The sequence below is a fragment of the Delphinus delphis genome, chromosome 7, assembly GCF_949987515.2.
Source record: "Delphinus delphis chromosome 7, mDelDel1.2, whole genome shotgun sequence".
Lineage (NCBI taxonomy): Eukaryota > Metazoa > Chordata > Mammalia > Artiodactyla > Delphinidae > Delphinus > Delphinus delphis.
This window is the reverse complement of record NC_082689.1, coordinates 23,660,111-23,804,289: the sequence shown is the minus strand read 5'-3', so window position 1 is coordinate 23,804,289 and position 144,179 is coordinate 23,660,111. Positions and strand designations below refer to the sequence as shown.

The 144,179-nt window shown below is 35.8% G+C and overlaps 1 protein-coding gene and 1 non-coding gene across 3 annotated transcripts; one reads left to right on the top strand and one right to left on the bottom strand.

The window, feature by feature from the left end:
• The first annotated feature begins 76,529 nt into the window (after positions 1–76,529).
• SPAG16 (sperm associated antigen 16) lies at positions 76,530–139,590 on the top strand. Of its 2 annotated transcripts, XM_069540818.1 has the most exons (10): positions 76,557–76,656; positions 84,249–84,295; positions 85,458–85,553; positions 99,091–99,209; positions 105,070–105,207; positions 116,496–116,603; positions 122,585–122,702; positions 127,278–127,347; positions 134,752–134,861; positions 139,572–139,590. In XM_069540818.1, the coding sequence occupies exons 1-10, from the start codon at positions 76,590–76,592 to the stop codon at positions 139,578–139,580; spliced, it is 882 nt and encodes a 293-aa protein (XP_069396919.1). In that variant the 5' UTR covers positions 76,557–76,589; the 3' UTR covers positions 139,581–139,590. The 2 variants fall into 2 exon arrangements, with proteins under 2 accessions (XP_059871537.2, XP_069396919.1); XM_060015554.2 differs by lacking the exons at positions 116,496–116,603; positions 122,585–122,702; positions 127,278–127,347; positions 134,752–134,861; positions 139,572–139,590 and having other exon boundaries at positions 76,530–76,656; positions 105,070–106,232.
• Positions 78,089–78,192, bottom strand: LOC132428833 (U6 spliceosomal RNA). Its single transcript, XR_009520224.1, has one exon. It is a non-coding gene; the product is annotated as a U6 spliceosomal RNA (small nuclear RNA).
• Positions 139,591–144,179: the final 4,589 nt, after the last annotated feature.

Genomic DNA, 144,179 nt, shown 5'->3' with positions numbered 1-144,179 from the left:
AGATTACTCTACCCAGCAAGGATCTCATTCAGATTCGACAGAGAAATTAAAACCTTTACAGACAAGCAAAAGTTAACAAATTTCAGCACCCCCAAACCACCTTTACAACAAATACTAAAGGAACTTCTTGAGGCAGGAAACACAAGAGAAGGAAAAGACTTACAAAAACAAACCCAAAACAATTAAAAAAAATGGTAATAGGAACATATATATAAATAATTACCATAAATGTAAATGGATTAAATGCTCCTACCAAACGAAAAAGACTGGCTGAATGGATACAAAAACAAGACTGGTATATATGCTGTCTACAAGAGACCCACTTCAGACCTAGGAACACGTACAGACTGAAAGTGAGGGGATGGGAAAAGATATTCCATGCAAATGGAAATCAAAAGAAAACTGCAGTAGCAATACTCGTATCAGACAAAAGAGACTAATAGTAATAGTCTTATTACAAGAGACAAAGAAGGACACTACATAATGATCAAGGGATCAATCCAAGAAGAAGATATAACAACTACAAATATTTATGTACCCCACATAGGAGCACCTCAATACATAAGGCAAATGCTAACAGCCATAAAAGGGGAAATTGACAGTAACACAATCATACTAGGGGACTTTAACAACCCACTTTCACCACTGGACAGACCATCCAAAATGAAAATAAATAAGGTAACACACTCTTTAAATGACACATTAAACAAGATGGACTTAAATGATATTTATAGAATATTCCATCCAAAAACAACAGAATATACTTTCTTCTTGAGTACTCATGAACATACTCCAGGATAGATCATACCTTGGGTCACAAATCAAGCCTTGGTAAATTTAGAGAAAACGGAAATCATATCAAGTATCTTTACCGACGACATTGCTATGAGACTAGATATCAATTACAGGAAAAAATCTGTAAAAAATACAAACACATGGAGGGTAAACAATGCACTACTAAATAATGAAGAGATCACTGAAGAAATCGAAGAGGAAATAAAAAAATTCCTAGAAACAAATGACAACACAATGGCCCCAAACCTATGGGATGCAGCAAAAGCAGTCTAAGAGGGAAGTTTATAGCAATACAGAAATACAAAGGATCATGAGAGGTTACTACAAGCAACTCTATGGCAATAAAATGGACAACCTGGAAGAAATGGACACATTCTTAGAAAAGCACAACCTCCTGAAACTGAACCAGGAAGAAATAAAAAATATAAACAGACCAATCACAAGCACTGAAATTGAAACTGTGATTAGAAATCTTCTAACAAACAAAAGCCCAGGACTAGATGGCTTCACAGGCGAATTCTATCAAACATTTAGAGAAGAGCTAACAACTATCCTTCTCAAACTCTTCCAAAATATTGCAGAGGGAGGAACACTCCTAAACTGATTCTACAAGGCCACCATCACCCTGATACCAAAACCAGGAAAAGATATCGCCAAATAAGAAAATTATAGACCAATATCACTGATGAACATACATGCAAAAATCCTGAACAAAATACTAGCAAACAGAATCCAACAACACATTAAAAGGATCATACAGCATGATCAAGTGGGGTTAATCCCAGAAATGTAAGGATTCTTCAATATACACCAGTCAATCAATGTGATACACCACATTAACAAATTAAGGAATAAAAACCATATGATCATCTCAATAGATGCAGAAAAATCTTTCAACAAAATCCAACACTCATTTATTATAAAAACTCTCCAGAAAGTAGGCATAGAAGGAACCTACCTCAACAAAATAAAGGCCATATATGACAAACCCACAGCCAACATCATTCTCAATGGTGAAAAACTGAAACCATTTCATCTAAGATCAGGAACAAGACAAGGTTGTCCACTCTCACCACTATTATTCAAAAAAGTTTTAGCCATGGCAATCCGAGAGAGAAAGAAAAAATAAAAAGGAATCCAAAACAGAAAAGAAGTAAAACTGTTTGCAGATAACATGATACTATACATAGAGAATCCTAAAGATCCTACCAGAAAACTACTAGAGCTAATCATTGAATTTGGTAAAGTAGCAGGATACAAAATTAGTGCACAGAAATCTCTTGCATTCCTATACACCAATGATGAAAAATCTGAAGAAGAAATTAAGGAAACACTCCCATTTACCATTGCAACAAAAAGAATAAAATACCTAGGAATAAACCTACATAAGGAGACAAAAGACCTGTATGCAGAAAACTATAAGACACTGATGAAAGAAATTAAAGATGATACCAACAGATGAAGAAATATACCATGTTCTTGGATTGGAAGAATCAACATTGTGAAAATGACTATACTACCCAAAGCAATCTACAGATTCAATGCCATCCCAATCAAACTACCACTGGCATTTTTCACAGAACTAGAACAAAAAATTTCACAATTTGTATGGAAACACAAAAGTCCCCAAATAGCTAAAGCGATCTTGAGAAAGGAAAACGTAGTTGGAGGAATCAGGCTCCCCGACTTCAAACTATACCACAAAGCTACAGTAATCGAGGCAGTACGGCACTGGCACCAAAACAGAATTATGGATCAATGGTACAGGATAGAATGCTCAGAAATAAAACCACACACATACGGGCACCTAATTTATGACCAAGGGGGCAAAAACATACAATGGAGAGAACACAGCCTCTTCAATAAATGGTGCTGGGAAAACTGGGCAGCTACATGTAAAAGAATGAAGTTAGAACACTTCCTAACACCCTACAGAAAATAAACTCCAAATGGATTAAAGTCTTAAATATAAGACCAGACACTATAAAACTCTTAGAGGAAAACATAGGAAAAACACTCTTTGACATAAATCACAGCAAGATCTTTTTTGACCCACCTCCTAGAGTAAAAGAAATAAAAACAAAAATAAAGAAATTGACCTTAATTGAACTTGAAAGCTTTTACACAGCAAAGGAAACCATAAACAAGACAAAATACAACCTTCAGAATGGGAGGAAATATTTTCAAATGAAACAACAGACAAAGGATTAATCTCCAAAATATACAAACAGCTCATGGAGCTCAATATCAAAAAAACAAACAATACAGTTAAAAAATTGGTGGAAGACCTAAATCGACATTTCACCAAGGAAGACATACAGATGGCCAAGAGGCAGTTGAAAACATGCTCAACATCAACAATTATTAGGGAAATGCAAATGATAACCACATGCAGTATCACCTCATTCCAGTCAGAATGGCCATCATCAAAAAATCCAGAAACAATAAATGCTGGAAAGAGTTTGGTGAAAAGGGAACCCTCCTACACTGTTGGTGGGAATGTAAATTGATACAACCACTATGGAAAACAGTATGGAGATTCCTCAGAAAACTAAAAAAAGAACTACTATTTGACCCAGCAATCCCACCACTGGGAGTATACCCTGAGAAAACCATATTTCAAAAAGAGTCATGTACCACAGTGTTCATTGCAGCACTATTTACAATAACCAGGTCATGGAAGCAACCTAAGTGTTCACTGACGTATGAATGGATAAAGAAGATGTGGCACATATATACAATGGAATATTACTCAGCCACAAAAAGAAATGAAATTGAGTTATTTGTAGTGAGGTGGACGGACCTAGAGTCTGTCATACAGAGTGAAGTAAGTCAGAAAGAGAAAAACAAATACCGTATGCTAACACATTTATATGGAATGTAAAAAAAGAAAATGGTACTGATGATCCTAGTTGCAGGGCAGGAATAAAGAGGTGCACATAGAGAATGGACTTGAGGACAGGGGTTGGAGGGCAAAGCTGGGGTGAAGTGGGAGTAGCATCAACATATTTACACTACTGAATATAAAATAGGTGGCTGGTGGGAAGCGGCAGCATAGCACACAGAGATTGGCTCGGTGCTTTGTGATGACCTAGAGGGGTGGGATAGGGAGGATGGGAGGGAGGCTCAAGAGGGAGGGGATATGGGGACAAGTGTATGCATATGGCTGATTCGCTTTGTTGTGCAACAGAAACTAACACAGTATTGTGAAGCATTTATACTCCAATAAAGAGCTATTTAAATAAATTGTGGTATGTCCATTCAGTGAAACACTGTGAATCCCTGAGAAAAACACAATAATAAAAGGCTGCATCATGATATAAAAATATCCACAATACATTTTTAGTTGGAAAATCTGGCTATAACAGCAATGTATGAACATGTTTTATAATATAAATTCTGTTTTGTCTAAATCAATAATTTCTCATTCTTTGGAATGACTAAGATTTATATACTTCTTTTATCCTTTCCTTTTTCCTATGTATCTTGCTATATTCTACTGGGTTCTACTCAGGCTGCAAAACACGTTACTTCCTCTCTAGAAATTATTTCTAACTTTCTATCAATAGAGAATTATTATTATTATTATTATCTTCCTTCTCTTCCTTCTGCTTCTTCTCATTCTTCTTGTTCTGCTTGTTCTTGTCCTTCTTCATAGATATTGCACCAGGATATTAGAGGATGATAAAATAATGTTTCTTTTGGGTAAAAGCCTGTTTTTCTAAAATTTCTTATCAATTACCTTGTTGTATCAGTCAGTTTGGGCTGCCATAACAAACAACTGGATAGCTTTAACAATAGAAATTTCTTGATGGTAGCTTAAACAATAGGAATTTATTTCTCCTAGTTCTGGAAGCTGGGAAGTCCAAGATCAAGGAGCTGTTCACTTAGATTCTGCACTGAGGGCTCTCTTCCTGGTTTGCAGATGGCTGCCTTGCCTTCTTGCTGTTTCCTCAAATGATCAAGAGAGAGAGAGAGAGAGAGAGAGAGGAAGCAAGCTCTCTGGTGCCTCTTCTTACAAGGGCACTAATCTCATCATGAAGGCCTTACCCTCACAACCTCATCTAAACCTTGTTACCTCTCAAAGGGCCCCCTGTCCCATCTCCAAATACCATCACATTGGGGGTTATAGCTTCAACATATAAATTTTGGAAAGACACAGTTTAGTCCATGACACCTATTATGATTGATTTTATAGAATCATAGACTCTTACACCAGGATGAAATTTAGAGGGAATCCAACTCAAACTTTCACTCAAAAGTAGCGATCCTGGCTATAAGATTCCTGAGAAATGATGGTGGTACTTTATATTTAACTTATTAATATTTGGTCATGGGAAGTTTACTAGCCAAGAAGAATCTTTTCAAATAGTATATTTGTCTCTTGGGATGAGAACAATTCTGAGGACAAAGTAATTTTAAAATCTTAATAATAACAGTAACAGTGAGTATTTATTTTGCTCTTACCATGTGCCGGGCATAATACAAGCACTTTTCAAGTGTTAACACATTTAATCTTCACTCTAATCATATAAGTGTTATTAGTGTCCTTATTTTACAGACAAAGAAACTGAGGCACAGAGACTTTAAATAACTTGCTCAAGTTCCTATGGTTAGTAAGTGCTGGAACTGGGGTTTGAAATCTAGCCATCTGGCTCCAGAGTCTGTATTCTTAAACAGTAGATCAAGAGAATAATTTCCTGAGCTTCCACTTTTATTTCCTTCATTCTCATTTGCCATTGCTTCTTTATTTTTCATAAGGTTTCTATGATCTCTAGGCCAAATGAGATTCCAAAAATAACAATTTTAATTTTCAAATCGAGGGCATGATTTCTAAATGGACCAAGTTATTTTTGCGAACCCTACATAAAATTCAGGAACAGAACTTTGGGAAGGAACTTCCAGATGGCAGTAAATCTTCACAGTTCAGTAATTAAGCCTTTTGAGAATGTTACTCTGTTATGGAACCACTGCCTGATTAACTGTACAATATCAATTATATCAAATGGCACTACTTTAATTCTGTCAAAATTTAGGGAAATCTGACATGCTGACACGAGACTCTATGAAGTGTGGTAATGAGCTGCCAGATGTCATAAAGTGCCACGGGGGGGAAAACACCCTTGCTTTCAGACTAAAGATGTTTTTTCTTTTATTCATCTTACAGTATGCTTTATTAAACACCATGAACATTCAGACACACATGCTTGCCCATTTTGAAGTAAATAATCTAATCTTTTTTTTAGTTTTTATGAATGAAGTTCAAGTGATAATAGTCAAAATCATAGAAGGAAATACTTACAGCATATATTTTTGGTTGAGAAAGATTATATACCTAGGAAATTAGGCCCTTATACCTTTTGTTCCCTCATTTCTGTGAAGAATGATTCTCAGAAAGTTAACTGTAACTTTGCAAAAGTTTAAAGTTTGACTTGCCTAATTTTACAGTGACAGACACTTGTCTGGTCATTAAGGACGAATCCAGGCTTTTTAAATAGCAAACTGGAGTTATTAAGTGACAGGATCTTTCAACAAAGTTTGGTTTCTCAAAAAGAAATGCTCTTTTCTTACAAAATAGAAGGAACTTTTTTATAAATACAATAGCTATCATCAAACGTGAGAGCTTAGGGTTTCATCAATGAAGTAATAAGAATAGTTAAAAGACACTGGCCACTCTGTTTTGATTTTTGCATCATTACTTTAATGCAGTATTTAAATATTTTAATTTTCCCCTTGCATCCTGAGGTAGACAAAAGGAACCCTGCATGATGACTTAGAGAGATGGATCAATGTCTTTAATGAGCTCCTTACCATGGAAAATTCATTCCTTTTCATATATTCAGTGATTATCTCTTTCTGAACCATGAACATATCCATACTCCTTGAACTTCTTTTTACCTTCTTTCATGCATTTCCAGTTACATCCTGGATATTTCCATTTGGAAATCCCAGCCCTCCCTGGAATTCAAGTGTCGAACCCACCAGTTTTTCTAGTACCCTCCTCACTGATCCTCTCCCTCCCTTTCCTTTGGTGTAGAGAATCATTGTTTTCCAAGTCTGCCACAGTTGAAACCTCAGTCGTCTTTATTTTTTCTTTGGCTGAATCACTTTCAGCATTCTATGGATTTATAACCTATTTATTGAATTTTTTGACTTCAATAAGACGTAAGCACAAAAAAGTTTTATTTTTCTTGAATCACTGCTTACAATTAACAATCAAAATTTTGCCATCCCTTAATGACATTTGTAGAAGATTCCATTCTCCTGGAGCTCCCTGCACCAACATTGGTCAGGTTTTTCCTTTTCCAGAACACTTCAGCTCCTGTAATTATCCTCCATGGCTACAATCTGCTGGTCTCCTCACCTGGAAGACCTTCTCTTCTTACCTACCAGCAAACCTTTCATTGGTGTTTACTGGCTCATAGGAAATTTAGGCAGCCCTGCAATGATAAACTGTAGAAGACTTGGCTGTTACCTTACCTTCTTGTCTTTGTCCTATTATCATTTTCCAGTTATTTTTTCTTGGCTCTGGTAGGCTGAAGAGAAAACAACAAATCCGTTGGCTGAACTGGATGAGAATAGATGTCATTCTCCATTTTTGGCAGGCACTTTCAAATTTTTATGAATGATTTTCTTGGAGTTCCTCTCTTATTGGTCTTTGGGAAAGGAAGCGCTCCTCCTAGACCGTTGTCTTATACCACCTATGGATAAAGGGAGAGTTAATAAAAACCATAGCACTTCACTCCACCTGTGTTTTCTATTATATAGACAATAAGGCGGGTTGCAGCTGGGATGATACTTGTGGGGAGAAAATTGCTGGTTCAGCTGCCTCTTATATCCAGAATGGCTCCTACTAGCCATTCAACTATTTGTTACTTAAGTTAGGGAGTAAGCTTACCTGAGGATTCTTTTTCTTGAACTTTGAAGTCTTTGTAACCAGTTCTGGGGCAACAGAAAGAGTCCTACTTAAGATGCTATTAAAGTCACCAAGTTGTCTTGATATTTCCTTCAAAGTATTTTTCACATTCATAATAGGGGCAAGAATGTTATCTTAAGAGATTGCACCAGACATTTTTGTGCAAATGTATATATGTGTGTGTGTAGGGGGGAGTCATGGGGAATCCTGTCTTGTTTAAGAAAACTGTCAGTTGTCTCAAAGTAGAATATACATTTCAAATAAGAGATATGGCCAGCCTATACCTCTGCTATCTACTAGGTAATTGTACACGCCTAGCTTTAGCACTTCAAGATCCCATAACACCCTCTGAAATCAGGAAGTGCATTTCAGTGATGACTTTTCTCACCATCTTCCCTGGCCTACAGTGGTCAGATTTTACAGTGCTATTCAAGAATGCTGGTGGCTTCTTATGCATTTCATAATGACTAAAAGAAGGGAGTACACTGTGAGCCCTCCTGAGAGACATAATGGGAAGGTGGGTGTGTAGGACACATATGATATATCCACTCTCACATTCTCATCTTCTTTAAGCTTCTGGATTTTTTCCTCTACATTATCTAAAGGAAATTCTGTACTCTCACCCACATTAGACATAATACATCACTGAGTTCAGGTTTCAGTTAAGCAAACAAACTAACATTTAGATTCAGCTGTTGAAACTTATACATTAAACTAATAACCTCTGACAAGTACATCATATTGATAACTTTGGTCTGAGTCAATGTTTATTCCATTCCACTTGATCTAACCTTGTTAGAATCCATATTCCTCAGAAATTTGTCAATATAAATTAGAAAAATCTCACAGTTCATTAGGTATGGTCAGACTTTGTACTTTTCTCTGAGACATGCCTGGATTTGACTGTGCTTATAGGTCTAGAGGCAATGAAGGCTGTTGGAGGGTATTGAGAAGAATAGGGTTTACTTTGCAAGGTAACTGTGTTACTGAGCTTATTACAGGATCTTCAAACAAGGAAATGGTTGTCTGCTCATATGATAGAGGAATGATTGCTTCTGCTGGCAAGAGATGTTCAGGGAGATTTGACAACTCCAACCCTCACTGTTGTCTGATTACACTCAGATGTGGTCATTCCATGTTTTAAGGTCCATTCATTCATCATCAAACTCTAAATTTCATACAAAATATTTGGCAGGACTATTAATCCAAGTTATATTTTCATACTGTAAAATATTCATTTAATTGTTGAGTTTAAGTTCCAGCCATTTCTGCATTATAGCTAGCTAGCATTCAAGATCTATTTCTAGGGCTTCCCTGGTGGCGCAGTGGTTGAGAATCTGCCTGCCAATGCAGGGGACACGGGTTCGAGTCCTGGTCTGGGAAGATCCCATATTCTGCGGAGCGACTGGGCCCGTGAGCCACAATTACTGAGCCTGCGCGTCTGGAGCCTGTGCTCCGCAACGAGAGAGGCTGCGACAGTGAGAGGCCCGCGCACCGCGATGAAGAGTGGTCCCCGCTCGCCGCAACTAAAGAAAGCCCTCGTGCAGAAAAGAAGACCCAGCACAGCCAAAAATAAATAAATAAATTTTTTAAAAAAGATATATTTCTAAACAAATAAAATGAAAGTCTACCATTCAAGGACTCTTGCTGAAATAACTATGTACTAAGAGAGAAATTGAACTAAGTAGAAGGAATGAAATGCAAGTAGAAATGTTGGGCAAAGAAATTGAATAAATAAACTTCTAAACCAGTTAAGGGAAAAAAAGAAGAAATAAAAATCATCCACACATTAGAAGGCAGGAAAAGTGGAAAAAAGAAGCAAATAAACAGCACAGTAAATGGAAAGTTCGAATAAAATGGTTGAAACAAATCTAAATACACTGGGTAACATTATCATAATGTATATTAGTAAAACTTGCTAGTTAAAAGAAAAAGATTCCCAAACAAATTGTTTTGGAAGCTCAGCTATATGTTGTTTACAAGAGATTCATTTAAAACATGATTGCATAAAACATTCCCTTAAAACATGATTGAATGTATAGTGATAGAAAAAGGAATATCACAAAATAATCATCAAAAGTAATCTGGGGACTTCCCTGGTAGCGCAGATGTTGACTCCTCACTCCCAGGGCAGGGGGCCTGGGTTTGATCCCTGGTCCGGACACTAGATCCCACATGCATGCTGCAACTAAGAGTTTGCATGCCACAACTAAGGAGCCAGTGAGCTGCAACTAAGGAGTCTGCCTGCCATAACTAAGGAGCCCACTTGCCGCAACTAAGAAGCCTGCCTGCTGCAACTAAGACACAACCAAATAAATAGATAATAAATAAATATTTTTAAAAAATGTAATTTGGCATAGGTATTAACACAAGAGAAAATAGACCTTAAGATAAAAATTATTAGTGTTAATAGGGTACATGTTTAATTATAAAGTTTCAATTCACCAGAAAGATAAAACATTTCTGAGTTTAAAGGCATATAACAACATTGCCTCAAAATATACAAAGTAAAAATGAATAGAATCGTAAGAAGAAATTAACAAATCCACCATTATAATTGGATAATTTAATACCTTCTCCAACGTCAATAAATTCAAGCTAAGCAAAAAATGGTAATGGTAAAGAAAATTTGAATAACATTTAAAAACTCAATCTATTGGTCAATTATACACTCTCAAAACAAATAGAGAATACACATTCTTCTCAATCATATATAGATTATTTATAAAAATAATCCACCTAGTAAGTTCAGAGGAAATTTCTATAAATAACAAGAAATTTATGTAATGTAAAATGCATTTTCAGACCAAAATGCAATTAATTTATAAAACAAATAAGGAAAGAAGGCTCTTAGGCCTATCTTGGCAAACTAAAATTCTAAAAATTGTGGTCAAAACATAAATAATAATGTAAATTGTGGCATTTAGAACTGGATATCAGTGAATGCATTATATTAGAAATTTGTGGGACCCAGTTATATGAGAGGTATTTTTAGCTCTTTATATATATATACACACACATACATACCTAAGAGAAAACAGGAAAGATAGAAAAAAATAATGAAATAAGCATTGAGTGAGGGAGTTAGACCAAGAACAACAAAATAAAAGCAAGAAAGTAGAAAATAATAAGGAAATGCACAGATTAATTAAATATAAACAAGATTGATAAAATAAAAACTAGTTGAGACTGGCAAATTTTATTAAGAACAAAAAGAAAAGGTACAAGTAAACAGTATTAGGAATAAATATGGGGATATAACTAGAACAAATTAATGATGTATATTTGTTGGTCTATATGAAGGTACAGTTGAAAAATAATCCTGTGTCTTCTACGAGTTCTTCTATGCTGTTCATTTGATTCATGCTTGTTTTGAAGCTATGAAGATCTGTCAGATTCTCTTTAAATGGCACTGCATCAGTGCCCTTGGCTAACTATTGTAGAGGCTTTTTGGACACACGCATTACTGCTGTGTTGGTATACCTTCAAATACAACTTTAATGTAGTGTAGCCAGGATTCTGTACTGACCTAGTACAATTATGGAAGGATTGAATTTTGGGGTTATGTGCAGGAGATCTTACTTTTTCTTTTCCTTTTAGGGTCTATATAATCTTTCATGATGCCATTTTTCCAGTGTTGAAAGACTAGTCCATTGACAGCCATACTCAGTCAGTTCTCAATTTCTTCCTCCATTTACCAAAGATTTATCTCAAAGAATTACACAGTTAGAAATAAACCAATAAGTTCCTCATAACTCATCATAGTTAATATAATAACTCTTCTAATATTATTTGCATATAAATGAGCTAATGGTTTTAAATCAGATAAATTATGTTTTCATGGAATGACAGGCACCAAACATAGTGAAATGGGAAAAGTATTTTTAAATGTATGAGGGTTTTAAGTACTCAGAAACATGAAAGTTTTTAAATTTGAGACTGGAATTGCAAAACTGATGTCATGAAGTTCTAATGCAGTGTTTCTAACTTACACCAGTCCAGGTTTTATTACATAAAAATACATAGAATTTGTTCTTAGAAGAAATGTTCTTGGAACATTAATGAGTACAAATCCATCTACATAACTAAAAAAGTAAGAGGTTTAGTCCATATTAGAAATCAAGACCAGCTTACTTTGGATAATCTTTTGTCTGGCTAACACAGAACAAGGAATAGCTAGAACCAGTTTGGGCAAGTCCAGCTGCTAAGTGAGTCACCAGAAGCTACAATGCAAATCTTTTTTTGAGGTAACTGACTGTTTTCCATTCAGGTTTGTTCCAGGGTCAAATAGAGTTTCAGCATTCCAAGAAGGAACATGGAACTACCTCCTCGTTGTAGAACATTTTGTCTTCACGTCACAAATATTGATGCATGTATTTAACTAACTGCTATTTCCTGACAAGAATGTGTTTCAATACTGTTTTCTCTATTTACATTTCACATGAAGAAAAGAGTACTGTCCGTTGAGAAAGCTATTTCTTCATTAGGGCAGGTTCCATATCTGATCATTTTGTAAGATCTGAAGGTAAAGAACAAGACTAATTATGAAGCAATTTTTGTGAAGTAAAAAAAAAAAACTATCAAAAATTTCATTAGGAGCCCATGACAGAAATAAAATTAGAACTTGAGTGCCTACATATATGGAATACTCCATAACTTGAGGATCAGATCCCCTAATTTTTCCCTAGCCTATAGTACATTGCTGTTACCTCTGTGTTAACTAAGAAATCTTATCAATATGTAATTGTTTAAAATGGAAGACTACAAATGCATGCTTTCTAGTTATAGGTAACTTTTTTTGAGTATTTAGTATCTCCCAGCCACTGAAAACACATCGTCTCAGTTAGTCCACATATAACTATTATCATTGTCTCCATGTTACAGATGAGGGAAACGAGGCTTAAAGAGGTTGGAGGACAGAACTTCCAAAATGACAAGAATGAGAACGTTCTCCAGGAAAAAAAAATTTAACTGGTGAAAATTATAAAAAGCACTCATTTAAAACTCTGGAAACTGTCCTAAGGGCACTTAAGCAAATGGGGAAGCATTTGTTCAAGAAAATCTTCTAAATCTCAGAACAATGAGTCTGTAGCCCTTGAACCATGACTCACTCTATTATTCAGTTTGGCGTTGTGAGAACTCTATCCCAGTGTGTGCATCTAAAAGGGGGCTGCCGGGGGGAGCTTCAAAGTGGCAGAAGAGTAAGATGTGGAGATCACCTTCCTCCCCACAAATACATCAGAAATACAACTACACGTGGAACAACTCCTACAGAACACCTGCTGAACGCTGGCAGAAGACGTCAGACCTCCCAAAAGGCAAGAAACTCCCCACGTACCTGAGTAGGGCAAAAGAAAAAAGAAAAAACAGAGACAAAAGAATAGGACGGGCCCTGCAGCAGTGGGAGGGAGCTGTGAAGGAGGAAAGGTTCCCACACACTAGGAACCCCCTTCGCGGGCGGAGACTGTGGGTGGCGGAGGGGAAAGTTTCGGAGCCACAGAGGAGAGAACAGCAACAGGGGTACGGAGGGCAAAGCGGAGAGATTCCCGCACACAGGATCGGTGCCGACCGGCACTCACCAGCCCGAGAGGCTTCTCTGCTCACCCACCGGGATGGGCGGGGCTGGGAGCTGAGGCTCGGGCTTCTGTTGGAGCGCAGGGAGAGGACTGGGGTTGGCGGCGTGAACACAGCCTGCAGGGGGCTAGTGCTCCACAGCTAGCCGGGAGGGAGGCGGGGGAAAAGTCTGGGCCTGCCGAGGAGACAAGAGACTTTTTCTTGCCTCTTTGTTTCCTGGTGCATGAGGAGGGGATTAAGAGCGCCTTAAAGGAGCTCCAGAGAGAGGTGCGAGCCGCGGCTATCAGCGCGTACCCCAGAGACAGGCATGAGACGCTGAGGTGGTAGAGCCAAGTTCAGGACACCAGTCCACAAGAGACCTCCCAGATCCACATAATATCAAACAGTGAAAATCTCCCAGAGATCTCCATCTCAACTCCAAGACACAGCTCCACTCAATGACCAGCAAGCTACAGTGCTGGACACCCTCTGCCAAACAACAAGCAAGACAGGAACACACGCCACCCATTAGCAGAGAGGCTGCCTAAAATCATAATAAGCCACATACACCCCAGAACACACCACCAGACATGGACCTGCCCACCAGAAAGACAAGATCCAGCCTCATCCACCAGAACACAGGCACTAGTTCCCTCCACCAGGAAGCCTACACAACCCACTGAACCAACCTTAGCCACTGGGGACAGACACCAAAAACAATGGGAACTACAAAACTGCAGCTTGTGAAAAGGAGACCCAAACACTGTAAGTTAACCAAAATGAGAAGACAGAGAAATACACAACAGATGAAGGAGCAAGGCAAAAACCCATCAGACAGGGGCTTCTCTGGTGGTGCAGTGGTTGAGGGTCCACCAGCCATTGCAGGGGACGCAGGTTCGTGCCCTGGTCTGGGAGGATCGCGCATGCTGTGGAGTGGGTGGGCCCGTGGGCCATGGCCGCTGAGCCTGCGTGTCCGGAGCCTGTGCTCCACAATGGGAGAAGCCACAAGGGTGAGGCCTGCGTACCGCAACAAAACAAAACAAAACAAAAAAACCCCACCAGACCTAATAAATGAAGAGGAAATAGGCAGTCTACCTGAAAAAGATTTCAGAGTAATGATAGTAAAGATGATCCAAAATCGTGGAAACAAAACGGAGAAAATACAAGAAACGTTTAACAAGGACCTAGAAGAACTAAAGAGCAAACGAACAAGATGAACAACACAATAAATGAAACTAAAAATTCTCTAGAAGGGATCAACAGCAGAATAACTGAGGCAGAAGAACGGATAACTGACCTGGAAGATAAAATAGTGGAAATAACTACTGCAGAGCAAAATAAAGAAAAAACAATGAAAAGAATACAGGACAGTCTGAGAGACCTCAGGGACAACATTAAATGCACCAACATTCGAATTACAGAGGTCCCAGAATAAGAAGAGAAAAAGAAAGCGACTGTGAAAATATTTGAAGAGACTATAGTTGAAAACTTCCCTAATATGGGAAAGGAAATTGTTAATCAAGTCCAGGAAGCACAGAGAGTCCCATACAGGATAAAACCAAGAAGAAACGTGACAAGACACATATTAATCAAACTATCAAAAATTAAATACAAAGAAATAATATTAAAAGCAGCAGGGGAAAAACAACAAATAAGACACAGCGGAATCCCCATAAGGTTAACAGCTGATCTTTCAGCAGGAACTCTGTAAGCCAGAAGGGTATGGCAGAACATATTTAAAGTGATGACAGAGAAAAACCTACAACCAAGATTACTCTACCCAGCAAGGATCTCATTCAGATTTGAGGAAGAAATTAAGACCTTTACAGACAAACAAAAGCTAAGAGAATTCAGTACCACCAAACCAGCTTTACAACAAATGCTAGAGGAACTTATCTAGGCAGGAAACACGAGAAGAAAAGACCTACAATAACAAACCCAAAACAATTAAGAAAATGGTAATAGGAACATACATATTAACAACTACCTTAAATGTAAATGGATTAAATGCTCCAACCAAAAAACATAGACTGGCTGAATGGATACAAAAACAAGACCCATATATATGCTTTCAATAAGAGACCCATCTCAGACCTAGGGACACATACAGACTGCAAGTGAGGGGATGGAAAAAGATATTCCATGCAAATGGAAACCAAAAGAAAGCTGGAGTAGCAATTCTCATATCAGACAAAATAGACTTTAAAATAAAGACTATTACAAGAGACAAAGAAGGACACTACATAATGATCAAGGAATCAACCCAAGAAGAAGATATAACAATTGTAAATATTTATGCACCCAACATAGGAGCACCTCAATACATAAGGCAAATACTAACAGCCATAAAAGGGGTAATCGACAGTAACACAATCATAATAGGGGACTTTAACATCCCGCTTTCACCAATGGACAGATGATTCAAAATGAAAATAAATACGGAAACACAAGCTTTAAATGACACATTAAACAAGGTGGACTTAATTGATATTTATAGGACATTCCATCCAAAAACAACAGAATACACATTCTTCTCAAGTGCTCATGGAACATTCTCCAGGACAGATCATATCTTGGGTCACAAATCGAGCCTTGGTAAATTTAAGAAAATTGAAATCGTATCAAGCATTTTTTCCAACCACAACGCTATGAGACTAGATATCAATTACAAGAAAACATCTTTAAAAATACAAACACATGAAGGCTAAACAATACACTACTTAATAACCAAGAGATCACTGAAGAAATCAAAGAGGAAATCAAAAAACACCTAGAAACAAATGACAATGAATGCATGACGACCCAAACAAAACCTATGGGACACACCAAAAGCAATTCTAAGAGGGAAGTTTATAGTAATATAATCCTACCTTAAGAAACAAGAAGCATCTCAAATAAACAACCTAACCTTAACCTAAAGCAATTAGAGAAAGAAGAACAAAAAACCCACAAAGTTAGCACACGGAAAGAAATCATAAAAATCAGATCAGAAATAAATGAAAAAGAAATGAAGGAAATGATAGCAAAGATCAATAAAACTAAAAGCTGGTTGTTTGAGAAGATAAAAATAATTGATAAACGATTAGCCAAACTCATCAAGAAAAAAAGGGAGAAGACTCATATCAATAGAATTAGAAATGAAAAAGGAGAAGTAACAATTGACACTGCAGAAATACAAAGGATCATAAGAGATTACTACAAGCGACTATATGCCAATAAAATGGACAACCTGGAAGAAATGGACAAATTCTTAGAAACACACAACCTTCCGATACAGTACCAGGAAGAAATAGAAAATATGAACAGACCAATCACAAGCACTGAAATTGAAACTGATTGAAAATCTTCCAACAAACAAAAGCCCAGGACCAGATGGCTTCACAGGCGAATTCTATCAAACATTTAGAGAAGAGCTAACACCGATCCTTCTCAAACTCTCCCAAAATAGAGCAGAGGGAGGAACACTCCCAAATTCATTCTATGAGGCCACCATACCCTGATACCAAAACCAGATAAAGATATCACAATGAAAGAAAACTACAGACAAATATCACTGATGAACATAGATGCAAAAATCCTCAACAACATACTAGCAAACAGAATCCAACAGCACATTAAAAGGATCAAACACCATGATCAAGTGGGGTTTATCCCAGGAATGCAAGGATTCTTCAATTTATGGAACTCAATCAATGTGATACACCATATTAACAAATTGAAGGAGAAAAACCATATGATCATCTCAATAGATGCAGAAAAAGCTTTCAACACAATTCAGCACCCATTTATGATAAAAACTCTCCAGAAAGTAGGCATAGAGGGAACATTCCTCAACATAATAAAGGCCATATATGCCAAACCCACAGCCAACATCGTCCTCAATGATGAAAAACTGAAGCGTTTCCACTAAGATCAGGAACAAGGCAAGGTTTCCCACTCTCACCACTATTGTTCAACATAGTATTGGAAGTTTTAGCCACGGCAATCAGAGAAGAAAAAGAAATAAAAGGAATCCAAATTGGAGAGAAAGAAGTAAAGCTGTCACTGTTTGCAGGTGACATGATACTATACATAAAGAATCCTAAAGATCCTACCGGAAAACTACTAGAGCTAATCAATGAATCTGGTAAAGTAGCAGGATACAAAATTAATGCACGAAATGTCTTGCATTCCTATACACTAATGATGAAAATTCTGAAAGTGAAATTAAGAAAACACTCCTATTTACCATTGCAACAAAAGGAATAAAATATCTAGGAATAAACCTACCTAAGGAGACAAAAGACCTGTATACAGAAAATTATAAGACACTGATGAAAGAAATTACAGATGATACAAGTAGATGGAGAGATATACCATGTTCTTGGATTGGAAGAATCAACATTGTGAAAATGAATCTACTACCCAAAGCAATCTACAGATTCAATGCCATCCCTATCAAACTACCACTGGCATTTTTCACAGAACTAGAACAAAAAATTTCACAATTTGTATGGAAACACAAAAGACCCTGAATAACCAAAGCAATCTTGAGAAAGAAAAACAGAGCTGGAGGAATCAGGCTCCCTGACTTCAGACTATACTACAAAGCTACAGTCATCAAGACAGTATGGTACTGGCACAGAAATATAGATCAATGGAACATTATAGAAAACCCAGAGATAAACCTATGCACATATGTTCACCTTATCTTTGATAAAGGAGGCAAGAATATACAGTTGAGGACAGACAGCCTCTTCAATAAGTGGTGCTGGAAAAATTGGACAGCTACATGTAAAAGAATGAAATTAGAACACTCCCTAACACCATACACAAAAATAAACTCAAAATGGATTAAAGACCTAAATATAATACCATACACTATCAAAGTCTTAGAGGAAAACAGGCAGAACACTCTATGACATAAATGACAGCAAGATCCTTTTTGACCCACCTCCTAGAGAAATGGAAATGAAAAGAAAGACAAAGAAATGGGACCTAATGAAACTTAAAAGCTTTTGCACAGCAAAGGAAACCATAAACAAGATGAAAAGACAACCCTCAGAATAGGAGAAAATATTTGCAAAGGAAGCAACTGACAAAGGATTAATCTCCAAAATTTACAAGCAGCTCATACAACTCAATATTGAACAAACAAACAACCCAATCCAAAAATGGGCAGAAGACCTAAATAGACATTTCTCCAAAGAAGATATACAGATTGCCAACAAACACATTAATGAATGCTCAACATCATTAATCATTAGAGAAATGGAAATCAAAACTACAATGAGATATCATCTCACACCGCTCAGAATGGCCATCATCAAAAAATTTAGAAACACGGCTTCCCTGGTGCTGCAGTGGTTGAGAGTCTGCCTGCTGATGCAGGGGACACGGATTTGTGCCCCGGTCCGGGAGGATCCCACATGCTGCGGAGTGGCTGGGCCCGTAAGCCATGGCCGCTGAGCCTGCGCATCCGGAGCCTGTGCTCCGCAACGCGAGAGGCCACAGAGTGAGAGGCCTGTGTACCAAAAAAAAAGAAAAAGAAAAAAACAATCTAGAAACAATAAACGCTGGAGAGAGTGTGGAGAAAAGGGAACCCTCTTGCACTGTTGGTAGAAATGTAAATTGATACAGCCACTATGGAGAACAGTATGGAGGTTCCTTAAAAAACTAAAAATAGAACTACCCTACGATCCAGCAATCTCATTACTGGGCATATGCCCTGAAAAACCATAATTCAAAAGAGTAATGTACCAAAATGTTCATTGCAGCTCTATTTACAATAGCCGGGACATGGAAGCAACCTAAGTGTCCATCAAGAGATGAATGGATAAAGAAGATGTGGCACATACATACAATGGAATATTACTCAGCTATAAAAAAATCGAAATTGAGTTATTTGTCGTGAGGTGGAGGGACCTAGAGTCTGTCATACAGAGTGAAGTAAGTCAGAAAGAGAAAACAAATACTGTATGCTAACACATATATATGGAGTCTTAAAAAAAAAAAAAAGGTCATGAAGAACCTAGGGGTAAGACAGGAATAAAGACACAGACCTAGTAGAGAATGGACTTGAGGGCACAATCAGGAGGAAGGGTAAGTTGGGACAAAGTGAAAGAGTGGCATGGACATATGTACACTACCAAACGTAAAATAGATAGCTAGTGGGAAGCAGCCGCATAGCACATGGAGATCAGCTCGGTGCTTTTTGACCACCTAGAGGGGTGAGATAGGGAGGGTTGGAGGGAGGAAGATGCAAGAGGGAAGGGATATGGGGACATATGTATATGTATAACTGATTCACTTTGTTATAAAGCAGAAACTAACACACCATTATAAAGCAGTTATAGTCCAATAAAGATGTTTAAAAATAAATAAATAAATAAAATAAATAAAAGCCAAACCAGAATCTATTAATGGTTTTAAGACGATTTAAAGAAAAAGAATTTTACAAGAAAAACAAAAAATAAAAGGGGGCTCCCAATCTTCAGCTCCCTGTCTGAGGCTACTTTATCTTCCTGTGAGGAGCAGGCTGCCAGAAATTCTTATTTCCCCCCATGTCCACCGTGTAGAAGTAGGCATGGCTGAGAGAACTCACCTTTCCACCCAACCCCCATTTGTAAGGCAGAAGCTCTTCCCCAGGCACAACGGATGGAGAATATTGAGTTCCTGATTGTAACCTTTCCCTTTCCCCTCCTCTTTTCCCAGTTCACTCATGGAGTTGAAATCCCATATTGAGAGGGTCAAGCCGAGGAGACTGGGACAGCTGCCACTTGCCTCCATGACCGGTTATCGAACAGGAGTATCATTCCTGGAAAAGCACATCCTTACCCCAGTTTTGGTGCAGTGGCACCTGGGCAGAACCACAAGGAAGGCCATGAGGAAGAAGAGCTCCCCAGCTCTACCTCAGGGGACTGATCTTATTTGGAACAGAGTGAAGAACTCCTTACCTAAACTAAGTCTCTTGTCATGAACAAGGGAGATCTTGGTGGAAAGCAATTAAGAGGAAGCTGGTAGCTTTGATCCAAGCAAAATTGCAGAGTTTAGTATAGAACCAGGGAAAGAGACATCCAAGAAAAGCCCTCCTGGGATCACAATCAACTGCTGGAGTCATAAAGGTTTTGCACATAATTGAGGTTGCATATACTCAGGAATAATCAATCTCAATTCCTTGGTACTGGTGACTCCTTTCTTCCTTTCACTGGTTACTCCTTCATTTCTTCAACTTTCTCCATTTTTGAATGGAAGTGTCAACAAATGTCCTATGCCTGCTCCACAATTGCACTTTGAGGGCCGATAACTTGTTTTTTAGATTCATTGGTCTAGAAATAGAGAGGAATTGTGCCCCTGAATAGATCAGACCGAGCATCTTAATCCTACCTGATTTAGATAATTTAGATGACAAAATTTGGGACTTTTGAGCCAGTGATATTTAGATGGTATTTTGGACTTTGAGTTGATGCTATAATAGGTTGAGATTTGGGGATATTTGAATGGGGGGAATGCATTTTTCATATGAAATATATACATGGATCTTTGGGGGCCAAATGGTAGATTGTGGTAGGCTCCCACAAAGATGTCCACATCTTAATCCCTGGAACCTGTTAATTTACCTTATATGGTGAAAAGGACTTTGGAGATGTGATTAAATTAAAGCTCTTGAGGGGGAGAGTATCTTGGATTATCCAGGTGGACCTAATATAATCTTAATCCCTGGAACCTGTTAATGTTACCTTATATAAGGTATATAAGGATTATATACCTTATCTTGGATTATCCAGGTGGACCTAATCTAATCCTAAGGGTTCTCAATAAAAATGATGCAGGAAAGTCAGACAGGTGGGTTGACAGTGTGAGGATAAAAGTGGAGATTGAGTTGATGGAGCCACAACTCAAAGAATACTGGCAGCCTCCAGAAACTGGAAGAAACAGGGAACCGATCTCCCCTGGAGTCTCCAGAAGGAACCAGTCCTGTTGGCATCATGTCTTTAGCCCAGTGAAACTGACTTTGGACATCTGGCCTCCAGAAGTGTAAGAGAATAAATCTTCATTGTTTTTAGCCGCTATATTTGTGGTAATTTTTTACAGCATTCATAGGAATCTATTGCAGTAAATAATCAGGTAACTGTGAAAGAGAATATAATTCCATATTTTTCTCCCTTCTTTTCTTAACTAATTTAAAAAGCAATTCCATTCTTACAATATAAACATAATTGTATTGTTAGATCTGTGACATAGAGAACCGTAATATTTTTGACAATAACAGCATAAAGGAGGAGTGTGAGAACAAAGCTGTATTAGAGTTAGAAAATGACACCAGATGATAATACATATCTGCCTGAAAAAATATAGAGAAACCAAAAGATACATAAGGAGGTTAAAATAACAAACTCTATAATTATATGCTAAGTTTTCTTTCTTCTCTCAGCTTCTTTAAACTACATAAGATTATATAAAATAATAATTATAACCATGTATTGTTGGATTTGTAACATGTATAGAACCACCATTTATAACAGTAATAACACCAAAAAAGTGGAGAGAGAATTAAGCTATATAAGAGTAAAGTTTCTACCTTTTATTGACACGAAGTCAGTATAAAGCTGACATAGTCTGATAAGTTAAAATGCAGTTTGTAAGTAAGTTCTAGAGCAATTACTAAGAAAATAACACAAAAGTATAATTAAATAATTCATTAAAGGAATTAAAATATTACACTAGAAAATATCAACATCTACCTAATATAGAAAAGGCAATAAAGAAGGAATATAGGCACAAAAAAATGAGACATGTAGAAAATAAAAAGCAAAATGACAGATGTAAATCCAACCATATCAATAATAACATTAAATGTGAATTTATTAAATACTCTAATAAAAAGAGATAGTAAAATTTAAATCGTTAATTTAAATAGTAAATGGCAGCCTTGAATTGAAGCTCAGCTAGACCAAATTTAGATCCCCCTAGTAAATTGTAACAAAAATCCTTTAGCCACAATCATAGGAATGAGACTCAATTCAGATAGATTCTGAGATTCAGAGCCATCAGCAACAGTCATCACTGAGACATGTATGGGGAAAGGGGACTATGAATGGTCACAAGCGTTGGCTAGTAAAAGGGGAGGCAAAGGCAGAAGAGTTTTAATGGCTTTATTTTTGACAAGAAAATTCTTTTTTTGGTGGGATTTGTAACTTTTTTTTTTTTTGCGGTACGCCAGCCTCTCACTGTTGTGGCCTCTCCCGTTGCGGAGCACAGGCTCCGGACGCGCAGGCCCAGCGGCCATGGCTCACGGGCCCAGCCGCTCTGCGGCATGTGGGATCTTCCCGGACTGGGGCACGAACCCGTGTCCCCTGCATCGGCAGGCGGACTCCCAACCACTGCACCACCAGAGAAGCCCGACAAGAAAATTCTTTTACTAAAGTGTGAGCTAGGAAAAGGTCTTTACATTAACATACTCTGACCCCATGAATACATAGAATAGTACCCTTTCCTATGGAAGGTTGCTATGCAACTCTGTCTAGTATTTCTTTTTATTGTTGCTCTTTCATGCAAGGGATTTTTGCATCTATGTGAAAAATTATATGCCAAATAATCATGTAATTTTAGTTAATGAGTTTTTTACTTACATATGAGGATACAGTTTTCAAGAATATGAACAAACTTTTACAAAGTCTAAATGGAAGTCATGGTTTGAAGCCAGGTCTGTGAGTCAACAGAGCCCGTGTTTCCTTAGTGCACCATGGGCTTCTCACAGCATCACAAAATGGACAACTAATATTCTAATTTTTTTCTTACTGCCAAGAAGAATATGACTTTTTGGTTACTGTGAGCTTTATCTATCTACTTATGTGCTGCACTTCATGTATGATCATATGCAGTGTATTCTGAGCTATTTTGGCACCTATAATAATTCCCTAGTCTTTTCTTGTGAGCAACTTCTGTATTAGAAAGCCATCTAACTATAATTTGGGCACCACCTGAGGCAGAGACTTATTTCTACAGGATCCAAGCAGGTAACTTAAATGTATGCAGTAGGTCAAGTGTGGGACAAAAGAAAGCAATGTTGTGGCAGAGAGAGCCAGTGTCTGCACAATAGTCATTCTTCTTTTTATCCTAAACAATAGAACCTTGAATTTTAATCTGGTACATGATTCCTTGCAATTATGCCTTCATTTCAAAGCCTTCCTTGTAGCTACGGATGGCTCTGTGTTAGAGTTCTGGACAGAGGTGTGCTGTAGCTGGCTGGGCTTGGCAGAGCCAATGGCGCACATCGCTCCTAATTTTTGTTCAGGGATGTCAAGCCGGTAGCTTGAAATCAGCAGGGCAGGAGAATTTATAAAATGACAATTACAGGGCTGTTTATCAAACACTTACCAACATGCTACTGGTTTGAAACAATGAGTTATAAACTGCGTTACTCTCCTTAAAAAACACCTTGCATAAGCCTCTCGCCTCTTCTTTCTTGCATCTTTCTTCATCCTGCTGCTTGGCATGGGAAGGTGATGGGTGCTGCTAAAGCAGTGCTCTTATACCACGGAAGGGGGAGGAGACTGGGTCCTTGATGACTTCATAGAGGAACCATATAATGTATTTGTTGGCTTTCAGAGGATGCTGATGCAGCTGGTCTGGGGGCCATCCTTTGAGAACCACTATTACTTTGGATATTTTGTTTCAGGCAGCTGAATCAAATTGTAACTGATAAGTTAAGAGATTCCAGTGAACTAGAGAAAACATGTCTTATCTGAAGGCATTCATATTCGAATTTTTAAAATATGGAGCTGACCAGTAATACATATCAGCTGGCCTAATTAAGCTGCGGAACAGAGTGGAAAGAACTACAACATTGACTTAAAGTAAAGCACTCTACTGGCAGCAGTAGATACCTCCCACCTCAGGAGGAAAAAAGGACAATGTATGTGTAACTCAATATAAAAAGAATAAAGATAGGTATCAGGAAAATAAATTTAAACAGTGACCAGTGTGGAGATTGGAGTGGACTCAGCCAGTGCACAGCCAGAACTTCCTTGGCTCTTTTCACATTCCCATGCACACTGGCTCCAGGTGTGTTTTCACTCTTATCTTGCTAGCACTGTGTCTCTTTGTTGGAGAGTTGGCCTCAGGCTGCTAGAACTTGCTTTGCTCTACTTTATTAGAAGTACCTGGGAGTTTATATTTCCCCCGGGGCAGATCTTAACCAATGACTGACAGGTGCAGTGATATAAATATTACAGCTATCTTGCCTTGGTCATGATGAATCTGAGGTGTGGCCTATACTGTCTTCCACATCCTTTGTGGAACAGAGCCAGGGTTGTCCTCCGTAAGACTTTGCTTGATAATACACATCTGCTCTCTCTCCTAACCTTGCTAGTCCTATTTCCCTACTCCTCTACCAGTTTTTCCTGGAAAAACTTCCTATTAATCACATTCACATGAATCCTCTTTTCAGAGTTCGTTTCTGGGGAACCCAACTTAAGACAGAGATAATAAGAATTTTAATCTTCTTCCCATAAGGCAGTGGAGGAATAAAGATCAATCATCTTGTTCTATCTTCCTGAATTTGAGCTTCTCCACTGAGATGTCTCAGATATATAGATGTGCTTGGGAAGAAAATCAACTCATTTTGTAAATCGGGTTCATTTCGGAAGGTGGAAATATACATCTGGACTTTGAGAGGCCAGACCCAGAGGTATATTAAACTAAAACAGCTGGGCTGTTAACTAATAATGTATGAGTTAAGATGATTTACTTTTCTGTGAGCTACTTGTCCATCCTCTCCTAATTTTAAAATTCAGTACAACTGTGAGTTTCATTAAATGTTTATGATCCTATTATAGGATATATTTTTAGCCTTAATAAAAGGAAATTGATAAAGCTTCATTATCTGTCATTTCAGAGGAAGAGTAAAAAATCTAACATCTACAAAGTGAGTCTATAATATGTCATCGTAAATCTTCTATTTCCCAAGCCTTTGCCTCTCTCTGGCATCAAAGATAAATGACTATTACTAGAATTAATATCTCTTAAATATATCATGATTCTTCAACTTTATTAGCCAAAAGGCTGTTATGAAAACTCCACTAAACTAGAATTTGATTTTCTTTCTATGAACTGTAAGGGTGACTGTGATTTTTTCAGTACCTGTAATGGAAATGTCTTCCATATTAACTCAGCAGGTTTTCTTAGAGGAATGAAATTATTTTATATGTGAGAAAGGAAATTACAAAATATAGTGGCAAAACTATTCTTTTTTTATCTTTTGAAAACCATGATCATTTATTTATTTATTGTTTCTTTTGAGAATTTATTTTAATTTTTTTAACATCTTTATTGGAGTATAACTGCTTTATAATGTTGTGTTAGTTTCTGTTGTATAACACAGTGAATCAGCTATATGTATACATATATCCCCACATCCCCTCCCTCTTGCACTTCCCTCCCACACTCCCTATCCCACCCCTCTAGGTGGTCACAAAGCACTGAGCTGATCTCCCCATGCGATGTAGCTGCTTCCCACTAGCTATCTATTTTACATTTGGTAGTGTATATATGTCAATGCCACTCTCTCACTTTGTCCCAGCTTAACCTTCCCCCTGCCAGTACCCTCAAGTCCATTCTCTGGTAGGTCTGGGTCTTTATTCCCATTTTACCCCTAGGTTCTTCATGACCATTTTTTTTTTTTTAGATTCCATATATATGTGTTAGCATACGGTATTTGTTTTTCTCTTTCTGACTTACTTCACTCTGTATGACAGTCTCTAGGTCCATCCATCTCACTACAAATAACTCAATTTCATTTCTTTTTATGGCTGAGTAATATTCCATTGCATATATGTGCCACATCTTCTTTATTCATCTGTTGATGGACACTTAGGTTGGTTCCCTAACCTGGCTATTGTAAATAATGCTGCAATGAACACTGTGGTACATCTCTCTCTCTCTTTTTTAAAAATTTAATTAAATTTAATTTTTTTATATAGCAGGTTTTTATTAGTTATCTATTTTATACATATTAGTATATATATATCAATCCCAATCTCCCAATTCATCCCACCACCACCACCCCCCACTCTGCTTTCTATGCCCAGTAGTGGGATTGCTGGGTCATATGGTAGTTCTATTTTTAGTTTTTTAAGGAACTTCCGTACTATTCTCCATAGTGGCTGTATCACTTTACATTCCCACAAACAGTGCAAGAGAGTTCCCTTTTCTCCACACCCTCTCCAGCATTTATTGTTTGTAGATTTTTTGATGATGGCCATTCATAAATCACAGGAAGATCCTTTCTGACCCATCTCCTAGAGAAATGGAAATAAAAACAAAAATAAACAAATGGGACCTAATGAAACTTCAAAGCTTTGCACAGCAAAGGAAACCATAAACAAGACGAAAAGACAACCCTCAGAATGGGAGAAAATATTTGCAAATGAAGCAACTGACAAAGGATTATTCTCCAAAATATACAAGCAGCTCATGCAGCTCAATATCAAAAAAAGAAACAGCCCAATCCAAAAATGGGTGGAAAACCTAAATAGACATTTCTCCAAAGAAGATATACAGATTGCCAACAAACACATGAAAGGATGCTCAACATCACTAATCATTAGAGAAATGCACATCAAAACCACAATGAGGTAAAACCATGATCATTTAAATCACTTAGCTAGAAGAGGTTGGTATCACTTCCAGGCTCTGAATCTTGCTTTAAAGTGTTATGAGCTTGGTAGCAAAATAATACAACTTAATTGACCTAGGGAGAGCTCTTAAGAAACACCCTCAAGGTATTTGAAGTGTTCCTATTTCTCCTACCAGACACAAAAGATAATTTCATGTAAGTTTCTTTGTACTATTGTGAGTTATAACATAATTTCTCTAGAAATGTGTGTCCATGTAAAAGCTCCTGTAACACTTGCTATGGAACTAGTTTCTAATGCTAACATCATTAAGCCTCGTTTTGGATTGGAAGGAAGTGCATTTGTAAGACATTGGAAACTGCTTCTATACTTTGGGGCTAATGAAGAAAAAAACTGGACAGTGGCAAAAAATGAAAGTATTTGAAAGTTACACATGAAGGTTCTATATGTTTTAATGGTGATAGTGTCAGAAAAGCAAGTATTTTATATGACTATTTACTACGTCGGCATCAGTGAAAAGATATTTTAACTTTTGGAATCATGACATTTTTATTTTAAAAATTATATGAGAATTTTCATACATAGGCAGAGACTAACACAACTGGCCCACATTAAGTTTTAGAAACTTGCTCCTTTGTTTTCAGGTATAGTCCAGTGGAAGCAAAATTGGAAGAAAATTAAAGAATGTTTACTTCTCTTATGTCACTTAGGAATTTAAGGATTTTTATGCTCTCTCTACTCTTTCGCACTATGAAAACTTGTCTTTGACAGCAAAGACAAATATATTAATTCACACTAAGATGAGAGTTATTAGCTGTGGAAAATATTACACCAAAATATAATGCCGTGCAAACTATCTACCAACATTTTCCCTGACTTTCTTTAACTTTTACTCTCTATATTTTCCCTCTTGTTCTAATTTTCCTGCTTAAGTTTTTCTATTTATTTTGGAAGCTGCCTCAAATTTATTTTTGACATGAATACAGAAATAAAACTAAAATAAATGATAAAGACTGTACAAAAATTAGCATCATTTCAGTTTTATAGATGAGAAAGTTATTAAAACAGGTAAATGACTTGCCTCAATTTACTGAAAGTATTTTTAGCTGCAAATTAAGGTCTAGAACTCAAGCACTTCTGATTCTGGACATAGTATTTCTTTCAGTGGAAACTCCAGCTTTTCTGAGGAAACTTTGAAGCCAAATTGGTTGTAATGATCATAATACTGTTTTGTTTTGTTTTTTAATTTTAAAAGGCAAACTATTACCTTTCTGAAACATATCCCTTTCCAGGTTTGAAATCATAGGTCTTAAAATCAGATGGATACTTTTAGTCTGCTACTAGTCTCTTCCTTACTGAGGATAAGCCCCTTGTGTAATAGAATACAGGTAAATCCCACCATATTAGTTGGCTTACAAGACTAGATATTGCACGGGGGGAAAAAGAAACCCACAGATGTTTTCCACATCATCTTTGCTTTTTTAAAATATGAAGATCATACGTATGAAACTATATGAGTTTGGTTATAATTAAAACTATGTCACATTTGAAAATTGAGAGTTTTCTGTCAATTTTTAATTTTCTCAACTTCCTGGATACTCAGATTGACCTTCTCATGAAGATTTTTATCATCAAATCGTAGATTTTGAAAACCTTTTATTCATAATGCTCTGTTCATTTTTAAAGCCAATGCTTACATTTAAAAACAATATTTTTAATAAAGTGTGCCAATCAATAACACTTATGGCAAAATAATGAATTAAACAACCACAGGTAATGGGTGTATACTCTCATCAAATAGTGTTACTCGAATTAGAGAAGAAATCTGTTGTATTTCCAAAGCAGGGAAAGAAAAACTAATTGAGAAAGAGGTGGTTATATGTTTTTCCACTGAATAGTTATTTCCCTCTTGTTGAGATTGCTTTTAGAACCAGTGTTCTATTTTTATTATTCTCCTTTTGCCTATATTTGACATTTTTAGAACATTTTATTCATCAGAAACTACAGAATTTTTGTGTACACTGCTTTCACATGTATTTTCCAGAATATGTGTTGCCTAATTAAAGTAGAAGTTTTTATGTCACAATACCTAGTCACTTATTCATTCTGAATCTACCACTATTAGTATAATTAAAACAATATCTATCAAAACAATATGAAATGATAAAAAAGTATATTTTTAATTTATTACCTATTAAATTGGAGGAAATGATTAACTAAAAGATGCTAGTTAATATAAATAAATTTAAAGCTAAATATCATTTTAACTATTGATCACATGCTGAAAGCATTGCTTTGAAAAAAAACAATTTAAGGAATGAACTCTTTAACCATAGTCAGGTCGTTTAACATTTTCAAGCATCATTTTTTCAAAGGTTATATGAGATGTTGAATTAGATGAATTCCAATCTCTTCTAACTTTAACCTTACAAATGAACCTTCTTTCAACATTCTCACTTAAAAATTATTTAAGATAAATAATAGGGAGAGAGGGATATCATCCTCCCTGTATTTATCAAAACCTAATATACTTTTGAGGGAATTTCATTAGATTAATCTGGTCAGACCATCTGTGGTTCCCCCCCACCCACCCTGTGCAATATCTAGGGGCCAGAGTAGTTGAAAAACATGATTAATAAACAAAATGAAACTGAGGTTGTGACATAAGGAAGTAAATATAACCTGAGAGGCTTAGAAGGAGGGATCTTACTGCTGGAATACACCATGAAAAGATATGAATACCCTTGACTGAAAGGAAATATTGACCTTAAAAAAACCAAAAGAGCCAGTTATTTTACCAGCAAAATGAGTTTACGCAGGAAAAGCAGAGAATTGAAATCTGGGACAAGCCAGCTGTAGCGAGTCACAGGTAAGTCTGGAGAACAGGAGAAGGGCTTGCTTTTAAAAAGGAAAGAAGGAAACTGGGGAAGGCTGTGGTGGTTCGTCATTGGCTTCAGGCTCTGGGCAGCTTGTCGCTAGGTCAGAAGGAAACGTTCTTCCTTTTGGGGTCTGAAAGCTGCGGTGGGTGAATCAGGCTTGAGAGCTCCCCCTTCAGGGCTTCGCCACTCCACTTTAAATGAGGTTTCCTTTATTTTCACAGAAAGAGAATTTTATTATGAAAGGTAGAGTAGAGCTGAGTGCTAGAAAGATATATTCCTCATGAAAATCAATAGAATGGTGGAGAGTATTTATGTGAAGCTGAAAGGAGATTAGAAACAAACTTTGGCAGTATATCATTAGCGGTTACCAGGATAGCCTGCACTCCTATCCTGACTGTGTCACTCACAGCTGGGGGACTCCGGACAATTTATTTTAATCTCTCTGTGCTTCAAATTCCTCACCTACAGAATGTGGATGATGATAATACCTTCTTCACAGTGTTGCTCTGAGGATTAAATGAGATTAAACATGAAATCCCTGGCATAAAGGAAGTACTCAATAAATATTAACTATTATTATCATTGTAGGAATGTTCTAGAGAGGACCTGACCAGGGAAAGTGAATAGATTAAATTCACCTAGTGCAAATGACAAAGCTAGACTTCAAGAACACATTCAGTTGAAAATCTCATTTCTTGACAGCAGAGCATGTGATAAATTCTTGTCTTATCTCACTGATAGTTTCACCCAGTAAAAGGTAAAGAAAGTTATTAGGGAAATTGGTACAAGTGCATTGCATTGGTACAATGCAAGCACTTGCATATTGACTGCTTTAAAAAAAATCAGAACAAAGTATTGAAAAGAATCAGTGTAGTTTCCCAGGAAATTACTGACAGGATCAGATTTTAAATTGGCAAAACACGAGAAGAAAGATCACATACTTATACGTTACAGTGATACTGTCAGGATAATGTCAGAGGTGCTAAAGTCTAAAATGAACCGTGATGTATGAAAAATGTTAAGGTTAACAAAAAGTTTTAAATATGTAAGGGGATTTCCAGGAAAGCAGAATTAATATATGTGATGTATATTCTGTGGCAAAAGTCTGTTAATGAGACAAGCTTGAAGCCTGCTGGCGAAGGAGCTGATCAAGCCTGATTGCTATTTGGTAGAAAAGGGATCAAGACCCTGAACACTTTCCACCTGAGATTCGAAATTGTTGAAATTTGTTGGGATAAGCTGCAGTAGGCTCAACCTAGGGCTTGTGGCATATAAGGGTAATTGCTCTCTAAGATAAAGTCAGCATTAACATAGGAAGAAATGGGGCTGTTGGGTTAATCCCTATACCAGGTCAGGTGGGTGAATTAGAGTGATGTTCCTGAATCCATGAGGCAATGGAATCCATGAGGAACACTGAACACACACTGTCCCTATTAACCTGTGGGCAGCCTACGTAAGGCTATCCAACAAGCCTGAACACTGGCCCCCCAGGCTGAGGGTAACAATGAAAAAAGTGTTTTGACAGTCAAGACTTCACAAAACTATAATGGGCAGAAATAGCATTTAACCTTGGCAGCCCTGGTAAGGTTTTAACAGTCAAGGAGAAGATGCTCTAGCACTAGCCACATGGAAGCATGACTTCTACAAGCCAGATTTCACACAAAACACTTTTGGGTTTGGTGACACTACCAGTATCATGGCTACATGCCATCAGGAAGTGACCATAATTCCTCTGACTTCAAAGGGTTAGATATGAGCTTTGGCTTGAGTGTTGAAGAATAAAATCAAGCCTGACTCTGAATATAAATAAGCATGGGGAGGTCCCATCAGGGAAGGAAAGCAGAGGCTCAACTTCCTATTAATCTAGGTAGATGTAGCCTGGAGTAGTCATCAAACTATGACGAAGGACCATGCCCCACTCTTACCCTCTTCATGGACAGATACCTCTGTAAAATAATAAGAATGAATTACTTGAAAAATTAAAATAAAAAAATCCATAATTTAAAGCCCTATTTTTAAATTATTAGATACAAAAAACATAAAATTAGAATTCAATAAAATAATCAGAACAAACACAACCTAGGGAAACATAATTACAGATTGTACATGTTGTTCATTGAAAGTGTATGTGTGTGTGTGTGTGTGTGTGTGTGTGTGTAAGGTGATTAATATACTTACAAACTGAACTAGAGCCCTGAACAATATTTCAGTCAGTACCTCTCAGCCTTGGGACACGTGGTACGCATTGAAGATGACAATATATATACAGCACTGTAGAGTAAATGGATGAGGCTACTTAGGCCACTGGGGCCCTCATGGCCCTCCCAGGTCTTAGACACAACTCTAAGACTGGGAAAAAATGAGGCTAAACTCATGTGGTCACATAAATCATATACTGAGAAAAAGCTTCTCTTGTTCTCTTTCTGTGTGTGTGTGTGTGTGTGCATGCAAGAAAGAGCACTTAATTACAATCCTCATTTACTAATATTCTCACTCTCTGGGATCAACTAATTGCAGATGACATTGGAAGCCTTGAAACGTATCTTGTTTTACGTAATATAAGTGGCTAGAAACTTGGGTTAATTTGCAGGTATGCAAAACTCTTTCATGAAGACACTGTACTGTGATAACACTAGCATGCCCACATACCACCCAACCAGGAGCCTGATTTTTAATGTTGAAAGCTTTTCACTGTATTAAAATGCACTCTTCTTAACTCTTTTTACCATGAAGGGTAATATATTAACACTAAATTTTATTTATGCAAGGTTTTTATTCTACCTTGAATTTAATGAGCAGTATCACATTTTATGGTTACTGTTTTTCAATTTTTTAGACTCAAAGGACATTGGTAACGTGCTGACTTAACATAAGGAGCACAGAGAAGCAAACAGTGTGATCAGGTGTGGAAATCTGGCATGCTGTCATCCCAAGGCAAAGGTCTTGCCAGGCAATAAGAAATCGAGATCTTCCTTTATCCCTTTCCTTGACTCCATCTAGATGATGCCTTTCCATATGACAAAAGAAGTCAAAACTTTAAAATGCTGGGAATGGAGAGTAATAAAGCAAGTTTATAGATGCTTTGCGTGAGCAGAGGGATGGGAATGAAATTATCAAATACACAGCCTAGCAAGAAACACTAGAGCGAATGTACCCTATGGCCAGAAGATCTGGATGGGAGTCCTGGCTTCACCACTTACTAGCTGTTATTTATTAAACGGTGAAGTTCTCTGTAATGATGGCATCTTTCCTCACGGCATTATTCGAGAATTAAACAGAGCCTGGATAATAGGAAGTGCTCGATGAGTGTTGAGTATTTTAACAACTCCAAACCAATGTAGACCTACATAAAATGTGCAGAAAATCTTTCTTCCTGTCATGTTAAGTATTAATATACTATTTGAGGAAATGTGATCAACCAGAGGTGGTTCTGTGATTGGCTGCCTGCCGTTATTGATAACAGAGAAGATAATCATCCCCAGTGGTACAGACTCCTCACCAAGGGCTCAAACGATGTGAGCCTTTCTAGAATAGCAGCATCTGGTATTTATCGAGCACTAGCTATGTGCCATGTGAAGAACTAAATATTAACATGTATTATGGTCTCTCTTAATCCTCACAACAACCATGTGAGATAGGAACAATTAATTTCTTTTTTGAAGAAGAGGAAATAATAATAGGGATTTAAGTCATTTACCCAAGGTCTAAAAGTCATTAAATTGCAGAGCTATTAAATTGCTAGCTAAATTTCAACCTAACTGTGGAATCCCGAAATTCCTACTTTTATACTAGTCTCTATTGCCTCTTGATAACTCCCTTAATATTTTCCTAATATGTACTAGGAGCGACACTCTGAGGTCCCATTGGTCTCCATTGAGTTATCCTTCCCTTCTTTATCTGGTCGGTCACCTGAAAGAATGTGAAGTAAATCCAAATTCAAACAGAAAAAGCTGACGGATCAACTTTTCATTACCCCGAGGAATGTGTCCAAAGAACTCAAGTTCTCTTTTGGTATGTCATGGAGGCTCAGTTTCCTTACCTATAAACTGGGAATAATACCTATCTTGTAGGATTATGGTGATCATTAAATAGAATAATTTATGTGAAGTGTCTAAAATCATGCCTAGGGTATAAGTAACTGTTGTTATTGTTGTCCTTGAGAGTTAGGGGAGTGTGGGGAAGTGGAGAACAGAGCTGGGGGAGGGAGAAAAAAATTGGAAGGATTGCATGGGTAGTTTAGAGAGGACTTCAAAGATACATATGCCTATGCCATGCAGATTTTTATTCAGTCCTAGGGTTACACAAATTTTCTCTTTCCTGCTACTCTCCTTGTTGAAAGCTGTGTCCTTTTAAAGTATATGGGTAAGTATCATATTGTGTGTGAAAGTCAAAGCGGCACTAGTCTAAAAATATGTAACCTGGATTCTATTCCTGGCCTAGCTACAAACTCCTGTTAACTGACTAATATGTGTATGTCTCAATTTCTTATACATATATATATGTGTATTTATAGAATTAACTCCTTCTCCCCCATGAACAGGAATTTGGAAGTGATGACTGAACATCCACAAAATCCTACGTTTTCTTGATGGAATCAATATACATACACAAGGCTTACACTATTAGGTCACATATGCTAGTTATAAAATTGCTTTGTTGACAGACGTAGGGTTCTATCTATATGCTTATAAACAGAAAACTGTTCATTTAATTGGAATTTACTTTTCTGATGAATTTTTTAGATTTTACATAAAAAGTTTCTGACATTTAACTTTTACAAAATTAAAGATGCTTGCACACTGAGGAAAGAAACTTAGCAAATAACACCCTTTATGATGGCGACCTTATGCCAGGGCAGATACGATTTGAATGAACATTATCTTAGGGCACAATTTCAGTTGATTGTTGCATTCAATTTATCAATTGCAGGTAAACAACCTGCAATTTGGGAACTGGAAACGTGGAGTATATACTTTTAAAATTATTTCTCTACCAGATACTTTTGCTTTCTTTTTATTATTCTAAACTTCTCTGCAAACATCTTACAATTGGGGCATGGTAATGACCTTTGGGGATCTATATATAAACATGTATTTAACATGCATTTTCATGCTAAGACTTGAACCCCAGAAATTTTGATTCAGTTTGATCTGCTCTGGGATCTATCAATTTTAAACCATCTACAAGTGATTCTAAAATGTGTTCTTCACTAAGCTGTAAAGTGAGTTTCACAGACCTTTGTAATCCAAGGGAAAGGTTAGCTTTGCCCCAGCACTGGCAGCCACATCTGTAGAGAGAACATACTATCGGTTTCCTAGAAATTTTGTTTTCCAATCTTATGTGTGTTTGGCTGGAGTGCAAAATAAGGACGTGTGAGAGAATGAATAGAATGTCTTGATTTGTGAGGGCCCAGCACCAAGTTCACCTGTCTGCCAACTAACGCTGCTTTTGTGTTCTCCTGTCTTACATTTATTTATTCCTCATGAAATTTTCCCAAAGAAGTGAATCATGGATACTGCGGAGGCACTAGCATTTAGGATTCTCTGTTAGAGTTTGACTGTATTCCATGACAACTCAGTGTAATGTAGCAAAAGTATTTTTTTATCATATATGGTGTTTTCTTGGACTTTGACATTTTCCTATTTGCTTTGATTATACCGCTCCTTAAAATTAGTATAATATCCACTCCAGAAGATTGTTGCTGCATAAAATATGGTCACGAATGAGCAAAGCACTTTGTAATCTGAAAAGTGATATACAAGTGATATACAAATGTTGAATCTAAGAAAAAATCACCTTCCTGAATTTAATGATCCATAGAAAGTGGAACCTTGAAAGGCATTTTATTATGTGTGTTTACTTAAACCCCACCTTTGGCAAAAAGTTAAGGCAGGTTTCTTAGAGAACAAAGTTCGCCTTCATTAGAGGAAATTTTTCAAAGTAACCGTAAAAATAGTCTTTAAAAATAATTACCAAAGTACTATATGGTGATTGCAACAAATGCCAGTGATGCAGAAATTTAAAAAGTAAAAGGAATTGTTCCTACTCTACCCTGCCCCCATGTGCCAGAGGCAATAACTATGACTCTATTGGTGTATGCTGTTCCAGAATTTTATGTAAAGTCTCTCTCTCTCTCTCTCTCTCCACCCCATCTCAGTCTCTCTCCTTCCCTCTCTGTCTCTCAGCAGTTAATTTTTCCTTTAACAAAAATTATCCCTTTTCACATATTAAAAATGTTTTCAACAAATTTTTAAGGCGCTTCTAAGTTAGATGCCTAAAGCTCAGGTAATGCTATGCTTGTGGTAACTTTTTGATTCTGAAGATATCAAGAGTGAAAAGCTGTCCATACCCAATTTTTCTAAGTGTCAGGGAAACACACACCTGTTTTCATGTCTTTGTATCTCTGTGTCTCCCCAGGGGATAAAGCTTTTACTCGGGGGATTTCTGGTTGGGGGAAAAGGGTCGGCACCTCAGTCTCACTCTAAGTGATTATTATCACACCAGTAAGTTTCCACTGTGGCTGCTGGGTGCAGGCTGTGAACACATTTGAAGTCAGCAGGGGACCGTTAGAAACCTCCCCTTTGCTGAGAGGAGCTGTAGAAACCTCTGCTTCACTGAAGCATACTTGCAACCTGCGGTCAGTCGCTTCTTTTTTTCACGCAGTGTTGTTTTAAACTGTCTTCTATCCCACTGAGCAAAAACATACCCAACAAAAAACAGTACAAACAATCCCCATGAGTGTTTTTGAATTTTCCTCTGCTAATCTCGTTGTTAATGGTATGAGGTCTTGCCAGGAGTCATTTGTGGTTTAGGCTACAAAATAACATAACAGTCACACAGCTTAAAAACAATATCAAGCATCAAATCAAAGGCTACTTAATACAAAACCTAGACCAGTTGCTTTTCTACCTGTCTTATGGAAAAAGCATTTCATCCTCCTTACAGGTCGCTGATTACTATACAAGAGGGCATATTTAGTAATCTGTAGAAGATACAGGACGCTACACTTAATAATGACATAATTGCATACTGTGAAAGTTTGTATATTAGATTATCAGCAAAAGAGTATCCTGTTTAAAATAAAAATGATCTCCAGTAGTTAGTGGAAAGTGATTCAGATTTACGTTCCCTTATCTATGTTTGTCCTTCCTGGCAGTGAATTTAGCAGCACTTAAATTCCTATTTGGTAAAAACTGAAATGATGTTGTCCTTGGTTGAAAGCATTGATTTTTCTACCAAATGGAATTTAGGTAGAAATACCATTTATAGTAGGAATTTCAGGAGGAATTCAAAAGGTATCCCACAACCATTAAGCCTAAACCACCTAGGTCTAGTTAATCTTCAATCAAAAAATACTTTAAAGTTTGTATTATATGCAAAACAAGGTATTGAGAAGTCTGGGTACTTATAGGTATTACTCCTCTTCTGAAAGGGTTGAGAAAAGAATAGTAGAGACAAATTAAATCCCACCACCAAACAACTACTAAAACAGTGGTAGATCCTGGTGATGAGGTACTCCCAGAAGACTATTGGTTTTATTTGTTTATATATATATATATATTTCCTGTTAATAAATCATAATATTATTGTAAGTCATAAACCTTGAAATAACTATTGAGATTAGGTGGAAAAGTAATAGTAGTTATAATTTTACCGCTTTCACTGGCTCAATGGACACCAGAACCACTAGTCAAATAAAGAAACCATTAGTTTGAAAACAAAACTATATAAAAACATATATATTTTCCAATGTATTGGTCATTGATGCTGCCATTTGACTAAATTTATCTTTGGCATCTATGCTTAAAAGCACTGACTTCATTGTTTGGAGGACTAAGGTTGATGATGGGTGTTCAGAATTTCGTTATCACCTTCATGTGATTTGGGGCCAAGTATTGATCCTTCTGAGCTTTGTTAGTCTCCCTCTGAAACAGATACAATTATTTCTATCTCATTGCTTTGCTTTAAGAGTAACGAAGGATTTCTGGGAAGGAGAGGACATTCTCTGCTGCTTTCCCTTCCCAAGGGAAAACTGTCTCTGTCTCCACTCTTTCCTCTATCCCCAAGGAGTAGGGGCAGTGCTCTGATTGATCTGGAATTTTATTCTTTAAATTCATTCTTGGTATTCTCAATTCTGATGCTCCAAGTATTCTTGTTTCTTTTCTTCATGAGGCGCCATTCTTCTTGTGCCTCTGGGCATGCTGGATGACTGTGAGCTCAGCCTTCCAAAGAGTTGTAAAAAGGGAGGCCTTGTGAAAGAGTAGGTGACAACTCTGGCAATCTTAGGAGATGTCATAAATAATACAGTACTGAGGTTTTTCTGTTGTGAGGTCCCACATCTCTGTGGTAGGGTGTCCTTGGAGGCAGAGAATAGCCACTGGGGAGAGAGAAGTTCACCCCATGAGTTGGCTGCTTCTCATCATTTCTCAACTTATTTCATTCACACTCCACTTAAGAAGAATTCCTTCAAGAGACGTTCAGTTAGCTGATGGAACTTTTTAATTTTCCACGCTGTTGAGAAATTATATTGTTTGTTATGTTTCCATGGATATTTCATTGGGAAATATTTCAATGGAAAGGCGGGGGGAGACAATCACATGATTAACTGACTGCCAGAATGAACCCAAATTCTCTTGAATTGAATTTTTTTTTTTACACAAGTATTACACATATATTTTTTTCTGCATATTCTTTTAGAATGTGTGGTTTGTAGGCCAATAGATAATATATCTATATTATGTATTTTTATAATATTTTTAGTTATAAGATAGTCCAACTTCCTATTGTTTGGATTTTTCCCTACTTTAACATATATTTTTTTTCAATTTATGTATCATTAATGCTGCCATTTGATCTAGCAATTACAATTTTAAAGTGTAGAGATATTCCTTTAATATTTGAATTCTGTTCAATAAATATATGTCATTTTCAGTATCACTATTTAATACTTTGTCCAGTTTGTTTTTTAGGATATAAATATTTGCTTGTCCAACTTATGCAGAGTGTAGGGTTCAGCCATTTTGTTGTGAATCTGCAAGTTCCTACCTCTTTGCATTTGTGGTTGAACAACTCTACCTGTAGATTTCTGAAGTCTGAGAATCTAAAGTCATGTTTATTTTATGTTCAACTTGAAGACCCATCAAAATGAATAGATATTACATGATTCCCTAAATATACAACAGAAGGAAGAAAAAACAGAAATATTTATTAAAATCAAATTTTTCTTTTCCACAGCTAATTGCTAAAGTAATTATAAGTAATTACATAGGAAGTTTTTTGCTGGTTTAAGCTGTTATGAATATGGATATATATTTCTGTTTTGAATCACTTAAGTTTACAGTTTTTCACTTAGTCTTTAAGAAGAAAATAAGTACATTTATCACACAATGACTGATACGAGAAACAGTGTTTCATGCAGCTTTTTGAGATACCTAAGGAAAAGCTTCTATGTCCATGAAAGGTCCGATTTTGATTTATTCTCACTCTGTTTAGTCCACCTCCCTCATGGCTCACTGAACCACAGGAGAATGAATTTCCTGAAATGGTAACTTTGGCTTTTAAGAAATCACTTTTTGTCAAATCATTCATTATTCTGAGACAACTTCTGGTATTATTCTGCTCTCCTCTAGTCCTAGTGAATGACCTGAATCCTTTATATTACTAGGGGCAATTCTGAATAACTAACCACAAAATGCTAGAGTAAGCGGGTCTTTTCTTTTTCGAATAAGCAGGTTGCTTTTAGAACCTATATTCTTATTGGAAGGAGGAATGTTAACTTGAGGAAAAGGTAGCAAGTGTCATTTTTTTGTGGGTCATCAATTAGATTCCTTTTCACATAGGGAAGGTAGCACCGTCATTCTCCATTCTTTTTATCAATTAAAGGATTTAGAGAGGCCAGAGGAATCCTTTGGGGACATTTGATAATAGATATGAGGGTCCAGCTGCTCCTCTCAGATTTGTGTTTACATGTCTAAGTCTGAGAAATAGATCAATAAGCACATACATGCCTTTCGTTTCTTTAATTTTACTAGTGAGGAGACCTTTAAATACATTGTGATTCCTTTCGCATGCTGACTAGTATACTCTCAAACTTTCATATTTTATTTTTAATGGGGGAAAATGGTGCCTCACTTAAACCTGTGATATGAGAGGCTCTGATACAATTGAAAAGAGCCCAAAAGCTGTGGAGATATTTCTGTGCCTCTTTGATGAAATAATCTAGTTTGATGGATGTCTTTATTTCTATCTTAATCACAGCATGCAAGATTAGCAATACATGTGTTTCACTTCAGTTAATTACTCAGAACGCATGCACAAATACAAGGCTTTACTCCAATTAATTACTTTGAATTTCAATGAATGTACGAGAGACCACACAAAGTATCTGTTAGGGAAAAATGAATGTTAGAGAAACTTTGTCTGAGAGCCTCCTCCAGGTCGAGATTTTCTGCCATCATAGTGAAAAATCTGAAAATATAAACATGTAGAACATATAACAATAAATCAGATAACTGGATGACCTAATATCCTGTCTTTAGCTATAGTCATTACCTGAGGATTCAAAGAATAGTGAAAAACTATTAGATTAACTGCTGTGGTTATAGGAAAAAAAGAAAAGGCATATGCTCTTACTGATACATTGATCCACCATTTACGACCTTAAACATAAATTTTATTAGTAACTCTTCTTTTGTGCTCGTTCTGAAAAAGTTTATAGATTTAAGACAAGATTATTTTATCATTTTCACTGTATGTGCCATGTTCTGAACACATCCTGATTACTGGGTACCATGTAAATAAATAGCAATCTTTTATAGTTAGAAACTAGAAATAATCCTTTCACTGGCTGTGGGTTATGAGAAAAACTTCAAAATTGAGAAATAATAATAATAGTAATAATGGAATGTGGACTATAAAGAAACAGGCTAAAAAGGGAACAAGTAAAATAAAAAGCAGCTTAAGCTTCAGATTCATTTATCAGAGACCAAGGCTGCCAGCTGGTTAGGTACACCCTGGGGAGAAGTCAGCTATCATGGATGCTGGAGTTTACAAGAAAGGCACCTTGTAGACACATGACACCAAAAGTAACATAATCATGTAAAAATCAAAATTTATTATAAAGAAATATTGCTGGGGAAAGAAGAAAAGTGATGGAAAAGGCAATAGAAAATGTGTGTGAAATTAGGCAAAGAAATCTGTCAAAAATTCCCTAAAAACGGTAACTGAGAAAAAATAATTTGTGGCTGGAACACTGCTAATTCCCATAAACAACTAAAGTTGTGCAAATACATGTAGTAAAAATGTGTCCGTAGGGCTTCCCTGGTGGCTCAGTGGTTGAGCGTCCGCCTGCCGTTGCAGGGGACGTGGGTTCGTTCCCCGGTCCGGGAGGATCCCACATGCAGCAGAGCGGATGGGCCTGTGAGCCATGGCCGCTGAGCCTGCGCGTCCAGAGCCTGTGCTCTGCAACGGAAGAGGCCACGACAGTGAGAGGCCCGTGTACCGCAAAAAACAAACAAACAAACAAAAAACCCAAAAATGTGTCCGTAACCAGCTTGACACTTCCATGGGCAAAAATTACAGATGTCTCCATGAAAGAAGGAAGGACATATTTTTATTTATTTTATTTTAAAGCTTATTCTTATTTTTAGGAGAAGGGACAAATTTCCTGAGCTGGGAGGAACCCACCAAGGGTGCTACACAGAAGTTAGTACCAATTTACCCCTCTCTAAGCTCTGGGTATTTTTATGATAAGTAAAGATGCATTGTTGAACATACAGGTATATTTAATACCCTAAGAGCACACCTCAGTGGAGCTTAATTTCTGCACTTTGATAAAGGATGGATCCTGACTTCATTTGCATCATGACTTAAGGGCACATTTATTTAGACAGCAGAGTAAGGGTCACAGGAATTTTAAGTTTGGAAAAAGATTCTTAAGGAATTGCCTTCCTCGTTTCACCGTGACTCTTTTGCCAAATAAGCATTTAAAAACATTTAAAAAGAAAGTAAAGCAAAGCAAAAGCAAGCAATAACAGAGAAGCCCCCTCAGTTTTCAAAAACTCTAATAAAAAAAAAGCTCTATTGACAATACACAGGGAAAACATCAATTTGTTTTAGGGGTTAAGCTTACAATATAACACAAGTTCGAGTCCCTTCTGAAAAAACTGAACAGATGAAAAATACTTTATGGATTGCTGGTATATTCTTGAGAAAGAATATTCTGGTTGAAAGAACAGTTGCTTTCTGACTTCGGTTAGAAAATCTAAATTCCAACATAGTTGTTTGATGAAATTATACAATCCAAACCTCCTCTTATTGAAAATGGAATTTGGCTTTGGGTAAGTGACTTCATTACTCATCTGTTAGTTATTCTTTGAACAAAAGCACTTTTGTTGCTCAACCTAGGATATGAATAGATAAATGCCTAACACCCTTTGCACTGAGGCTTGGGATGTTGCCAAAGCCATCTTGCAAGTTCAAGAGTGAGTGCCACAATATTAAAGGGTCTGAATATCAGATTCATTCACATTCAATGTCCATGAGCTGCAAATTATACAAACAATTACTTCTCCTGAGATAACGTAATTTTAAAGTTTTTTATGGCTACCAAACTGGAAAGTTCAGTTTTTCCAGAACCAAGATGTTACATGACCCATTGACACAAGTACAATTAGGTAAAACTGACATTATAAAAATGGTGATTGTCCCAGAATATTTTGGAATGAGACAAAATGTAATGGCTCGTTTTTATCCCTGAATTAAAATGAACTATCTAATGACAAAAAAGAGAGGCAGATTGTTTTTAGGGTACATTGGTTGATTAATGAAAGAAACAGTTATAAACACTAAGTCCTCATGGAGGTGCAAAGCAAGGTGGATTTCCCTTACTGTGCATTTAGAAACCAGAGGCATATGTGAAGGCGTACTTTTTTTAAAAATAGATCTTTATTGGAGTATAATGGCTTCACAATACTGTGTTAGTTTCTGTTGTACACCAAAGTGAATCAACCATATATATACATATTTCCCCATACTCCCTCCCTCTTGAGCCTCCCTCCCACCCTCCTTATCCCACGCCTCTAGGTAATCGCAAAGCACGGAGCTGATCTCCCTGTGCTATGCGGCTGCTTCCCATTAGCTATTTTACATTCAGTAGTGTATATATGTCGATGTTACTCTCACTTCGCCCCACTCACGCCCACCCATGCCCTCAAGTTCATTCTCTATGTCTACATCTTTATTCCTGCCCTGGAACTAGGTTCATCAGTACCTTTTTTTTTTTTTAGATTCCATATATATGTGTTAGCATATGGTATTTGTTTTTCTCTTTCTGACTTACTTCACTCTGTGTAACAGACTCTGGGTCTGACTTTCTTCACTCTGTATAACAGACTCACTACAAATAACTCAGTTTCATTTCTTTTTATGGCTGAATAATATTCCATTGTATATATGTGCCACATCTTCTTTATCCATTCATCTGTTGATGGACATTCAGGTTGGTTCCATGTCCTGGCTACTGTAAATCAGAACAGTGTTAGTGGCTGAAGACTTTGGTTTTGATTTAAAAATAAGTATATATTATAAAATGAAGTAAAAAAGACAAAAATGATTGTTTAGTTGTTGGCTCTATTTTTATAGGACTAAATATTAATACTTAACTTTTAAAAAATACTGAGCCTGCAAATTAGTGAATATTCAGAGCTGAACCCCCCTCTCTCCTTTGAGAGAGTGTTGTTTAGTACACCGGCCCTGCCTATTCTTTTTGGACATTTCTACTTTAAAACATTTATTTATTTATTTTTTACATCTTTATTGGAGTATAATTGCTTTACAATGGTGTGTTAGTTTCTGCTTTATAACAAACTAAATCAGTTATACATATACATATGTTCCCATATCTCTTCCCTCTTGTGTCTCCCTCCCTCCCACCCTCCCTACCCCACCCCTCCAGGCAATCACAAAGCACCGAGCTGATCTCCCTGTGCTATGCGGCTGCTTCCCACTAGCTATCTACCTTACGTTTGGTAGTGTATATATGTCCATGCCTCTCTCTCACTTTGTCACAGCTTACCCTTCCCGCTCCCCGTATCCTTAAGTCCATTCTTTAGTAGGTCTGTGTATTTATTCCTGTCTTACCCCTAGGTTCTTCAAAAACATGGTTATTTTTGTAAATATCCTGCTTATGTATACTGTGTAGAATGGCAGATATGTTTCAAGACACCATAAAATATTTATAATTAGAGAAATTTTTGTTAGTTGAAAATCAATAGGTATTTATTTATTTATTTATAATTTATTTATTTTTGGCTGTGTTGGGTCTTCGTTGCTATGCACAGTCTTTCTCTAGTTGTGGCCAGCGGGGGCTATTCTTCGTTGAGGTGCTCAGGCTTCTCATTGCGGTGGCTTCTCTTGATGCAGAGCACGGGCTCTAGGTGCACGGGCTTCAGTAGTTGTGGCACGTGGGTTCAGTAGTTGTGGCTCACGGGTTCTAGAGTGCAGGCTCAGTAGTTGTGACGCATGGTCTTAGTTGCTCCGTGGCATGTGGGATCTTCCCGGACCAGGGCTCAAACCCGTGTCCCCTGCTTTGGCAGGAGGATTCCCAACCATTGTGCTATGAGGAAAGCCCAATAGGTGTTTAAAAGTGAAATATTTATTAACCTATATCTATGCACACACATATCTACATTAATTATATATATAAAATGTCCTATTAACCCAAGGGACATTAGAAATAGGATGCATTTTTTTTTATTTGAATCTGTTGCCACCCTATTTTGGTCTGAAGTACCTTTTATTGAATATATGAAAAATAGTAGATATTGAATAAATATTTTTTGAATTTTCAAAATTATTTAAGTTTTATATACCTAATGCCCCATATTCAAGAGTGATTTCATTTATTTTCAGAAATCGCAGATTAATTTTCAAAAGTATGTTGGCTTTATTTTAAAACCATGGTTCCAATGTAGCTGTCTATCCGTAGTTGAAAAAAAAAGTTTTAATTGAAAGATGATCCATGCTCTTAGATTTAAATAATAATGGGTATTGATTGTCCAACTTTTGGATAGCTCCAGAACTGAAAGAAAATTTATTTGAACTAAGTAATATAAATAGGCACATAACTTGTCTACCTTATTTATTTAATACCTCTCTGCAACTGTTAATGATAATTTTCCTGGGATAACTTAAGTCAAGGGTAGCAAGTTCAAGTGCCTTTGGGCCAGGCAAGTAAATATCTTCTGGAGTTGCTGGGTTGTTTTGAGAGCTGGGATGAGACATTGACATACTCTGTTTAGAAGTATTTAAATTCAGTCTCCATGATTTAAAACACTGTGCTCATCAAACAAAACCATTTGCCTCCCTAACATTTTAGGCACAGGGACTAAATTAAAATGAATATACGGCAGTGGTTTTCCAGTGGCCTCTGTGGAAAGGCAGCACCAGAATGACTTTAGTTTGTTAATGCAAATTCTAGTTCACAATTGGACATTCTAACTCTGTAGATCTAGGTACCCATATTCTAATGTACAAACAATGTATATTTCTAAGGATTTACTGTTAAAAATACACAAATGATCAAAATATCAGATGCACACTTCAAAAATAAAGTCATTAGAAATGATAGTGAGTGACTGAAGAAGTAGTGTTTGCTGAAATGAGAGGTAGCAGATGTGAGGCAGTCCTAATGTTTAAATATTGGCTTGTTACACATATTTCTGCTATTATTGGTTGTATTTGAGTTTTTGCTTTGGTAAAATATAGGCACAATATGCAGTAGAGACCAAGGAAAGGAAATAATTTGAGTATGTAGATTAATACAAATAAATCCTCAATGGTCAGTGCCGAAGTTTGTTTCTGCTCTTCCTTTCAATGTATTCCCACATATTTAAACGAGAGCTTCCTGGAGGATATAATGGTTATGAATATTGGCACTTTACCTAGAAGCAGAAGTTGAATAAACTGTGGGAAAATAAACTCCTCTTGACCATGATTTCAGGATTAATATCAGCAGGCAATTGTCTAAACTGTAATTGTTTTCTTGATCTGCTGCTTTTTGTGACAGTAAAGAAAGCATTCTACTGAAGTGATGTGATGTATTCATCTCCTTCACTTCTTTTTTTTCACCTGTTCTGCTTGCCTCGCTGCAATAGTGTCTTCAGTTTGTTACCCTCAGACCGCCATCCCACGACTGGCCTTGATATTTCAGGTGAGTGTTATTTCAGCACCTGTGTTGTTCTGCTGGGCTGGTTCCTGGATGGGATCTGGGGACCCTGAAAAACTAAATGAGACTGGCCACGTGATGAAGAGTGGCTGGGCAGCTGGTGGAGCCCAGACAGATGGAGCAATCTCAGAATCCAGAGGGTTTGGGCAAGAAGCATTAGCCAGAAATCTAGGCAGCTAGGAGTCAAGGTAAAGAAGATAGTTACGAGCATGGGGTTGTAGAAGAAAGTCAGGAGACCAAAATATCAGGAGACCAATGGGGGGAATGAGTCTGCATTTCAGTCTTATAGCAGCTACAGTCCTGGATGGGAACCATGGCAGAAGCAAGAGCAGCAAGGGAGAAACAAGAATTCTCTACCAGAAGTGGGGACTGAAATGTTTAATCTTAAGAATTCTTAGGTTCATAGGTTCTTAATCCAATAACCTAGTTTTTAGAGGCTGGGTTTAAGGTTGGAATGAGATTTATTTCCAAGCTGACCCTTGGGATTCTTAAAATTTTCCTGTGTAGCATCAAAAATTTCTCCCAGAATCAGATACCAGCAGTTAGAGAATTTAGTTGACCTGTTTAAGATCACAAATTAATTAGTGTTGGGGCCAAAGTTAGATCCTAGGTTTTCAATTTTCTTTCTCTCTTTCTTTCTTTCTTTTCTTTCTTTCTTTTCTTTCTTTCTTTCTTTTATTCCTTCCTTCCTTCCTTTCTTTCTTTTTTATTGGAGTATAATTGCTTTACAATGTTTTGTTATTTTCTGCTGTACAATGAAGTAAATCAGCTGTATGTATACCTATATCCCCTTCTTCTTGGACCTCCCTCCCACCCTTTGCCCCATCCCACCCATCTAGGTTGTCACAGAGCACTGAGCTGAGCTTCCTGTGCTTTATAGCATGTTCTTGCTAGCTATCTATTTAACGCATGGTAGGGTACATATGTCAATCCTAATCTCCCAATTCGTCCCCAAATCTCCTTCCTCCACTGTGTCCACATGTCCGTTCTCTACGTCTATGTCTCTGTTCCTGCCCTGCAAATAGGTTCATCTGTACCATTTTTCTAGATTCCACATGTATGTGTTAATATACGATATTTGTTTTTCTCTTTCTGGCTTACTTCACTCTGTAGGACAGACTCTAGGTCCATCCACATCTCTACAAATGACCCAGTTTCATTCCTTTTTATTACTGAGTAATATTCCATTGTATATATGTACCACATCTTCTTTATCCATTCATCTGTCATTGGACATTCAGGTTGTTTCCATGTCCCGGCTATTGTAATAGCACTGCAATGAACACTGGGGTACGTGTCCTTTTGAATTCTGGTTTTCTCAGGGTATATGCCCAGTAGTGGGATTGCTGGGTAGTTCTATTTTTAGTTTTTTAAGGAACCTCCATTCTGTTCTCCACAGTGGCTGTATCAATTTATATTCCCATCAACAGTGCAAAGGGGTTCCCTTTTCTCCACACTCTCTCCAGCATTTATTGTTTCTAGATTTTTGATGATGGCCATTCTGACTGGTGTGAGTTGATACCTCTTTGTAGTTCTGATTTGCATTTCTCTAATAATTAGTGATGTTGAGCATCTTTCCACGTGCCTCTTGGCCATCTGTATGTCTTCTTTGGTGAAATGTCTATTTAGGTTTTCCACCCATTTTTTAATTGGGTTGTTTGTGTTTTTGATACTGAGCTCCATGAGCTGTTTGTATATTTTGGAGATTAATCCAGTGGTCCCCAACCTTTTTGGCACCAGGGACTGGTTTCTCGGAAGACAGTTTTTCCACGGACCGGGGGCGGGGGTGGAGGGGTTTGTTCAGGTGGTAATGCGAGCGATGGGGAGCAGCAGGTAAAGATTCGCGCGTCCACCACTCACCTCCCTGGATTAATCCTTTGTTCGTTGCTTAGTTTGCAAATATTTTCTCCCATTCTGAGAGTTGCCTTTTCATCTTGTTTCTGGTTTCCTTTGCTGTGCAAAAGCTTTTCAGTTTCATTAGGTCCCATTTGTTTATTTTTGTTTTTATTTCCATTTCTCTAGGAGGTGGGTCAGAAAGGATCTTGCTGTGATTTATGTCAAAGAGTGTTCTTCCTATGTTTTCCTCTAAGAGTTTGATAGTGTCTGGCCTTACATTTAGGTCTTTAATACATTTTGAGTTTATTTTTGTGTATGGTGTTAGGGAGTGTTCTAATTTCATTCTTTTACATGTAGCTGTCCAGTTTTCCCAGCACCACTTATTGAAGAGGCTGTCTTTTCTCCATTGTATGTTCTTGCCTCCTTTGTCATAAATTAGGTGACCATATGTGTGTGGATTTATCTCTGGGCTTTCCATCCTGTACTATTGATCTATATTTCTATTTTTGTTTTCAATTTTCAGACCAGGGCTCTCTATGCCACACCAGAGATGCATGTAGAAATATTTAATTGTTTTTGACATGTTTGCTTGTCACTGCTGTTTCATAACTCTTACACTGTTGGAACCCTCTTACACTGTTGGTGGGAATGTAAATTGATACAGCCACTGTGGAGAACAGTATGGAGGTTCCTTAAAAAGCTACAAATAGAACTACCATATGACCCAGCAATCCCACTACTGGGCATATACCCTGAGAAAACCATAATTCAAAAAGAGTCATGTACCAAAATGTTCATTGCAGCTCTATTTACAATAGCCCAGAGATGGAAACAACCTAAGTGTCCATCATCAGATGAATGGATAAAGAAGATGTGGCACATATATACAATGGAATATTACTCAGCCATAAAAAGAGATGAAATTGAGCTATTTGTAATGAGGTGGATAGACCTAGAGTCTGTCATACAGAGTGAAGTAAGTCAGAAAGAGAGAGACAAATACCGTATGCTAACACATATATATGGAATTTAAAAAAAAAAATGTCATGAAAAACCTAGGGGTGAAACAGGAATAAAGACACAGACTTACTAGAGAATGGACTTGAGGCTATGGGGAGGGGGAAGGGTAAACGGTGACAAAGCGATAAAGAGGCATGGACATATATACACTACCAAAAGTAAGGTAGTTAGCTAGTGGGAAGCAGCCGCATAGCACAGGGAGATCAGCTCGGTGCTTTGTGACCGCCTGGAGGGGTGGGATAGGGAGGGTGGGAGGGAGGGAGACACAAGCGGGAAGAGATATGGGAATATATGTATATATATAACTGATTCATTTTGTTGTGAAGCTGAAACTAACATACCATTGTAAAGCAATTATACTCCAATAAAGATGTTAAAAAAAAAAAACAAAAAAAACCCAAAAAAAAACCCAAAAAAAACATAACCATAAAGAGAATTAAATAATTAGGGACAGATTACTAGAGAGATAAAACAAAGCAATTCACAGACACATCTAGTAAAGACATACAGAAATTTGTCTTGGATTTCAGAAAGCCTCAGAACTGACTGACTTTTCTGATTATAATTTACACATGTCTATGGTTGATTTTAGATGGATTCATTATAGATTGTCAACAATCATAAGATTTTTCAGATTGGAAAGTTCCATTATAAGTGAATTACCAAATAACACATAATTCCATGTACCTACCTTACTGATAATTTTGTCTTTTCTTTCATTCTTCCAAACTTAGCATTAAAAAGATGTCTTGAAATTCTGTTATCATAGTTTGAGCTTTTCTGTCCTGTTATTGTCCCAATTACCAAATTTTGAATTAAACGTTTGTACAGGATAGATTCCTATATTATCTGAAAATTCAACCATTAATTCAAAGCAATTCATACTCTATGCAGTCATAATTACATTTATAATTTTATGTTCTGTTTTTGCCTTATAACCTTTAAAGTTAGTGTGGACCCCTAACTGATATAAAAGGAACCAATATTTTTTATAGTAACCAAAACGTAAAAGAAATGTTATTTCAAAATTTATCAGATGATGTTATTCAGAGATGAATTACAGTATTAGAGCACAGTTGCCTTAGATAGCTCAGGGTTTTGTTTGTTTTAAGCAGAACTGATTTTTTTAACAGCAGAATCATTGAGCTTTCTGACCTTCATAGGCCCACGACACTGATAGTATAGTTTCATTTTTACTACACAGAATCACACTCAGCTGGAGACTAAGCTCTGACATCAGGTGCCCAGGGAAAGCTGCAGGTGTGGGAACGGGAAGTGAATGGGCCAAGGTGGAGAGGTTTTTGAGAGAATTTCTGCCACAGAGAGGATAGATTCAGGAAATCTACAGTAACAGGAGATTTTTAATTAATTAATTTAATTTATTTATACCAAACAGGGAAGAGAGAAAAAGCAAAAAATAATTGGCATGTCCAGAGATTGGGACAAATATTTGAAAGAGCTGGGAAGAGAAGGAACAAATTTTGTATGAGAATATCTAGAGTAAGTTGAAGTCTACAGTCTTGCTACTGAAAGCATTATTCAAGAGCTAGCAGCATCAACACCAGCTGTGAACGCATTAGAAATGCAGACTCCTGAACCAGGTTCTGTACTTTAACACTATCCCAGACAAATTAATGGTTGAGATTTAAGTTTGGGGAGCCTGTTTTTGACATTAAAATAAATACAAATATACCTTCAAACATTATCAGAATTACTTAGAAATTTTTCTTTGAAGTTTGAATTTTACATTTTAAAGCTATGGGAAAATGTTAGAGATCTTAACAATTTTGTGTTTTACTTCTTGTTCACTCTCAGTTTTCTTCATATGAAATATTTAATTATCAAGGTAATTATGAAGTATGCTTGGTCAAAAGCATCTTATTAAGTGTTTTATTGTAATATTAAAATATTTTATTTTTTAAAATAAATATCAACTATGAGCTTGCTTTTTAAATTACAGTTGCATACCCTCCCCAGTTTTTGTTGTTGTCAGATGGTGCATTTTTATTTTACAACATTATTTTTAATAAATGTGTGAATATAAAGCATTGAGATTGCTTTACAAGTGTCACAACACCTCCATTATGATTACTGGATTATATCCTCCCACACCTTATTTTGTTTTGCTTTGTTTTATTTTATTTTAAATCGCTCATTATCCAGCTTAAACCCATTAGTCTTGGCTGCAAATACTTTTTAATGCCGTTCAAAAAATTCAAATCCACCACCCAAAGCAAAGTTTTGCCAAAGGAATAGATATTCAAAAATGTGCTACCCGTATGAAAAGCAGTTTCCAAAGACAAGTTCTAAAAAATATTTTTGGCAAGTGTAGTATCAGTATGGTAAATGTCAGTTTCCCCAGGTGTCTGCTTTCAAAGAGTTTATGTTCAGGCATATATACACATTTGATATATTTGCTAAAATATCCATTTCATTGCCTTGAAAATATAGCAAAAGCTGAAGGAAGAAAAAGAGCTCAAATTCAAATTGTACAATTTTTTTTCTTAATTATAGTTGAAAATTTGAGTCAGGTAGAAATATGGTAAAGCAGTCCACTATAAAAATGATAGAAGGTTCTAGGTCAAGTTGACTATTGGAAATAAAGCCACTATGATGTTTCATCAAATATTAGGATTCAGTGCCAAGGATTTTCATTATACACAGGTTATGAAGTACTTTATAAATCACCACATCTGCTGACATTCAATTACATTCAGTCTTATTAATATGAACTATAGAATGTTTCTAGGTGTCTACTGGCAGTAAAATCAGCTTTTTTATTAAAAAAGCTTGGCAATCATACATGGCCCAAAAGTTCACAAAACACCTTTAAACATCAAAGATATAAATGCTGATTATTTTTAAATGTTTCAAACTATAGACTAATTACCTAAGAACCTTAAAAATAGATACCTGTCCATATGCCCAGGGTCTGACTGAAATAGGACAGCAGACTTTGTGCAAATCAGGTAGTGATTTTTCCAAGAAAATGTAGTCCTTCCACACCTCTTTCTATATGATAACTGTTTATTTTGCACAATAATATATTTTTATGAGTGAATCTGGTACGTTTGTAAAATGGTCTCAAAGTCTCTGGGAGAAGAAACACCTGTCCTGGTTCTTGTAATTCCTCAATAATAGCTCCTGTACAGGGCAGATAATGTTGAAAATTGACTCAACATTTTAGCATTCTCACACTTCCAGGTAATGTGGGCTTATCTTTTCTCTCCATTTTATATATTCTCTTCCAACTGAAGAATCCTTACATATAGCTTTTAGATCAGAGGTTTGAAACACTGGTTTTATTTGAGTCATTTATAAGACTATTGATTCCTGGACCTGTATCCAGGTATTCTGACTTCTTGTTCTGTGGGATGCCCAGAGATGGTATTATTATTATTATTACCACCCCTGTTAATTCTATTATGCAATCTGGATTGGGAACTGCTCTCAGATCATGGCTACGAGGAGCTGAAAAGCCTCTATATAATTTTGCAAGTAGTACAAGAGAGAAGAGGTATTCTTGTAAGATGTCCTTTAGGCTACCACAAATTTTATGGCATTTATATGAGCTGCATGATTTTGGGGATTTATTTGCATATATATATTGTAATATATATATATATATATCAAATGTACTTATGCCCCATATTTAGAAATAAATAAATTTTTTATTTAAATAGGGCTTAAAATCATCTGTTCAAAGCAAGGCACTTCAAACCTTAAAATGTTCTCTCAGGTGTGTAAGCACCTTGATAAGAAATATTTTTTCATGACCACAAGGGAGTGCTAATGAACTGTGACTGTAAATGGTGTAATTCAGAATTAAAGTAAAATCGGTAATCATATGTGCAGTTGAAGTCATTGTTATCAGCAAATTTTTCTTTTTCTGAAAATAAATGATTTATAGTGACAGTAACATAAACTGCTTTCTATTCTGTATGTATAATTTCTCTATGCCCACAATATAGTAAGGAATTCTCTTTCTTTGGAAAATATTTTCCTGTAGAGATGTTAGTTAAATTTTCTAATTTAAATGCTTGGACATTGTTATAGGTTTGTTAAATATATTTTAAAGGGACAGATCAAAATGTTTTCTCTAATTTTAAAAATGTTTCTAGTGTCTAATTTGTTTTCCATGAACATGTTATACTTTTATTAGATTAAAAGTAACACTTATTTTTCTTATGACTATGAATGACCCTGAGCAGATTTAATTCTTCATTTGTTTCATAATTTATCAAACTCAGACTTGAAATGTACTCAGAATTGACAAATGTTAAAATAGTTATTTTGGTAGGATTAAGAATTTGAGGAGATAAACGTTATACTTGGTTCAGACTTTAAATAGTTAATTTTTCCCCAAAACTTAACTTTGTAGCAAAAGAATATTCTAAAATATAAACACAGAAATCATCTATGGACTTTAGTCCAATAAACATTATGAATGCCTTTTATTTTGAAGCAAAAAGTGCTGGGATTTCATGAATAAAGAAGGCAGGTTCCCTATTCTCAAGAAATGTGCAGTTTAGTGAATTTAAAATTATTAGTGTAGTGGAGATTAAGAGATTTGTGATTCCCTACCCATTCTGTTTTGTACCTTTCCCCCATATCATCTTTTTTTTTTTTTTTTTTTTGCGGTACACGGGCCTCTCACTGTTGTGGCCTCTCCCGTTGCGGCGGAGCACAGGCTCCGGATGCGCAGGCTCAGCGGCCATGGCTCACGGGCCCAGCCACTCCGCGGCATGTGGGATCTTCCCGGACCGCGGCACGAACCCGTGTCCCCTGCATCGGCAGGCGGACTCTCAACCACTGCGCCACCAGGGAAGCACCCCCCCCCCCCCCCCGCATCATCTTAATAGACCTCAGGATTAGGTATCTTCCCCTACAGGAAGACTCAATGCATCCACCTTTTGGAGCAATTGAATTTCCATGCGGCATGAAAAGCTGGTAAGGCAAGCAGGAGTTCTGTCTTCCAAACAGAAGATATTTGACTCTTTTGTAAAATATGGCAATGAGTAAAGCAGAGAAGAGCCTTTGAGCTAAACCATGGAAACTTAGTTTTTAGTACTCCGAAAACAGTTTCCTGGGCCTCCTGTCCTCCAGTGGTCCTGCATGCCAGTATCCGACTGAGTAACGCACAAGTACATTGAACTGCTTCTGTTGAAGCCCTTCTTTCCAAGATTTCAGAGCCCTTCATAACATACCTCCTTTACGGTAATATTTACCTCCACTCTGTACCTTTCCATTTTTTATCACGTGCAAACTGATGTGCATTTTTATTTGTGAGGACCTGGGCTGGATACACTCTGAGGCTGGTCTATGCTTCAGAAAGTTAAAAATAGTTCAGAGTCTTCAGAGATGGGGCCGAATGTAGTTATCATGGTCATTTAAATCAGGATTTTCTTGCTGCTGAGATTCTATGACTATTGCAGAAATAGCTGCATGAATTTTGGTTACTCTGCTGTCTGGACTCTTAACTTAGGCTCAGGATTCCTGTTGCCTGGTCTCACCACCAGCAGCCTGAGCCCCATATGATGACTTACCTACGCGCCTTTTCCCATACTGCTGAGACTCTGGTCTGTGTTTTGAATTCACTACCCTGTTTTGCTATGTTGTTGGATCTTAAGGATTCGGATACTTGCTTTTTTGATTTGAGTCACTCACACGGATGCGGATATGTCCCATGCCCCTCCCGTACCTCATCTCTGCCTTGATTACCCAATTCTGAACTGATGTGACTTCTCCAGTGTCCCCATGACACGGATGCCTACATAGCTAACTCGTTGCCCCTTGCCTCGCAATATGTCATCTCCACCTTTCTCAGGGCAGGCTTCCCTATGCCACAAACGCAATGGGATCATCCTCCTATTTGTGCTCATACATCAACACTTCCCTTTTTTATGTCATCATCTATTGAAAACCTAATTCTCAAAACACTATTTCTACTTCCAAAACCTTTTGTTTCACTAGAATCTTTCTCCTGTAAACATAGACTTTTCCTCTGTTCCATCATCTGAAAGATTCCCCTCTCTTCACATCCTGCCTATTTCTTTGTTGCCCGGTTTTGAGGCAGATCTTTCTTTCATTGTCTTCTGGAACCAACAGGCTCACCTTAGCGTCAATCCTGGGGGCAAGTTGTTAACAAGAGTCAGTTAGGAGCTTTGTTGTAACTAAACCTGCTGTTGGCAGTTGATTTTATTGAAATGGGATTTGTTTTAAACAAGTTGATAGCTATACAGAAGCTTACAGTCATTGCATGAACCAAGATTAGTTGCACTCAAATTTATAGTGGATAAAAACTGACTGGGTGGGAAACAAAAAAATAGGAGGGCATTCTAGTTTCTACTGTGGCTCAGGACAGATACCCGTGACCACAGAAGATAATTTGAGGAGCAAAAATGTGAACAGAAAAATGAGACAAAAAACAAATGAAGCTGTTAAGCCAGCACACTAATTCAAGTTGACTTCTGTGACTAGTGGGCCAGGGGAGTCCTGAGAGAACTCACAGGGGATGAATTTTAGTCTTCAATACTCCACATTCCTAAGTAATGCTTTGGCTCGAGGTTAGAGAAATCAGAGTGAAATAAGATGGGGAAAATAGACTTTGGGGACTCCTGAGCAAGGTAAAAACTGGTCTGAAGTTGTGGAAATGGATGGAGAGATTTTATTGTTCCTAGAATAACCAGGTAAAACCTATCTTTAGGTAACAAAAGCAGGGCTTTCTGCTGTATATCAGCAACATCCCTGCACAGTTAGACCTTATCCCTTTCATCCATCTCTAGATTTTCTACTCCATAATCAGAAATTTTCTGAATTTTAGTCATAATGACTTCTTATGGTATTTATATTGGTTCAATATATTGGTTTATATTGACAAAGACTACTGGAATAAGTAAGGAGCATAGCTGTGTTCTTTAATTGGAAGATAAGATTGTGGCAGTGGTCAAATTAACACCAGCAAGGTCCATGTGGCATGAGGATGTCCCCATCCCTTATCACAGTCCAGTAAATATCCTGCATTAAAAACAATGTGGCAGAGTATTCTTGACTCTAAATTTTTAAAATAAGCTTGAAGACAATCAACTAATTTTCTTACTAATTGCCCAGTTGTAACATTGATGATATCAATGGGCTTAGCAAGTTTAGTGACTTCAGGTCACATTTTATATTTTTAAAAATGTATTTGTTGACTAAAGCCTATTATTTTTTTCTAGCCTGGTAAATTTTTGCCAGCATCTGGGTTTATAAGCCCTGTGTGACTTACATAACAAATGCAATTAGTCTGTATGCCGTTTAATTAAAATTCCATGTATGTGGTCTATTTATTCAGGAACTTCAAACTTTATCTCTTCTATAGGATAGTTAATACATAAAGTACATTAAGGGATTCTCAATTATCATTTAAAACGCATTATTGGCAATGTTTAGCAGCAATACAATAAGGTTATAAACACTTCTATATGCTTCTTTTACCATCTCGCTTTGTGCAGTTGTCTGCAAAAACAAATTTTCCAAATTTAACAAGGAAAATTTCATTGCTAATTAGATTTAGAAAACAGTCTAGAAACTAATTGAAAAAATAAATTTAAGAAAAGGGGTCAATTTGTCCAAAATTATCCATGAAATCTTTACTGCTACCATGTAAGGTCTATTTTCAGTTTACTTTTCTTTAACATCTGTAAAACAGTGATTAAAATAATATATAAATGTGTACTAAAATAACTGGTGGGAAAAAAGCATAGAATAGATGTCTTACCTATATGCAAAAAGTGAATTCATGTTCTTGTGTATTTTAGAAAATTTACACTTATTATCAAACAATTTAAAGATTTTTATTTTATCATAGTAGTTGGTGGAAAAAAATCTTCTGGTCTTTTTTAAAGGAGTGATACCACACGTTGACAGTAGATGGCACCATTGTCATTTTCTAACAATGTACTGCGTCAGAGGGGGCAAAGGCTCTCGTGGGCACCCATTCTTTCATTTAAGAGGCAAGAAGGACTACTGCCCAAGAATCAAGCTTGAAAGTTGTTATTAATTTGAAATTACATCAAAGTGCCATTCTTTTGCCACTCTCTGTTTTAAAAGAACAAAAATTCCCTCATACCTTTGCTGTTAACTACTCCACTGGGGTAGCCTAAAATTCTTTTATGTGTAATGATTTTCTTTTGAATGATTTCAGTGCTTTTGCTGACACAACAGAACAAAGTCTTACAGAAATGATGCTAAGGAAAGAAATCTATCACCTCATGATAAGGATAACAATAGTGTTTATTCATCTTTGATATTTATTATCCCTTTCAGTAGCATTGCATGTATAACATGGCAGTTATAAAGGTTGCAGTCAGTTTTCATTAGGAAGATTATCTGTATTTACATTTTCTTAAAAATTGCTGAAATTACCTCCCACCAGCTCTTTTGTCAATCCTCAATCCATTTACTACTACTTTTTATCCTAAAACAAATAACAGCAACAACAACAAAACTTAGTTCACTACTTTTCCCTACAATGGTATGCTATTGTCCAGTTTAATACCAAGTCAGCCATTAGTCACTAATGGATTAGTAGCTTGAAAAGGTGGATGCTATTGACAGGCCCAAATGGATTTTTAAGCATTTCTCTAAAACTCCTTGCTAATGTTCCTTTCACAGGATCAGTTAAACATGTCAATCCCTTCCTGCAATTTTTTGGTTTTGCTCCAATCAAAAAAATAGGGTTTGCCATCCTATGATTTTCATTTTACTTTAATCGTGGAGATCTAGTTTGCCTTCCTAGGATTTTCACAGTTGATTGATGGTGTGAAATAGTGCATCAGTAAGAGAATGATTGGAGAGAACTCCATGGAGATTATCTGGTTTTGTTTTACTTGCCATTATGCTTCCATCTAACTCAGAAAATTGACTGATGACTATTATATTTGAGCCTGTGTGTATGTATACAACTTTCTTCAACATATTTGGGATGTCTTTCGTCTGCTACACTTATTTTATAACAAGGAGTCTGGGTACAAAAGAGGGCATCATTTGATTCTCTGGTTCATTATATCTCAGCTACTACTAGAGCTAAGAATAAAAGCTAACTTTAAAATATCTGATTTGAGGGCTTCCCTGGTGGCGCAGTGGTTGAGAGTCCGCCTGCCGATGCTAGGGGACATGGGTTCGTGCCCCGGTTTGGGAAGATCCCACGTGCCACAGAGTGGCTGGGCCTGTGAGCCATGGCCACTGAGCCTGCGCATCCGGAGCCTGTGCTCCATAACGGGAGAGGCCACAACAGTGAGAGGCCTGTGTACCGCCAAAAAAAAAAAAAAAAAAATTATATATATATATCTGATTTGACAATCACCTATGCAACCAGAAATGGTATAAACAAAGGTGAAACATATTTTATAGGAATATTCAAAGAGATCAGACATTGCACTTTGTTTAGATGCCTAGCATCATTCAACTATACTATCCTACAGGTATGGCTGAATCAGGATAAAATTACTGCTGTTCTTAATATTTGGGATTGATGTTAGATGCCAAATAGCCTGCAGCTGGTGTTGAATGCTTCCGCCTTATGAATAAGTGGAGCTATTTGAGACAAAATCATCTCTAATTTCTATTTCAGTTCGGTTTTTGTTTTCATCAGCATCCATATGACTTGGCTTTTATCTCTGTAGACGTGCTAGGTGTTATATACTAAAGGGAAGTGCTAGATGCTATACTGCAAGTAAATAGGAAAAGTCCTTATGTGTCAAGGAATGTTCTTATTTTGTGCCCCACAGCTAGAACGATGCCTTAGACAGGCGAGTATGTTGCTCAGCAAATAACTTACTAAAGACGTCAGCAAGACAATACGAAAGATTCGTTGAGAAATACAGAAACTGCATATGTGTGCAATGTATGATTTTTCACAAGCTATAAACCCACATGTGCAACCATAGAATCGAACTTAGAAATTGTGATCTAGTTATGTCCAGGCAATTTGAGTATTTTCTGAGATTTCTCTCAAGCATTTGAGATTTAAACTCAGTTAAATTCAGGATTTTACCTCTCCCCCTTCTGCCATCTTCTGCTTCTGCAGTCTGGGAGGGTCCACAATCTCATTTTGATTCACACTGGTCGGTATCAGAATGGCTGTTTCCTTGTATCAGTAGTGATATAGTAGCTGTAAGTCCATTTCTCTCTGGCAGTTTTAATATAGGCCAGGGTTTCTCAGTCTTGCCACTATTGACATTTTGGGTCAGACAATTCTTGGACAAATTCAGATAATTTGGACAGTCGTAGAGGACTTTTTTGTATATTGCAGCAGCATCCTTGACCCTTACCTACTAGATGCCAGTAATACTCCCTCCAGCCACTATAGTCAAATATATCTTCAGACATTGCCAAATGTCCCCTGGGAGGTGAAACTGACCACCTCCCTTTAAAAACTACTGTGTAGGTTTTTAAAAGTCTCTAACTCTGCTGTATTATACTCGTGTACTCTATCGTTCCAATATTATTTCTATTCCTTATTTGAGACTCCAAAACACTGTGTGAATGCTTATAATATGTTCAGGGGCAGATTTCCGTTTTGTAGGGCTTGAAGTTATATCGCTCTGGGTCCCCTATTTAAGGAAAGGAATACAGAATTATAAAAATAAAACTAAGCTTTAATAATAAGTTACTAATTATTTAGAAGGAGAAAAAAGAAATTATGATAAATCACAAATTTTTAAAAGCTGACAGATACTGCAAATACCATAAAATCCAGAAAAACACACTACGTTTATTAACTAGCTGTTTATAACACTCTTTTGGACTCCATTTTTGGCCATGTATTCTACGATAACCTCTACAGTTTTTAACATTATTTTTTATAGAGAAAATAGATCATTTAGGTGTTCTCTACTATGGGTAAATTGACATTTTTTTTTGTTATTCTTGATATTTCAGTAAGCTTTACTTCAGCCTCACAACTTGTTATTCTTGTGAACCAGTATATGGCAATGCATAAAACATGTGATTTTGCATACAGACATTTCTCTGCTTTCAGTATTGCTATAGATTGGTGTTTTGTACAGGAATTCTGATAAATTCTATTTCACCTAATTGCCATCAAAAGAAGAGATAAAATGGGAGGAGTGTTTAATAATAATTAATCATAGTAAATGTGGCATTATTGAGTTCATTCATGACAGGAGTACATTTCTGTTTTGACTAGTCAACCATGAGAACTGAATCCTTTGCTCACAATTTTACAGCTTTGATTATTGGAAGAATTCCCTAGAGACTAGCTTCTAGAGCCACACATTTCAAACCTTTTCTTCTTCCACGTCACACATTCTTTTAGTTCTTGGTGCCATAGGACACATTCATATAGAAATACAACCTCTAGCTTTTCACATTACTGTCTCCATCCTGGAGTCAGTGAACAAGGGGACACAGTGGGCATGGTACACCAGGAAGGCCAGCGAGAATGTAATGATACACAGAATTGACCGCTAATCCCATGAACATAGCCCACTTTACCCAAACTAAATATATTCTCTACTTGCCTTGCCCTCAGAAGGAGCGAAATGCCCTGGCCACTGCAATACACCCTTATACAAGATGGAAATATGACAGGGAGGACATTGGAGTGGAAAGAGATGGACATCTTCTTTAATGGTAGTTAAAACATCTTATTTTTGCAAATTTTACAAAAATTGACCTGAGTGAAAAATACATTCCGGTGGTCTCTCCCAGGGCCTCAGAAGTGACATGCAAATAAAGAGAACTGAAACATTAACTTCATTAGTTTAAAGCAAACCCATTTTAACCACAGCTCCTGCCACAGGGGAAGATGGTGGGGGAGATGGAGGAGGAGAGAAGATGGAAGCAGGAGATTTATTTTGGGTCACAGAAAACAAGTAGAGAATAAAGGGTTCATGATGTCTGAAAAATGGAAGGAGAATTTCCTAGCAATAGTCCACATATTAGTTTTACTTTTTTACCTTAAAGGTAATAATGCTCCCTCCCTCCAAAACAATACAGAGAAAAAAAGTATTTTGTAGCACTTAATCGCATGGTACATTTCCACTGGATTAAGAACACTCTTGTTTAGTTTGACAAGTTTTAGAATTTCACATAAATGGAATCACACAGTTTATATGTTTTGTGTCTGGCTTTTTTTTTTTTTTTCCTCAGCATAATGTTTTTGAGATCATCCATATTGCTGCAGGTCTATCAATTATATACTTCTTTTGTAGCTGAATAGCATTTCACCGAATGTTGTACTATTTTTTTAATCTGTTCATCTGTTGATGGACATTTGGGTTATTTCCAATTCCTGGGTATTAGAAGTAAAACTGCTTTGAGTGTTTATATACAAGTCCTGATGTGGCTATATGTTCCCATTTCATTGGGTAAGTCACTAAATTGGATCATTCGGCAAGCATACGTTTAAAGGAGTATCATGGGCAAATTACTTAATTTCTCTATACCTCAGTTACCGTAAGATGGGGAGTTGGTATCTACTGTATAGGCTATGTTGAGTCTAATCCATACAGAGTATTTAGCACTATATCTGGTAGACAGTAAGCATTTAAGACATGAGATGATGAGAGTTATTATGAAATAAAGACATTCTCTAGGACTGAAGAAAGTTGAGGCTCTAGTAACTGGGGCTGTATGTTGCCTGCTAAATGCAAAAGGAAAATCAAATTGCTTGGAGCCTATGGTCAGGGCTGTAATTCAGCACCATCACTTGGTTGCTTGGCATTTTTAGGGACGTTCTTAATCTCTCTGTGCACAGTTTCCTCATTTGTGAAGCTGGAGGAAATCCTGTATTATTATTAATATTATAGTAATAGTAGTTCATATTGTATCAGATTTTAAAGGAAATCTCTTATATTGGGAAGGTATATGGTTCAAACCGATTTTGTATAGGTTGATATTCAAACACAGGAGGGTAAAACTGCATTTGATGATTGACTTGCTTAGTAAAGTGTTTTTTTTGTTTTTTTTTTTTTTTTGCGGTACGCGGGCCTCTCACTGTTGTGGCCTCTCCTGTTGCGGAGCACAGGCTCTGGACGCACAGGCTCAGTGGCCATGGCTCACGGGCCCGGCCGCTCTGTGGCATGTGGGATCTTGCCAGACCGGGGCACTAACCCGTGTCCCCTGCACTGGCAGGCGGACTCTCAACCACTGCGCCACCAGGGAAGCCCAAGTTTTTTTTTTTTATAACTGTGATGAACCGTCTGCCTTTTTTCCTCCTTGAAAATGTCCTCATGCAGGAGAATACCTTCTCCTATAACCTACAGTTTTAATTGTTTCACTCAATCAAAGCATTCCCTCAAGGAGATTTTTCTTTTTTTACAGCCTGGTTGGTGTTTATGGGAATATGTTGATGGAGATCTTTTTATCCTTAGCTGCTCTGTGAGATTTATGTAATTTAGGATTTTGTTATGAGGTTCCTGACAGCTAGGGGAGGACATGGACTTGGAATGGCACTCTCAGCCATGAAACAGTCAGGACCTGTGATGCATCTAGAGTTTTTTATAGCCTAATTTCTGCAGCACATAAAATATCAAAAGCTTGAATTCTACCTCACCTAGTAACGCCTGAATATAGGTGGCTATAGTATTGGAAGGGGCTGGATTGACCAGGAAACCAAGGAGCTACTATGATATTGGAACAAAGGGTCTTGCTTATATAAGCTTTCATGGAAAATTATTTATTTCAGTAAGAATAGACACACTGCATAAACTGGTCCAAGGAGGCTGTTGGAGATCACAGGGTCAACAAAATATCCTTCACTTTTATAAGCCAGAATGTCTCTATTTTCATTTTGTATCTTGATATCATGGTACTTCCATTTTCTATTCTGTAAATAAGATAAAATAAAAATATTTTCAGCTAGTTTTAATTAAAAATAATGATTATTAATAATCTTATGAATTAAGTATGAACATGCAATAATAAAACCCAGGAACTGGCAAATTATAAAAATCTTCTAATTTTGATTGGTGACTAGGTTTTGAAGATACTATTCAAGACTGTTATTGAGAAATTTATCCTGGCTTTGGGATTCTTAGAGGCTAGAGAATAAAAGTCACCAATTCATTCCTTCATTGACTCAGTGAATACTTACTGAAGACCTAACAAGATTGAGGCACTATTTTATGCTCTGAACAACAGGGATGAATAAGATAAATCCCTATTTGGTGGTAAAAATAGGCACTAAACCAATAAAAAAGTGAATGTATACAATTCACAAGTAGAAATAAAAGGTATAAAGAAAATAGCATGTAGGTTGTTTGTCTGGGTAATAGGTTTCCTGGAGGAGGGCATAACAGCACAAAGATCTTGGGCAAGAATGAGATGGCTTTGTCTGAGGAACAAGAAGAAGGCCATTGAGGCTGGATCACATGAATTATGGGATGGTGGATACCTTTCCCAACACAGCCTAAAACCAGCAAAGAAACAACTCTCTAACTTGGAGTGTATGAGGGGTGATGTAGAAAAGGGGTTAGATTGTGGAGTGGCAAATATATAACAAGAAAAACCTTATGTATTTAATACAATTATTACAACTACTTATTCATTCTTCCTCTCTGCTATGATCTGAATGTTTGTGTCCTCGGCATATTCATTTGTTGAAATCCTAGCCCCTGATGGTGACGATATTAGTAGGTGGGGTCTTTGGAAGGTGCTTAAGTCATGAGGGTAGAATCCTCATGAATGAGATTAGTGCCATATACAGGAGGCTTTGGAGAGCTCCCTCGCCCCTTCCGCCATGTGAGGACACAGTGAGAAAGTGCTGTGAACCAGGAAGAGGGCCCTCATCGGAACATGACCATGCTGACACCTTGATCTTGGACCTCCCAGCCTCCAGAACTGTGAGACATAAATTTCTGTCGTTCATAAACCATCCAGTTTGTGGTACTTTGTTATAGCAGCTTGAATGGACTAAGACACGCTCTATTACTCCAATGTTTCAACCAAATGACTTACTATTCTTTGACAATCTTCTTTTCTTTCCTGTTTTCTTACTTTTGCTTAAATGCCTTTTTTTTTTTTTTACCAGCAATAGTTTCTTTCTTTTCCCATGTTTTCCGAAAACTTTACATTCTTTAAGACAAGTTAAAAAATGGATCCTTCATGAAGCCTGATAGGTTCATCCTCTGAATTCCCCATAGTATTTGGTTTATGCATCTGTTTTCTGCTGTGTATTCTAATTGTTGTCCTCCCACTTGATTGCTAGAGGGCAGCAATCGTGTCTTATTCATCCTAGACAGTTGGCAGTACCTAGTAGTGTCTTGGTTTTATGGGGTGTTCTCGCACTATGATTGAATAAAAGAAATATACCTGCTCACTTTTCCAGTAAAACTCCAATTATTCCCAAGGTGAGTTTTCTTCAACTTTGTATCTCTGATGCCTAGTACATCACCAGGCATAAGGAGGAATTCAGGATCACTTAAAATAAATGAACCAGTTTAATATATTATTAAAATTTAATAGAAATATTATATAAGGTTTTTAAAAGTAATAGTTAATATGGAGAAAGTGAATAGTAAGGGTGATACAATATACTTCTGAGTTTTTACATTTAATATGAATAATGTTTGTAAGTGTATGGTAGAAGATTCTGGTATAACGTGGGACAATTGATATTATTGTTTGTAGAGCAAATGACTTCTTTTGAACTTTTTGGAATTAAAATTTAGCTTCAGAATAGTTATTTACTTAACATGAGATTGTATCTCAGCAATACTGCTAGTTCTTCTATCTATTCTTATCATTTATTTATTAATTAGGGTTAGTAAATTATTGATACTATCAAGAAAGTTAGAAAACAGTGCTTTATCACCAGGTCGTTTGTTATATTAGTAGTGTGTCTTGGCTGCAGGTAAACTGTGAGTACAATAATTTGACACCCTCATCTCTTGGGGGCTAATATTTGGACTTACGGCCAAAACCACTTCAGGACTATCTTCCTTAGAAATAACAAACTATAACTGTACATTGATAACTTTGACTTGAATTATTAATTACTTTAATGTGAATTTTAAATAATTATTCTGTAGTTATAATTCACCCTGTACTCATTAGTTTTGTTATAATTATACCAAAAACATAGCGTATGGTCATGGGAGCAAAAGAACATGGTAGTTTTAGAAATAGCAATTGAGAGCTTGGCAAGAAAGAAGGAAGGATATAGCTTGAACAGTGAAAACTCTTTTGGGGCTACTTGAATAATCAAGGGGCACTGAAGCTGTTTTATCTCATAGATAGAGTTATATAAACTCTGTAAGATTCTTACACATTTATTACAAGCTGATAGATTTATTGGGTACATTTACGTGATTTAACATAGAAACAATCTCATGTGAAATCAGTACTTCAGTATTTTCTATTTTCCTTAATCGGTCCAATGCCCAAAACTTCATCAGTTCTAATTCTAAAAGGCTAGAAACTGATTTGTGGGAAGGATATAATGAATGATGTAGGGGAGAAACTATCCATGTTAATTATATTTGAGTACTTTTCTATGCCTGCACAGAGACTTTCTAATTTGCCAAACCATCTCTGACCGAGGCTGGTTGAAGGCTAAATTTAAGAGTGTTTCTTTCAAAAAATTTGGTAGGTTGAATTATTGGGTTCCAACTCTGCAATTCTTAATATGGCCTCATGGCAGGTGCTTTCTTGGCTTGATTTTTGAGCTTTATTTTGGATAAATATTTGGATTGGATTTTTGAGTTTTATTTTGGTCAATGGGGGTTTTAGTTGAGGTGACATTATTGTGTGCTGGTCTTATCCTATAGATAACCAACGTTGTGGCCTTGCTCGGCCCTTGTGGTTCTCATTGTGATTGCAAGATGCCCTCAGCAATAATCGTCAGGAAAATTTGAAAAAGAAAAACCAAATGGGTTTATTACTTACAAGTCCTGGAAATTACATGACACACCTGGGGCCACACAGTGAAGGGGAGAGAGAAAGAAAAGAGAGAGAATCAGCCTAGGTTTCTGTTGAGAGTGGGGTTTTGAAGGCTCACTCTTTATTGATGAATTTAAGTCATAAGAACAAGAATTTAAAGCACTGGAAGAGAAAAATTAGTGGCCCAAGTGGTCAGTTTTTGAAACCAACCAAGATCTCTAAAACAAAGGCACCTGGGCAGGGAGGGGGATGGTGAAGCCTGGTTCTTTATCTAGTCATGTGATGGGCAATGTATTTATTCAAGATAGCCATCTTTGAAGTGGGGGCCTCTTTGAAATGGATGCCTGGGAAATCAAAGCTTAAGTCAGGCACTTGCACTAAAATAAGAGACAACCCAACTGTCAGAGCTTCCACTATAGACTTGTGCAAAAGCCTGAAATGGCTTTTGTGGGGTTGAATTTGCCCTCTTGTTCGCTTCCTTTTTGCCAAGAGAAGAACATATTTGTGGAACCTCTTGTCAAGGAGGATGAAAGACACTTGGAAAAATGCCTGGATTTAACCAAACTTTGGGATCAAGCCTAACTGAACCCTGTCTAGATCAGCTGAACCTCAACTGACTCACAAATGCATAGGCAAGAAAGAACGTCTGATTGTGTGTCTGCTCCTGTGTTTTGGAGTGGTTTGTAAGGCCACAATTTTGTGGCAATGGCTGACTGATAAATTGTTCGAGATGTTCCGGTTGCCTAGTAAGAGTTTGGGCTTCATTTTGCTAATGAGGCTAAGCGATTAGGTTATTTTCCTGAGGTCAGACCAAACCTCCCACGGTAATCTGAGGCTACCTATGTAAACATTACTTTCGTTTGAGCCAGGAAATTTTAAGTCAGACTCCAAACCAATAAACATCTTTGCTGTTTGCTTCAAGAGATTCTTACAAAGCAATTTTTCTGGGCAAACAAGTCGCTCATCTGGGCAAATAACTATCTCCTCGTCACAACATCAGTTTGCTCAGCTGAATAAACAACTCACCTATTAGGACAATATGGTTACATACCGTCATGCATTATATGATACACTTTTTCTTTTAAATTTTGGATTTGTTTCTTCTTGTTAATCTTTGTTATATTCTTAACTCAAGCTGTATTTCCCTTCTGCCCCCTTTTTGTTTTGGTAACATTTTCCAATTTTATGCTATTATATATTGCTATAAAAGCCATTCTTTCTTGAGTAATTTTTCAAATTGGAATCAGCTATTAGATTGTCAACTTTCAGAAGAAGGAACCGTCTGCTATTCACTAAAATTTTTTTTTTTTATTGAGGTATAGTTGATTTACAATGTTGTGTTAGTTTCAGGTGTACAGCACAGTGATTCAGAGATATATATATGTATATATATTGTATATATATATATGTGTGTGTGTGTGTGTATATATATATATATATATATATATATATATATATATATGTATATATATTCTTTTTCAGTTTCTTCTCCCTTACAGGTTATTACAGAATATTAAGTATAGTTCTCTGTGTGAAGTAGGTCCTTGTTGGTTATCTATTTTACATATAGTTGTGTGTATTGTTAGTCCCAAACTCCTAATTTATCCCTCCACCCACCCACCCTTTCCCCTTTGGTAACAATGTTTGTTTTCTATGTCTGTGGGGCTATTCATTTTTAAATTCCTACTCCCCTCTTATCACTGATGCCTAGTTCTGAGCACTGTACATAGACGAAATCAATACATATGTACTGTGTTGAGTACATTCTTGTATTACATCCTTGACTCAACTTCTTTCTTCTAAAGACCAAAAGAGTCACGTATAGAGTTTCAGATAGCCTGTAATTTAAATATGAGAAAGGCAAAGAAAGGAGGAAGGGATGAACAGAAGGCAAAAGGAGTCTGTAGAAATAGAAGGTCTTATGCAATAATTAAACCTGAATCAATTGGGATTTTAACTTATTAACTTTTTATTTGAATGTACCATGTTTCTTTATTATTTACTTGGTGTTTTATAGTGCAAAATATCAAGAAGAAGCAATCAATACAGATATATTGATCAAAAATGAGTTAGAACAAAAAAACTAAATAGAATTTTTACCTGAAAATAGTTTTTAGAGGACACTGATTAAATTCAATAACTATTAAATAAGTCAAATGAAATGAAATCATAAAAAATGCTTTACAGGACAAAATGAAATGATTTAAATCAAGGAACTCATCATAACTGGGAGTTGCTATATATAAAATATTTTCCCAAGTGAAAATATTTAATCTCTGTAAAAGGTACAGATTAAATGATTTGTCATACTTTTATGCATGTTTGAAATATTTCGATATAAAAACATAAAATCTTATTGAAAGACATAAAACAAAATTGAACAAATGGAAAGGACTACTATGTCCTTAGGAAGATGTTATGATTAGGAAGTCAATTCTCCTAAATATATATATTTAATGCATATTTAATTAAATATATATATTTAATCTAATTAGAATCCCAATGCGGTTTTTTAGGGGGAGGAGCATGTATAAAACAATATTAATATTTATTGGCCCCAAAGATCTAAGAATAAAAGAGAAACCTGAAAAGGGACTTGACATTCCAGATATCAGAACAGCAAAGTGGAAAAACGACTAAACACAAATAAATACAATATTGGTAAAGAAACAAACAAGTTAGAGGAATAGAATAAATATTTCACAAATAAATCTCAGCAAATATGAGAATTTAATGTATAAAATTATGTATTCAAATGGAAAGAAAAAAATTTTTTCTGGTATTTTTTGTTCTGGTATTACTGGCTATCCACCTGGAAGAAATAAAATTGGAATCTATTTATCTCCTACACAAAAATAAACTCCAAATGAATTAAAGACTTAAAAATGAAAATAAAGAAGTAAAACTTGAGAGTTTTAAGACTTTAAGACAGTGTTTACCACACCTAAATTCTGGCAAAATATTCTTAATCAAAACTGTAAACCCAGAAGACAAAAAATATAGCCATAACTGACTATAAGAAAACCGAAAGTTTTTTCATTTTAAAATATATTATAAATGAGGCCAATAACAAGATGATAAATGTGGACAAATATTTGTAACAAAATTGATAGGCTAAGACCTAATGTCAATCAATTACAAGCAGCTCTCACAATTTGACAAAAAACATAGAAAAGTGGTAAAGGGTAAAAGACACTTTACAATATTGCAAATTGAAATGGCAACAGACATGAAAGAGACACTACAGTTCACTAGTTGTCAGGGAGTGAAAATTAATGTAATATTGAGATGTCATGTTACCCCCAGCAGAGTCAAAAATTAAAGGAAATCTATACATGTACGTACTGCAGATGTAAAAGTGAGGTTTTAAAATGTTGGGCAAAAATAATCTGGCAACAGCTACTGAAATTAAAAATAAATATACCTTTGAGGCAGATCTTCTACCATTCTACAGAATCTATACCACAGAAATCAAAGCAATATTACTTAAGGTTACATGTACATGGATTTTATTTATTATTGCTCATGGTTGCATTTTATGGTGGAAAGTTAAATAAATAAATAGTATTATAATAAATACATAGTATTATATGTACATTAAGGAATAGTGTACAGCCACTAAAAAAGTGAACTTTATTTATACAAATAATCTAGCCTCTCTCCCTCTGGAGAGCAAGCAGTTACCTGGTGGTCAAGTTGTGGTTTGTAATCAAGTTGTGGGCTTCTTGACCTACTTAGTTACATGTATAACTAGAGAAACTCCTCAGTATCAGGAGACGGCAATAAACCTTGTAATCTGGCACACTCAGCAAGGATATTAAGTGATGCTTAGAGGCCATGGTGGGCTATAAATGAGAAAAATATAGAAAGACATCATATTTTTAACATGGATAATCTTGATGGGAGTGAGCAGATATGGTGGAAGGGTGAGGGGATGGGGAAGGATGATGCAAACAAAAAAGAAATGAAAAAGGCTGTATTTAATATATACATAATCACATATATGTGTATATATGTACATGTAAACGCATTTATTTATGATTATATATTTAATTAAAAGCATAAGTTACAAATAGTTTTTTAAGAGGTTATACACCCTAAAATCTGGCCATTTTCCTCTCTTATTTAAATCCTTTAGTGGCCTCCTATTAATTTTAGGATGATATCCAAATATATTGATATGGGCTATAGTCACATATATAATTCCTGCTACACTCTGCATCCTCATGTTTAGTTACATCCATTGATCTCCATAAGACATTTCACATATCACAACTGTGCCAAGAATCATGAAGGAAGAAAAGTCACATGGTTCACTTATTGATTTGCTAACCTTTAGTCATATTATAGTTGATTTAGAAAGGTGACCTTGAGAAGCTATATGTCTTCCCTTCTTACAATTTTGCAGTTTCTTTAATGTTACAAAGAATGGTACAAAATGAGCTCTGCTGAATATGCAAGTAATTCTAACACTTCTGTTTATTAAAACTGACCAATCACCACAACCTAAGCATTAGCTTTTTAAAATTTAGTGAGGTTTTTTTTTGTTAGTTTGAAGAAATACACCCATGAATAGCAACAATAAGAAAACAAGTTGGGAAATTTTGCCAGAAGAAAGAAATTTAGAATTCTCTCTGAACCTTTAATTGTGTTGCATTTAATCTTAAAAAACATTTACAAACACAGACTAATTGTGAAAACTTTAAATGTTAAATTATTTTATGTGTGTAGGAGGCACTTCCATATAATACTCAATGGTGAATTGACTGAAGGAATACCAGAGGTAGAAAATGAGAGGAAGAACATTTTCTTGCATGCATATGGTATATTCCTGAGCTTTCCACTCTAGTCAGATTTGGTAAGAACAAACAGAAGATGATTGTTCTCTTTCCCAGTTTGGGTGAAGTGTCAAGGCTTGAAATAAAAACAGAAAGTGCCCTGAAGTCTGCTTAAACAAATTATCATGTAGCTATAGAGAGAAGTACTATATAGCCACTAAAAAGAATGTGCCATTTCTCCATCTACTGGTGTGGGTCAATGTCTGAAATATACTGTTAAGGAAATGTATCCTTTTTTATTATTGTGGTATGATTGACATATAACATTATATTAGTTTCAGGTGTACAGTGTAATGATTCAATATTTATTTATACCATGAAATAATCACCATGATAAGTCTAGTTACCATCAGTCTCCATACAAAATTACAAGGTTTTTTCCTTCTGATGAGAGCTTTTTAAGATTTACTCTCTTGGCAACTTTCAAATATGCACTACAGTACTATAGAATCTAGTCACCATGCTCTACATTACTTTCTCATGACTTATGTATTTTATAACTGAAAGTTTGTACGTCTTGACTTCTTTCATCCATTTCACCCACCCTCCAAACCCTCTCCCCCATGGCAACCACTGTTGTTTTCTCTGTATCATGAGTTTTGCTTTGTTTTGTTTGTTTGTTTTTGTGATGCTCTCCAAGTGAGATTTCCTCTTCTACCTACCCCTTCTTCAACTTCTACCTCCAACCCCTCACCACTCTCCGTGCAAATCCTCTCTCCTTCCAACCACTGTCATTTTTCTTCCCTCACCACTTCTTTTTATCTTTCTTTTCTCAGTCTGTAGATGAGGAAGTGCTTGACAAGTGGACAAGATAGAGGACAGTGCCTTCTAAAATAGGCCATTCAGTTCTTTTCCTATGTGTGAAAGCAAACTGTATTTCTTCCCCCTGTGTGGGAAAAAGGAAAGTTCTTTCAGATCTAAATGCATAAAGGTATGTCATATCAGACAGTTTTAGAAAAACACCCTTGGCAGTAAAATATATCTTCAAATGTATTTAAAAAAAAAAGATTCTCTATAGAGTCAATATATCAGCTAGGCCTTGTTGAATTGCAAGTGACAGAAAGCCCAACAGAAACTTGCTAAAGGAAAAAAAAATTATGGTTCCAAATAAGAGAAGTGTCAAGGGATGAGTTTTGTTTAAAGCAACACTAGAATCAAGATTCAAGTAATCTTTAAAAACAAAATTTTTAAGAATAGTTTTAGGTTTACCAAGGAGTTGCAAAGGTAGTATAGAAAGTCCTCATATAGCCACATCCAGTTTCCCTTATTATCGACATCTTACATTAATATGGTACATTTTTATCACATTATTGAAGCAATATTGATACATTATTATTAAAGTCCAAACTTTATTCAGATGTTCTTAGTTTTTACCTAATGTCCATATGTTGTTCTAGGATCCCACATTACCTTTAATCATAGGCCGGCCTCCTTGGGAGCTTCTTGGCTCACACTTTCTCTGCTTTTCATGATGCTGACTGTTCTGAGCGATACCAGTAAGGTATTTTGTAGACTGTTCCTCAGTTGAGATTTATTTCATGTTTTTCTCATGATTGGTCTGGGTTTATGGGTTTCTGAGGTAGTGTTTGTCAGGTTTCTCCACTGTAAATTAATTTTTTCCCCCACTTTCCATATTCTGCTCTTTAGAAGAAAGTCATCATCATGTGTGGTGCACCCTTAAGGAGTGGTGAGTTATGCTCCATTCCTTGAATGTAGTGTATCTACATCCAAATTTGGAATTCTTCTTCACAGGAGATGTGTCCATTCTCTTCTATTTATTTATTTATTTATGAAATCATTTCTTTATATCAGTATGAAATTATAGATGTTTATTTTATACTTTGGGTTATTTTCCAATACTACTTTATTAATTTTGTTGCTCAAATTGTTCTAGCTTTGTACATTTGGGGGCGCTCTTTCACTTAGCTACTGAGTCTCTTTGCTATACCCCATTTTTGTGGGATTTTTAGTTGGGGGCACTTTTTTACTTTCTGGCACTATAAGATGTTCCAGTCTTGTCTTGTACATTCCCAGAGCAGCCCTATATCCAGCCTTTTCTCCATTGGCTCTTCTTTTTATCGGAAAATGGTATTAATAAACCAAGATCTGGGTGGTAGGTCTGATCATTGCTTATGGGGGTGTTTTTGCTTCTAGACCCTATCAGCTGACAGAGCAAGGAAATATATACGTATATACTAGAGGTTCAAATGACTTTATCTGGACTCAGGTTTTCTGTTTCTTTCACCTCGGTCCTCCATTTTTACTCAAGTCTTAGATAGAAATTTTCTTCATGTTTGCAAAGTGACTAGCAACTCTAGAACTTAAATCCCAAGGGATGAAATAAATCCTTTTGCCAGAATCTCCAATTTCCCACCATGTCTCATTGGCACTTCTTAGGTCACATGCCAACTAGGCAGCGATCACTGTAGCCAAGAGAAATGAAATCTTATTATGCTAAGCTTGGGTCATGTGCTCATCACTAAAGTCAGAGGATTGATCCTATTTGAACTACATGGGCTAAGAACACAAGAGATACGAATTTGTGAACAGTTGTTAGTGAAAAAAAGGGAAAATATAGCTGTATGCAATTACCACTACTTCTATGAATTCTGAAATTCTAAAACTGGCTACACTTACTGTGAGCTTTTGAAAGAAAATAAGATAGTTACTTTCATAAAAAGATGCATTAGTGTATGGCTTGGGCTCTATTGGTAGCAAATGAACACTCAACTTCTGAAAATTGAATAGTAATTTACTATACCTTTATATATGAATATTTTCTCCTTTGAAACTATAAATGTGAAGAGCAAATCCATTGTCAGATTCTTTTCTGGTTTTGCTTCTAAAAATAATTTCACTTTTACAATAATAGAGCATTTAGTCTGGGAGGAAATAAAAACTGTTGACTTTTGTGGTTGTTGCTTCATTTTGACTGTCTCCATTGGTTTTCTTTATTTACCTCTTTCAGGAGCATATTCAAAGGGAAACTAGATGGTTTGCTGTTCATTTATCAAAATGTTAAGGCAATTTTCTTTTTTTTCTACACTTAAAATATTGTACAATATTTTTAAAAGTAAGGACTATAGAATGGAAGGACTATAGGATAGCATTATAACTGAAACCACTACTGTGATCTGAAGTTTTTGCTTTTTCTTAGTAAGGCTTTCACACTTCTTTTAAATTAAACCAGCAATTAATGGAACAAGAATTCCAATGTAAAAGGATTATTTTCAAATTCATCCATTGCAAAGACATACTGGTTTTAAGATATTAGCAATCACTACAGGAGGTTGCATCCCAATTTTTATCTGAAGGAAATTATTGGTTCTGTTTGTATTTGTTAAGATTACTTTTGCTTTTATTGAATTGCTTTTAAAAAATATTACTCATCCATTGTAGAAATCTAAAGGTTTACAAAGTAAGATATTAAAGACACTACTAATTTGAATTTTTAAATGCACTGCTACTCTGGTCCTGTGAAATGTGTTTAAATTGTAGGGAAGCCAAAAACATCTTGGGTGACATCTAAATTTGAACGTCATGAAATGGATGTAATCAGATTGGTAGTTCTGAGTTAAAACTTTGGTTATTTGTAACACTTAGAAAATGAGACTTCCAGAATTAAAAAAACATTTTTTTGAGGAGTGGAGTAATGATACCTCTTTAAGTTATGACTTTTTTTTTTTTTAGCTCTTCTGACAAGAATCTTTTCCACTTCTTCTCTGCCTTAAATGGTGGATACTGGTCATAATTTATTTGTTTTCTTATGACTCTTAATATCTCCTTTTTTGAATTCTGGACATTTCTAAAAATATTTAAGTTTTGTCTTAAAAATTTTTCTATATATGTAAGTTCCTTATAAATATAATATCCAAGTTGAGACTGGCATATTCTCTCAATAATTTAAGTAAATTTTATTGGCATTTATTGAAAATATTTAATATACTGGACATTTTTTGGGGGGCGGGGCAACTTTATTTGCATTTAATAGTGATTTTTAAGCCCTATATCCAATGAAACCATTTTAAAAAGCTCTATGAGGAATGGAAATTTAGATGTCTATTACACTTTTCTTTAAAGAAAAAAGCTCAAATTTCTGAATGAGCAAGATTCACTTTTGTAGGTAGAGGCTTTGCTTCTTCATGATCGTCAGTGCTTCTTACATATTTTATTTCATTTAATCTATATTTTAGTAAGGTGGATATTAAAGTCTCTGTTTTAGAGAAGAGGAAACTAAGGCTGTCAGAGCTTAAGTTACTTAAGGTCATACAGAAGTGCCAGGATTCAAACCTATCTGTAGAACATGACATACTACCTCTAAAAATTAAGAGAAGAGCTGTTAAAACAGACAAAAAAAATCAAAGTATACGTTAATTGTTCAGAGACACCCTCCTCTATGGTTCTCTCACGTTTCTACATGTCTTGCTGAGTGTGCAAGGCCCTGACACTCCTCACCCAGGTCATATCTCAGGCTTGTGCTTGCAGGAAACAACCGTTAGGGATGAGGAAATTCCTCCCTTTGGAAGGAAGATCAGGCTTTTGAGAAAAGCAGTGGATACCCCAATTTCAGAGTTCCCTGAATTTTCAGCCCCTTATAATTCTTCCTTGCATCTTAATGAGCACTCGGGATATGTTTGATATGAGACGTCAATGACAAGGAGTAAGTTATTAAAAGAATAAATACTACTAGGGATGAATTCTCTAACTATTACATCTAATTGTGATGTTTGAGTATGCTAAAAAAAAAAATCCCAAAACCAAACCAAACAATTAAGTACAAATAACAGCTATTTCTTAGTGTCTACCATGTGGCTGGTGAGTTCTCAACTCTTTATGTTGTTTTACCTCTTGCAACAATACTTTGAGGTAGGTAATAATATCCCCATTTTAAAAATGAGGAAACTGGGGCCTTAAGTGGAGGCATTACATTAAATGGTTTGCCCAAGGTTTCATAGCTAGTAATGGTGGAGCCAGGCTCTGAATGCAGCCTCTCTGGTTCCAACATTGAAGCTCTTAATCACCTCATTAGAAGTTGCCATTATGTTTCTTTTGGTAATAAATGGGAATTTTTATAATGAGGTGCTGTTTGGCATCCAATTTTCATTAGAATGTAGGATGAAAAAGAATCCGTAAATAAAAGGGCCCTGTAGATGGTTCTGATACATACACAATATAAACCCGAGGAAGATTCTGTCATAGCAAAAGGACTGCACATGATTGGGCAAATATCATTTATTATACATTATGTTAGGACAATTTGTACCTCAAAATTCTTATGGAAATGGCTTTACTTTGGTAAGAATCAACATTACAACTACAATTCCAAGTCCCAGAGTATAAAACCAAAGAGAAAACAGATGTCCAGATAAATACTTTGAATGAGTATGAGAATGGAATTGACTAGGGTGACCATCCTAGTTCTTTATTGGTAGTTCCCCTGGGCCAATCTCTCAGTTATGATTTCTAGGACTTTTTTTTTCTCCAGGTACTGAGGATCTTCCTCTTTTCCATTAGTTTTCCCTGGGGACAACTAGGACTCTATACACATACCTAAAAATCTGGGGACTGATGATTGGCATGTAAGAACCAACAGAAAGAAAATTTAGAGAAGAAAAAGTGAAAAACAAATGCTAGGGTCAAAACTGAAGAAAACCAAGCCATGTCGGTAAGAAAATGTGTGCAAACCAAGTCCGTTGCTTCATTTTATCTCGTCCAGTTCAGGAACGCATCCCGAGGGCTCAGGGTAACTAGGCAACGAGGTTGCCCCAGTAACGTAGGAAGCAAGGAGGACTTCCCCATTTAGGGCTCGGGGCAGCCCTTCCGGGCCCGGAGCCCGCGCGGTGGGAGGGGTGAAGGATGCCAGGCTCTCGCGAGAGCTGCGTGTGTGTTCGTACTGAAGCGTCTTCGCGGTTGCCCTGAGGGACACGGTGCGGTAGCCAGGGGCAGGCGCCCGGAGCGCTTCAGATGGCTTCTCAGAAAGGAATGCCCTCCTCGGCCCTGCGGGTTCTGGAAGAAGTGTTGGGCATGGGCTCGACGGCTGCCGGGGACACCGCGGAGGCGGTGGCCGCCGAGGGCGCCTACTACCTGGAGCGTATCCTTCCCGAGTAGGCGCGGCACCCAGACGCTGGCCGCGGTAACGGGTGTTGGGGGCGAGGGCGCGGGCTTCCCGCTCTGGGTGCCCTGTGAAGCTTGCGGACACCCAGCCGGTAGAGACGCCTATTAGACCTCTAGGTGGTTTCAACGCCACCGCGACCCCCTGATACCTACCCACTGTAATTTTTCGCCTGTAGTAGTTGTAGGCTGATGTGTTCCTGTTGGAAAAAGTTAGTAGTCACCACTCAGTAAACTTTGCATTTTATTTTAAAGTAGCACAACAAATTAATCCAATCCTCCTTTACCTCAGGGGTTTTCTTAAGCCCCCAAACCTTCAGAATGCCGTGAAAATAAATCCGTAGGGCAACATCAGGAGGTTAAGGAAAAGACCGCTACCTCTAGGCTTTAAGGAGAGGAAGGAGGAAGCTCAGAATATCCAGCTGGATCCTGTAGATGGTCCAATTGTCTAATGCTTAAGTGATTTGTTTTGGTAGCGTCTACTTACTGGGTAGTTTCAATCTGGGCTACTTAATGATAAAAATACCACCCCCCCGCCCCCCCTCCGCCTTTAGCAACTAAATGGTAACCTCGTGACCTGACGAGGCTCAGAGATGTTAGGAAGAAACAAGATCAGACAGTGATGAGCGATTATCATTGGAAATAACCAGAAAAATTGAATAGCTATATGTGGATAATTAGGTTCACTATTTCTTGTGTAAAGCTTTTGAGCTCCCCTTCTCTAAATTAATGGTACTGAGGAGAGGGGGAGGGTTCATGAGAAAAAGATAACTACTCCATTCTTCAGGCAGATAGGAGAGAGATGGGTAATCAGTTTTATTAAAGGTATCAAGGAAACTGCAAAATCTACCTTATTTTTTTGTCCAAATATAATCCCCCCGGATTTAATTCAAGATTCCAGAGATCCAGCAATGATTCATTTTGTAGGCTTTTAAACTGATTAACCTGTCCTGACTCAGGCCCAGTATACATCCCTGCTACAGGGAGCTTTGAAGAACTTGGTTAAAAAGCTCAAAGAAAATATATAGTATTTCATTCAGTGCAAACATGATTTTTACAGGAATATGTTCGAATAGTTTGAAATAAATTTGAATGAAATATGTGGGTGCTCTAGTGTCTTAAGTGAGGTTTTATACTCTGTTTTCCTAGCTCTTAACAAGCTGTCTTTTCCAGTAATCTTCCTTTTTAAATTCAAAAACAATTCAACGACTCTTTCAGCGCTAATCTACATCAAAGTATAAAGTTATCCAATGCCCATACTAGTGATAACCAGGCATCTTATATCTGTCAGCATTAAAATGATTTCTATCACAATAGTTTATAATACTGCTTTTAATTTTTTTTTAACATCTTTTTTGGGGTATAATTGCTTTACAACGGTGAGTTAATTTCTGCTCTATAACAAAGTGAATAAAAATATGGAATGCTTCACGAATTTGCATGTCATCCTTGTGCAGGGGCCATGCTAATCTCTGTATCGTTCCAATTTTAGTATATGTGCTGCCGAAGCGAGCACACTGCTTTTAATTTTTAAACTTGTATAGGGCGAGATGCAAACTTAGACGACATAGTTCTTATCTTACTTAGCTATCTCCAGAACTTTAAGAAATCTAATCATGGAATGTATGAATCCTCTAGTGAACACTTTTTTAGAAAGATATTTGCAGCTTTGTAAAATATAAGGCTAGATTTTAACAAAGTGATCTGTAAACGGGCAAGTAGGTATCTCTAGTAATTGTAAAGAAGATTGGTCGTCTTTCGTGAATGAATGCTCTATTAAAAATCAATACAACTTGAGAGAGGTTTTCACTCATAGTAGTGATCAGGGGTTGCCTTTTAATGTGTGGCTGCAGACATTTAAGAGTGCCTATTCCAGCTGAGAGATGCAGGCTGGAATGAATTGTATTAAGAAAGCTAATGCTTAATTGATTTTTTTGCTACTTGTCTAAAGAAAGACCTTATTCAAGGAAGAGTAATGAAATGCATGGACTCCAGGGAAGTAGAGCCCCCAAAGTAGTATTGTTTTTGTTACCTACCTCTCTTTGTGCTGATTCTCTGATCCCCTAACTGGCTTTTGATTATTATTTTAACTTTCTAGACATTTTAACGCTAAGAATTTGACTGAGAATTTGCTGACCCCTGAAAAGGTCTCCTTTGGCCCCAACAGCAGTTTGTGAGGGTTGACTGAATTTAAGCCTGTCCTTTGAGGCTAACCAACTCTGGATGCAGTCCCAAAGTCAACTGTTTCAAAAATGCAAATTAAGGATTCCAGACTCTGAAATATGGTGATCACACTAAACCAATACCCCATCTAAGATGCATGCTTTTCTTCTTAAGTAATATCCTTAGCCAGTATCTCACTGCAGTGGTAATGTTTACTGATAACTTTGTTTAATTAAAACAGAACTTTTGTTATTTTTAAAAGTTATTTTGTTATTTACTGCTTTTAACAGTTATTTTTCCTCTAAGATGTTACTTCTCTGGAATATTTATAGTATTAAGTAAGAAAATATTAGTAAAATCCTTAATAATCATTATGTTCTCAAGTAGTGTATTTCTTATTATCATTGGAAAACTGGATTTGCTCATGGGTGCTTAATTGCATCCTACATATATTCAAATAAAAAGGATAGACAGTTTGAATGTAGAATGTAGAGGCATGTTACTAAACCTGGAGTGCTGAATTCTACATGCACAAAAGTCGTAGATTATTTGGAGAGAAAAAAATTATATTTTGTTCTGTGTCTTCTAGACTAGGCAGATGTTACTGTGTATATGAATCCAAGATATGGATCTTGAAATGAAGATTCTAATTCAGTAAGTGCGGGTTTCAGGGGTTGAGATCCTGCATCATTAACAGGCTCCCAGGTGCTGCTGGTGTGGCTGATCTAAGGACTATAATTGGAGTAGCAAGGCTGTAGACAAATATCTTAACCTCTAGCCTTTATGTTTTCAGATAGAGGTATAATATATAGACCCCATATCTTTGGGTCTCCTGGTTTAGAAGTTGGAAAAACTTACACCACCATCCACTATGAGAACCTTATATGTTGAAAGAAAATTATTTTCCAGGTTCTGAGGCAGAAGATGGGCAACAGCTGTCTTAGGCAGGAGTGGCCAATAAATTTCCACATTTGCCAATTCTATTGAATTGGTAGTGGTTCCGTGGCATGTGGTATTAAGACTTGGTAGGAAAGACTGAAGGAAGCAAACAGCAATGGGAATTGTGACAGCAAGTGTGCCAGTTATTTGCCACCTTTGGTCTATTTTCAGTTAACTTTATTTAAACTGGCTTTCCTAAGAAAGGGAACATGACTATAATGTTTGGTATTTACAATACATTTATTTCCATTTAGTGAGTAAAATGTTGATCATGGAGGATACAGGCTAGACTTTAGATTGCCTTTGTATACATTGATTCTGCAGTGATATCAAAGATTACAAAGCAATTTCTGTCTATATCAACTTTGGGAAATCATGTAAAATATAATTAGCTTTATGTTTCACTCCAGTTCTTTATAAAGCTGGTGCTACTGGCAGTGATCACTACCTACAGTTGCAGTAGTGGAGGAGACCAGTGTGTGAGGAACTTTGTATGCTGCTCTCATCTGAAAATTGTTCATTTCTTTCTGGCTGTGGTCCATTTGCACAACCTTGTTTGTGACCCCATCATACCAACTGTCACATCAAACTCTGCTCCATTAGGCCAGCTGAAATGCTTCTCTGAAGCTTCTTGCAGTTGTATCTTCTGTAGTACTCGGTGGATTTAGGGCTTCATGGCAGTTTCAGTGTGGGTGTATATTCAGTGTGGGTGTTTTCTGACAAGATCTGCAAGGTCAGGATCTGGTGCAGATTCTGTTCGTGTAGAAACTACTAGTTCACTGAAGTACCAGGGAACTAATTCATAGTATGCAAACTCACAAGTACTACTAAATTCCTTCCAGAGCAAGTGGAGATATGGAGAATGACCCTTAGTCTGAGACCAGGCCATGACTATAGGATATAGTACCTGGCTTGGAAGGGGGTGGTGCTGTGGACTGTGGGTGCAGGCCAGGGAGGAAAGAGGGCCACAGATAGTACCCTGGGCAAGATCAGACTAGAAAACCAGGCACAAAATTAAGTGTCAAGTCAAGCTCAAGCTCTAGAAATGCAGGACCAGATCTGAGTGGAATAGTCAGAGTAGAAAAAAATGAATTTTGGAACTGGAGTTCAATGATGTTTTTTGAAGGAAAACTAGGCAGGTAATGGGAAGGGAGTTTTGTAGGGGCTCAGAGTCAGCTTGGCAAGAAGAAACTGATATTAAGCCAGCATACCAGTTTATTATTCTGCAGTGGAAAAATAACTTTGTATGAAAATTGTGACCAGCTTAATTGTATGGACATTTCCTGGAGAATAGGATCACCTAAGAGATTAGATTACAGATGAGAAAGTTGCCCAGTAAAAGTAGAATCAAAATTAAAGGTTTTATTTTTCAGGCAATTCTTGACAAACTGTGCATTTCTACCCTACCAATATTGCTTCTAAAGCAGTGCTTTCCAACCTTTTTCACACACGATGCTCCATCAGATCCTGCTTCACTCTCTCTTTCTGGCTGTCCCAAGGGCCAAGGGGATCAATATCTGTACAGTCCAAAGTTTTCTCTTTATGAAAACCTAAGAGCGTGATTTCTCTCAGGCGTCAGAATCAGAGATTGCTGTACATCTGCTGAGAAACTCATCTGTTTTCATTGGATGGATACTGAATTGGTATCTGATTACATTTCCCTTTTTACCCTGACTGCTGGGAAGCTTAGAGTCAAACCTGTGGCATATAACAAAGTTCATGAGACCTTATGGCCTGTACTGTACCTTACTTCTACTGTTTCCCTTTCTCTGCTGATTTCCATATTCATTTATTTTTATCTCCCTGTAGCTGTATGCATGTCTGTAAACTGCCACAGAATTGTTTTGGGATTTGTTTGTGCATTTGTCCATGTGTTGCGAGCCGGCTAGCCAGCTAGACAGATACATGCGAAAGTACATTTCCTTCTTTAGTAACGCTGCAACATCACATTTCAGCTAAGTTGCTTCTGAGAAGGAAGATTTTCTGTTCACATCATATTGTGGGTACTAACAGTATCAATTAAGGAGGATCCTGGTTCCTGTTTTGGGTATTTGTACTCTTCCTGATCTTTTGTTTGGTTAATCTCTTGCCCTTGGTTTATTGAATCTTTGGGTCGATAGCCCTGTAGCTCTTTTATATTTCTCCTTCCTTTAGGGTCTTCAGACTGAGCTGTTTAAAGGATTTGATTTATCTGTTTGTAATATGACACTTGAGAGTTTGGAAAACAAATAGGTGAGAATTCATTACTGAGGATATTGGTAAAAATTGCACATTGCTATTGTGTCACTGTAGAAACAGCACAGTGTAGTTGAAAATTCATGGTATTTATATTTAAGAAACTTGTCTTTGTCACTCATATCTTTGATTTTGGCCAAATCTATTCATCTTCCTGACTTAGTTTCCTTTATTTTTTTTCAATTTAGAGATTACTGTATCTGTGCCATTCAATCTCACAGGGTTTTAAGAGTACCTATGGTTATGATCCATGTGACAATACTTTTTAAACTTTATAAAATGGTAGTTATTTTTCTCTTACTCTTTTTTGATTATGGGAAACAATATATTATTAGTGATTATAATCCGTTCCCTAGAATATTTTTTTTTTGGTGGCAGTATACAAGTGTTGTTTTATATTTTCAAAGCTTTGAGGACAAATCACTTTTTACTCTATAGAGCCATGTTCAAGAAGCTTTGCTTTGATGTTTCTTCCTCACAGTGAATAAGCAGTTGGCTTATTTACAATTATAAACTCTATCCAGATCATTTTAGAATGTTAACTTCTTTGTGAAATTTATTATGGTATAAGCAGTGATGAAGGATAGCATTACTTTTCTGGAGACTCACAGGCAAGTGACTGCCTACAAAGTCAGCTTCTAATAGTTGTTTCTCAGAAGGGGACATATTTTTCCATAAAAAAGAGGCTGAACTTCCTGTAGCTGAACCTAAGGAAATTTTATATCATTAAGTGAACATGTGTCAGAAAAATATAAATCTAGAAAAGGAGGAAGATTCAGAATGTCTTTTATGTATCCATTCATCTTAACACTAGATCATGGGAGACTTAGGAGACTTCTCCACAGGTACTCATCTCTTTCCAGAATAGGGAAGATAACAACAAACACTTGTATAGTATTTATTATAAGCCAGGCACCATTCTAAATGATTTACATATGTTAATTTGTGTTAACAAGAGAGGTAGTATAGTATAGTGAAACCTAAGCTTCTGGGGCTGATTCCCAACTCTGTTAGGTCCTGATTGTGTAACTGCATTTGAGTCCTGATCTGTAAAACAGAGATAATAATAGTTCAGCCTCATTGGTAGGATGAGGATGAAATGAGTTAATACATGTAAAACCCTTAGGACAGTGCCTGGCTCCTGTTAAATACTATGTGTGTGTTATCAGTTCTTATGACAAACAACAGAAGTTGTTATACACACCGTCAGGTTACTCTTGCAGGATGGGATGACAGAGAAATTTCTTATAACCAGCAGCAAAATGAAAACTAGGCTAATCTAATCTTTGATTTTCATAACCATTGCTGTGCACTGAAGTGTTTAATTTTATACCTTTTAAACTTGGCCTAATAAAGTCTGTGCATTTGAAAAAAAATGTAAACCTACTGACCAATCAACAAAATAGCATTACTGGAGTGTATTTGGATTTCTTTTAAAATTAAATGTCTTGAAATTTTCATTTGTAATTAGACTAACTTGTAATTTTTGAAGGTCTTAGAGCAATGCTGTTAGAAGTTTTTATTAGAATCATTTCCACTGATATTTTAATGCTGATATATCTTGATAATTTATGAACTGCTGAGTTATGATTATTAAGTAGTTTATATTTGCTTAAACATTAGGCTGTCTTTTCTGAGAAGATAATTTTAAAATTGAGATATGTAAGAAAGAGAGTGGAGGTGTAAGTATCTTTTATTGATAAAAACATTGAAATCTATATTTTACTTATATTTAAATCTTAGTGTGCTTTGTTTTTTTCATTCACAATACTTTAAACCAAATAAAGAAGTCACACTGCATTGTGAATGACTAAGAAACTCCGGAAAATTCACTGTGGTTTGAGATGTGTTTGAAAATTTACTGTCATAGTTTTCCTGTCCATCATTTTTCTTATCTCTTTCTAATTTATGTTATGATACCATGTACATTTTTGTAAGCCTTCTTAGAATCAAATTGGAAATCATTAGATAGTAAATAGATTAAAAATATAGTTTTTCATGAGTTTGGGTTGTTTGAATAATAATTTAAAATAATAATTAAGATATTTTGTCTTAAAACATCTATAAATGTAGGCTGTATGAGGAAGAGAAATTTTAAAAAATAGCTTAATTTACATGTATTTACTAACTTGGTGAGATACTTGGATATAATACTGTATTTTAAGGTTATCTCAATTTTTAAATATAATAATTTTATTCCATTATTTTGAGATTCAAACTTAACAGTACATTTAGAGGTCACCATAACTGAAGCATCTGAAGATGATTATGAATATGAAGAGGTAATTTGTTCATTTTACCTATTCTATACATTCATTACAGTTATTCCTGTGAAATATTCATTTTATTTTTTCTTAAAAATTTTTTTTCTTAAGTGATGCTACTTTTTCAACTGAATTTAGCTAATCAGCTGGTTAAGAGTGAGGTTTGAAAATTCTATTTAAAAATTTAGATTGGTTAACACATCTGGCTCTTTTGATTTTCTTGTTAATTGTCCTTCAGAGTCAGCTTCTCATCACCTGCCTTGTGGATCCACACTATAGTCTGTCGTCTCTGTCCAGCAGGTGTTCCCAATCATCCAGTCTAGGTTTCCCAGATTCCTACTACCTAGCTGGAGCTCAGATCCTATGGTTCCCTTCAACTTAGCAATACTTTAGTCTAATATAGTTACTGTCTCAAACCTGTCCTTTAATTCATTGTTCCAAGGGAAGCTATCATTACATCTGAGACTTGGAAGGCAGAGTCACTCCAAGATGACAGAAGCTGTGAATGAAACTGTGGAAGCAAGCCTGGCATTTGTGGCCTGGGCAAACAGGAGACAGGACAAACACAGAAGATAGGCTTTGTATTACTACTGGTAAAATGGAGATAATATTAATACATACCACATGAAATGACTTAATAAATGTAACAGGCTTAAAGCTGTGATCAGCACATAAGAAGCATGCAATAAGTGTTCACTCTCATTAATGTCATAACTAGAGTCAGTTGCATTCTTCCGAGAGGTTAACATTCAGGCAGTGAGTTTTGTTTTGCTTTTTAATATTAGACATAATTTATTAGATATTTGCAGTTGCTAGTAGTTATGAAAAGTAATGGTGGAGAAAATCTGGGATGCGGAGAGAATGGTGGCATTTAGATGGCCTAACATTCTTTTTTTTCAGCAGAGTTGTTAGACTACATTTGTCAGTATAGGTAAAAGCAGTTGCCCGTAAGCTAACCTCAAGTTCATCAGTAGTAACACTGAGTGATGTTTATAAGGAAGTCAGAGGGCTGCCTACTTGTTACTTTATTTTTCATGGATCTTCAGAATGACATCGTGTCTTACATAAAGTGTATTTCTTTGATCCTTTGTTTTGTGAGGCAAATTTATTTCTAAAATGAAATAAGGTATTTTTATATTCCTGCTAACTCTTCCTATCATTCTCTTTCTCTGTTATTTAGATACCAGATGACAATTATAGCATTCCAGAGGGTGAAGAAGACCTGGCAAAAGCAGTTCAGATAGTCCAAGAACAGGCTACAGATACTCAAATTTTGGTGAGAATTTTGAACACAACCATAGCCTATAGTTTAACAGTGATACTTTCTACACGAAGTTTTGAAAGTCATTTAAACTATAAATACTTCACTTACTAGATGCAACTCTATCACCTGACATCTTTTTCACTTCTATTAGTTTATCATCTAACCTTCACTTTTAGTAAGTAGTCATATTTACTTTGCCTTGGATCATCATTTTCCACATGGTGTTCACTTTTGCATGACTTTGCAACAAATGACACTTTCTCTCAGAACTCTTTTTAATCTCAATAGAGTTTAAACAAGGATTTTCAGCACTTGTACAGAACTTGGTATTGTATACATATTCTACAGTCTGTTTTGTAAGCATCTGTATTTTTTGTTTTTCATGGAAGTATTTAGATCACAGGAAATGCCTAATATATTATGCTTTTTTTCTTGTGAGGCTGATGAACTAATTTCACTAGAAAATATGGTGGGGATGCTTTCTGATTATAATACCACCAATTAACAGTACATGGAATGATGGCATTCCTGTAAAATTGCAAGCTCAATTAAAAATTGACAATAATGATGATAGCAAAAATATTTTTAAAGTGCTACCAATACTAATTAACACTGAAGTCATACCAATACTAATTAAGAAGGCTGCTTTTCTTCAAAAATGAAACCTTTACTGTGAAATATGAAGGAAATTATTATACCCTTATTTAGGTGCAGATTTGGCTTCCTCAGTGCAAAATAGTATGTGATAGACTTCACTCCATATTCTGCCCTTTGTCAATCTTTCCATATTTTGCAGATTTCCTTGGTTCAGAAATCTAGTTACTCCTTTCCAAAATATCTGTCCATTCAAAATTGAAAAATGCTGAAGAGGAGGATTTTTTGAATCCAGAATTGATTATATTCTAAGTGGAGGGCTTTAGCTCATAGTAAACTCTATTCTCTAATATATCCTATGGATATAGTTCCTTCTAGGTAGACGTAAAGTGAAGTCTACTATGCAGACTTTATTAGTCTGTTGGATATCTCAATGCAGTAATTTATAAGAAAGTTTTAAAACATAGCATTTTGAACGATGAGCAGTGAATAAACATATCAGTTGCACTCTATGTATTACTTATCATCTTCCTTCTTGCTTTACATCATTAAGTAAAGAAGGATTAAAAAAATACTTTATGTACCACTCATTTATATTGGTACTTGGTAACATAGATATGCCTAACACAGTGCTTGGCACATAGTAGGCACTAAATGAATAGCAGTTAAATAAATGAATAGATAAATGAATCATTGAATGAAAAAATTATGACCAAACTGTAATTGCATCTTTGTATGTGGTATCATGCTAGAAGGTGCTTGTAAATCCAAAGATAAATCCAAGAAGGGCAATTGGTGAATAAATTCAACGTAGTAGCTGTCGTATCTTCTGAACTAAATATCAGTAATTCTTCTGTCATCAGTTTCTCAGAAGCTTTCTTTTATCATAAGCTTGCAAGAGGTAACTTTCTAGATTTATGACATATTTATAGCTTGTTGACTCTCATTTAAGGTTTTATCTGTTTTTTGAGTTCTTTGGAGGAACTGTGCTATGCAGAAAACTCACAAAAGTTTCCCTTAAGCTTTTAAAATTAAATATGAATTCATTTTATGATAAGCATTTCAGTTATGTATTTCTAATTTGGTTTTTGTTTCTATAGTATTTTATCTTCAAAAACTAGCTTTGAGTTGTGCCATGGGCTTTCTGTTTTAAGAATATTTATTGCTTATGAAACCCACTTCCTTTTGTTATGATTTTATTACATCTGTTTATGAGCAAGATATATTTTCTTCTATGTTAGAGGATAGTAGTAGTCTCAATTGAACAGGGACTTTTAGAAAATTCATTAAAGACTGCAAGTAAAAAAGGTCATCATTACATTAGGAATGTTGAATATAGTTGAAATTATTGAAAAGTTGAAAGTTGGAAATAATGTAAGTAGTTTTATTGGTTAAAAAATTAACAAGGATTATTTATATAAGAGTTGACATTTAAATGAATTTTTATAATTTTCTTTAAACCTTGATAATATATATGAAAAATCTGAGAATTGATGCATGTTTTATTTCATAAATTTTAAACTTTTTATCCTATAAAAATGTTTCCTTGATAGGTGCAATGTTTCAGAAATCTGAAATAAAATATAGTTTTATCATATTTAAAGTAATTAATGAAAAAAATTAATGTAGGAAATGTTATTAATCTGTGACAAATGTGTGGTTTGGTTGTACTGTCCATTGTTTCTTGAAACTGAAGTCTTTTTTCTAAGTATAAATGTAAGTAGAAATAGGAATACAGGCACACACACACATACACACACATATTCCTTAGAAATACTTGTATGTAATTTTATGAAAGAAAGTCTACTTATATTCAAGCTGGGTTTTCCCCTTTACACTGTGAGCATATTATTGCCATTTTGGGGGGTAATTCTTTAGCTGTTTTGGTTCGTGATTTTTTTGTTTTGCTAATTTTGGAGGTAAAATCTTAAAGGTCCATGTATTGCCATAATAATATAATATTTATAAACTTATAAGTTTGATCTTTAAAGATAACAGTAGCGGAGTACCTAAATCATAACACTGTTACATTTCCTGACATCTTCTCTCCATCTCCTCCTCTAAGAATATAAGGCATTTCTTTGAAATAGTCATGTGTTTCTGAAGAAGATGAATTGATAACTGAACAAAACTACTATACTGTTTAATGTATTAATCAGTAGTTCTCAAAGAATTTTACTCTAAGATATTTTCCTACATATTTATTAATAATTACTATCAAATATTTTCATATTAAAGTTATGTTCTTATAAGAAAAACGTAGCTCAGGATTAGTTATTCCTTTCATTTATTTATTTATTTTTAACATCTTTATTGGAGTATAATTGTTTTGCAGTGGTGTGTTAGTTTCTGCTTTATAACAAAGTGAATCAGCTATACATATACATATATCCCCATATCTCCTCCCACTTGTGTCTCCCTCCCATCCTCCCTATCCCACCCCTCTAGGTGGTCACAAAGCACCGAGCTGATCTCCCTGTGCTATGTGGCTGCTTCTCACTAGCTAACTATTTTACATTTGGTACTATATATAAGTCCATGCCACTCTCTCACTTTGTCCCTGCTTACCCTTCCCCCCCCATGTCCTCAAGTCTATTCTCTACATCTCTGTCTTTATTCCTGTCCTGCCCCTATGTTCTTCAGAACTTTTTTTTTTTTTAGATTGCATATATATTTGTTAGCATATGTTATTTGTTTTTCTCTTTCTGACTTACTTCACCCTGTATGACGGACTCTAGGTCCATCCACCTCACTACAAATAACTCAGTTTCGTTTCTTTTTATGGCTGAGTAATATTCCATTGTATATATGTGCCACATCTTTATCCGTTCATCTGTCAGTGGACACTTAGGTTGCTTCCATGTCCTGGCTATTGCAAATAGAGCTGCAATGAACATTGTGGTACATGACTCTTTTTGAATTATGGTTTTCTCAGGGTATATGCCCAGTAGTGGGATAGCTGGGTCATATGGTAGTTCTATTTTTAGTTTTTTAAGGAACCTTCATACTGTTCTCCATAGTGGCTGTATTAATTTACATTCCCACCAACAGTGCAAGAGGGTTCCCTTTTCTCCACACCCTCTCCAGCATTTATTGTTTCTAGATTTTTTGATGATGGCCATTCTGACTGGTGTGAGGTGATACCTCATTGTACTTTTGATTTGCATTTCTCTAAAGATAAGTGATATTGAGTATTCTTTCATGTGTTTGTTGGAAATCTGTATATCTTCTTTGGATAAATGTCTATTTAGGCCTTCTGCCCATTTTTGGATTGGGTTGTTTGTTTTTTTGATATTGAGCTGCTTGTAGTATTGGAGATTAATCCTTTGTCAGTTGCTTCATTTGCAAATATTTTCTCCCATTCTGAGGGTTGTCTTTTTGTCTTGTTTATGGTTTCCTTTGCTATGCAAAAGCTTTTAAGTTTCATTAGGTCCCATTAGTTTATTTTTTGTTTTTATTTCCATTTCCCTAGGAAGTGAGTCAAAAAGAATCTTGCTGTCATTTATGTCAGAGTGTTCTGCCTATGTTTTCCTCTAAGAGTTTTATAGTGTCTGGCATTACATTTAGGTCTTTAATCTATTTGGAGTTTATTTTTGTGTATGGTGTTGGGGAGTGTTCTAACATCATTCTTTTACATGTAGCTGTCCAGTTTTCCCAGCACCACTTATTGAAGAGGCTGTCTTTTCTTCATTGTATATTCTTGCCTCCTTTATCAAAAATAAGGTGACCATGTGTGCATAGGTTTATCTCTGGGCTTTCTATCCTGTTCCATTGATCTATATTTCTGTTTTTGTGCCAGTACCATACTGTCTTGATTAGTGTAGCTTTGTAGTACAGCCTGAATTCAGGGAGCCTGATTCCTCCAACTCCGTTTTTCTCTCTCAAGATTGTTTTGGCTTTTCAATATCTTTTGTGTTTCCATACAAATTGTGAAATTTTTTGCTCTAGTTCTGTGATAAATGCCATTGATAGTTTGATAGTGATTGCACTGAACCTGTAGATTGCTTTGGGTACTGTAGTCATTTTCACAGTGTTGATTCTTCCAGTCCAAGAACATGGTATATCTCTCCATCTCTTTGTATCATCTTTAATTTCTTTCATCAGTGTTTTATAGTTTTCTGCATACAGGTCTTTTGTCTCCTTAGGTAGGTTTACTCTTAGGTATTTTATTCTTTTTGTTGCAGTGGTAAATGGGAGTGTTTCCTTAATTTCTCTTTCAGATTTTTCATCATTAGTGTATAGGAATGCAAGAGATTTCTGCGCATTAATTTTGTATCCTGCAACTTTACCAAATTCATTGATTAGCTCTAGTAGTTTTCTGGTAGAGTCTTTAGGATTCTCTATGTATCGTATCATGTCATCTGCATGTCTCTATATATACTATCATGTATAGTATCATGTCTCTATGTATATAGTATTACGTATAGTGACAGTTTTACTCCTTCTTTTCAGATTTGGATTCCTTTTATTTCTTTTTCTTCTATGATTGCTGTGGCTAAAACCTCCCAAACTATGCTGACTAATCGTAGTGAGAGTGGGCAACCTTGTCTTGTTCCTGATGTTAGTGGAAATGGTTTCAGTTTTTCACCATTGAGAACGATGTTGGCTGTGGGTTTGTCATATATGGCCTTTATCACGTTGAGGTGAGTTCCCTCTATGCCTACTTTCTGGGTTTTTTTTTTTATCATAAATGGGTGTTGAATTTTGTCATAAGCTTTTTCTGCATCTGTTGAGATGATCATATGGTTTTTATCCTTCAGTTTGCTAATATGGTGTATCACATTGATTGATTTGCATATATTGAAGAATCCTTGCATTCCTGGGATAAACCCCACTTGATCATGGTTTATGATCCTTTTAATGTGCTGTTGGATTCTGTTTGCTAGTATTTTGTTGAGGATTTTTGCATCTATGTTCATCAGTGAAATTGGCCTGTAGTTTTCTTTCTTTGTGACATCTTTGGTTTTGGTATCTGGTTTTGATGGTGGCCTTTTAGAATGTGTTGGGGAGTGTTCCTCTCTCTGCTGTATTTTGGAAGAGTTTGAAAAGGATAGGTGTTAGCTCTTCTCTAAATGTTTGGTAGAATTTAGTTGTGAAGCCATATGGTCCTGGGCTTTGGTTTGTTGGCAGATTTTTAATCACAGTCTCAATTTCAGTGCTTGTGATAGGTGTGTTTATATTTTCTATTTCATCCTGGTTCAGTTTCGGGAGGTTGTGCTCTTCTAAGAATGTGTCCATTTCTTCCAGGTTGTCCATTTTATTGGCATAGAGTTGCTTGTAGTAATCTCTCATGATTCTTTTTACTTCTGCAGTGTTAGCTGTTATTTCTCCTTTTTCGTTTCTATTTCAGTTGATTTGAGTCTTCTCCCTTTTTTTCTTGATGAGTCTGGCTAGTGGTTTATCAATTTTGTTTATCTTCTCAAAGAACCAGCTTTTAGTTTTATTGATCTTGGCTACTGTTTCCGTCATTTCATTTTCATTTATTTCTGATCTGATCTTATGATTTCTTTCCTTCTGCTAACTTTGGGGGTTTTTTGTTCTTCTTTCTCTAATTGCTTTAGGTATAAGGTTAGCTTGTTCATTTGATATGTTTCTTGTTTCTTGAGGTAGGATTTTATTGCTATAAACTTCCCTCTTAGAACTGCTTTTGCTGCATCCCATAGGTTTTGTGTCGTCATGTTTTCATTGTCATTTGTTTCCAGGTATTTTTTGACTTCCTTTTTGATTTCTTCAGTGATCTCTTGGTTATTAAGTAGTGTATTGTTTAGCCTCCATGTGTTTGTATTTTTTACAGATTTTTTCTTGTAATTGATATCTAGTCTCATAACGTTGTTGTCAGAAAAGATACTTGATATGATTTCAATTTTCTTAAATTTACCAAGGCTTGATTTGTGACCCAAGATATGATCTATCCTGGAGAATGTTCCATGAGCACTTGAGAAGAAACTGTATTCTGTTGTTTTTGCATGGAATGTCTTATAAATATCAATTAAGTCCCTCTTGTTTAATGTGTCATTTAAAGCTTGTGTTTCCTTTTTTATTTTCAGTTTGGATGATCTGTTCCCTGATGAAAGTGGGGTGTTAAAGTTCCCTACTATGACTGTGTTAATGTCCATTTCCCCTTTTATGGCTGTTAGCATTTGCCTTATGTATTGAGGTGCTCCTATGTTGGGTGCATAGATATTTACAATTGTTATATCTTCTTCTTGGTTTGATGCCTTGATCATTATGTAGTGTCCTTCTTTGTCTCTTGTAATAGTCTTTATTTTAAAGTCTATTTTGTCTGATATGAGAATTGCTACTCTACTCCAGCTTTCTTTTGCTTTCCATTTGCATGGAATATCTTTTCCCATCCCCTCACTTTCAGTCTGTATGTGTCCCTGGGTCTGAAGTGGGTCTTTTGTAGACAGCATATATACGGGTCTTGTTTTTATATCCATTCAGCCAGTCTATGTCTTTTGGTTGGAGCATTTAATCCATTTACATTTAAGGTTGTTATCAATATGTACGTTCCTATTACCATTTTCTTAATTGTTTTGGGTTTGTTATTGTAGGTCTTTTCTTCTCTTGTGTTTCCTGCATAGAGAAGTTTCTTTAGCATTTGTTGTAAAGCTGGTTTGGTGATGCTGAATTCTATTACCTTTTGCTTGTCTGTAAAGGTTTTAATTTCTCTGTCAAATCTGAATAAGATCCTTTCTGGGTAGAGTAATCTTGGTTGTAGTTTTTCCCTTTCATCACTTAAAATATGTCCTGCCACACCCTTCTGCCTTGCAGAGTTTCTGCTGAAAGATCAGCTGTTAACCTTATGGGGATTCCCTTGTATGATATATGTTGTTTTTCCCTTGCTGCTTTTAATATTCTTTGTATTTATGTTTTGATAGTTTGATTAATATGTGTCTTGGCATGTTTTTCCTTGTTTTTATCCTATATGGGACTCTCTGCACTTCCTGGAGTTGATTGACTATTTCCTTTCCCATATTAGGGAAGCTTTCAACTATAATTTCTTCAACTATTTTCTCAGTCCCTTTCTTTTTCACTTCTTCTGGGACCCCTGTAATTTGAATCTTGGTGTGTTTAATGTTGTCCCAGATTTCTCTGAGACTGTCCTCAATTCCCTTCATTCTTTATTCTGCTCTGCAGTAGTTATTTCCACTATTTTATCTTCCAGGTCCCTTATCCGTTCTTCTGCCTCAGGTTTTCTGCTATCGATTCCTTCCTGAGAATTTTTAATTTCATTCACTGTGTTGTTCATCATTGTTTGTTTGTTCTTTAGTTCTTCCAGGTCCTTATGAAATGTTTTTTGTATTTTCTTCATTCTATTTCCAACATTTTGGATCACCTTTACTATCATTACTCTGTATTCTTTTTCAGGTAGACTGCCTATGTCCTCTTCATTTGTTTGGTCTGGTGTGTTTTTACCTTGCTCCTTCATCTGCTGTGTGTTTCTCTGTCTTCTCATTTTGCTTAACTTACTGTGTTAGGGGTCTCCTTTCCACAGGCAGCAGGTTCGTAGTCCCCATTGTTTTTGGTGTCTGCCCCCCATGGCTAAGGTTGGTTCAGTGGGTTGTGTAGGCTTCCTGGTGGAGGGGACTAGTGCCTGTGTTCTGGTGGATGAGGCTGGATCTTGTCTTTCTGGTGGGCAGAACTATGCCTGTTGGTGTGTTTTGGGATGTTTGTGACATTATGATTTTCAGCAGCCTCTCTGCTAATGGGTGGGGTTGTGTTCCTGTCTTGCTATTTGTTTGGCATAGGGTGTCCAGCACTGTAGCTTGCTGGTCGTTGAGTGGAGCTGGGTCTTAACATTGAGATGGAGATCTCTGGGAGAGCTTCTGCTGTTTGATATTACATGGGGCCAGGAGGTCTCCGGTGGATCAATGTCCTGAACTCGGCTTTCCCACCTCAGAGGCACAGGCCTGATACCTGGCTGGAACACCGAGACCCTGTCAGCTACATGGCTTAGAAGAAACGGGAGAATAAAGGAAAGAAAGAAAGAAAAAAATAAAATAGAGTTTTAAAAATAATAAATATTGAGAATAAAGGAAATTTTAAAAGTAATTAAAAAAAGAAAAAGAATAGGAAAGAAAGAAAGAAGAGAGCAACCAAACCAAAACAAAATCTACCAATGATAACAAGTGCTAAAAACTATACTAAAAAAAAAAAAAAAAGATAGAACCCTAGGGCAAATGGTAAAAACAAAGCTATAGACAAAATCAAACAAAGAAACATACACAGTCACAAAAAGAGAAAAAGGAAAAAAACCCCAAAACATTGTTGCTCCCAAAGGCCACCGCCTCAATTTTGGGATGATTCCTTGTCTATTCAGGTATTCCACAGATGCAGGGTATATCACGTTGATTGTGGAGATTTAATCCGCTGCTCCTGAGGCTTCTGGGAGAAATTTCCCTTTCTCTTCTTTGTTCGCACAGCTCCTGGGGTTCAGCTTTGGATTTGGCCTTGCCTCCGTGTGTAGGTAACCTGAGGGCGTTTGTTCCCGCTCAGACAGGACAGGGTTAAAGGAGCCGCTGATTCGGGGGTTCTGGCTCACTCAGGCTGGGGGTGGGGGAGGCAGGGGTATGGATGCGGGGCGAGCCTGCGGCGGCAGAGGCCAGTGTGACGTTGCACCAGCCCGAGGTGCTGTGTGTGCTCCCAGGGAAGTTGTCCCTGGATCATGGGACCCTGGCAGTGGCGGGCTGCACACGCTCCTTGGAGGGGAGGTGTGGATAGTGACCTGTGCTCGCACACAGGCTTCTTGGTGGTGGCAGCAGCAGCCTTAGTGTCTCATGCCCGTCTCTGGGGTCCGTGCTGATAGCCGCGGCTCACGCCCGTCTCTGGATCTCATTTAGGCGGTGCTCTGAATCCCCTCTCCTCACGTACCCCGAAACAATGGTCTCTTGCCTCTTAGGCAGTTCCAGAGTTTTTCCCGGACTCCCTCCTGGCTAGCTGTGGCGCAGTAGCCCCTTCAGGCTGTGTTCACGCAGCCAACCCCAGTCCTCTCCCTGGGATCCGATCTCTGAAGCCTGAGCCTCAGCTCCCAGCCCCCGCCCGCCCTGGCGGGTGAGGAGACAAGCCTCTTGGGCTGGTGATTGCTGGTAGGCACCGATCCTCTGTGCGGGAATCTCCCGGCTTTGCCCTCCGCACCCCTGTTGCTGCGCTCTCCTCAGTGGCCCCAAAGCTCCCCCAGCCCCGCCACCTCCCGTCCCCACCAGTTTAGGGGCTTCCTAGTGTGTGGAAACGTCTCCTCCTTCACAGCTCCCTCCCACTGGTGCGGGTCCCATCCCTATTCTTTTGTCTCTGTTTATTCTTTTTTCTTTTGCCCTACCCAGGTCCGTGGGGAGTTTCTTGCCTTTTGGGAGGTCTGAGGTCTTCTGCCAGCATTCAGTAGGTGCTCTGTAGGAGTTGTTGCACATGTATATGTATTTCTGATGTATTTGTGGGGAGGAAGGTGATCTCCACGTCTTACTCTTCTGCCATCTTGAAGGTCTCCTTTTCTTTAGACTTTGGTTTCATTAAAGTTCATTTTAAATCTTACATATCATATATGCTAATGAAATAAATACATAAAATAATTTTCATTACTTTTATATGTTCAATGATTAAATCACAATAAAAAGAGCTGTTTGTCATTATTGAGTTCCTAGTCCCTTGATGTACACATTTAATTTCAGTTAAAGAACCAGGCTACTTGTACCCCGAGCCTTGCCTATAGATTCTTCAAACTAGTATCTTTGACTTAATTTGAATTAAAGAGTTGATTCTCAGGAGTCAAAAAAACAGTTTTCAAAGAAACTCACTGAGTGGAATAGTTCAAACTATATCAAGACAGTTTTGATATATGGTCCAGTAATTTTTTGGTATTCAACATTTAATTAATTCTTAAGTCCTCTCTGATTTTGTTCTCAACATATCTCATATCCTTCTCTTCGCTTTCATCCCTTACTTAGTTCGTCTCAGATTCACCTTCTGTCTTCTCTCATCAGAGCTACTGTCATGCTGCTGATACTGCGCCTCCTTCTACTTGCATGTAAAGGAGGTTTTAAACACAAATTTGAATTTATCACTCCTCTACTTAAATCAGCAATGTCTCCATCCTTCCGTCTGCCTTGACCTTCTTGATGTGCTTTCTGTCTGGCTTTCCAACTTTCTCTTTGGTCCTTTCTCCATAAGACCTTGAGCTTGAATGGACTGAACTCTCATTCCTTGTCTTTGCCTCTGATGTTTTTCTTGCATTGAATTTCCTTCCATCCTTCTTCACCCATTGAACTTCCTCTTCTTCTATAAATTCCAACTTAAGAGTCTTTCTTAACAAAGCCTTCTTTTACCTACCCAAGGCAAGTGAAATACTTTCCACCTTTATCACTTTACCAAGAAGATCTCTATTTTTTTCACACGAGACACTATTTAGAAACCTCTCTAATTAGAAAATTTCACCTTTATAACTTTCATAGAAAAAACTAAGCAACATGCTAGAGCCACTTTTGTCTCCAACAGATTTCTGGGTCACATGTGGATGGATTTTTTAATAATTCAGCATTTTGTAAAGTGAGGCATATTTGCTAGTTTTTAGAGCCTTGGCTCTTTTGGTCCTTATTCTGAGGTGCTTTATTAACACGATCATTAAATTAGTTTTAAAGCTGTAATGAGAGTTGTATATATTGTATAATTGAGATAAAAATGCAACTTAAAATTACATAAATGTACCTATTGGCTGTATGTATGATGTTCTGTGTAGACTTATAAATAGGCTTTTATAATCAAAACTAATCACAAATAGTAGAGCTTCTATACTGTTATTTGTTTATATGTTTTGTTTTTTACTCAACTGGTCTTTCAATTCCTTGAGACAGGGACGGTGTCTTATTCATATTTAATTCCTTGCACTTTTCACACAGTGCCTGGCATATGGGTGATATTCAGCATATATATATTAAGTTAATATTATTTATAAAGATAAAAGAGACATTTATGATCACATTACAGCTTGGAACGTGTGTGTGTGTGTGGTGTATAATGCTGAAGGACTATAGATTAGATACATAAATATATTGTCAGGATTATAAATCTCAATGTATAAGTAAGAACTATGGCAGTTTAAAGTGGTTGGATTTCTGTTTTGGATGTTTCAAGGTGTGTATGTAAGATGTGTTCAGGAAGAGAAAACATTTATTTGAGAAGGCAGGAATCTTATGTGTTGCAACCATACACACAAGCATCTTGTAAGCAAGCAGTCCATAGGCATCTTTAGAAACTAGAGTAGGTACAGTCTGTCTTCCCTTTTCTCCTACGTTCCTGATTCCTTCAACTATCATCCTTCTCATCTTAAAATATCATGTTCAAATTTACTGACCCAAAATCAAAGGTAGCATTTATTAAGTATAATGAATGCTTGCTTTGAGCTATATTATGTCCTTACTTAACAGTTATAAATATAAAATCTTCTACCACAATTCAACAACTTGATGGATGACAGGCGTGCTGTACTCTTGCTACTTTGGCATCTCCCATGATGTTTGATATAGGGTCCTACACATAATCATCATTGTTATATGATATCTTTTTTAATGATCTTAGGAAAGAGAAGTTATTCTGCATGAGCTTTAAAAAAACTTTTAAAACCCCATCATTTGCCAGGAATTTTCTGTAGCCCCCTAAATTTGCTTAAACTCATCACTATTTTGATTGTCATAATAGCCACTAGTAATTAACATCAGTATTAAAGTATTTATAGAACTTTTAAAGGACTTTTTGTAGCAAGAAAGATTTTCTTTCTTCAGTGCATTTCTGTGTAACCATTGTGTGCATTCTTTGTAACCTGGTCTATAACCATTACCAAGTTGGGAAGGGGAAGTAGGAAGGAAAGTCCATTGCTGGGTTTCTATAGGTGAAAATAGATCTGACTATCCAAATATTCTGCTGTGAGATTACTGAGTTCTTACCAATGAGAAGAAAATGAATGTACTCTGGAGACAATGATGCTGTTGATATTAAGAATCTACCCATTACTTGGTTTATTTTATACAGTGATATGTGATATGGTAGTTGTTATGACTGTCCTACTTTCATATCTCACTTGCTGAAATATCTCCATTTCTCTAGTTTAAGGATCTCTAAACTTGTTCTCACAAGGGTCACATAGAAAATATTTTGTGTTTTGAAGGGCATAAGGTCTCTGTTGCAACTGCTCAACTGTAGTGCAAAAACAGCCATAGACAATATGTAAATAAGTGGGCATGGTGGGGTTCTCATAAACTCTATCAACTCTAGTTGATAGACTTATTTATTTCCATTATGAAATAATAGTACAAGAGCCCTCTATTGCACATAATTTCTTCCATAGTGTTTCTAGAAATCAAGGCACCCAAACCACATTTCTTTTTATAATGATAATAATTAAAATAATTAAATGATCTATACATATATGTATATTTAATTTGTTATATACTATTGTTAGGGCAAGGTGACCTCCTTGTTGTTTTTCAAACAATCCAATCACAGTCTTGCCTGCCTTTGTACTTGCTAATGCTGTATCTGGAACGTGACTCTACCTCTTCTCTAGATTTATGTTCAGATGCCGCTTTCTCAATGAAATCTTCCTTCATCACCCTATGTACATAGCAGCCCAGCTCTACACACATATCTGCTCCCTACCTGGCTTTCCCTCGCTTCAACCCTCTGTCTGTACCCCCAGGCACTTAGTACCATCTACCATACTATATATTTTTAATTTAGTTATTCATTTTCTGTCCCCATATTCTTGACTATTAGTTATGAGGACTGAGTCTTGTCTGTTTTCATCACTGCTTTATCCCTAGTGATTAAAATAGTTCCTGGACATAATAGTCAACAAAATTCTTTAAAAAGTGAATGAATGAATGAATGAATGAATGTAAGGCCTATGTGTACAATTAATCAAAGCTTTGATATTTTCAAAATAAGTAATTACACATTTAAATTTTAGGAGCAGAAAACAGTCCTTTCTTCAAAGCATGCAGTACCTGAAGCAATAGAAGGCTTTCTCTGCAATTTCCTGATCAAAATGGGAATGACTAGAACTCTTGATTGCTTTCAGTCTGAATGGTAAACAATTAAGTAAATAGTTCTCTAGAAATACTAACATTATTTAACATGTGTACTTTTAATCATCTTAAAAGACTTTGAGTGACTCGGCTTATGTAAAATGAATGAACTGGATAGAAACTTTTTTCATCACCACCACTGAAACCACAACACACATACACACACAATCAGGATATCAATTTCAAAGAAATTTTTAATATCTTTTCTAGATATATAAATTTAGGTGATTTTCAAGAATCAATAAAATGGAATGTCTCCTGTAGTTATATAATATGAAGCTATTTGACAAAATATTTTTTAAATGTCTTTTGAATAATTATAAGGGTATAATTTCCTGTATTAAGACATCCTACTAACAGTACTACTTTGCTTGTTTTACTTAGAGTGTAATGGCCTGCTTTTCTCTACTCACACAACTAATTTTTTTTCTACAAATATCCCTTCATTTAGAAGTAAGTGGAATTACATTGTCAAATGATACCTTTTTCTTGTTATAATTGAAAATTTAATAACTTATTGGTTATGAAAATCAGCAGGCATACTGTCTTTATTCCTTTGCCGTAGTGGTAATGTCACCAGACACATTTTCAGAGTCCTAACACTTGTTAACAAAATATTATTAAATAATTGGATAATAAAATGTTTGATTTTTAAAAGCCATTGATATTATAGAAAGAAGGAATAGTATGGTATATAAAGTTGTTTATAGTGTTTTGGAGTTCAATCCTAATTTTAAATATAGGTGCAATTTGTAATTTCTACTAATCCAACTTCGATTTAATTTTTATATTCTGCTTTTTTTCGTTCTCATCTACAGAGACCATGCACATAAAAGAAATCAGTTTCATTATTTTAAATTGCATGTCTAATGTTAATAAATTTAACTAGGAGAACCATTTTTGATTAATACAGTTTAGGAAAAAGAACAAGTTTGATGGTACAAAAATAATACTCTTCCTATTAAATCTGGAAGTTGTGTGAATGATTTTTATAAAAATGTCCCTAAGAAATAATTACAAATGTATTAGAAAATACATTTTTATAAAAGTAGGTAGATGGTTAATTTGCAGTACTAATGAAAGATTAATGTGGTTCAGTTTCCTTTTTTTCTTCTAAAGATATGTGTTAGGACATGTAGTGCTTACATGTTTGGCCAGTCCAAAGTATGAAATGATCCCCTTGGAGAAATCTGGAACCAAGTATGCTCTTAATTAGGTGCTTGTTGCCATATTATCCTTTTAGATTTAGCAATTTGAATTGAGATGAAATTTCAGAAAAGTACAATAGTATTAAGATTTATAGAACCCCTAAGTAAGCATTACATTTAGCATAATATTGTAATCATAATGTAAAATTTGTATAAATAACTCTTCATTATATGGGCTTAGTAATACTGTGGTTCAAATTATTTTATTCTTATCCCTAGCCACCAGTTTGTAATGAGATTACAAATTATTTGTAATGAGATTATACTGTATTGGATATTTTTATTTCAAATGAAACATTTTTTACTTTGATCAGAAACTTTTACTTATTATGCATAGTAAGACTGTAGGAATATTTTATATATATATATATATATATATATATATAATTATTATTTTTTGCGGTACGTGGGTCTCTCGCTGCTGTGGCCTCTCCCGTTGAGAAGCACAGGCTCCGGACGCGCAGGCTCAGTGGCCATGGCTCACAGGGCACAGCCGCTCCGCAGCATGTGGGATCTTCCCGGACCGGGGCACAAACCTGTGTCCCCTGCATCGGCAGGCGGACTCCCAACCACTGCTCCACCAGGGAAGCCCATATATATTATTTTTATAATTTCTTATTATAGAGAAAAACACTTGTAATATATCATTGCTGTAAATTCATTTAATTTTACAAAAGGGGTGAAGCAAGGTTTCTCTATTGTTGGTTTGTAAAAAAAAAAAAAAAAAAAAACCCACAAAAATCAAACAAAAACTCCCCAAACCAAAAAACCTGGGCAGTGAAATTTGGCTTATGTTCCTTCATTCCTCAAACAGTAATTGCAGTAAATCCATTGAATCTGGGGTCAGCAAACTAAGGCTCTGGGGCCAAATCTAACATGCCTCCTGTTTTGGTAAATAAAATTTTATTGGAACACAGCCATGACCTATCTTTTAGGTATTGTCTATTTGTCTCTGGTTGCTTTCACACTATTACATTTAATGGCAAAGTTAATTAGTCACAGCGGAGACCATATGGCCCAGAAACTTCTTTTTTTTCTCCAAATTCTAAATATTTATTTTCTGACTGTTAACACACACAGAAAAGATTATACATATTCATAATATTCTATGAACCACACAAAGTCTGCACTATGGGTTTAGTCAATGATATTTTTATGACCCTTTAGAAGTGCTCTGTGGACAATTATAATTTCCCTGGGGGCAAAATTAAAGAAAGGGTTAAAATGGAGAAATTATGGTAGTGCATTTTATGTACCCTTACGGAGCATATGTCAACCATCTCCTTTCCTCCACTGGATTGTTTTACTGGCTGTTAACAAGGTCAGGACTCAAGCAAAATGTACATTCTTGCTCTTTGCCTCTTCCTCTTATTATCTCTAACTCACTCCAACTCTTCTTCCCTTTACAGCCAAGTGTTTTGAAAACAGGCTATTTTCTTTCTTTCTTTACTCTTTTACATCTTTGGTTCTCTCCAGTTTGGCTTCTGTTCCTACCATTCTACTGAAGGTTGGATGGTAGTAAAAATGCCATCAAATGTAATAGTGCAATTATTTATAGTATTTAATTGCTATTTTAATTTTTTCTTAATTTTAGAAGAAATTATAAATTAGTATAATATTCCTTTAATTTTCACAAAAGGGTAAATATTGCTGCTTTTAGCCAATAAAATTTGGCATAATACATAATTACTCAAACGTGGGTAGTGCAGTTAAAACTTTTACCACATATTAATTTATTTACATAGCATTTATTTTAGTGGCCTTCATATCACTTTTTTTTCTTCTTGAAATAATTTCTTTAGTGATTTTTTTTCTGCATTAAATAAAGCAAGTTGCTGAAAACCAATTTTATGGTCAGAAAAACTTTATGGTCCAATACTTCAGTCAATCCTTATGTCTTCTCTTTTGAGATAAGTATAAATCACATTCCAAATATGTATAGAAAAGTGATTTTATGCTTAAATGATTATCTATTTGTTGTTTTGTAAGTTGTGGCAAATATCATTTAATATTGATTCAATTATCTTAAACTTTTGGATATTTTACAGGGGTTTTCTTGCTATTTTTTGGTATCAGATAAGATATATATATAGCACAAAACATATGACTAGTAATGTGTAATATATTAATAAAGTTAAGATTGAAAATATGAAAATGCTGAAAATTAAACATTTTTAAACTAATATTTAGCTCATCTATAGCAAGCTTTGTAGGGATTTCTTTGTTAATAACTATATTACTTGAAATGTTTTTCTATGCTCTGGTTGTTTTTTATTTAACTTTATTAATTGCTACATATAATGATTAAAATTGTACTTATTTACAGATTTATAAATGATTTTCTGATGTTCCTTCTTATTTCACTGAGAAAATGGAAGTTCCACAACTCTTGCTTCCTCTCTACCAACCTGCCACCTCTGTTGTCAGCATTCTCCCTCTCTCCTGTCACAGCGGCTGAGCCATATATGCTGTCAGCTGAGGCCAGCTCTCCTCTACTGGATCCCAGCTCCTCTCACCTACTCAAGCACATGACTCCTGCAATTGTCCCCTCTCTTTCCTGCACTGTAAACTTTTTCCTTCTCTGCTGAATCACTCACATAAGCATAGAGATGTACAATAATATGTCATATATTAAAAAATAGAAGAAAACAAAACACCCTGGACTCCACTTTCTCTTCTAGGTTCATCTTGATTTCCTGGGCTCTGCTTTATAGCTTATCTCCTTGAAAGAGTTTGTTGCTACTTCCTCATTTCCTACTCTCTCATTCCTACTCTAGTTCCACTTTCACCTCCATGACTCTACTGAAACTTTTTTCAGTGACTTCACATTTCCAAATTCAGTGATTGATCCTCAGTACTCCTATTCAGTCTCCTTGCGTCATTTGTCACTGTTACCCATTTCTTATTTCTTGCAACACTTTCTTCACTTGGTCCCTGACCCAAGCACTCTTCTATTCTTTCACTACTTCACTGCCCCCTCTCTTTCTTAGTCTCTATTTGGTAGTATTTCCTTCTCTTCCCAATCTTGAAATAGTCCTAGGTCTTCCTTACTTCTCTCTTTACATTCACTTCCTAACTGGCCTCATCCAATCTTGTGACTTGAAAGTGTATCTATTTACTGATCATTCCCAGATTTAAACTGCATGTCCTAACTTTTCCCCTGAACTCTGGACATGTACTTATAATGTTCATTTTCACTTAATTGCCCAGCAGACATATTGCATTTAACATGGATAGAAACAGTTCCTTGATTTCTCTAAGCACCCAGTTCCTACTGCATTTGTCCCCACTAAATGTCTGTCTGTTGCTCAGCCAAAATCCTTGGAGTCATCCTTGACTTTTCTTTTGTAACCAACACCTGACATCTGATCTGTAGGAGAATCCTGTTGGCTCCATCTTTACAGCATGTCCAGAAGATACCCATTCCTCACAATCCTTACTGTTACCAACTTTGTCTAAGCCACCAATCTTTCTCTCCTGAACTATTGCAGCAGCCTCCTAACTAGACTCTCTGGTTCTACTCTTGCTTCTCTAGAGTCAGTTTCTTCAAACAGATTCCAGACTAATCCTTTTAAAACATAAATCTGATCAGTGTCACTTGTCTCTTAAAGCATTCTGATGGCTCTGATTCAGAGTAAAATTCCTCTTTCTGGCTCCCTGCTGTCTTCCTGACTTATCTTTCACCATTCTCTTTCCTACTCACTTAGTTGGCTCCGTTTCCAAATACTACAGATGTACTGGCTTTTTGCTTTGTATTGTATTTGTCAAACGCCTCCTTGTCTCAGGGCCTTTACATTTACTTTTCTATCAGCCAAGAATGCTCCTCTCCCACATAGCCACATGGCTTAGTCTCTCATTCCCTTCAGTTTCCTGCTGAAATATCACTTTGTCAGTTATACTTTCTCTGGCCACCTTATAAAAAATCTCACAAACACCCCCCATCATTCTCTACTTCAGTCTCTCTGTTTCTCTTATCTTGCTTTATTTTACTTCATAGAATATATCACCATCCACATTAGAACGGAAACTCCATTAGTCCATTAGGACTTGGACATTTTTGTTAATTTCACCAGTGTCTGGACTAGTGCCTGGAGCATAGGAGATGTTCAGTTATATTTTATGCACCATGATGATATTAGTACTTAACAATTCATTAATATTTTATTTTAAAAATATCTTATGAATACTGACATTTTAAATTTAAAAAATTATATTGCAACTTATCACTATAAACATTCCCTAAGACTTAACTTTTTGGGCTTCCCTGGTGATGCAGTAGTTAAGAGTCCGCCTGCCAATGCAGGAGACATGGGTTCGAGCCCTGGTCCAGGAAGATCCCACATGCCGTGGAGCAGCTAAGCCCAAGCACCGCAACTGCTGAAGCCCACGTGCCTAAAGCCTGTGTTCCGCAACAAGAGCAGCAAGAGAAGCCACCACAATGAGAAGCCTGCGCACCGCAACGAAGAGTAGCCCCCACTTGTCACAACTAGAGAAAGCCCATGTGCAGCAACGAAGACCTGATGCAGCCAAAAATAAATAAATAAATAAATAAATAAATTTTTAAAAAGTGATTTAACTTTTTGAAATGTACATAAATTAAGCCAATGTAGTAGAAAGAAACAATATAAAGTCTTTTGTTTGATTTTATCCTAGGTATGAGTTAATACAGAAGGGAGTAACTGAACTTAGAGGTGGCGGGCATGTTCCAGATGTCTACACTCAGAATATGCTTTTAGAAAATGAGAACAAAATTTTGAAGAAAGAATTGAAGCACTATAAACAAGCAGCTGAGTATGTTATTTTTTAATGACTTTTAAAAAAAATTTTGGACTAAATAAAAGTAAGGCATTGAATTAGCTAATAGGTGGATGGTGGTTAATGCAACAGAGCTTTAACTCTGGAGAAATGAATTATATGTCAATTCTAGTTGGAAAGAATATGAAAGGCTTCACCAGCAAATTAATTGAACAGATGAGCAGAACACTCACAACTGTAATTCACCAACAAGAGTGGAATGCAGGGGGTTGTGCAGGAGGTTGTTAATTTGTTATGTAACATTCGCTTCCTTATGTATTTTGATAGTCTTATCATTGCTTGTGGAAATCTTCCCCTATGAGGGTAAGCTAATTTCTGAGATAATAATAAAATTATAGAAAGCTAGAGGAAGGAAGGAGCTAGTGTATTCTTAGTAGAGCAATTTCAGTATTTGAAAGTTGCCCAAAGAGAGCTGTTATTTTGTAATTTCATAGCATGAATTTATGCACAGAAGAGAAACGTAACAGAAACCAAATATCTCTGCATGTTTCTTTCTTTCTAAATTAATGAAAGACATGCAAGTTTTGGCAAACAAACTTAGATAAATGTGCAGTGTTATTCTGGCAAAGACAAATATGTGAATGTGTTGACTTGGGGTAAACATACTCATCTAAGACAATGTTAGGTGAAAAATTAATGCTTAGATATGGAGTAGACAGTTTATCCTTTGTTCATTAATTTTTATTAAACATTTGAAGAGGGGCTTTCTCTGTTAAAGAATCATATTAAAACAAAAATTAGATAAACAGAACTACCATAAAGGAACATAATATTTCTAAGATCTTTGTAAAATACTTTAATGTAAAGAAACGAGACTGTATTGCCAGGTGAAGGAAACATTTAAAATAAGCTTCTGCTTTTGAAAGGTGGTGGTAAATAAATGATAATTTGTACGATTGTTTTATTCAGTTATTATGTGCACTTACAGAAATGTATTTTGCAAGTTATACAACTTTCATATTATCTATGGATGTACTATTTGGGATTTTACATTTTAGTTGGAAGTGTATGATGATCCACAGAATGATAGTACTAGAACCAGCATCCTCTCTATCCTCAGTTCCATTTCTCAGAAGTGGTTTGCACTCTTGGCCCTGACACTCACACCTAATGGATGCACTGGGAATTTGACACAGCAAATTTTTCAGAGTGCTGCCTGGCATACTGTTTCAGTTCCTGATCTCCTTTGAATTATTGCCTAAGTTTGCTAATTTCTTTTGAATAGGTAGAGCCTCTTTCTGCAATGAGTTTTGCCCCAGTGCTATGAAATGATCATTTTTATTACTGGTTGTTTATTGAATATTATATTTAATAACTATAATCAAAACCATATAAACTGTTGCCCATGCAAATTATTAACTTAATGTTAAAAGAAACCATGATTCAAACAGATATCACTCAAATGAAATCTGTCTCTTGTTCATGTTTACTAAAATATCAGATTACTAAATGTTTCTAAAATTTACTGTATTTACTAAAATATAGTTTTAGTTTCAGTGGGCTTATGGTATCTCTCAAATCTATCTTACTTGATATAATTAAACTTATACAAATTAGAAAAGGAAAATATTTATTTAGCTTAGTCTACCTGACATGGAAAATTTGAAGGAAAGCTGCTTGACCCTTAGTAAATGCCTAATATTTATATCATTGAATGAATATTAAGCAAATTGTGCTTCACAGCCCCTTTTGATGAAGGATGTCCCTGTGGCCTAATTTTGGTGGATACATTCCCAGAAAATGGAGACTGAAATTTTGTAAAGAATTCCCAAAACTACCTCTGTCATGCTACAAGTTTGCCCCAAATTGTAAGTTTCATCACACAGGTTTTTCAATTTGACTTGTGAGGATATTTTCCCAGTAGGAATTAGTGATAAACATGGGATTCCCTTTAAGGAATTTACATTAAAGTTTTCTTTTTTAGAATTAAGGCTGTTTCTTAAAGCAAGATAAATGTAGATGTCAAATACTTTTCTAATAATAATTAATATTTAATACATAAAAAGTCAGGTTACAGATGTGTTATACATTATCTTGATTAAACTGGTAGCATTTAGTGATGAATCTAGAAAAATCAGTGAAATCATATAGCTGTAAGCTTATTATTTATCTAGGGAAGATTTGCCATGGAAAGAGTACTGAACTTAAAGTTCAAATACCTAGCTTCCAATATTCTGCTACTTATTAACTCAGTTTCCTTATTGTTATACTGGGAATAATTATGCATAATATTATTAACTCCTAGGGAGTGATGTGATAACTAAATAAGACAATCTATATTAAAGGGCTGTGTAAATCACAAAGTGCTGTGAAAATGTCAGCTATTATTATCAATATCTCTAAAGGCTGTCATCCCTAGATTTAAAAAATATTATCATATCATTATTTTTGAAATTCAGCAATGATGAAGCATGAAGGAAGAGATGAAAAGGGAAAATATTTCACTGTAAAATATCTGAATTGCTATAATTAAAAAAGAAATTGTCTTTTTCTCTGCTGTAAGCAATGCCAATTTTAGAACAGGGGCTTTCCCTATATTTGCTGCAAATGTAGATTATCTTCTAAAATATAAAATTTGGTGTATGGTGTATCTGTATGTTTCGTGATGGGTGTTAACCAGACTTGTGATTATTTTGCAATATATACAAACATACATCCAATCAGTATGTTGTACACCTGAAACTGATATAATGTTACATGTCAATTAAATCTTGATAAAAAAAGGTTTGGGAAAAAACTGCTTGGAAAATTTCTTTATGGATGTTTTTAAGGGAAAAACAGCATTATTAAAAAGATTTATAGTTACATTAAATATATTATTGGATTGGCCAAAAAGTTCGTTCAGAACATCTTATGGCAAAACCTGAGTGAAGTTTTTGACCAACCCAATACATACTAGATACTGGAGAGGAATGATATAAGTAGGAGTTTGACATTCTTTCTTGGAAGATTAGAATATAACTGTACTTTTATATTGAAATGTAGACCAATTGTTATTTTAACCAAAAATATTTAACTTCTTAACTTTTTAATTCTAAACAAATACCAAGCATATAGAAAGTAAACAAAATAAAATAATGAACTTCTTGGGCCTGTCAGCAGTTTCAACACTTATCAACTTTCTGCCATTCTTATTTCTATCTCCACCCACACCCTACCCCACATCCTGTTTATTATATTATTTTTTACAGTTCTTTTTTTGTGTTATAATTTACATAAATTGAAATGTACAAGTCTTAGCTACATAATTTTGACAAACAGATGAAGTCTTGTAACCTCCATACTCATGTTACTATAGAACATTTCTGTCTATCCAGGAATTTCTTTTGTGTCCCTTCTCAGTCATTCCCTCCCCTGGCAATCACTGTTCTGATTTTATTTTCCGCCTTAGATTAGCTTTGCCAGTTTGAGAACTTCATAACTGGAATCACAGAATATTCATTTCTTTGTCTTTGACATCTTCTACTCAGCTAAAGTCTGTAAAATTTATATGTGATTTTTGCATTTATCAATAATTTGTTCCCTTTTATTGCTAAGTAGTACTCTATTGTGTAGTGTATACCACAATTTGTTTACCCTTTTTCTATTGAGTTGTTTCCAACTGTGGTTATTATGAATGATACTGCTATGAACATTTGTGTACAAGTCTTTTTGTGAGGATGTGCTTTCTTTCTTTTGGATAAAAACTTAGGAATGGAATTTATGAAGGGTAGATGTATAAGAAACTGCTAGTCCATTTCCTGACATTCAAGTTGAGTCATTTTACATTCTCAAGAGCAATATATGAGAGTTCCAATTGCTCCATATTGTCACCAACATTGAGTTTTGTTAGTCTTTTAAATTTCAGCCATTTTAATGGTTGTATGGTAGCAGCTTCTTGTAGTTTTGATATACATTTTCCTGATAACTAATGATATTGTGAACATTTTGTGTGTGTGTGTGTGTGTGTGTGCTTATTGGCCATTCATTGATCCTGCTTTCTGTGTAAATCTTTTGCCTGTTTTTGGTTGAATTAGTTGTCTTATTTTTGAGTTGTAAGAGTTCTTTATATATTCTGGTTACAAATCCTTTGTCAGAATATTGTGAATATTTTCTTCCAGTTTATGGCTTGATTCTTCAATTTCTTAATGGTGTCTTTGGGTGAGCAGAAGTTTTAAATTTTGAGGAAGTCTAATTTATCTTTTTTATAATATTGCTTTTGATATTTTGGCTAAGATACCATTGCCTACTCCCAGGTCACAGAAATATTGTTTTCTTCTAAAACCTTTACAGATTTAGAATTTGTATTTCAGCCTGTGATCTAGCTTTAATTTTTGTATACTGTGTGAGGTATGAGCTAGAGGTTAATTTTCTTTCCGGTAGGAGTAGTCAATTGTTCCAGCACCATTCTTAATAAGATTTTTCATCCTTCATTGAATTTCTTTGGCATTTTTGTTGAAAATCAATTGACCCTGTAATTGTGGGTCTATTTCTATACTCTATACTGTTCCATTAACCTATTTGTTATCCTTATACTAATACCACACTCTTGATTACTGTAAGTTTAATTAAGTCCTTAAAGTCAGATAGAGTTAGTCTTCCAGCTTTGTTTTTCTTTTTTAAGGACAGTTTGACTATCCTAGGTCCTTTGCATTTTCATACAAATTTAAGAATCACTTTGTCAATTTCTATAGAAAGACAGGGGTGGGATTAGAATTAAGATTGAGTTGAATCTATAACAATTTGGGAAGAATGTGTGTGTGTGTACACATATATTTATACATACATACTTTTTTGGGGGGAAGGATTTATATATTTATAAGTTTTAGTCTTCTATTTGTATGGTTACTCTTTCCAGTTACTAGGTTATCTTTAAAGATAACCTAATAAGGTTATTAGATGAAGGAGCTCGAAATTTGTGCCCTTTACATCTAATTATCTAATGTATACATTTTTGTTACATTGTGAACTCCATATAATAGGGACTTGTCTTGTGCTCAGTATATCCCCAGGGCCTGTAGCTGTGCCTGGCAAATAGGAGGGACTTATGTGAATGTGTGCTATTAACACTTTGGCTCTTTAAAAAGCTTTTGACAAAGTTCAACACCCATTTATGATAAAAACTCTCCAGAAATTGGGCTTAGATGGAACCTATTTCAGCATAATAAAGGCCATATATGACAAACCTACAGCTAACATCATACTCAATGGTGAAAAGCTGAAAGCATTTCCTCTAAGATCAGGAAAAAGACAAGGATGCCCACTCTCACCAGTATTATTCAACATAGTTTTGGAAGTCCTAGCCATGGCTGTTGGAGAAGAAAAAGAAATAAAAGGAATCCAAACTGGAAAAAAAGAAGTAAACTGTTACTGTTTGCAGATGACATGATACTATACATAGAAAATCCTAAAGATGCTACCAGAAAACTACTAATGCTCATCAAAGAATTTGGTAAAGTTGCAGGTTACAAAATTAATACACAGAAATATGTTTTTTAAAATACTTTTTATTTTATATTGGAGTATAGTTGATTAACAATGTTGACAGTTTCAGGCTTACAGCAAAGTAATTCAGTTATACATATACATGTATCTATTCTTTTCCAAATTCTTTTCCCATTTAGGTTGTTACATAATATTGAGCAGGGTTCCCTATGTTATGCAGTAGGTCCTTGTTGGTTATCCATTTTAAATATAGCAGTGTGTACTTTTTTTTTAATACACAGAAATATGTTGCATTTATATACACTAACAATGAAAGATCAGAAAGAGAGATTAAGGAAACAATCCCATTTACCATCACATCAAAAGAATAAAATCCTGAGGAATAAACTTACCTAAGGAAGCAAAAGACCTCTACTCAGAAAACTGTACAATACTGGTGAAAGAAATCAAAGATACCACAAACAATTGGAGAAATATAACATGTTCTTGGATTGGAAGAATCAATATTGTGAAAATGACTGTACTACCCAAAGCAATCTAAAGATTCAGTGCAATCCCTATCAAATTACCAAGGGTAATTTTCACAGAATTAGAACAAAATTTTTTACACTTTGACCAAAAGACCCCAGAGAGTGAAAGCAATCTTGAGAAAGAAAAATGGAGCTAGGGGAAATCAGGCTCTCGGACTTCAGACTATACTACAAACCTACAGTAATCAAAACAGTATAGTGCTGGCACAGAAACAGAATTATAGATCAATGGAACAGAATAGAAAGTTCAGAGATAAACCCATGCACGTATGGCCACCTAATCTATGACTAAGGAGGCAAGAATATACAATGGAGAAAAGACAGTCTGTTCCATAAGTGCTGCTGGGAAAATTGGACAACTACCTGTAAAAGAATGAAATTAGAACACTCCCTAACACCATAAACAAAAATAAACTCAAAATGGATTAAACACCTAAATGTAAGGCTGGATACTATAAAACTCTTAGAGGAAAGTATGGGCAGAACACTCTATGACATAAATCACAGCAAGATCTTTTTTGACCCACCTCCTAGAGTAATGAAAATAAAAACAAAAATAAACAAATGGGACCTAATGAAACTTTAGCTTTTTCCAGCAAAGGAAACCGTAAACAAATTGAAAAGACAACCTCAGAATGGGTGAAAATATTTGCAAACAAAGCAACTGACCAGGGATTAATCTCCAAAATATACAAGCAGCTCATGAAGCTCAATATAAAAAAAAACAACCCAATGAAAAAATGGGCAGAAGACCTAAATAGACACTTCTCCAAAGAACACATACAGATGGCCAACGAACACATGAAAAAATGCTCAACATTACTAATTATTAGAGAAATGCAAATCAAAACTACAATGAGGTATCACCCCACACCAGTCAGAATAGCCATCATCAAAAAATCTAGAAACAATAAATGCTGGAGAGGGTGTGGAGAAAAGGGAATACTCCTACACTGTTGGTGAGAATGTAAATTGGTACAGCCACTATGAGAAGAGCATGGAGGTTCCTTAAAAAACTAAAAATAGAGCTACCATATGACCCAGCAATCCCACTGCTAGGCATATATCAGGAGAAAACTGTAATTTGAAAGGATGCAATGCACCCCGATGTTCATTGTGGCACTATTTACAGTAGCCGGGACATGGAAGCAACCTAAATGTCCATTGACAGAGGAATGGGTAAAGAAGATGTAGTACATATATACAATGGAATATTACTCAGCTGTAAAAAGGAGTGAAATAGTCTCATTTGCAGAAACATGGATGGACCTAGCAACTGTCATACAGAGTGAAGTAAGTCAGAAAGAGAAAAACAAATATCTTATAATATTGCTTATATGTGGAATCTTGAAAAATGGTAGAGATGAACTTATTGCAAAGCAGAAATAGAGTCACAGATGTATAGAACAAATTTATGTTTACCAAGGGAGGAAGAGGGGGTTGGAATGAATTGGGAGATTGGGATCGACATATATACACTACTATGTATAAAACAGATAACTAATGAGAACCTACTGTATAGCACAGGGAACTCAATGCTCTGTGATGACCTAAATTGGAAGGAAATGGAAAAAAGAGTGGATATATGTATACATATGACTGATTCACTTTGCTGTACTGCAAGAAACTAACAATATTATAAAGCAACTATACTCCAATAAAAATTAAGAAAAAAACCATTTTGGCTCTTTAATTAAGCTTTTAATAATTTTTAGAGTAGTTAATTGAAGATTTTTGCCTCTTTTATAGTATTCCTTAGGAGTAGGCATCGTTTTCCTTTTATGATGGGAATTTAAATAATTTTCTCTGAAGCTACATCTTGCCCCATTTAGAGTACTGTCTTCCTTTGCTGAGCTTTTATAGTAAGGAAATGTAATGCAGACCAGAAAAGTTTTATTGAGAGTCCTGAAGATTAGGCAGGAAATAATACTGACTGGGATTTCTAAATAGAAGATTAAAGTGTACCATCTTAAAAATAATGAAATACTTGGTTTTATCTTCTGCCGGAAAATATAGGCATAATGAAAATCAAACGGCTGTTAATACCGAGAAAAAATTAGGTGCTTTACTAATAGGCCCTAATTTCACTTACAAAATTCCCTTCTATGAAAGGTCAAAGAGTACCCAGCATTTCCAAAGACCCATTTAATTTAATGACTTTCAGAAACACACACTGTGGATAAAGATAATAATGAGGCCCATAAAATTTCATGCTTTAGTGTTTAGGTAATTGCTTGTTAAATTAAGAAGGTATTTTTTTCCAGACATGGGTATACCCCTTTCTTTTTTGGTTAAGAATATAATGAAAGTTTGCATCTAATCTAGCTGAGTAGTATTTTGGCTATCTGACAATTATTCCAATAATAATTGTAGTGGGTTAAACAAATTTATTTATAACCAATTGAAGAGAATGAAATAATTGGTAATTATACAGTACTGTTATCAGAAATTACTTTGATTCAAGTTTGCACACGAAAAAATACATGATAAAGATGGCCTACTTTGGTGCATGTAAACAAGAAAATGTTTATATGATACCTTTTGCCAAATTATGATAACAGAATAACTCAATAAATCTATTATTAAAAGCTTAGTAAAAACTATTCAGTTAATAAAAATTATTTTACTTGGAGCATTCAGTTAAAAATAATTTTTTAGAGTACATTATTAAATCACGTTAATACGTTAAACATGGAGTTTTGGGGACAGTGCTTTTATAGTATGAAAATATATGAGTATCTTGATATTTTATAATTTAATTATATATTTTGATATGCTGCTTTCCTGAAATGGGGAAGTTAGTCACTCTGCCATCTCATTAAGGAAAAGCATTTAAGTAATGTGTTCTTTTTGATATACGAATCTAAATAGAATGTTTCACTGAATAACTTGCTTCATTGTACTTGAAATAGAATTTATATATTTGGTGTCTGTCTTAATAAAAGTTTTTCTTAAACACAACGATGCTCTACTAATATAATGAGAAAATACTATATAGTTTAAATATTAATAGCTTATATGAATATTTCAAACTTTATTTTTTAGTACAACTTTTATTTTCCTTTTATTAAGCAAATGGGCAGCAGGAAGGTCATAATAGGAGAAGCATCACCATGAAATGAATTTAAATTGTTTCACTGAGTAGACTTCATTTGTCCAAACAGAAAGCGAGTCTCTGAAAACCAATTTAATGGTCAGAAAAACTTTATAAAGTCCAATACTTCAGTCAATTCCTATGCTTTCTTTCCTGGGATGAGTACAAATAGGACTTTAAGTGTATATTTAAAAAGTGAGTTGATGCAGTGCTGCACATTTGTGGTTCTGCTTAAGAAACTCTGCAATATTATTTTTCTAAGTTTTTTTTAACCTATTATGAGTTTACATTTCAGATAAGATAAATAAAATATAAGCCCATGAAGTAATTCATCAAGTTGTTGTAGACTCAAAATGGAGTTTTAGTAGACTCAAAATCGATGTTCATAAAGTTTAAATTCTTTTATAAAGATATACAAAAAGATCAGTGTTACTAATAATCATGTATTCTGATATTTTTGATCCCTTAGAGGATATTTACCTACTGGCATGCCCCCTATTTTAGGTAGATAAATGTAGCTGTTTGAGGAATTGAATATATCTGTTCTACTATACTAAATAGTAATATGATGATGATGATGATTACAGTAGCATTTATTGAATATTTTCTATGTGCATGATAGTATATAAGACACTTTACATACTTTTCTTATAAGTGAATGTGAATTCAAGTGATGTTATTGTGTTTTCACAACAAAATGCCAACTCAGCCATTTATCTTTTCTAGTCATTCTACTTAAACTCACTCCTCCTTATACTCACTTCTCTACTCATTGGGCACATTTTGGTGGCAGAGGGGTTCTCTCTTTTTTTTGGTCCATCTTCTCTCACACATACACACAGAGTTAAAACCTGGAAAGAACAAACTGTTTGTTTATCTAATAGTTGGAATATTCCACAGATGATTTTTCAAGTCTCAATATTTTAATCAACATTTTCTTGTGCCTTCAAGATTGTTGGCCTGGAAAGGAAGTTGAGGGTTAGATGGTTAGACCATGAAGTACTGTGACACAATGTTTATTTACATGTGGTCAAAACTACAACATTGACAGTAGAATGAAGAACAGTACAGGTCATCCAAAATAAGTGGGAGATGGTAGGGGAGAAAGAAAGAAACTTGGAAGAATGGAAAAGACACTTTCATCATATGCCACGTGTGGCTTGATCTTTCAGCAAGAAGTCTCACTGATCATAATATGTGCCATCCGAAGTCTGAAAACCTAAACTCATACCAGTGCTCTGGCAGTATCCCAGCCACCATTCCTCAATGATTGCTCTGACATAGCTCCTAAAGCAGAAATCTATTGCGTGCATTTATTTCATATAATCTGAATTTTGAAATATGAGAGGCAGATTTATTCCATTCTGATCTTTTTGAGAGCTGTCAGTACTCAAATTTAGTCCATCCATTTTTCAGAATGTTAGAATCTCAGTGCAGTAGCACTTTGTCAGTTAACTAAGACTGTTAGATAACCACTTTTACATTATAAATTATATTTTACATTATTACATTGAAACTAACTTACATTGTAGAGGTGGGGGAAACATTCCCATTAATTTTTTCACATACGACTTGGGCTGAGAAAGAATACTCTCGCTTGCTTTATGCCAGGGATCTACAGAAGATATATCCAGTTGAATGCTTCTGTATCACAACACTGATATTGAAGACTTTTCTCATTAAGTTACCAATTATTTTAGTAATATGATCTGTAGGTGGTATATATTTTTCACATGCCTTACCAGAATAAAATCTTGGTTTTCTAGAATTTATACGCTTTCTTTTTTACAATTATCAGAACTAAGTAGCCCACTTAACCATATATTCAAGCAAGTTCAGAATTAAATTTTGTAAAGTTTTTCCCTTTATTTGTAATTATTTTGAATTATCCTATTTTATATGTATTTCAATTTTATAAGCAAATTGTCTTTGAAAATAGATGGATTATGTGTTGTGGCAGCATACCTTTAATTTTCCTTTATTTAAATGAAACATGAATAAATGATAGTTTTGAAACTATAGGTTTTAGCCTGTTCATTCCCCACCCCCATATATGTTATATTGGTTGGGATATTTCAATGAGAATTATAGTGGAATCTTTGCTTTTCAATAATCTTTTGAATTGCTTAGTACTGGATTTGAACTGATAAGTAAATAATTTTTTCAGAAAAGAATTAGCAGTGATTTTTAAAGTTGTTATTATTTTTATTTTTCAGCAAGGCTAGAGAAGATCTGCTGAAAACTCAGAAAGAACGTGATTTTCATCGAATGCACCACAAGAGAACAGTCCAGGAGAAAGACAAATTAATTAATGACCTCAAAGGGTAAGCTGCTAGTATTTGTTGGCATATTTATCAAAGAACTATTTAATTTGTGTTAAGCCATTTGGCCATGGAAGAAGGTTCCAGGTAAAGTTATTCATTCAGCATTTATTGAGCATCTACTGTGTGCCATGTGTTTGATACAAAGATGAGCAAGTTTAGGTCCTTGCTGTCAAGGTTCCCAGAGACTATTAAGATGTGTAATGGGGGAGGAGTTAAACAGAAATATAGTGAAATATACTGCATTGTTTTTATGCAAGCCAAGAGGTGGTCACCCCAACCAGATTGGAGAGTGAGTTGGTTCAGGGACCTATTCCTAAAGGAAATGAATTCTAAAGTATGAGTTAACAGGGTGAGGGAGTGGGGTCAGCGTCCTGTGCAAAGGCACCAAGTCACTGGAGGAACATGACATGTTCGCCAAATTATAAGAATGGAGAGCAAAGTGCAGAAGCAGCTTGACAAGGGCAAGGTGGAAGGGGCCACATACTACATAACCTTGAATTTATTCTAAGACTTTTAGAAATTACTCTAATGATACTCAGATTCACTTCCCTCTGCCCTCCTCGTCTCCCTGACCACCCCCCCCCACCCACCAAATAAGAAAAGAATTTATAATCTCTAACTAAAATTCTCCTTTGCTTGTTCTAGGGCAGTGCTGCCCAATAGAACTTTCTGTAATGTTATAAATATTTTATATCTGTACTGCCCCATATGATAGCCATTCGTCACATCCTCTACTAAGCACTTTCAGTGTGGCTAGTACAACTGATGAATTAAATTGCTGATTTTATTTAATTTTAATTAATTTAAGTTTAAATTTAAATAGCCACATTTGGCTAGTGGCTACTGTATTGAACAACATAGCTTAGGGGTGGTCAGGATAATTGCTGTCTTTCGTAGTGATTATGGTCATTATGACTATTATGATTTCTTAATTATAGGCTGTCTCGAAAGAATCAATGTACCTTTTAACTTAGCAATATATTAGAAATTAGCGTTTTTCTGATTTTTCTTAATTGAATCTCTATAGAAATCAAAACCAGTTTAATGAAAGAGATTGCATTAACTTGAAAAAAAGGCCTTGAGAGTGTTTATTCATTGACTTTAATCAATGCTTTTGGTTTCATATTTTGGTCTAAATTATTTTTTTGATTCATAAAATTGTTCCAAGTCCAGAAAAATTCAGAAAAAAGTCTTTGAAATGATTTGTTTTCCTCTTAACAATAACATTAATTGAGAAGTAGTACAATGTAATGGAAAGAGCTTGGATTTTGGAGTCACATAAACATTGGAAGCCTGGCTCCATTACTTACCTTTGTGTGTTCATTGTAATTCTGTTTCTTATCTGTAAAAACTGTCATAATAAAAGTACCTAATATAGTGTCTGGAACATAATAGATAGTAAGTACTTTGCACATACCCTAACACTGAAAGTATGTGCTAAATATATACTATTTCACGTAGATTTCCCTTTTGCATTTTTATACAGGTCTCTTTTTAGAACTGTATATTGTATTTTGTTTTAAAAATTTTTATATTTTAATATTTGGGAGTTAATTTTATATCTTTTATATTTGGGAATTATTTTACTCTCAGGACAATAAAGAGGCCTGTGGCTCTTCTGAAGTCATGTAGAAGTCTATAAAGGTAGCGAAGCTTTTTCTTGTACAAAGATAACTAATTGCTGTGCCTTCATCAGGGTGAGGTACCCATTTGCCCAGAGGAAAAGCCCAAAGGTATTTTAGTAGTTTTGTGTGTGTGTGTGTGTGTGTGTGTGTGTGCATACATACACATACACATACGTGAGTTTGAATCACAGTACATTCTTCATGGGAAAGATCTCAGGTTTGAGTCCATTCTCACCCTCTGTGCTGATACAGGCAGGCTTCAGTACTTCAGTTACTTGGGTTGACGACAGTCTCAGAGCACCTTGGTATCCAGCTGTGGCAGCTGAAATATGATTGTTCACTGTTGCTGATGTTGTATTCATGGTAAATTGTTGTTTGAGTTTTTGTTTTAAATTATTTTTTTGAGACTTCGAGCCTATGTGTAAAATATATCATACTTGTTAAACTTCCTAGAATGTTTAAAGAGAATACTATTATAATTTATTTCATGTAAAAATTCAGCATTTTCAGATTATGCTTTTTGTAATCCTTAGGGGCCCCAGTGAAGAAATCCACATTACATTGGAATATAACTACACTTAGTGTATATTCAGATAGCCTTTATTTCCATATTTAATCAGTAAGAATAATGTCTCCATTGAACCATCTGGATAAATCACTAATATATTTTTTCTAAGGACCTAAAACAAAATTTCATTGATGAACTGAGAGTCCCCAAAAAACTAGTCATGAAGCTAATCAATCACCAGTGAAGTTAATCAGTCAGCAGTGAACACCTTATCTTGTAATTGCGCCGTTGCATAATAAATCAGCTATAGAGAAGAGGGTTTTTGATTCCAGGATAAGTTAGGGTCTGAGTTCTCTGTGTCATATTTTACCCAAATATTTCAATGATGTGTCTTTTTATCATAAACCACAAAAAGTTAACCTTAATGTTTTCTCTAAATTGTTCAACTAAGTTGTAATTTGTTGCTTTTACCTCTCAATTTTTCAGAATTTCCTGTTTAACACGAGTGACTTATCATGAATGTACTTATTTTCAGAATTTTTAATACCAACATTTAGAACTTATAAGTGGATGCATTATGAGGTTCTTATGGAATTTATGAAACAGTCACACTTTTTCAGTCTGATTAAACAGAAGATTTCTGTGAATGTTTCCTTGTTATATCTTATTGGTATTTATGTGTTGCTAATTCTTTGCACAGAGGATAATCCAGTCATGTCTCATGAATGAGTAGATGCCAAAATCATCAGTAATGTTTTTACTTCAATTGCCCACAAACTCAGCACACAATGTTTTGTGTATATAACTCTGTACCTGAATATGTGTTTACAAATGTATAAATGTCCCTAGAAGTTTATAGTATATAGCAAAATATATATATGCTAAGTACATTAAGTAGAATAGGGGATGAAATTATATATACTACTGATATCTTTTATTTTATTACTCTCCCTTGCTTTGCTGAGTGTGACTGAATTAATACACACTAAGTATAACATATATAAAATACATATTATTATATATAATATAATATAAATATATATCATAACTTTAATGCTTAGGTTTTATTACTGTCATCAATGAAGTATAATCAAAATTATATTGAGAAATATGATTTATAAATCAATTGCTTTCATAAATATATTCATGAAAATATTTTATAAAATGAGGACTACTGTTTTAATTTTTTAATAAAAACAAATGTAAAATTATTTTGGGAGACTTCTGCTTTGAGTCATATAAGAATAACTGGTATAAAGCTAGCTCTCCAGCTGGTACTGGACTAGCTGTCCACTGTAATGAACTACAAAACTGGACAGAATTTTTGGTGTTGTTTTGTAGAGTAGAACTGGGATGTCTAAGAGGAGGGAAATACACAAAGTGAGCAGCATGATCAGCCCAGATTTCTGTCTGGAGTCACTTTTCAGAAAATAGTATGACAAGGTGGGACCCAAACAGACCACGGTAGTCTTGATGAGCTGACGAGGCAGAGGTCGGAGTTCAGGGCTGCTTAGAGAGCTAGAATTTGCAGGACAGGGTGCACAAAAGGAGGGAGGTACATGAAAAGGTACTTGAGAAATATCTGTAGTGGTTCCTTTTAGTCTTTGACCAGATACTAAGTTGTGGAAGTACATGGTAAGAGAACATGAAGCCTGCAAAGAACAGCTCCTGGGCAACTGTGTGCCAAATGGAGATTCCAGAGATGTAGGAGTTCTGACCAGCTACAATGGAGAAAACTCACTGAATACTCTGAGCACTCAGTTAAGACCCTTGATAAACCCTGCCATAGGAGCTGAGCTATTCTAGTCTTGGAGAAGGAACTATTTTAGACTTGCCCTATAAAAAGCTTAAAGGTAAACTTCGAAAGGCCTCTGCAGCAGCTTGCAGCACAGCTGAAGTGTTAGCTCTTTCTAGGGCAGGAGGACCACCTCTGCAAGCCCATAGGGCCTGAGGAGGAGCACTACAGAAACAACATTGTCAGGGACATCCTGAGAACCAGAGAAAAAGAAGTCATTTCATGTTGATGAGAGTCAGTTCATCAGAAAGATATAATATGCATGATTCTAATATAAGACTTGAAAATACATGAAGCAAACCCTGATAAAGCAGAAGGGAAAAATAGATATTTCCATAGTTATAATTGGAGATTTTAACATTCCTCTTATAGCAATTATTAGAAAAATAGGAAAAAATTCTCAAGTTGACAGAATAGGACAAATTAATTGTGCATAATTGATATTTCTTGAATTCTGTCAATACTTTGGACTTTTCAAGTGCCTATGGAATGCTCACCAAAATAGGTCGTATGCTGAGCCATAAAACAAATCTCTATAAATTTCAAAGAACTGATATCCGTACAAAGTATCTCTGACCTCAATCAAATTAAATTAAAAATCAATGACAAAAAGCTCTGGAAAATTTCCAAATAACTGGAAATTAAGTAACATATTTCTAAATCACCCATGAATCAAAGAAGGAAATGAGAAAATATTTTGAACTGAATGATTTAAAATGTAACATTAAAATTTGTGGGATTCAGCCAAAGCAGTGCATAAAGTGAAATTGATAGCTTATATTAGAAAAGAAGAAAAATTTAAACTAATGGTCTAATCTTGTACCTTAGAAGCTCAAAAAAGAACAATTAAATACAAAGAAAGAAAAAGAAGATCAGAAACCAATAAACTAGCAAAGTTATAAACATAAGAAAAATTCAACAAAATCATATATTGGTTGTATAAAAATATAACAAAACTGGCAAAATTGATAATAAAATTGTCAAACCCTAGATACACTAATTATCACCAAATGTTGGCAAAGAGGTGAAGTAACCAGGAGTCTCATATATTGCTGTTGGAAGTATAAATTACGACCCAGCAATTCAACTCCTAGGTATGGTTTCTAAGAGAAATGAGGGTACATAACCAAAAATATCTTATATGACTTGTATAAGAATTTTCATAGAAACCTTATTCATAATAGTCCCAAACTGAAAATAACTCAGTTCTTCATCAGCATAATATTGGATAAACACATTGTAGAATATACATACAAAGGAATAGTACTCACAATAAAAAGGAATGAATTACTGATATATACAACAACATGGAAGGATCTAAAAAAAAATTATGCTGAGTGAAATAAGCCAGTTTCTGAAGAGAACATGTTCTATGATTCCAAGTATATGAAGGTCTAGAATCTCCTGAAATGTTAGAAATGCTCTATATTTTGATGACAATGTGGACTACCTGGGCATGCATGAAAACTGTAATACTTAAGGTCTATATATTTCACTCCATGTAAATCATGCTTCATAAAAGTGAAAAAATATTTTGAAAGCGTTTTCAAATAAAACAGATTCTTAAAATTTATATCATACGTTGAGATGAATTGAGATATCAAAATATTTTATACTTAGTTTTCTTAATATGAGGTTATTCATACTTGTTTTCAAGACCATCCTTAATTTTGATGTGAATGACACCCTTTCTGTTTAATCATCTATTGTTTGTAGCCCTTGTCTTTTTGAAAATTGTTTCTAATTAAAGAAACTGCAATTTTGTTTCCTGTCAATGAATAGCAGCAACTTCTGGGTGCATACTTGAATACAACAAAAGTAAACAGAGAACTAGTTAACCCAAGAGAAATGTGACTTTCCCACCTCCACCTAGGTTGCAGGGAAGTTGTATGCCAAATAGTAGTTCTTGAACTTCTTGGCTCTGTTGTGTTGACCTTTATATGGTTAATTCATTTCTTATTCCAATGAAAAAAAATAGAAAAAAGATTTAGGTGTTATATGGAATCACTGATTTAACTCAATTACCCTTTAAGATGCCCTTTATTTTTCATAGGTTGAAGTTACATTACGCATCTTATGAACCAACTATAAGAGTATTATATGAGAAGCACCACGCTTTACTGAAGCAGAAAATGCTGACCTCTTTGGAAAGAGACAGAGCAGTGGGACAGGTAAAGAGACCATCCAAGCTACCTGAAAATGATTTTTAACCATTTAGTTTTTATAACATTATTAGAAATATTGGTTTTGTTTCTGAATTAAATTTTAAAAGATTTCCCCCAATTGTCATGCTGTAAAAAAGATTAATTTGGAAACATCCAGGAAAAGTATTATATCCATTTTAAAACTACAAAGATTATTATTGAATTAAAACTATGTAATTAAAATATAACTTTTTAGGAGATTATTAAAATATAGTTACAGAGAAAAACTCAGCCATTAAAACATAACAACATTTAAGCTGGGTTTTAAATGCCCTCTTTGACAGCTATAAACCTGGACCTTACCTAAACACTTTAAACTCAGATTTCTCATACATAAAGTATAACCACAATGACCTATCTTTTAATATTGTTGTGAAACTTAGATGAGATAATGAATAGAAAGTCCATGCAATTTACCCCCAAATGAATATTTGAAACACCTAGTTACTGATGCAATTTTCAGTCATTTTTGCTGTTGACACCCTTTTTCATTCTTCTTGCAGGGTTTTTGTATAGGCCTAGGCCTGGGGTAGTGGTGAGGAATCTCTAGTATAGAATTCAAGAAAAATAAAACAAAATGTTTCTTGGCCACATTAAAAATATGTAACACTTTATTAGAAAATATAAAACTGCTACTATGCTTAACATTCTTTTATTGTTTCCTGGAGATTTTAATTTTTGGTCAAACTTTCAGAAGCTACAGAAGCTTGCACGATGGTTACAAAAGTGTGAATGATTTTATTAAGACATACTTTAATCAACTGTATATTGTCTTTTCTTGAGTATAATCTTCAGCTACTACAATAAAAACATCACTTGTCTCCTTGTTTCTTTTTTTTTTTTTTTGCGGTACGCGGGCCTCTCACTGCTGTGGCCTCTCCCGTTGCGGAGCACAGGCTCCGGACACGCAGGCTCAGTGGCCATGGCTCATGGGCCCAGCCGCTCCGCAGCATGTGGGATCTTCCTGGACTGGGGCACGAACCCGTGTCCCTTGCATCGGCAGGCGGACTCCCAACCACTGCGCCACCAGGGAAACCCTTCGTGTTTCTTTGTGCTTGAAATTTAATTGTGTATTCTTGAATGTATGAATTGCATTAATGGTAATATTGCATAAAAATAGTTTAATAATAGTTTACATTTTTATGGTACTGTATTGTCAAACCTTCAGAATTTCATCTCTTTGCTCTTTTTCATCTAACCTGTCCCCACAGCCTCCCAACAAGAGACAGTTCTACAACCTGGAACACTGTGAGCTAGATTCAGGTTGCTCCTGCTTCTTTTCCTGCCACAAAACAACTTAGACTTTTGCTTCTCATCTTACTCTCCTTTTCCCCCTGTTTTCATGCACATCTCCCTATTACTCTTCTCTCAGGAGGAATCCATCAGTCCCCTGGCCATACATTCCCAAGTGACCACGTATACTTTGGTGTCTCTGACAGACCACTCAGACTAAGTTTCAATATTCAGGGATATCAGGGCCTTCCAGGCATCCATGATGGCAAGTGCCTACACTCCCCTACAGGTTGTTGATTTCTACATCTGCCATCTATCTATCACTGGACTAGATCTTCCAGGCAATATCAGTGTGATTAGGGCTAAGTTATCTTCCTGGAATGGCCATCAGTTCCCCTATCTCTAACATGAGGTTAGATCAAAGGCCATATTAAGGACATATTTAGGCCATATACAGTCTTTGGGTTTCAGATTGCTCATCACTGGTTTGGTTACAAGAGCTAAGGATTAGGAGTGATAGGAGTCAGTCCCAGCTGTGCTACAAAGTAGCCATGTGAACATTCAGGTAACTTTACATATATGTCTCTTTTCTCATTCATTAAACAAAGATAAAATTACTTGCCTTATGATTGATATGTATCTAAAATGAAAACATGTTTAAAAATGAAAATCATTCTCTCTATGAGGAAGGGTTGAATTTTACACACTACCATTCAGATATGTAAAGAACTGTATCTTCATTATCTACAACTTACTTTGTGTTTGAACCCCTACTCCTGCTGAAGGCAAAATAAAACATAACCTGCTATTAAAGACTATCCAGATCTTTCTGGGTTAAAACGGTCTCTTTGAGTTTAACACAGGGTGTTTGAATGTTATATTAACTGATTGTTTAGCTAAAACATATCTGTCAGTGTTAATTTTCTGTCATCAAATAGCATCCTTTTCTTCTCACTCTTCCCAGATGGCTCCTAGTACAAGAGACCCTTATGTGTCCACTGGCCCAAAGTCTACATGCTATCCTTTCGGCCTTCACTTTCTAGTGTAGTGTGACTGGTTTGGTTATATTCCTGGTGTTTAGGTACATGGTTCTGGGTGGTTCTTTTGAGTGTGAACCTAATATACCTTGCTTATTCCATGGCCTCTGCTACGCCTTCTGTGAGATCCATAACATCTGGACCTCATTGTCCTGACTCTCATTCATTGTCATTTCCTTATCATTTCCTTAAAAACCTTATCTTAATGACCATTTAGCTTACTGTGTTTCTCTTAACATATAGACTTCTCAAATACTTTGCATGAAGAAGGGTTAGTTTTTAGAATTTTTAATGCTATTTAGTTTGTATATAAGAGTGAAAGTGTACTGTGAGATGACAAAAATCTAATAAATATGTGTTTATAAATTCTTTTGATAGATAATAAACAATGTAACTTTTATTTATCTTTAAAAAATATTTTATTTATTTATTTATTTAATTTATTTTTGGCTGTGTCAGGTCTTAGTTGCGACACGCAGGATCTTTGTTGCGACACGCAGGATCTTTTTTGCAGCATGCGGCATCTTTCGTTGTGGCGCACAGGTTCTTCAATGAGGCACGTGGGCTTCTCTCTGGTTGTGGCGCCTGGGCTGCAGAGTGCGTGGACTCTCTGGTTGCGGCACGCAGGCTTAGTTGCCCCGAGGCATGTGGGATCTTAGTTCCCCGACCGGGGATCAAACCTGAGTCCCACGCATTGGAAGGTGGATTCTTTACCACTGGGCCACCAGAGAAGTCCCCAACTTTTAAATTTATTTAAGTCTTATGGAAACATCTATAATTTAATTAGTTTCAACTTTACAGAATTACTGAAAATGTCCAAAATTCTGAATTAGAGCCCCATGTTTCAAAAAAGATAAAATATAATTTATTTGTTAGAATATATATATATGTATAATAGATTACATTTTATTGTTTTTGGATCATGGGATTCAATTTAGGATAAATTCTAAAAGATACATACATATATATGTATGTATTTCTAGGTCTGTCTGCTGAGAGGGTCTAGAAGTAATGACACTGCAGTAGCAGCAAGTATATCCAGTGCCCAATATCAATTTCTAATACTATTCTCCAATAAGAGGAAGTAGTTAGTGCTCCTTGGAGAAGTGGCTGAGTGTAGTCTGGGTAAGGAAAATACAAGATGAGCCCGGGTGAGCATTTGGGGCATCATGTTGTGCTAGAAATTAGGAAATGTTCATAATGTAAAAAAGAAAACAAGGAAGGAAGGAAGGAAAGAAGGAAGGAAGGAAGGGAGGGAGGAAGGAAATACCCAATATGATAATGGAGTATGTCAAAGGACAAAGGAACTATTGTGGGCAGCTATAGATGGACCACCAACCAAATTTGGTTTGGATGTTGAGCCTGATGATGTACCATGGTAATGCATGGCATTAACAGGGGAAACAGGGTATACAGGAACTCTCTGTACCATATTTGCAACTTTTATGTAAATTTTACACTATACTAAATAAGAAATTCGTTAAAAAATTTTATAATCCATTTGGCATCCAAAAATAGATATAAAATTTTTACTTTTTTTTCCCACCCAGGCATTTCATGAGCACTAATCCATAGATTACAAATTATAATCTGCTATTTTCCATTAATAAGGAAATGTTGCTACTCAATGATAGTAGAAAAATGTGTGTATCTGTATATAATTAAATAGATGATATTTTGTGTTGGTATAATCATATAAGGGATGAGATAGCTTTTTAAGGTTGAATTTTTAATCTAAGTCTGTTTTTCAGGAAATATCAGTAAATGGTATGCCACCAAACTAACAAATTAAATAAAACAAGGAGTAAGTTTGTGGGTGGAAGATGAGTTAAGAGTTTTAGGATAACAACAGTCTCTTCATATTTTACTTCCCAAGTAATACTTACCTCATCTTTTATGGACATAAAGATGAATTAGGCTGTTGTGAAGCAATTTCAACAGAGGAGAAAACTCTCAAAGTAGACACCTGAATAATTATCATTAAAAGTGTGCAGTGAGTATTGTTGTCTCAGGAAACTATGCTGTGAAATAAATGTTTCAGGCGTTTACCCATAATAGATACTTAATACTTGCCATGGAATTGAATTTAAACTTAATAAAATTGTGTTTTCTTTTGTTACAATTAATGTTTAAATTTTTAAAATACATAGGAATTAATCCAAGAGAAATTAATATTTTCTATATTTTGTAATCAATATTTAAACATTGTATTTTAACCCATTTTTTGAGTTATTTAGTATATAACCTCATATCTTTGGATTTTACTTTTTAGATTTCTGGACTTCAAGAAACACTGAAGCGTATGGAAATAGGGCATAGTTTCCATGCTCCTGAAATTACAGGTAAAAGTGAAATATAATAAAACTGTAATTTATTATAGGTTGGTGATTTTTCAATCCTGTCAGAACTCAAAATGCTGATAGGGTGACTTCTTAACCTTATATTTGAGGCAACTATTTTTAGGCATTGGAAAACATCACAAGTCACAGAAGGCAAATGATAGAAGGAAAATTTGTAAGTTGAGCTTCACCATCATCATGACTTTTTGTCTGGGAAAATTTCCAAACCAAACTCTATGGCGATGGAGGTCAAGAAGAGCATGGCAGTCCTGTTTGAACTGAAAAGGCAGACTATAGTTCATAAGTTGTTGAAGCATCTAGAATCTGTAGGAAAGGGCACCAGATAAGAGGGTGCTGCAATGAACAGTGGCCTGGTTTGTGAGAGAGTGTACTATGAGTCCTTAGATGATGGCTGGGCTACACATGCAAGACTACCTGAGATTTGCCAGAGAGAAAAGACTCTTTAGGATTCAGAGGGGACCAGTGATCTATAGTTCTCTTTTGTGCCAGTACCATACTGTTTTGATTACTGTAGCTTTGTAGTAAAGTCTGAAGTCAGGGAGCCTGATTCCTCCAGCTCCATTTTTCTTTCTCAAGATTCCTTTGGCTATTCTAGAGATTTTCATACTGAATGAAGTAAGTCAGACAGAGAAAGACAAATATCATATTATATCGCTTATATGTGGAATCTAAAAAAAGGGTACAAATGAACTTATCTACAAAACACAAATAGAGTTACAGATATAGAAAACAAACTTATGGTTACCAGGGGGTATGAGAGGGACGATAAATTTGGAGATTGAGATTGACATATACACACTACTATATATAAAATAACTAATAAGTAATTACTGTGTGACGCAGGGAACTCTACTCAGTACTCTGTAATGGCCTATATGGGAAAATAATCCAAATAAGAGTGGATATATGTATATATATAACTGATTCACTTTGCTGTACACCTGAAATTAACACAACATTGTAAATCAACTACAATAAAAATTAAAACCAGTAAAAAACAGAAAAAACAAAACAAAAAGAGGGGACCAGTGATTCTAATTGTCAAGCAGTGATGGGATATATTGGCGTTCTGGCCAGGCCTGGATTGAAAGACCTCTTCAACACCTTGGTGACACCATATTAACATTAACCATACTGTACCCACCCTATAAAACCAAAAAGAAAGCTTACACAGGATTCCTAGGGGAAACAGAGTTTAGAGTTTGAATTTTGCCAAGTTAGAGAACCTTGGGGAATATTTAGGGCTTTCCATGGATCCACTCGAACAGAACATAAAATTAAGCCTGGAATTCAAGGTGATCATCAAAAAATTAAACTGCTTACTAGAACAGAAATCAGTACCTTTCAGAGGAAGATAATTGTCCAGAGTTTAATAATCTACCTTCATACTGCTCAGTGTATAATTAAAGTTTTCTAGTTATGTTATAGAAATTGGAAAATGTGATCCACAATCAAGACAAAAACAATAAATGGAAACCTATATTCAGATGGCCCAGGTGTTGGATTTAGCAGATAAAAATGCTAAAGCAACTATTTTTTAATATGATCAAGGACTTAAAGGAAAATATTACATTATAAATGAAGTGGTAGAGAATCTTGGCAGATAAATGGAAACTCAAAAAAAAAAGGAAATAGAAATCTCTTACTGAAAAATACAATAACTAAAATCAAAATTTTATACTTCACAATAGATTGGAGATGATGGAAGTGTCAGTGAATTTTAAGAGCCATCAATAAAAATCATCTATTCTAAAGAAGAGAGAGAAAAAAAATTAAGGAAAATTTGCCTGTTTAACATACAAGTAATTGGAGTCCCAAAGGAAAAAAAATGAGAATGGGGCATAAAAATATTTAAACAAAAGATGACCTAAAATTTTCCAAACTTGATGTAAAGCATATACTCACAGATCCAAAAAAAGCAACTAACTATAAACACAAAGAAATCATGCCTGGATGCATCATACTCAAAATTTATGTGAGAAAATCTTGAAATCAGCAAGAGAGAAAAAACACGTTACCTATAGGGAAACAATAATGCAAATAAAGGCTTATTTCTCATCAGAAATATTGGCGGCTAGAAACAATGAAATGACATGTTTAAAATGTAGAAAAATTTAATTCAGAATTCTATATTCAATAAAAATATCTTTCAGAAATTAGAATGAAATATAAACATTTCAATACAAATGAAGCTGAGAGATTTTGTTGCAAGCCATTCTAAAGTACAGGAAATGCTAAACTATTTTCTTTGGGCCAAAAGAAAAGTAAGCCAGAAGAAACTTAGATCTGCAGAATTGAATACTGTACAGAGATTTAGAAATGTTAAATTCTGGTTAATGTAAACGTTAAGATTTCCTCTTCTTAATTTTCTTAAAAGGAAAGTGACTGATAAAAACTAAAATTATAGCCTTGTAAAATAATGCTTTATAAGGTATGTAAGGTATGTAAAGGATAAGAAAATAATAATTTGGGAGGTAGTGCAAATGTTCTATATCTTGATTTGAAGATATAGGTGGTTGGTTATATGCCTACTTATCTTTGTCCAAACTTACCGAACTCTACACTTAAAATGTATGCATTTTATTTTATGTAAATTATACCTCAATAATGTTGACTTAGAAAAGAATGATGGGAAGCTCTAAAATATAGAGAGACTGCAAAATGGTGAATTTTTAATAAAAATAACATTCTGGTATTTCCAGATGACTGTTCATTGTGTTCTCTGATTGATTAAGGCTTAAAAGAAATGTGTAGCATTCTCATATTCAAAAACTTTTTCTCAGCCTTGATTCAGTAGTTCCTTTCCTAATATTTTATATTAAAGAAATATCAGTTATGCTCAGTGATGCCTAGAGAGTCTATGCACAGGGATGTTTATTGCACTCATATTTATAGTAACAAAACTATACAAGCAGTCTTAATCTTTAATCACAAGTGAATGTTTCAATATAGTTGATCATACAATACTAGAAAGTCTTTAAAAATCACACATAAAAAATGTTCATATTAAAATATTAATGTTAAGAAATAAAAACATGTAGTATAAGATCATGTCTGTTAAATATATCAAACTCGAAAATGTTTACATAATTTTATTTGGGTAATGTGATTATTTCTTCATTTTTTCCTTACTGCATTTTTTTCAAAAAATATTTATTTCTGTTTACATCAAAAATTTTTTTCATATATATATAACTTTTAAGAAGAATACAATCAGGTATAAATATGATATGTGAAACTACCATAATTTCAGGAACTCTAACTCTCAAGTTGAATAAAGACTGTGAAAAACAATAAATATAAGATGGCATAAAGGTTGAACTGTGCATTGAATTGATGCTTGCATCAGTTAATCTCTAAATGTTACATTCTACTTATAAGAGCTTATGATTTTATTTATCCTTGAGATCTCTATTAAAATAAAATAATGGTTTATAGATAACTCCTTTATGAAATTATCTCCTGGTATTTAATCTAATTTATAAATGAATATATTACATGTTTTTCTAGGCTGACATTTATAAGTTACTTTGAAGATCAAGTTTGTAATTACATTTTTATCTGTGATGTTTTGAAGTGACTTTTGATCAAAAGAAATAAATTCAAGCCCAACATGAAGAAAACAGGTTTTCTTTTTTTTTTTTTAGTTTCATAGTCTCAGTTACCTGAATAAAAGTTATTCCTTAAATTCCGTACTGAATAATTTTGTGCTCCTTATAAACATGCCTTCTAGTTTTAGATAAAGGACTTGCAGTTCCTTTTCCTAAGTTCCTTGTGGCATGCCAGCATTTGGCTGTGTGATCTCTGTTATTACTCAGATTGGCTGATCAACTAGAACCTTACTTAGTCAACTTTGAAAAGAACTTGGTTTATTGGTTAACTGGTGGTTCTTCGTAAATCCTGCTGTCCTTCACAATTATTTTAATATATTTAACTCTTTCCCTTTTCATTTTCTCATTTTGGCTTAATTTTTAAAGTATTTTATCTGTCTGTCATTTATCTACCTATTTTTCGTTCAGTTTGAACAGAAGTTGGTATGGCAGTAGAAATTCTTCAGATTAAATGTAATTCGCCCTGTAGTTAGGAAACAATGACTTGATTGTCATTTACTCTGAACTTTGGGAAAAAGACTAATTAATTGTTATTTAATCTGAATTTAAGGAATAAGATAAAACTTAGACTCACTTGGAGTAGTTATCAAAAAATTTTAAATGTACCATATTTTTTGACTATCAAAGTGATGTGCTTATTACAGAAAAATTTTAAATGATAAAATGTTTTAAAAATTAATCATAATTGCTACCACCTAGAGAGAATATTAATGTTTTAGTAGTCAAATTTCTTACCTGAAAAGGGTTTATAATTCTACATTTACTCTTGTCTGGTATGTAGAATAATAGAAAAATTCCTAGGAGAAACTATGAAATAGTGAATTATTGTCAGCTAGATGTTTGAAGTGATAGTTTTGTTACATTTTTCTGTGTTGTAATGGAAAGTAATATGTATCAAATATTTACAAGAAACTACACAGAAAGCACTTTAGTATTACATATTATGAGAGAAAACTTTTTTTGTGCAAATTATATAAGCTCAGAAAGTTTATCAGTGTGCTGGTTTTTATTATGTTTGTGTTAGCTGATGTTTGATTTCATATGAGGTTGCAATTTGAATACGATGATACCTATTTCCAAAGTAGGTATAAAAATACATATAATTGTATTTTATGATATCTTGTAAATTATGATAGGAAACTATGAATTCAGTAAGAACTTCTAGAAATTGGAAATGTTTTATGAAGTGAAAAACTGTGAAAGCTGACTTCAGCATCACAAACAGATGTCATATATAGTAGAGCAAAGGTTTTAGTTTAATTAATTGCTTTTTAAATTGGGTATTTTTTGTTGCTCAGAGTTTCACTACAAGATGTCATTTTCTTATGACTATGTAGTATATGGTCTAGTTTAGAAAGATATATTATCATTTCAAATATAACCTCTTTCCCTTTATCTCTGTTACCTTTTTGTGAATTCCAATTAGATGTGTACTTGATCTCATTTTAGCTTCCTAATCTCTTAGATATTTTCTGTTTATCTCCCTGTCATAAACTATGGATAATTTCTTCAGAACATTTTTTTCAGTTAAGTAATTCTTTTTTCAGCTGTGTTTAATCTATAATGGAGTTAAGGACTGGCACAATATAGGTACTTACGTATTTGTTAAATGAATATATTCATGCATATCTGACAGTTAACCAGGGGCCTGAACATGTTCTGTTAACATTGATTGAATGTATGCATACATGAAGAAATGGTTGAATGGGTGAAATTTTGCACTGGGAGTACAATAACTATAATTTCTATGAGTGAAAATTTGTTTATTTATTTGATGTTTACTAAGGAATTGTATCTTCCTTAAGATAGTGACTGTGCCCAAGTAAAATTTGGGAAACTGCATAGTAGCAGTCAGTACTATAGGCCTTTTCATTAACAAGCATTAGATGATAAGCATGAGGATCCTGTGATGGAGAAATGGACTTTGCCAGGGTGTTACTAAACATTAAGAAGCACTATGTGGAATTTGAAAATTATATGCACTTTTATGAATGTGACAAGGACCCAATGTTTGAGTCTCTCATTTGTTCTACAAATCTTTGTATAAAGTGATATTTATCTGTTAGAGAGTGGGAATCATGTTTATTATTGGTACATTGAGAAATAATTAAGTGTTACTTTTCTTTCAATTACACATACACTATGCAATGTGTATTCTCATGTTTTGGTTGCAAATGTCGATTTTTTTCCTAAAATATTTTTATAAAGTATAAATTCTTGTAATTTCATTTTGATTGTGGAACAACTACATATCCTTATATATAAACCAAGCCCTTTTTGATTTTTTACTTTCATTTATCCTTACCATTTTGTTTGTTTCTTGCTTTTTATTTTATTTCTTTCACGAAGTGGTGCTTAGTAATGTTTTGCATGCTATCTGAGGTCTGCTCGTATTCCTAGAATTATCTACTGGAATCCTGGATTTCTCTCCTTACTGCTTTCTCCTTTCTTCCCTGTAGATATTACTATACAAATTCTCCTTATATGTAAAAGGGAACAAAAGGTAGTGACCTTCACAGGGTTAATGACAGGATTTCATGAAATAATACGTGTAAATTGTTTAGACCAGTACCTGTTAGATAGTAAAACATCAATGAGGCATAAATGCTAATGACTATTATTTTAAATTATTATCATTATCAGGCTTTCACTCTTGGCTGTTGAAGAGGAAAATACAATAAAAGAGAATTTGAAGTGAAAATTTTTCTCTAATCTCAATGAGCTGTAGTTGTTGCCTTTTCTCCACATTTTGACTTCCAGATGCTGTGGGGCTCTAACTTGTAGCACCGTAGAGCGAGGACATGCAGTCTGGATACCCTAGTGTTAGAAGTTTTAAAAGTACTTTCATGTAGTACTAACTTATGCAGCATTCGGCTTTTATGTTATTGTGGGGATTATTTTGATGGTTTTCTTCCTTGAAACTGGTACTGAATAGGAAAAATTAGATCAGGAAAGAAACTAAATGTTAGCATATGCTTCCTTACTTTATAACATCAGGATTCTTTGAGAGTCTTGACATTGAAATCATCCACATATTTTTGTGTTCATCATCTTTTCTCTATTATAAATTAATGTTATAAATTAGAACATTTAGTCACTTAATTATGAGTTAATAATGATTATAACCATATTAGTTATTTGAAATCAGCTGGCTGTTTAGAAATACAGGGGGAAATTATGTATACCTGAACATGTATATGTATATGGAAAGATGTGAAAAAGAAACAGACTTTTCCTGTCACTTTTCTTTTTACCTCAGATGATTCCTTTATGTCCAGGAGACTGTGGGGACCAATGTTACAACTGTATTGGAATGTTACCCTGTTTTTTCTTTTCTTTTTTTCTCAACATTGTGAAGCATAGAGAATATTTTATTAATACAATATTCATTTAAAAATCTCTTTGTTTATTATACAGTTCCACTTGGGAAATTTTGTCATTGCTTAGCATTCTCTCCTTTGACTCCCTTCAACTTTTGTTTATAAACACATGAAACCTCATGATAACAGGAATTTAGATATAATGTTACTGGAGATTGGCTCACATGCTTTTCAACTGCTCGCAATGCTGTTTCACTAACCTTGCGGCAATGCCACCCTGCATTTTTGGGAAATGAATTTGAGACTTCATTTAAAACATTTTAGTATGATTTTAATATTATTAGTTTAATACTTCAAAAAATACGTGTATAATGAATTTGGCTTTCTTATTTTTTTGGTTATAATATTTCTTACAAACAGTATAAACATTAAGAGTAAACTGTATTATCTTATAGTTGTTCCGAATTGTGAAAAGGAAAATGCACCAGAAGGTCCTACTCAGAAAGGTCTTCGTGAAGCCAGAGAACAAAGCAAACGTAAAACAAAGATGAAAGTTAATACAAAGGTATGATATTTTTGTTTCCATTAATTCATACTTAACTCTCAGATATTCAGATTCACGGACTCGTATCATTATTATATTGGAAAAGTAATTTAGAAGTTATGTATTCCAAACCACTTGGTCTATAGATAGAAAATGGAGGTTCTTAAATGTTACTAGTAACTAGTTAATTGAGGGACACACATTTATTAGTGGCAGAGACAGCTCAGTGAATCACTCTGCCACTTACTCAAACTTAATCATGGCCATTTCTGCTCACCTGCTCACTCTTCTGCTTAAAATTACCTTTGTCCAAAAGAAATAACTATCAGATCATCCCTTATTTATTTTCTCATACTATAACTTCAAACTTTCATTAGTCTTTTCAAAAAGAAGAATGGAAAGAATTATACCCCATTTAAGAATCTCTTTATATCTGAGCGCCTTTGCTGTGCATCAGGATGAGAGTTAAAATCTTCCGTGATTACAGAAAAAATGATATTAAAAATGTCTGGTCTGGGGCTTCCCTTGTGGCGCAGTGGTTGAGAGTCCGCCTGCCGATGCAGGGGACACGGGTTTGTGCCCTGGTCCAGGAAGATCCCACATGCCGCGGAGCGGCTGGGCCCGTGAGCCATGGCCGCTGAGCCTGCGCGTCCGGAGCCTGTGCTCCGCAACGGGAGAGGCCACAACAGTGAGAGGCCCGCGTACTGCAAAAAAAATGTCTGGTCAAAGAGATAAAAAATGAAGAAAGAAAATTACACAAAACCTATGAAGGGTGTAGTTTCTTGTCATGAAAATTGCATAAAAGTTTAGCTGAGGTAATGAATGTTTTTATAAATACCTTTGAGTTCTAAAATATCTGACATTTAAAAATGAAAGCATTTACAAATATAACTTTTTTAGTGTAGTAATGCTATAAGAACAACAGATTTTTATGAATTCAAATAATCATTTACTTAGCTAATATCTATAACATTTTTCTTCCTCAAAGGTATGCATTGGAATCTAGTATCATATATAATATTTGAATAAAATATAGACTAAATGCTTTTAGGTTATACTAAGGCTTTGATAATCACTTTCTAGTGATATTTAGACTACTATTTTACTGTTCCTCTATCATCAATACTAATTATTTAGGTTTATGGTATTTGAGGGAAATCCCCTCTTTTAGTCAGTCTGCCTCAGGTTCCCCATGTCTCCAAGGTCCCATCAGGACAGACCCTCTTTTGTCACCATAAAGCTTTCCCACTTCTCCGCCTGCCTGTAATTTGAGTCTCTGCCTAATGCAGTCAGTGGCAGTAGATGACTCCATTGCTGTCACTAAGTAGTGCTTGTTCTTGTTTGGATAATCTTTATCTCCACAGAGGCTAGTAAGTCAGGGAGCAAATAAAAGACTCGCAATAATAAAAAAAATTCAGAGTTAAGGATTCTGAGTGTGATAGTGGTGGTTGTCATGAGAAACATTTTCATCTTCTGACGTGGCATAGGCATTCTTTTTCAGGTAGTAAGTCGTACTTAGAAATGACTGTTTCAGGTCAGTAGTGAAATATATTCAGCTCTGTGTCATAATCAAAATTCCAAACTTGCATGAGTTTCTTCTTCATTTAAGAATGTGTGAAGGGTGACTGTGGGCTGTCTGTAAGTGGGTGACAGGATCAGCTGCCAGGGACATTGGAACAGAGCAGGCAGGAAGGCTGGGCAGGCCATAGCCCCAACAGTGGCCAAATAAATAGAGAAATTTTGGAACTTTGGGATTAAAGCATAGTATATTTGACAGAGGCTGCCTTTCCTTTCCCACACCCCACCCTCACATCCTACCATTCTCTCCTATGGTATGGTGCCAGATCTCATGTGTGTCAGGGGCAGGGGTGCTCTAATGTCATTCCAAGCTTTGCTCTTGTCTTCAATCTCAGCATGTAAGTGTGCATCTCTCAAGATAGTTTGCCTCCTTTCATTAGCAATCAATTCTTGGGTTTTAGTCTACATATAAAAGTTTTATCGTGTGTCCTCTGTATAAAAGTGAAGAAAAAATAGGGTAGGAGGAATGTTTTATTCACTTTTGCAATTTTAAAAGCAGTTACTTAATGAATTTTTCTGACATTTTGCCTTTTCATTCAGGCAAAGTCAGGAAATCATTTTGGGTTTAAGTCAGAAAAAACTAGTTTAGATCGTTTGAACAAAATAACCTTAATACATGGAATTGATTACATAGGTGACAGAAGAGCTAAGATGTCATCTAGGGGACAGGAAGACAACTCAGAGATTGTCAACGGCAGGACACTTTTTTTGTGTTGGAGGCACAGTGGGAGAGCATTGTTACCAGCCTCGAGGAACTGGGTCCATCAGGTAGGAGGACTGTGAAGGAGGAGGCTGTCTTGTAGGAGCTGGAGATATGCGAGGGATGCAGGGCATGGGGGGAGGAACTTCTAACACACAATACCAGGGGAGGGATTAGAAAAAAACTCATTAATTAATATGTATGTGACAGAAATATTTATAGCTGAATAGTTTATTTCCAGCCATGACATATACTTGATATACTTCTTCCTTCTTTTAGTTCTCATTCAGGGTTTGTGTTTTGCTTAGCCAGTGCTCATTGGAGTTCTTTATGTGGTGAGTGGACCCATATCTTTAATCCTGAAAGGTCTGAGTATTTAGTGGTCCTGCTATCTTGGATTGTTATAGTTTTCCATTGATATTTACTACTTAACGTGGATGTACTAAGGGTGTCCCAGATTTTTTTCTGGGTTCCAGAAGGTCCTCTCCAAATCCATCATTTAGCAGCAACCATGTCAAAAAGTACAAAACAGTCACACAAATCTCTGAATCACTAGATGTCAGACTTAGTTTTAATCTGATGATGCCTTCCCTCTGTGCCACAATAGACGCACCTTTCTCTTTTGAACTAAGCCATTGAATAGCAGAGCCTAAGGTTGCTGGCACAGGAGGCAAACTCTTTGCAGGTTGGTTATGAGATGTAATAATTAGAGGGGCTACATCTGTTGCTGTGAACCCTTGGTTTCTGTGACTGTGTGAAAACAACACTGGTGGCGTTTCTAAACTAACACTGCAGCTGATTTTTTAATAAGCTATTCTGCTATTCCATCAGGGCATCTGTTTCTGCGGGATGGCCTATCATTAATTCTGTGGGTGTTAGCCCATAACCATATTTCTTGTACTGTAAAATGCATACTTTGGTCATAAGCATGAATTGTATTTCATGACAATGTATAAGGGAATTTCTAAGTATTTGGATTGTGGTGCACTCAGAGCAGTGAAAGCAAATATCCCATCTGAAATAGTAGTTGCCATTGTAGACCACGCCTTACTAATTTTACAGTAATCCATAGTCATTTTGTGAGAGCCATCAATTTTCTGCAAAGGCTGAACTGGTAATTAATGAGGATGCGATGGATATCTATCCTCTATATCTTTCCACTACTTTATTGTGGCACACATTTCTGTAATTCCCACAGGACTGTGATTTGCTTTTAGTTTACTCTTTTGGTAGGTTAATTTCTAGGGCTTCTGCTTGATCCTTCCTACCATAGTAGCACTTACTTCATAAAACAGTGAGCCAATGAGGAGATTTTACTAATTGACTAGTATGTCTATTCCAGGTGTACAGTCAGAAACTGAGGAAGTAACCAGGGAACAAGTCCACAAACCCACTGGGTTTACTGCGAAACAGACTGGAGCCAAAATACCATTTATCATGAGGCTATCATAACCTCCTAGTCTGACTATTGGATGGTGTTTTTATGTTTCCAGTAAAGGGAATGCACTCAAAGTTAATATCTAATTATCTCTGAAAGGTCTAAGGTAAAAGAATTGCCCTTGTAAATGGCTACTGTCCCTTCAGGGAAGACTTGGAAGGTGATTTAGAGTCATGTTTTTGTTTCCTAAGTGAACCTTGCATGATATGATGAATACATATTTGTCCAGTGAAAACAGATCAGTAACCCCTCCAAAATGAGAGGTTCAAAATAATGTCTGCCACCAGGTGGCAGGCTGGCTTCGCATGGTGAGGCGCCATAGCAAGGGTTCCACGTTGGCTTCTGCTGTTGGCAAGCTGGACATTTAAAAGCACTGAGTGGTGGCCAATAAATTTTGCTTAGGGAAAGTCCTTGTTACTGAGCCTGTGCATAGTCTTCATACTTGAAGACTTCATAGCTTATCGGGCCAGAGCAGTAGGGGGTCCTCTTTGGCAGAATTATAATCCAGTGACTGTCCATTCGTAGCAGAGATGGCATTATCATGCAAGCCCATCTAGAAACTAGGCTAGATGTTTCTTCTTTCTCTGTTACCTGGTCATTGTGAACTCACAAAGCCATAGGTATAGTAGGACATATGGCATTGAAACGAGAGTGGAAATTTGGGATTTTAAGCTGCCAGCTCATGTAATTTACTTGTACCTTTCTGAAGTGCTCAAGCACAATTTCAATTATAATTATTCCTTTTTAAGATGAACTGGGATTTTTTGCATGTCCAGAATCATGGCTTTGAGGACATACAGCATTCCTAGGTCATGAAAAATAACTCAGGTCATAAGTCCTTAGACTCTACCAGAGCTCAGGAGCATACTGGGATCTGACTCCTTTTAAAGGAGAACTGATAGGAATAGTGATCAACAGAGATGAGCATGCCTTTTCTCTAGAAGTCTAGAGGTCAGTACTGCAGTTCTGCTGGAGCTGTTTATAGTCTTTCTTACAGCATCCTTATTTTCCACAGATAATTTGAGCACCATTGGATCTGCTGGGCTATAAGACCAAAGGGGCAGGTAGGATGTCTTGTATCATACCCTGGACCTGTTGCAAAACTTTTCTTGGTCCAGACATCATTTAAACTATGTTCTTTGTTCAAGATAGAGGATACAATAAGCAGCAGCTTGCCTTTTGTTTAGAAGCATTATCTCAACATGCTCTAGTCAGAATTTTCTTGGTGTTTATTTCTTCTCTGGCACACATGTGTCTTATTAAGACATCTAGGGTACTTGCCACTTCTTGCTCACCAGACCCATTTAGGGTGATTTCATTTATATAGTGGAAAGTATAAGATGAGCAGGATTACTATAATTTGATGGTGAATAGAGAAATTTACATGGCCCTGAGGGAAAGGAGTTACGTTTACTTCTGTCTTTGCCATGTAGAGATAGGGGATTATATGGGAATATAATGGTAACTGCCACATCGACATCCTTTGGCAAATTTCTGCCAGCACTCCCCCCTGCCCTGCCTCAGTTTGCAATATTATTTTTGGTTATATTGATCAGAGAAGGGAGCAGTTTCAGAGCCATTCACTTGGCATTTCCAACTACAGCAACCTTTATTCCATAGGTCAAGAACTAATGATGGAGTTCTGACAGTTACCATGTATGTTCTTGCAAATTACTTATTTGGAGACTAAGGAAATGACAAGCAGGTGGGTTCATGGTTCCTATCTCAGGAGCCAGACCTGAGCCAATACTTTATTACCTGCTCTCCATATTCCTCAATGCTAATGGGGGGCATCATAACACTGTACATTCTTGAGTATCAATACCATGCTAGACCCTATTTCAACAATTTCAAATGTGTGGGGTATTCCTTCTTCTTCTGTGTGTGTAGCTGTCTGAGTAAATTATCATATATACTTGCTTTTGTGTTGTAGGATCCTTCTTCCTAGAGGCCTGGCCAAAAGGCTCAGTGTGTAAAAACTGGCTCGGGTCTGGAAATCAGGCAAGAGATTGTGGCTTTTTATGGGATGGCTGCCTTCAGCATCTTGATAATCAATCCTCAATTTCTTCTTGTTATACAGACTGAGCATTACCCTTGTTGGATTCCTATATTTCCCAAGCATTACCTTTGCTGGCCTGTAAGGATGTTGATTCTATTAATTATCTCCCTAGCTGTCTCTGGATCAGGCTCTCGCATAGCTACTCTGATCTTTTCCATAATTGTGCCCACCTTGCTTTTGATATTTACGTGCTCCCATCGGACCTTTCTTTTCACGGGCTCCTGTCATTCCCATTGGTTTCAGGGACCCTGGTTCTCTAATAACATCTACCATCATCCTAGAGGACAGCCACAACTGAGTTTCTCAGTGATGTTGCTGCCCCCCTCTCCAGCACAATCTTTGATGCTTTCATAGTTGCTATAGCCTCTGGACATCCTGTGGTTATCTCATGGGTTTTTCAGCCTTGAATAGTATGCCCACTGTCACATGCTCATTTATCTGAGTCTTTTGATGCTTTTTTCCACTATTTTTCATGGTAGATTTGGCATTTCTACTTTATTTAGCTAGGCCATCACTTTTTTGAAGCTTTTAGGAGCCCTCCTAGCATCTTACTAACACCAGCGTCTTTCCCAGGGGGCTAAATGCTATGTCAGAGGAGAGTAGTCCCATATTTATAAATTCTCCCTTGTCCAACTTTATGTTCTAGCTCCTTTGCCTCAACAGCCTCAGAATATAGGCCTACATGTACTCTCTTGGCACTCATAGGTACATGTTGGCTAATTCCTACAATTCCTTTGGGAGTAGTTCTTTTTCTGTCTAAACAGAGTCAGTACTTCCCTGGCTAGGTTATATTGTAAATTAAATGGATTTTGGTCAGTTGTCCAGTGATGAGGTGGGGAATATATTGTAAGAGGGGTATGAGCTGTCTTGCAAGGCAGAGGACTGAATTGCTTTTGGTCAAGGGAGGCATGCTAGCCTTTAACAGGGAGGATCAGGCCACTTTTTAGGTTTACAGAATAAAGGGAAATCTGAAGACAAGATTTTCAAGTGCTTTGTCTCAGATTTCTCTGTACCATCTCTATCTACTCTGTATATTTCCTCATGATTTTCTATCAAGCTATGTTCTTGTTGTCAAAATAAAACATTAAAAAAGAAAATATTTCATAAATACTATAGATGACTCAAATTAACTTGAGTTTTATTCTATAACTCTTTTTTGGAACTGAGAATACATTAATTTTCTCCACTAAATCCATGTAATAGAGTTGCTATTCCTAAAATGACTTTTCTAATTCCATAATATATTTTCAATTATAACTTCTTTGCTGATGACTTTCAAACCTACATATTGCCATACTTAGCTTTTATAATAATTTCCATTTTGATATAGTACCATTACCTCAAAATTAACATGACAATTCACAAATCATCATATTTCATAAATAGGCTAATTTCTTCATTTTTAAAATGCCTTTTTTTTTTTTTTTTTTTTTTTTTTTTTGCGGTACGCGGACCTCTCACTGCTGTGGCCTCACCCCTTGCAGAGCACAGGCTCCGGACGCTCAGGCTCAGCGGCCATGGCTCACGGGCCCAGCCGCTCCGCGGCATGTGGGATCTTCCCGGGCCGGGGCACGAACCCGTGTCCCCCGCACTGGCAGGCGGACTCTCAACCACTGCGCCACCAGGGAAGCCCTAAAATGCCTTTTAATAGTGTTTGCATTCTACTAATTCAGTCAGTTGAAAAATATGACATTATCATCTTTGATCCTATCCTTCCAGTGTCTCCCAAGCTCCCATTGATGCCTTTTTCACATTAATTGGTAGCTTCTGCACTTAAAAAAAATAAATTTATTTATTTTATTTATTTGTTTTTGGCTGTACTGAGTCTTTGTTGCTACGTGCGGGCTTTCTCTAGTCGCGGCGAGCGGGGCCTACTCTTCATTGTGGTGCGCGGGCTTCTCATTGCGGTGGTTTCTCTTGTTGTGGAGCACGGGCTCTAGGTGCATGGGCTTCAGTATTTGTGGCTCGTGGGCTCAGTAGTTGTGGCTCGTGGGCTTAGCTGCTCCAAAGCATGTGGGATCTTCCCAGACCAGGGATCAAACCCGTGTCCCCTGCATTGGCAGGTGGATTCTTAACCACTGCGCTACCAGGGAAGCCCAGGTTCTGCATTTTTAAATGGAGGTGGGGGTGGTGAAGGGAGATTTAGGGGTTCAAAATCTGATTGTAAAGGGTCTAACAAACTTATCTGGAAGCTTCATTCGCAGAGCAAATTTACTTAAATTAATGTTTATTTTGGTTGGATTTGGGGGATCTGGTAGAGGTTATAGGGGACTTTCAAAAACCACCTTCAAACCACCTATTGCTCTACTCCTTTTTCCTTTTAATTATGACTCCCACCCTTCTAAAGCTGGTCTCTGTGGACTACCTTAGCTGCTTCCTAGACTGTTCTCCAGTAGTCCATTCCGTGTGGTATTGAATAATTCTTCCTTAAATGTGCCTTTGTAAACTGGATTAATCCTCCTTAGACAATTGTATATATTTACTTCTCAAGCCAGTTAGCTATCTGGCTTCCTGATATTCCATGTTAATTTCTCTGTATTTTTCTATAACATATGAGATTGTACTCTAAAGTAAATTCTTATGGTTTAAACTATCTTTTTTTGAATTAAGGAAACGAATTGTGTTCATAGTGGAAAAGTGGTTTTTCTTCTTTCTTTAAGCCAATCAGTGAGTTACTAAAATAGTCAACGGGTTAGTTTTTGTGAAGATAACTATACTTTATAACGTACTTTCTTTCTATCTGTGAAATATATTTTACTCTAAAAGAAATAAGAATCATTATGCAGTTAATTGAATGTCTTTTGCAATCACATAAGTCACAGTTAAGAGAAAGAAATTACTACTTTAATGAGACTTTGAATGATTATGCAGGTGAAACTTTAAATGTATCAACATATTTATTAAAGAGAAGTGAAATAGAAGAATTCCATATAGATTTGAATAGATTTAAATAGATTTGAGTAGATTTAAAAGGTAATATTAGATGTAGAATGTATTTTTTCATTGTAGAGGGAAAAAAAGAGAATCACATGGAATCCACTGTAGTTCAAATATGTTGCTTTAATTACTTGCTGAAGAGTTAAATTTGGAGCTAGATTACAATTTTTGTATGTTAAAAATCTACCACACACTTTGTGTCCTGACCTGTGTACTCAGTGATGATTCAGGAAAAGTGATAAAACACACACACACACACACACACACACACACACACACACACACACACAAACACAAAACATACCACTGAAAGTATTTCAAGAAATCGGGGAAAATATTAGGAAAGATAAGGGACTGCTAACTGTCCCTTCCATCCTTTTGCTGCCTGATTTATTTCTTAACCTCTTTGGGGTTGGAGTATAGACATGCTCTTTTAAATGAAAAAATCCTATCTAGATTGTTATGCTTCTATCTGAACACAGATTAATATTTTAATACCCCTTATATGTTTTTGTTGGAAACCATGCTTTAAAGTATTGTAAAAATATTATCAAGAAAACATTAATAATTTTTATCCAAATGGGTAAGAACAGAGGACAAGCTGGGAAGGATATATAAACATTGCAA

Excerpts from the sequence above, each read along its gene's own strand:
- SPAG16 (XM_069540818.1), top strand. The coding sequence starts at position 76,590 with ATGGGCTCGACGGCTGCCGGGGACACCGCGGAGGCGGTGGCCGCCGAG. Across the intron at positions 122,703-127,277 it reads GAGACAGAGCAGTGGGACAG|ATTTCTGGACTTCAAGAAAC; the intron begins GTAAAGAGACCA and ends TTTACTTTTTAG. Across the intron at positions 127,348-134,751 it reads CCATGCTCCTGAAATTACAG|TTGTTCCGAATTGTGAAAAG; the intron begins GTAAAAGTGAAA and ends ATTATCTTATAG.